This window comes from Oryzias latipes, chromosome 15, assembly GCF_002234675.1.
Source record: "Oryzias latipes chromosome 15, ASM223467v1".
NCBI classification, from domain to species: domain Eukaryota; kingdom Metazoa; phylum Chordata; class Actinopteri; order Beloniformes; family Adrianichthyidae; genus Oryzias; species Oryzias latipes.
In genome coordinates this window covers 66,487-180,340 of record NC_019873.2, presented here as the reverse complement: position 1 = coordinate 180,340, position 113,854 = coordinate 66,487, and the positions used below count along the sequence as shown (strand labels likewise).

Sequence of the window (113,854 nt, the reverse complement as noted above, 5' to 3'; positions counted from 1 at the left end):
ATCTTTGGCACCATTTTCCCCTGCCTTTGGTGATAACATCCACTCTTTCCTTTCGCCCTGTTTTGCAACTTCTCAAGTTGGTGAAGTTGGAGATTTCCTGCCTTGAGAGCTTCATGTTTTCTTCCTTCGGCCAGAGAACAACCTTGAAGCTTGCTGTAGAGCTCATTTCTGAAAGCTTCATGTGGCGTGCTGGCTATGATCAGCTCGATCAGGCGTTTATGGGGTTCTTCATCTGTGAATTGACAATAAGTGCAAGAGTTCTCGCTCTGGTTATAAAATCATCAATACTCTCTCCTGGTTCCTGTCTATATTGCATAAGATGCAGTCTGTGAATTCTGAAGTTGACATCCAGCTTTAATTGTCCTTATAAAAACTTCCACAGATTTGCCGGGGCTTTTCATCTGCCGTTAGCCCGCTAGCATTTAGCCTCTTTAGCCCCCTCATCTCCGATGCCTCTGCATAATTTCCTAGCTTGTATTTCTCCATCTGAGATTTCCTCATCCTCTAGGTACAGGCACATTTTTTGCTTGAATAGGGTCGGACCAGTTCATAGTAGGAAGATGCGACGCCATCTCGAACCAGCAGGCTTCACGTGCAGTTAGCTAGCAGCAGCACGTCACTTATCCACGGACAAGTTGTCGCTTCAGTTCGCGTCGGGGAAATTCTTCTCCTTTCTCGTCTTTTTTTTTTTTTTTTCCAATCTCTGTTTTCTGCTGCCACCATGAAGTGTTATTGTAACAATGAAGACTGACAATAACTTATAGAGGGACCTTGCAGCTTTATTCACTTCCAAATTATCAGCCATACATGTAGAACGAAGGCTCAGGTGAAAAGGCAATGTCTGTATCCCTCAGCGTAGGGAACTATATTCATTCTATGTGAGACATATCACAACACCTGCCAAAAAACATAACCAAAAACAACACTAGAGGGCATCCATAACAGCATACTTATGCATTCAGACTAACACATGTTAAAAATTTTATTAAGTCATGCAAATTATTTGTGCAAAGGTGAGATAGCACCTGTGCTCGTGTGAGTGTTTTTATTCTCCTGGGGTGCATGATAGAATGTAAAAAAAGAGGGAGACTGCCCAGTCATCCCCACACCAAGGCCCCCGCCGTAGCAGCTGTGGCAGCCAGGACCCCCACAACACCCGCACGGTATAGCAGATAGAGAAAAACTGCCCACGGGGTAATCACATCCGCCACCTAGGCCAGGGTCAGCAGGACCACCACAGAGGCCCCCAATGCCAGAGAGTAGGGAGGCATAGGGGGACAGAGAGTGCAAGCTCTAACCAAAAGAGTACCCTCCCTACCACGCCCGGAGGGCCCAACGCGGGGGACCCGCCCCAGGAGAGCACCCTCAGCCCCAGACAAGCAGCCCACCACCACCCAGGAGTGCTAAGGACCCCCCCACCCCAACCCTAGGCACAAGCCAGGGCCCTCCAAGGGAGACCTGTTCCACGCTCCAGGCACATAACATGGAATCTGGATGAAAACATTTGGATTGAAAATTATATTTTAAAATAGAACATTTTAGAGTTTTTAGCCAATTGCACCAATTGGCTAAATTGCACCGTCATTTTCCCGTTAAGACTTAGAGCTGTTTATGCTAAAACTGAGCAGCTGTGTCCTGCACGTCTGTTTCTCGTCCAGTAAAAAGCACATTTCTATGTCTTCTGCTGCAGCTACGCACATATCTGAGTTACCTTTTCACCACTACAGAGGTTCCTCATTTATTGGGATTTAAAAATAACCGTGATCGGTGAAATCCATGGAGAATGATTACAGACGTTATGGCAGTAAAACTCCTCACTGCCCACTTTCTACACTTTTCTCAGACAGACATGAACATTTCACCTTTTCTCTTGTTTAAATTCTCAACCCTTCATAGAAATTAGGTCCAGGATCTTAGAATAAAAACAAAGATCTGATCATCACAGATTTCTGTAGATCAGGGGGATATTCCAGAAAGCAGGTTTTGCTAGTTACCACAGTAAGTCTGAGGCTAAAGAAGTGTACAACCACCGCTTTCGGTTCGAAAAAACAGAGGTATGTTTCAGGGTATGTCAACTTGCCATAGCAACTCATGCTCTGAACATAACCTGGGGCCTCATTTATAAACGTTGCGTACGCACAAAAGAAGGCGCACGCCACTCTCTACGCAATAGTTGAGATTTATAAAAAGCAAACTTGACGTGAAAATGTGCGGTCCTTCACGCAAGCTTTGACCCAGGCGTACGCACAAAAACGGGTGAAATGAGAAATGGCGACACCGTCGGCAGATGGAAGAAACACGTGAAAGTGACAGTGTGTGCCAAATCGTGCTGGCATGTGCTGTGCTACACAATGTGGCACAGCTTAAAAACGTGCCTCTACCCCCTGGTGGTGCCGATTGCTGTGTTGGCCCCGACCCTGAACCCCATCCCCACGCATTTGAGCCAAATGCTGCTGCTGTGCGCCAGCGCTTGGAAGTGATGCGTCGCTTGTAAAGAACAACAAAATGTGTGGAAAATATTTAGTCAAGAATTCCCTCATCGTGTAGTTTATTTCAGTCAGTCTTGATTTCGCCCAACTCCTTGACCACCTCTCTGATCTACAGCATTTGGCGTCTGCCACCGTTTGCCACTCACGTGCCTTTTATTGCATTAGTAATGCCCACACTGTGCCCTCCAAACAACATTTTTCTCCTCTTTTCCACCTCGCCAACGATAACTTCTACTTCACATTGAGTAAAGATACGTTTTTTTTTATTTCCTCTCTGTGTTTGCCATGGTTTCGCAATCAATGAATATTAATTTGTGGGCGTTTCACGGACTATTTATGGGCAACTATGGGCGTGTCATGAAGCCGCAAAAGCTGCACTACATTTAGGATTGGTTGTGATTTATTAAGGGAAAGATGCGTAGGATGTGCGTGCGCACGGTTTTATAAATCCGAATATTTCTGTGCGTACGCACGTCCTTTGTTTCATCCGTACGCCACTTCTGACGCAAATCCTACGCAAAGTTTTATAAATGAGGCCCCTGGTCTGGAGCAGGTTTAGTTGAAGGTTAGTTTGTTTTCAGAGAGGTGAAGCAGCATGGCGTGTCCATTTGGAGATGATTTAGCGGATGAAGAAGCTCAGATAATACTTTTTCCACCATGAGAGGGTGATAAGACCACGTATGGATGTTGGAAAGATAAACCTTTTTACTTTGATCTAACTTAATTATTTGCTTTAGTTAAGATAAATCAATTCTTTTTAGTTAAGTCAGCTTAAAAATAACACGTAGTTTTCAGACATTTATTTTCCTTTCATTCAAATTAATTCAATTAAGTAGGTGTAACTTTGGTGCTGCTGTCAGATCGGCACCGCAGGGAATTGTGGGATACCATTTCCTTTGCCTGTCTGGACTGATTTGGGTTTAAGTGTGGATTTTTGACCAAATGTGTTTAGTTGTTTAGCTGTTTTACTGTGTTTTGTCTAGTTATTTTGTCCTGTTATATTTAATTCTTTCTGCACCATGAGTGAGAGGGAGGGAGACGATGATAAGTTTATATAGCACCCCTACTGTACAATGGTGTAATGATAAATTAATAGATATGGTATGGTTACACGGTTCATGTCTGTTTTGTTTCCTTCATTTTATTGTTATAAAAATGAGAGTATCTGCAGGCTCAAACTTACACATATATGAGAGTTCAATAAGTACAATAAATCAAGAAGAAAAACATTGAATTGAATTGGAGTAATTTGACGTTTATTTTCATATATATATGAAAATAAACATCATATTACTGTATATATATGTATATAATATATATATATATATGCGTCACAATGAAAATAGAAATGAGATAGAAACTCCTGCTTTTCCTTTGTCCGTTCTTTTTTTTCAAGCAGAAACTCTTTCTTTTGCTGATGATGCAGCCGTGTTACTTTTTTGATGGACGTCTAATCTTCATACGCCGTCATTAAAATCTCCGACTCCGTCTCACTGAAGTATAGCGCTCTCTTTTTTTCTCCACGTGTTTCCATGGTGACTCCGGAAATCTGCGATCCATTTAGAATGTCTTTATGTACCTGCTGTGGACATGCATTAACCCAGGGTTACCAAGTCGACTCCATTTTTTAAATGTATTATCCAGTTATCCGACTTTACTACATGTATTTCTCCCCCAGTCTTGCTTGTGGAGGGTAAGAACTTGATTTGTTTCTATGTATAATAATGTTCTGTTGAGCACCAATATATTATGCTTCTTAGCTGGGCTGCCAGATAGTATTCTAGGAGACTTGGTAAAGCTAATCCCCCTTTTGGTTTTGCTAACTGAAGTATTTTCAGGCTCATTCTTGGCTTTCTTTCCCATTCCAAATTAAACTGTTTAGTTGTTTTTTCAATTTAACAAATTGTTGATCTGGAATATGCAATGAGAGAAATAAATACAGCTGTCTTGGCAGTAATGGGGGACCTTTCTGTGTGGAGTTTGCATGTTCTCTCCGTGCATGTGTGGGTTCTCTCCTGGGTCTCCTACTTCCTCCCACCGTCCAAAAACATGCTTCATAGGTTAATTGGCAACTCTAAATTGTCCATAGGTGTGAATTTGAGAGTGAATGGGTGTGTGATTGTGGACATTTTACCCTGCGACGGACTGGCCACCTGTCCAGGTTGTCCCCCTGCCTTCCAATTTGGAGAGGGAGTCACTGGCTCCCCAACCCCCAGCTGAGGACAAAGGACTCTTAACGACCCGAAACCATGTAGACTAAGTTGACAATACCATCCAGTATCAGGTCTGACTCCTCCCCCATGAGCGCATATATACCTGCTTGTTTCCATGATTGAGGAGTTTTGGCCTTTTTGAGTGTCTAATTGAATTAATCCAATGCTTCTCAAACTTTTTCTCTTGTGTCCCCCCTTTGAAGGAGGAAAAAATTCAACCCCCCACTGCGAAAAAAACTGTGACAAAGTAAGCCTAATATGTTAAACTTTAAAAACATATCAAAATCTTAAACATTCCTGCAGCTAGAGACTAAAAACAATTAAATTAATAATCATTCACTCTGAAAGGACAATAACATTGAACCTATGGGCAAAAAGAAACAAAAACTTGTGTTAATGGCTGCAATGTGCCAGCTTTGTGCTACACATCTTTATTGTTATTTTTCACTTTTTCAGTCATCAATCAGCATCCAAAAATCCATCAAAGTCCTCATCTTCTGTACCTGAAATGAACAAATATCTATCAAAAACGCCCTTTCTTTCGTCGTTGTCAGAGTCCGTCTCGTTGCCATGCAGCTCTTCATGAATGATGGCGGCTTTTCAGCACAAGCAGACACATTAGCCCAAGTTTCTACAATCCATTCACAAATTGTGGCGTAACTCGCTCGGCGCTGCCTCACACAACAATAAAAGCCGTGCGACATTGTACGTATCGCTGCTGAGCTGCTCCTGTTCTTCTCGACAATGTGACTCACACAAAGTCAGCTGCGCCTCATCCATGGTGATGTGGCTGAGCTGGAGGTGTTTGTCGGCGATCTTTTTACTGCAGTATGAGCGGAAGATGGACAGCTTTTCATTGTAAACCGCTGGAAGTCGCTGCGGCACCATAATCCTCACCCGGATGGAAAGATGACGGCGTCTCGTAAAACGAAAGCTAAAGGTAAATCTTCCTCTGCAAGCGTTACTCCCCTCAGTTGAATGGTGACTGCAGAGAAGCTCTCCAAGCTCATCGCTGATCGTTAATCCATCACTCAAGTCGCCTTTTTTCCGCGGAAACTCAGCTGCGTCTTCTTGACTTGTCGGAGTTTGTTTTCCAGCTTCCTCCACTTGTGAACCATGGATTCATTCATCTTGAATTCTCTGCAGCTGCTCCCATGTTCCTCCGTGTAGCTGATAGCTGCAGTTTAAACTGTGCTTCAGCCATGTTGTAAATAAAGTTGTTCACGCCCATACTTCCCTCCCTTCTCATCCCGTCTTCTACGTCCCACAACTACAGATTAGACGCACTGCCTCACAGGCCGCCCCCAACATTTTGGAAAAAATGTAAGACTTTTAAGTGCGCCTCATGGTCGTTTATTGCCTTAGTCTTGTTCTTGCCATTGAGCTAGCTTCTCAGGACTTGCCTTACTCATTGGAGGTATTTAGCTATTGCAGCTTTCCTTGTTGCTTGCTCCAGGTTGCCATTTGCCTGCGAAATTCGAATAGCAGACATGTCCTCAATGTCTGCTATTGTTCTTTCTGGGAGTGAGACACCTCCTGTGTGAACTACCTTGCCTCTCTCTCTACCTTGCCTGTGTTTTCCACAGCTTCATTGAGTTTCCTATGAAGGCTCTTAGGGTCCTGTTGATTCAATTCAATTCAATTCAATTTTATTTGTATAGCCCAAAATCACAACAACAGTCGTCTCAATAAGCTTCGAAGTAAAACATGAAATCAAAAGGATCACGAATACAACGAGTTCAATAGAAAAATACTAAAATGAACTAACAAACTGACTAAGCTATACTGGCATCCCTGCCCTTAGACCCCCCTTCGCGGTAAGGAAAAACTCCCAAAAAAAACGGATTCCGGAAAAAACGAAGAAACCTCAGGCGTGCCCACATGAAGGAGGGATCCTCCCCCAGGACGGACAGGCGATTTACCAGAAATCTTAGAGAAGAATTAACTTATCTAAATCTACAACTACATATATAAAAGTCCAGCAGACGAGCTTCATCCAGCCGTGGTTGTGGGGACAGTCAAAGGCGCGAGTCGAGCCGGAGACAGGAACCACAGCCAGGTGTAGGAGCAGGAGCAGAGGCGAGGTACTCGGTCAGGTACAGAGCAGAGACGAGCCAGAGATGAGCCAGAGGCAGGATCCACAGCCAGGTGTAGGAGCAGGAGCAAAGGCGAGGTAAACGGTCAGGAACTGGAGCACGGATGAGCCAACTGGAGTCTGGAAGCACTCCCACTCCCCAGGAGGGGAGAGGAAAAGAGGGATAATACATGAATCGCACTGCACCAAACAGAGGCATGGAGAACTAAATGATGAATTATGATCAAGAATGGAGGAGAGGAAGGGTAGAAGTAAAAACAGGAAAGAGGACAGAACCCCAGTGCACCATAGTTACCCCAGCTTCAACTTCTAGCAGCTTTTTAAAAGAAATAGTTATTATTAAGTTTAATTTAAACAAATTAACATTAAGTTAAATAATCTCTGAATACTAACTAGTCTGACAATAAGCCTGTCCAAAGAGGAATGTTTTCAGTTTAGCTTTGAATGTAGAAACTGAGTCGGCCTCTCTTACATGAGCTGGGAGTTTATTCCATAAGACAGGGGCTTGGTGACTAAACGCTCTACCTCCAACCGTACTTTTACTAATTCTAGGAACCACAAGCAGTCCTGCATTTTGCGAGCGAAGTGTTCTCATTGGATGGTAAGGGACTATGAGGTCCTTAATATAGGACGGGGCCATTCCATGTAAGGCCTTATAGGTTAACAGGAGGATCTTGAACTTGATTCTGGAATCAACTGGGAGCCAATGGAGCGAAACTAACACAGGAGTGATGTGATCTCTTCTGCTGGTTCCAGCTAACAATCTAGCAGCTGCATTCTGAACAAGCTGGAGACTTCTTAAGGAACTCTTAGGACACGCTGCTAACAAGGATTTCAGCATCACTCTTAGAAAGTATATTTCTGATCTTAGCAATATTCCGCAGGTGAAAAAAGGCAGTTCTGCACGCCTGAGATATGTGAGCCTTAAATGATAAATCCTGGTCAAGTAAAACCCCAAGGTTTCTAACTGTGGAATTGGGGGCTATACTTATGCCATCCAGGGAGACTATCTGAGCAGACAGAGTATCTCTGAGGTTTTTAGGACCAAGTATAATGACCTCAGTTTTTTCTGGGTTCAAGAGGAGGTAATTAATTGTCATCCAGGTCTTGATGTCACTGATGCAGGCGTTCAGTTTCTCTATCTGGTCATTCTGGTCAGGCTTCATGGATAAATACAACTGCGTATCGTCGGCATAACAATGAAAATTAATGCTGTGTTTCCTGATTATGTTTCCTAGGGGTAGCATATAAAGCGTAAACAGGATCGGTCCCAAGACTGAGCCCTGTGGGACTCCATAGTTGACTCGAGTGCACTGAGAGGAATGGCCATTTACATTAACGAACTGATACCTATCGGACAGATAGGATTTAAACCACTGGAGAGCAGATCCTCTGATCCCTATGTCCTGCTCTAATCTATGGAGTAAAATACCGTGGTCGATAGTGTCAAAGGCTGCACTGAGGTCCAACAGGACCAGAATAGAAAGTAGTCCCTTTTCTGAGGCCAATAACAAGTCATTAGAGACTCTAACTAGTGCAGTTTCCGTGCTGTGGTGGGGTCTAAACCCCGACTGAAAGTCTTCAAAGTGGCTGTTGTCCTGTAGGTGGCAGTAAAGCTGCTTAACTACAACTCTTTCTAGGATTTTAGAAATAAAGGGCAGGTTTGATATCGGTCTATAGTTGGCCAAGATGCTAGGATCCAAACTGGGCTTTTTCAGAAGAGGTTTAACAACTGCATATTTAAAAGACTGTGGCACGTAACCCGTTTCCAGAGAGGCATTTATCATTGTTAATATGGGATCATTAATTAGGGGAAAAGTTTCTTTAAAAAGTCTAGTGGGAATTGGGTCTAACAGACACGTTGAGGATTTGGAGGACGTAATAATGTTGATGTTATACAGCTCCAAGCATTCAGTGATCCATGTGTGTGGCATTGAGTCACAGGCTTTCTTGTAATCAATCCAGGCTGTGCGCAGGTTGGTGTGTGGTGACCAGCAGTCTTGAGCGACTGTTCTGTCAACCAGGAGTTAGTGTTTGGCTCCTCTGGAGTCTCTACCAATGCCCTTCTGTGTGTTGCTCATGTATTGATCCATGTGCCTATTTATCTTGGTTGCAATGATGCCTGACATGAGCTTCCATTCTGTGGAGAGACAGGTCATTGGCCGGTAGTTGGATGGGACTGCACTCTTTTAGGGATCCTTCTGGATCAGGATCGTTCGCCCTTCCGTTAGCCATTCGGGGTGAGTCCCATCTCTTAGCAGCTGGTTCATTTGTGCTGCCAGGCGCTCGTGGAGTGCGGTGAGCTTCTTTAGCTAGTAGGCATGTATTATGTCAGGGCCCGGTGCTGTCCAGCTCTTCATACCTGAGACTCTTCCTTGGATGTCTGCCACTGTGATGGTTACTGGATTCTGTTCAGGGAGGTTGCTATTTTCTTTTCTCAGAGAGACCAGCCACTGGGCATTGCGGTTATGTGCTGTCTCTTTCTCCCATATACTTTTACAGTACTGTTCAGTTTCTAGCCTTGGTGGGTCTGCTCGGCTGTTTTGACCCTGCCACTGAGCGTACACTTTCACAGGTTGAGTTGCGAACAGCCTGTTTATCCATCTGGCTTCATTGTCTCTTGTTTACCTCTTTAGAGTTGCACTGCAGGTCAATGAGCTCCATTTGAAGCACAGGAGGGGCATCTTGAACATCAAAGGAGAAGGGGTCTGCAAAAATTTGAAATGTGGCTCTGTGCGTCTTGAAGTCTGCAAATCTGTCATCAAATTCCTTCTGTAGCTTCAAAATGACATCAACATACTTCTCACCACTGAATGGTGTGCCTGCATCCGCAAGTGCCTTGCATGCTGGGAAATGGCAAAGGTTTGTCTGAGAGAGCTGGGCTTTCCATAACACTAGCTTTGTGGAGAATGCTCTCACGTTGTCATAGGCAGCACTGACAAGTTGCCCCTGGCCTTGTAACTTCTTGTTGAGTACTTTAAGCTCATGTGTGATATCCACAAGAAAAGCTAAGTGCATGAGCCATTTGGGATCACTTATCACAGGAACAGCCACTCCATCCTTCTCCATGAAGGCGTTCACTTCTGCTCTCAACTCAAAAAATCTTTTCCACACATTTCCCCTGCTGAGCCAACGTACCTCGGTGAAGTAGAGCACATCCCCATATTCTGACTCCATTTCCTCTAAAAATGCACGGAACCTTCGGTGCTGTAAGCTCCTGGATTTTATTTGGTTGATGCATTTCACAACGACAGACATCACATTGTCAAACTTCAGGCATTTGCTGCAAAGGGCCTGCTGATGGATAATGCAGTGCACCGCAATAGCCTCCTCCAAAAAAAACTCTTCGGTAACACTTTATTTTAAGATTCCTTAACAAGCTTTGTTAACACATTAATAAGCATTATAAATTAATTTATAGGGTGTTAGTAAGACATTTATTAGTACAATAAGTCTAATAAGGTTTATCAAATTACTTAGTTAACACATTTACAAGCATTATTATTAGGATGTTTTCAAGATGCTAATGATGCATTTACTGATATTATAGGTGCCTAACAAATGTGTCAGTGTTAATAAGCTTAATAAGATTTATTAACAACCTTTGTTAACAAATTAAGAAGTATTATTATTGTTTAGGGTTCTAGTAAGATATTTATTAGCATTATAGATGTCTCACACAAGCCTAAGTGTTCCTGAATTTAATAAGTTTTGTTAACTAACTTAACAAATTAATAGGCTTTATTAATGTGTCAGATGCTAGGAAGATATTTATTAGCATTATAGATGTCTCGCAAATACCTGAAAGTGTTAATAAGATTTATTAACATCTAAAGTCAGACCATTGTCTTCTAAATCCATATTACTAAACTGCTTATAAGCTTTATAAATGTATTAATTAACTTTGTTAATAGTTTATTAATTGTTTTGCAGCACCCCATCTAAAGTGTGGACGTATTTTACCATAAACAACCACAAAGCATAAAGATTGTAAAAAGAACTTTATGACATTAAAACAGACTAAACATACACAAATCGTTCTGTAATTAAAAGATATATAAAAATTTAATTCAGACAAATAATATTTTATAAAAAACATATATACTGGTGTTGGATGACTAGCATCATAGCTAAAAAGGATAAAGTATTAGCATCTATCCTGAGTGAAACATTCATTGCAAATCCCATCACCAGGAGACAATTCTCTGCATTCAATGTCAACAGCATTCAACCACTGTTGCCTTGCTTGCCGCACCACATCCGGAGCGAAGTGCCAGCAGCAGACGGTGCTACCTGTGTTTACATTATAACTATGCCCTTCATCTCTTCGGATCGCCTATATCCATTTGGGTTTCAGGTTTGGATCCACAGGAAAATAATGAAATGAAAGGTAGGGCTGTTTTTGGTTGGAAGACGAACAGCCTGGAACACAACAGAGACTGCAACTCTTCGACTCTGCCATTCTTCATATCTGCTGCTATGCTAACAGGAAGTTGTTTTTTTTTTTTTTTTCCACAACTTTTTATTTAAAGAATTAGTCATGACAACACAGCAACTTCAATAATACCAGTTAAGTTTTCCTTATAAAAAGACAAAAAGCAAAAAGTAAATAAAATAATTTAAAAAAACAAAAAAAAAAAAAAAAAAAACTAAACTGTATTGTATGACATTTCACTCAAAACAAATATCTGCACTCAAACAAATAAAAATTATAATTACATAAAACAAAACTTAACAACGAACATTGCTTCTCTTACATGATACCATCACAGCTCTCCTTTTCAAAAGCTTTTAAACTGAGGTTGCAAAATTCCGTGCGGTTGAGATCAAAAATCTGTTGAATCATCTATTAGTTCTAATTTTTGAATATAATTAATAAAGGGTCCCCAAATTTCCTCAAATAGATGTTGTTTGCTTTTATGGATATACATTATTCTTTCCAAAGGAAGGCAATACAACATTTGTTTTAGCCACTGATTTATGCTAGGTCTGCTCATGTTTTTCCAAGCCTGTGCAATACACCTTTTAGCCGTTAAGAAACTGATATCAATAAATGTACTCTCTGTATTACTAAAATTATGTTTCACTGGATATATAGTCAAAAGAAATAGGTTAGGGCTCAATGTAAGTTGTTTTGAGATTATTTTTTCTATTGTAATTTTAACTTCTTCCAAAAAGATTTGTATTTGGTGACATTCCCACATGCAATGCTTCAATGTGCCTTTAAATCCACATTTTGCACAAACATCTGGTATGTTCTTATTATATTTATTTAGTTGCACTGGTGTCGTATATAAACGCATTAACCATTTAAATTGTAGTATTCTCAGTCGACTGTTAATAGACATAGAATGAATCTTACAACATGCCCTTGTCCAATCATTTTCATTAATATTGAGTGATAAGTCATCATTCCATGATTTTAATTTACCATTTGAGTTCTCTGATGTATTAGATGTCAATAAGTTATAGAGGTCGAAATTATGCCTTTTCTTAATTTGTTTTTCATCATCTGGGTTTCCAGCTGTGAAAAAGGAATTTTGGTAAGACTCTTTTGGTTTGCATTCACAAAGCTTCTTAACTGAAGATATTTAAAGTAGTGTTTTTTATCCAGGTCGTACATAGATTTTAGCTCCTCAAAGGACATAAAGGTATCAGACTGTGGGGGGTACAAATCTCTAATTGTTCTAAGTCCTTTGGATGCCCACGTTTTAAACGTGTATCCATTCTGCCTGGTACAAAACACTGGTTACCCCAGATTGGGCTGAATTGTGATAAAGAATTTACTTCTTTTAAATAGTTTTTGACCTCAAACCAGACCTTTATCATGTGTTTCAAGAAAGGATTTTTGATTTGTCTTTGTAACTTTCTTATTTTATCGGAGTATAAGAACGACGGTAAAGGTATTTTTAAATTGTGGGACTCCATTTCCACCCAATGTGGATTATTCTCATTAGAGAAGTAAAACATAATGGAGCGCAGATGTGTAGCCCAGAAGTAATGCTTAAAATTAGGGCATTTTAGCCCCCCTCCATCAAATGGTAAGTATAGTAAAGTAAGACGGAGTTTAGGTTTTCTGTTGTTCCATATAAAGGCTACTGTGATTTTCTTTAACCAAGCAAATAATTCTAGAGGGGGTGCCAGAGGGATATTTTGGAACAAGTATAGCAGTTTTGGCAATACGTTCATTTTTAGGATATTTATTCTTCCCATTATAGTTATGGGCAGCTTCATCCATCTGTCTATTGAATCTTTGATTTTTTCTTTTAAGTAATCATAGTTACGTTGGACAACTTCTTCCAGCTTTGGTACAATTGAATCCTAAGTATTCAAAATGTTCAACTTCTTTAAAGTGAGATGTTTTGGAAGTGGGGTTTTGCCTTTCCATAGAATTTAGCATTAAAATTGAGGATTTTGCATTATTCACTTTATATCCTGAAATACTTCCAAATATTTGAATCACTTCCAGCACTGCTGGGATTGATGAAGTAAGGTTACTCAAATATAAAATGACATCGTCTGCAAACAAAGAAATTTTGTGTTCAGTGGGTCCTATTGTGATTCCAGTTATCTGTGTATGTGCACGAATCGCTGCTGCAAATGGTTCTATTGCTAAAGTAAAAAGCAAAGGAGAGAGAGGACATCCTTGCCGACATCCTCTCTTAATTTTAATTGGCTTAGAGAAATTTCTATTTGTTAAAACTTCCGCTGTAGGGTCTTTATACAAAATCTTGATCCATTTTATAAAGTTGGATCCGCATCCAAATCTTTCCAAGATACTGAAAAGATAGGGCCACTCAACCCTATCAAATGCTTTTTCTGCATCTAATGACAGGAGAGCAGTATCTCTGTTTTCTTTTTTATGATGAATGATATTTAAAACTCTTCTCACATTATGAGATCCTAGTCTTCCAGCAACAAAACCATTCTGATCTCTATTTATTATATGTGGCAGAACGTTTTGGAGACGCCTTGCTAACAATTTGCAAATAATTTTAAGATCAGAATTCAGTAAACTAATAGGCCTCATATTCTCGCATTTGTTAGGTGGTTTACCTGGTTTTGGCAGTAATGTGATAAGGGCTTGATTCATGGAGAGTGGAAGACATTCTTTTTCAAATGCCTCAGTAAACATTTCCAGTAGGGGTGTTAGCAATTTATCCCTCCTATATATTTCAATCGGAATACCATCTGGACCTGGACTTTTTCCTGATTTCATGTTTTCAATAGTTTGTGCGACTTCTATGTTATTAAACTTTAAATTCAAATTGATCTTATTCTCATTTGAGATAACTGGAATATTCAGCCTATTTAGGAAACTATTAATGTCAGTAGGATTGCAGTTCCCTTGAGCGTCATACAGTTTCTGGTAATACTCTCTAAAGGCGTCGTTGATATCTTTTGGATTGACTAAGTTTTGTTCATTTTTTGTGATACATGTGATAGAGGTTTAGTTTCCAGTTGTTTTATTTGCCATGCCAATAATTTTCCAGCCTTGTCACCTTGTTCATAAAATGTTTGTTTTAACCTTAAAAGGCTTGATGCAGCCCTGTTACTGGACTGTTTGTCATATTCTGCTCTCAGGAGTAATAACTCTTTTTTTGCTTCCAGATCCCCATTTTCATAAATTTTTTGTTGTGTGTGTTTTATTTTGTTCTCTAGTTGTGCAAAATTTTGTTTGTCTTTCTTATTTTTATAGCTTGTGTAACTAATTATTTTTCCTCTAAGAAATGCCTTAAAGGCATCCCATCTAATGCAGGCTGAAGTTTGATCTGTGTTGAAGTAGAAAAAGTCATCTATTTGTTTTCCTATGTATTTAACAAACTCTCCGTCCTGCAGCCATTTGTGTTGGAATCGCCATCTAGGAGGGTCGCTGGATATTTTTTCATCCCTGTATACTAGGCAACATGGAGCATGGTCCGAAATTACAATATTGTCATATGTACATTTTTGGATTTTGGACATCAATTCAGAAGAAATTAGGAAATAATCGAAACGTGAGTAGGTTTGAAATGTTGCAGAATAGCATGAATAGGCCTTGGTTTGCCGATTTAATTCCCTCCAAATATCTAGCAGTTTTAGTTCTTTCATTGATCTTAGAATACTCAGTCTACAGTTGTTATGAGTTTGGTCGGTTCCTGTGGATCTATCCTGGCTTGGATTTAAGGTACAGTTAAAGTCCCCAGCTATTATAAATTGCCCGGGCAGCGCTGAAAGTGTAAGGAACAGGTCTTCATAAAACTTAAAATCATCAGAATTAGGACCGTAAATATTAACCAAATTTAATGTTTCCAACAATAATGATCCTTGTATTATTAAATATCTACCCCTCTTGTCTTTAATAACATTACTAACATGGAATGGTACAGATTCATGAATAAGGGTCATCACTCCTCTTGCTCTGGAAGAAAATGCTGAAGCAAATACGCTCCCTCGCCACCTTCTTCTAATTCTTTTTTCGTCTTCTTCAAGAAGACGGGTCTCCTGAAGAAAGACTATTTTGGACCCCATATCTTTTATTTTGTTTATTACTTTTTTGACCTTTTTGAAACGTTGCAATCCCCTGCAATTCCATGTTACAAAGTTTAGATCTACTCCTTGCATTGATTTGGACAGATCAAAGTATTTATTTGCATTTAGAGTAAATTGTCTCTTGAAAAAAAAAAAGAGATCTGTATTTCTTTTCAGCTGCTGTGAAACTTTCACATAATACAATGAACATTTTTTTTAAAGAGAAGCCTAACTAACCTGGATATAAGAGAACATATCCAAAACACCAAACTTGAACACCCGTTACCCCATTTACCCAACTGAATGGGTTTCCCTCCCCCCACATTGTGTCTCCCGCCATGGCACGTGCCTGATCCTCTCTCTGGGAGGAGCAGTCTGCCCATGTCACTCAAATCGAACATTAACGCCACTGCTGGTCGTGCCTTGACCAAAAATCATTTTTCTACGCTGCTAATTTTCACATAATGTATACAGTTGTAGAAATTGTTTCAAAAAATATTATTAATTAAGAAAAAGAAAAATAAGGGAAGAAGAAAAAAAAGTCACTCAGATGTTTCCATATTGGAATGCCAATTTTACCGTCCCGTTACCTGTTTCTCACAACTGTTGAGAGAATAGTATGTCAGATCAGAATCACTTTCACTCCGAGTTCTTCTGGATCTTCTTGAGAAACTCTCGAGCCTCTGTCGGTGTTTTAAAGGCGTGCGTCTTCCCCTCGTAGGTCATCAGTAACTTTGCTGGGTGAATCACTCCGTGCTTTATCCCCAATCTGCATAGATCCTCTCGAACCGAGTCGAACTGTTTCTGAAGCTGGTGCACTCCCGCCGCGAGGTCCGGGTAGAATCGGATCCGCTGCTCCTTGTAGCGAAGATCCTTTTTGGCCCGCGCCGCAGAGACAACAGCCAGCTTATCCTTATAGTTAAGGAATCTCATGATGAGAGTGCGAGGTGGAGCGTTGCCGTCTCTCCGCGGTCCGATTCGGTGCGCTCTTTCTATGGTCAGCGGAGTCTGAAGCATTTCGGTGCCGAGCGCCTCTGGAAGCCACTTTTCCAAGAACAGGCACGGGTCCCGTCCTTCAGCTCCTTCTGGCAAATTGACAAGTCTTAAATTGTTCCGCCTTGATCTTGATTCCAAATCTAAGACTTTGTCCTCCATAACTTTTCCTTTTGCTTCCAGTGCGCTCACCTTGGCCTGCAAAACGCTGATGTCGTACTCCGTGTTGGAAATGCGCACCTCCGTTTGTGTCACTCGTTCAGCGCAATCATTCAGTTCCCGTTTTATGTCTTCGACTGCCAATAAAAGTTTGTCAAATCTTGTAGAAAAGTCTGTCTTCATGGAGGACACAACAGACAGTATTTTATCCACCTTGCTGCTTTCCTCCTCGCGCGTCTCCGCCATTTGGACAGTGGCAGCGTTAGCCTTTCTTCGCTTCCCCTCGAAGACGAAACTCCGTTAACTTGGGTTGCTTAGAATTTTCAGTTGTTTCTTTTCCAGTTTTAGGTTTTTTAGGCATTATTCCTTCATTCCTCTTGTAATTTAGTTTTGGATAGCAGCAAGTAAAGTTCTTGGTATAGCACGAGCTGCAGAGCGGCAGAAAACACGACTTTTCACATGGCCGCCATAACCGGAAGTCCCCAGGAAGTTGTTTTACACGTCATTGACGTATTTCCGGTCGAAAAATGCGGAAGTGTGAAAAAGGTCTATCCGGGTTCCTATATGTGGGGGCTAATATAGAAAAGTGTGTTTTTAGTTTAAAGAAAATTAACATTTTGTACTATGTACTCAAAGTGTTGGAGACAATAAAGTTGTTTTGTACTTCTAATTTAACCTTATTGTAACATCTAAAGGGACAATACTTTAAAGTTAGAATTCCACAGTTGTTAGATTCCATATCAATCCATGTATTTGAGACAGTAGGATTCACCCATTCATGTATGTATCGCATTTGTGCAGCCCAGTAGTAGAAACGGATATTTGGGACAGCTAGACCCGCTTGTTCTTTACTTTTCTGTAATTTGCTCAGTTTCATTCTTACTTTCTTTCCCTGCCAAAGATAATGTGTATATATTTTATCCAAATCCAAGAACCAGCTATTTGAGTTTGGCAGCATCTGTAATGGATACATGAGTCTAGGGAGTGTCTTCATTTTCAGCACACTCATCCTTCCTAGTCAGGAAACGGGTAGACTTTTCCACCGTTCTCCCTAATACCTTTAATTGTTGGTTTTAGATTCAATTTGAGCAATTTATTAAGAGAGGGGCTTACTTTTATTCCGAGATATGTTATTTTTTTAGAGGACCAATGGAAGGGAAACCCCGTTGGGGAAGCAGATCCAGTCATTCTGCCAATAGGCATAGCTTCTGACTTCGATAAGTTTACTTTAAAACCTGAGATATGGCCAAACTGTTTCAAGAGGTTGAGTAAGTGTGGGATGGTGCTGTCTGTTTCGACTAGATACAGTAAGACATCATCGACATATAATGAGATTTTATGTTCTGTACCATCGATGAGGAATCTCTTTAAACTCAAAGAATCTGATGAGCTCTGCAAAGGGTTCGACAGCCAGCGCAAACAAAAGAGGGCTCAGGGGACATCCCTGCCGTGTTCCACGTTCTAAGGAGAAATTGTTAGAACAATGAGAATTGGTAATAACAGCTGCTGTAGGTGAAGAATACAACAGCTTCACCCAGTCTACAAAGTTGGTGCCCAATTTAAACATATCCATGGTCTGAAAGAGATATGACCACTCAACTCTGTCGAATGCTTTCAGAGAGTCCAAAGACACAAGTAAGCCCTTCATTTTTTTATCTTGAGCTTGCTGTATAACGTTCAGGAGTCTGCGAATATTATGAAATGAATTTCTTCCTTTTATAAACCCTGTTTGATCAAGTTTGATTAAGAGAGTTATGAAGGATTCAAGTCTTAAGCTTAATATTTTTGCTAAGATTTTGACATCTACATTGATACGGGAGATTGGTCTATAATAGGCTGGGTCTTCAGCATCTTTTCCCTTCTTTAAGATCAGACAGATATTTGCCTGTGTCATTGTTTCTGGCAAGGGATGGGCTGTGTTGAAGCTGTAATTATACGTTCTGAGCAGATAGGGAACAATCCTGTCCTTAAAGGGTAAAAAATAACCTGTCTCACGACGGTCTAATCCCAGCTCACGTTCCCTATTAGTGGGTGAACAATCCAACGCTTGGTGAATTGTGCTTCACAATGATAGGAAGAGCCAGGAGATTTTCCACTGTGCATCAGTGAGATGGCCTTAAGAATTTCTTTTTCTTCAATAGGTATTCCTAGGATCTCTTGTTGCTCTTCTGATAATGTTGGCAGTTCAATTTGTGAAAAGTATCTGTCCATGTCTTCCTTAGTGCTTACATTCTCTTATTTGTACAGGGACTTGTAAAAGGAGACAAATATAGAGCTAATACTGTGTCTGTCATAGTGTCTTGTTCCTTTGGAGTCTCTGATTGCCCCAATGGTGTTTTGAGTTTCTTTCTGATTAAGTATACGTGCTAAATATTTACTAGGTTTGTTGCTGTATTCATATAAACGCTGTTTTTGAGAAAACAATGATCTAGAAGCTTTCTCTTGAGGACAGAGTTCAGAGCTGCTCTAACTGCTTGTGCTTTAATCAAATTCGTTTTTGTAGGGCTAGATTTGTGTGCCATCTCTGCTTCCTTTAAGTTTTGTTCCAGCTGATTTTGTTTCATCAACAATTTTTTCTTTCTATTTTCTATATATGAAATGGTGGATCCACGGATATAAGCCTTTGCTGCCTCCCATAAAAATTCAGAATTTGTGTCAATATTATTGTTTTCATCAAAATATAATTTTAACTCTTCTTCCATCCTTTTATTATAATCTTTGTCAATGATAATATATGATGGAAAACGCCACCTCGTTGTTGCGGGTGTGGTTTCTTTTATATTCAAGTCTAAATAGACTGGGGCGTGGTCGCTCAAGTATATAGAACCTATTTCACATATATTTACTTGTCCCAAAGACTCAGGTGGTAAGAAGAAAAAATCGATACGAGAAAATGAATTGTGTGGATTGGAATAGAATTTGAAATCTTTGGAAGAAGGATTAATGGACCTCCAGGCATCCACTAGATTAAGCTCTTCCAACATTTTGCCCAGTGTGGCCCGCAAGTTGCATCGCCTATCAGTAAGTAAGTAAGTAAGTACATTTTATTTGTATAGCACCTTTCACAGACAAAAGTCACAAGGTGCTTCACAGGTTGAAATATGTATATACAGTGATCCCTTGCTATAACGCGGTTTACTTTTTTTTTTTTTTTTCTTCTTCTTTTTTTAACTTGTTCTGTCCAACAACTGAGCAAACAGATCAGAGCTGAAGGCTTTTTGTGTTGGACAGGTTTTTCTATCACAAAAAGAGGTTATATAGCTTCGAGAAACTAGAATGTAGATTTGTATAAACCTCTTTTTGTCGTATTATTTTTTATTTATTTGTTACATTTAGTGTGTGTGGGGAGGGAGAGGGGAAGAATGTGAGGGGAGGGTGGAAGAGAGTAAAAGGAAGAAAGGTGAAAAGGTGGGGGATACAAGCACTGATTTGAATAAGTTATTATTTTAAGCTGTAACAATTATACCAGATCTGCTGGAAAGACGAATGTTACATCAAAGGTGAAAATCTGACACTAAGATGAGCGAAAAATATCTGTCCATCAATACACTGTGGGTAAGGAGGAGGGATGAAGCAGACAGGGAGCAGTGTGGCAGTGTGCATAAAAACACAAAAGATAAAAAGCATAAACCATGTAAAACAATCATCTCAAGCCCAATAAAAGCAGTTTCAGTTAAAATGCTTTGCAAAAATAAAAAGGTTCTTCTAGTTCGGAACCGTGCGCGAGGGACCATCAACAGGTTCTGATCCGCAGACCTCAGTGCACAAGATGGTCTGTAAGGGGCGATCAGATCACAAACATATGGAGGAGCTTGAGAATGAAGGGCCCTAAAAGTCAAAACTAAAATTTTGTATTGATAACGGTAAGCAACCGGGAGCCAGTGAAGAGCTTTGAGGATTGGGGAGATGTGATCTCTTCTCTTGGTGCGGGTCAAGATCCTCGCAGCAGAGTTCTGGATCAGCTGCAGGCGAGACAGCTCCTTCTAATTCAGACAGGAAAACAGACTGTTACAGTAGTCTAGCCGTGTAGAAACAAAGGCATGAATAAGAAGTTCTAGATCTTCATGAGACACCCTCTTCCATAACTTAAAAATGTTCCTCAACTGGAAGAAACAGTTCCTGATCAGCTGTTTGGAGACCTGCTCCAGCGACATCTCTTTGTCAAAAATGACACCCAAATTTCTAAGGCTGGGTTTGACACCAAGAGAACCCAAGTGCTGCTTAATCCTTGGTATAGCATCATCAGGGGCAACAACTAAGGTTTCTGTTTTCTCTGAGTTTAGTTGCAGAGAGTTTTTACAGAGCCGTTGTTTTATCTGCATCAAGCAGTTCTTTAGAGAATCCAGCTTGTGTGTCTCGGAGGGCTTAAAAGAGCAATATAGCTGATATCATCAGCAAAGAGATGGTAGGAAACATCGCTGAAATCCTGAATGATCTTTCCAAGAGGTATCATGTATAGGAGAAACAGAACAGGGCCCAGAACAGAGCCCTGGGGAACCCCACACAGAAAGTCCGCTGACTGAGAAATTTTGTGGTTTGCCATGACACGGAAATTCCGACCAGATAAGTAAGCGGAAAACCAGTGGAGAACTGACCCTGACAAACCTATCAGGTCCTTCAATCTGTCCAATAAGATCTGGTGGTCAACCGTGTCAAAGGCTGATGAAAGATCTAGTAAGACGAGGACTGTGTGTTTGCCAGAATCAGCAGACATCAAAATATCACTGGACACCTTCAGCAGGGCTGTCTCTGTGGAGTGATGTTTACGAAAACCTGACTGAAAAGTGTCATAGATGCTCCTTTTATCCAAGAACTCTGACAATTATTCAGAGACCACCTTTTCCAGAATCTTTGAGATAAATGGAAGCTTTGAGATGGGTCTGTAATTCTGGAAGACTGATGGGTCCAGATTAGACTTTTTCAGCAGAGGCTCCACTATGGAATGTTTGAATGCGTTTGGAAAAACACCAGTGGAAAGTGAAAGGTTGATCATTTCAGTGACACTTTGGCCGATGGTATCAAACAACTTTAAGAAGAGTTTGGAGGGAATTACATCAGATGGACAAGTAGAAGGTTTCAACTTGGTCAACAGAGCAGATATGTCCTCCAGAGTGACGGGCCTAAAAGTAGACCATTTGTGTGAAACAGGCTCCACCACAACACCATCATCACAACAAGGAGGTGGGAGCTGCTCTTTGAGCTTCTTAGTCTTGTTTGCAAAGAACTTGAGAAATTCATTGCAGTCGGCTTTGCAGGACAAAGGGGGTACTGGGGCTGCAGGACTAACAGTAGAATTTATAGTGTCAAACAAAACTTTTGGGCTCTTCTTATTCGAGGATATTAGCTGGCGAAAGTAGTCAGATCTGGCGTCTTTCACCATCTCGTTGTATGAGGACACGAGATCCCTAAGATGCAGCCTGTGGACCATGAGATTGGTGGATTTCAAAAGACGCTCAGTTTGATGATACTGTCTCTTTAAATTTTGGATGGCTTCATTTATCCAGGGACACACTTTTTTCTTTGATAAATTGGATTTGACAGGAGCCACCTGATCCAGGATTGTGACACAGTGATCACTAAAACGATCAATCAGATTGTTAACATCAGAACATTCCTTAAATAAGTGGGGGTCAAACAGCGCTGAAAATCGTCCATCAGTGTTGGTGGTGATAATGCGCCTTTGAGACAGTATGCCTGAGGAAACGGGTTCAGGAGTGACGTTTAGCTCAAATAAGACACCACTATGATCACTCATATGTACATCCTCCACATAAAGATTAGGAATGCTCAGGCCAAGAGAAAAAACTAAGCCCAAAGTGTTGCCCTTTTGATGGGTGGGGTCAGAGACATGCTGCTCAAAATTAAAAGTTTCAGTCAAAAATAAAAATTCCATTGCTGGGCAGGATGAACAGTCCTTTACATGAAGGTTAAAATCCCCTAGTATCAAAACCCTTTCCAGTTTTATGATGGAAGTCACTAAAATCATGTAAAAAGGGAGCTGCAGGACCCGGGGGCGGTAGACTAAAACACTATGAAATGAATCTGAGGAATCAACCTTGAATGACAGATTCAAAAGATGATAACGTTTGGGCGTTCATGTCTTTGCATGTATAGTTGTCCTTATACACAACTGCCACACCCCCACCACGGCGAGAGGGGCGGGGCTTCCCGATGACTGAACAGCCCTCCAGGCAGAGTTCGTTTAAATGAATAAACTCCTCCTCTTTTTGCCAAGTCTCAGTCAGAAACATAAAATCAAGGTTTTGTCTTGAAAAAAGATTGTTCAATGAGAAGGATTTGTTGGCAATAGAGCGAGTGTTAAGCAAGCCAAGTTGTATTGGAGGTGGTGACGTCACTATCGGAGCGGCAGCGGGGTGCACCGGGATTGAAAGCAGACAGGTCCAGCGATCACTTGACTTTCAGTCGGATGTCCACTGCGCTGGGAGCTGAGTGTACACCGGTGAAAACACGGAAGTGCAGAACGGTAGAATGATCCGGTGGTGAGAATGCCAGCATTGTTGAGGCTCCAGGACAGTAGCCGACGTAATCCGAGCAGGCGATGTCAGCGGTGAGGTTATGCCGCTGCAAGCCCCCTGAAGAGGAATCGGATGCAGGCATCTTGCGCGTTTCCCATAATAACGCAGGTCCGGGCCGGTGAATTCCAAGTGGAAGGCTCGTCTGCACTTTACCTGGAGTCCAGCCCTAAGACCTCTTTTCCTATGCTTTCTCCTTTTCCCTGGAGGTCGAGGCAGATACAGTACATCTGACAGGCCAGGCGCACAAATAAATGGTGGAGGAAATGTGTGTTTGTAGCCGTCCCATGTTTCAAAGAGAAGCTTCATTTTCTCTTTGATGTGAAGAAGAAAGTCCCGGCTATAAATCCGCAAAGCAGCAACATATCCGTTTGTTAATCGGGTTGACATGATCACATACGTAGTAAAAACAATCACTATTAATCTACATAAAATGAGCACGAGCAGAGGCATTGCCGAACACAGACGCCATCTTCAGTGGTCAAAACTGAAGTGACTCAACCAATCAGTGGGTATTGGTGACCTGTCTAGATTATTGTCTAAAACGCAATTAAAATCTCCCCCAAACACTGTCAGACCACATTTATATTCTGCAAGTTCTGATGCAATTTTTGTCCAAAAAGAAGACATTGGTGGATTTGGTACATATATGTTCATCACAGTGACGTGCAGTCAGGAGAGGCAGGTGAGGCTGTGAAGAAAAGAGAAAAGAGAAAAAATAAATTCAATTATTATATTTAATCAGTAATTTGTGCTTTGCAGTCATTTTCCATTTAAATTTACCATTTTTGGGTGGTTTTTTTTTTTTCAAAATCGCTGAATTTCCGCATTTGCCGTTCAGATACTAAGTGACGTGCGATGAGGCACCAGCCCGCTGAGCCTCACCTTGGATTGCGCAATACTTATGCAGTCAGACGGTGCTGCCTACTCTCTGTATGTCGGTTCAATCACTTGTACTATATGAGCTGAGTTTACATAATTTAGCAGATGTATATGATGTACAGTGTTTGTTTTTATAAATAACTGTATGTGAGGGACGTGTTTCTTGTGCTGAGCGCTAAACGCCGGCAAAAAAGCCGCTGGGTGAGGCCAGACATTCTCGTGCCTCATGTTAGGGGGCGCCGGTGAGCCCTGAGATTATGACGCTAAAAAAACAATAGAATAAGTGATAGCAAGCGGCAAGTCATTTTCTTCAGAAGGAGCGGCGTATGGACTTTATTTACAAGTAAAGGTAAGATGATAATAACGTTTGTGCTTTTTTCTATGCTGCAGTTTGTATATGAAAAAAAACACGTTGAAATGATATTTTAAACAAAACACGTTAACTGTTGTCAATTAAATGGTGAACAAGTTACTCAGTATGGTTCATATGTTTGTAAATCTGACTGAGTACGTCAGTGCCTCACCAGCCATTAACCTCACCGCAGGTCACTGGTTCATCATGGTTAAATGTACATCCTGAATGGTTCCATGTAGCAATGTATATATATGACCTCTGGGTCTTTCTTACAGGTCTCCAGTAAAAAAGGGAACAGATTTATGTATCAGAACAGCGACTCCCCTGCTGTTGGAGGAGAAGGAGGGGTAATGTGCTTGGCCTACCCAATCCCTCTTCAGCTACATATGTTCCTTGTCCACTAAATGTGTTTCCTGCAGGAAAGCTATCTGTACTTTTTCTTTTTTTAGGGAGCTCAAGATCTTTTTGCGCTCAATAGGATGATGGAATGCCTTTTAAATTGAACGAGCAGAATTTAATAGAATTTACTCCTGACATTTTTTTGTGTGTGTTTATCTTAGGTATGGCCCTGTTCATTCAAGTTATAAAACGAAATATAGACATTAGGTTTGCTGGTGATGAGGTGAAAAAAAAAAGAAAAAAAAATCTCAAAAGATGATAGAGACAAACAAAAATCTTGCAACTGCTGCAACTCCAGCTCCTTTGTAGGGCTCATGTGATCCATAACTCTCTGCCACTTTCTCAATAACACCCACATGAACATTAGTAGGAAAAAGCGGAGCTCCCCAAACCTTACTCTGGCTGCGCTTCCAGACATAAAAGCAAAATCAATATGGATCAGCTTGACTGATCATAAAATGAACTTTAATATGGTCTATGAAAAAAAAATGTATATATATATATATATATATATATATATATATATATATATATATATATATATATATATATATATATATATATATATATAAAGGGGCTGTGTCCATTAACTTAAAATAATATAATAACATAAGTATTTTCCCCATTTATGAGAAAGAGAAGAATTTAGAAGAAAGAAAAGAACAGTCAGATGTAAAATACCCTGGCTGTTTTCTGCTGCAGTCCATTATGTGCTTTCTTTCTGCCCTGCCATGGTGAACTGCTGTGTCTCAGCTGGGGACTTGAAGACATGGACCTTCTCCCTATGGTTAACCCGCAGCACCGCTGGGAAAAGCATCCTGTAGGGAATCCCCAGTGAACGCAGGGTTTTCTTCACCTCTGTGAAATCACGCCCTTTCTTCTCCAGCGCTGGTGAAAAATCCTCAAAGAAGTGGATACTGCTCCCACAGAGCGAGATCTCCCCCCGATTCCGGGCGCTTTGCATGATGAGCTGTTTATCCTCATAGTGATGGAGGCGGACGTAAACCGCTCTCGGCCTGGTCGTGTCGGGTCGGAGTTGGCCCGGGCTTCGGTGACATCTGTCCACTTTAATCCGGTCTTTTTTCACCTTCATATTCAAAACTTTGGGTATATATGTTTCGAAAAACTCTTTAGGATTATCCCCTCGGTGCGCTCCAGCAGATCAATGATCTTTATGTTGTTGCGCCGGGACCTGTTTTCCTGATCCTCCAGCCGGGTGAAGGCTTCGTTCAGTCGGGTTTCTGCGCCCTTGAGTCTAGCCAACAACTGAGTGGCGGAGTCTTCTGTGTCGGAGATTCTTTGCTCCACATTTTCCATTCTTCTCTCCAAGGCCTTCACGTTCTCACACACAGCACTGACCGATTTAACAATCTGGTCTAGATTAGTATCCATGCTTGCGCTGAGTTTAGCATACAGCCCGTCACTTATCTTCATCACAAGGCTTTCAATGTCGCTCTCCGCCATTTTGTTCAGGCCCTGGTCCTCTGCCTCCGTCTGCGTTTTTTGAGGTTTCTGGCGTAAGACTTTTATTTTCTGGGATCTTGGCCCAAATTTCCTGAAGAGACATTACCATCCTGTAAAGACCTTTTCCGCCACAATTTGTTATCTCTAAGTCCAAAAAATCTTCTTTAGTTCAGGGAGTTCATGCACTCCTATTCACTTCGCATCACGTGACCCCTCCACTAAAGCAATTTTTTAAACACAATCCCTTCATTTCATGGGCTGGTAAGTAATTGGACAAATGAAATAAGTGAAAACCAAATGGTCATTAGTAATATTTGGTTGAAAAGCCTTTGTTGGCAATGACAGCCTGAAGTCTTGAACTCATGGACATCACCCGATGCTGGGTTTTCTCCTTCTGAATGCTCTGCCAGGGCTTATTATCATTGTTTAAATGTATTAATTTAAATGTATGTTTAAATGTTAACTCAGATTGACCTTTTTACCTTTTTAGAAAACAGTTGTGTGTTTGTTCATCTGTTTCTCACCCCCAGCTAGAATCAGGGGGTTTTACGACACATTGTCCTTAGCTGATAAGGAAAACTGTTTGAACTTAGAATCCACCCAAATGGGTCATTATACGACACCCTCTAATGAACTTTTCTCTTTGTCTGGAGACTGGAAATTGTCACCTCCTACTTCAATTCTTAATTTAAAAAAAAGCACGGGGAGAAGCAGACCTTTGAGAAGAGACCTTTTTGGTGGACCTTTTTCATCGCATTTGCTTTTCTCCCTCATGCATGAAAAACTTTATTCTTGTTGTGGTCTGTTGTTTCTAATTGTGTTTTTTTTAATGTCTAGATGCCTTTATCTGACACACGTCATCAACAAACAGTGCCACTAGCAGCCATGCACGCCCAGACCATCACACTGCCTCCACCGTATTTAACTGATGACGTAGTGTGCTTTGGATCAGGAGTTTCTCCACGCCTTCTCCATACTTTTTCTTTCTTGCCATCATTCTGGTAGAGGTTGATTTTGGTTTCATCTGTCCAAAGAATGTTTTTCCAGAACTTTTTAAGATGCTTTTTAGTAAAGTCCAATCTAGCCTTCCTATTCTTGAGGCTTATGAGTGGCTTTCTGGCTCATCTCTCTGTGCATGGCGTGGGTGGTGTGGGGCCTGGGGGGTCGGCGCTTCGGGGGATGGGACCCCTGGGCTGAGGAGACCTGAGCCCTATGCTCAGCCGTATGGAATACCCCCTCCCCTTGGTTTTAATTTCACCTTATAGGACACTTGATGGGGGGGTGCTTGGACATCACTGCCAGCATGCAGCAAATGTCCTTTCAGCACCCTGCCCGCCAATTTTAACTGCACTTTAGACATTTAGGGACCCTTGGTGGGGAGGGTATTGGACATCACTAGCCGCGGTTACATGGGCAGAATATCTTGATCGGATCAATGGTCGGGTTAAAATTCACCCGTGCACATGGGATCAGAAAACCTATTTCCGATTAGAAGAAACGTTCACATGGGTCACACTTTCGGTCGGAATGAATCATTTGGGCATGCGCAGTAGTGTCAAAAATACCGGAAGCAAAATGTGTCCCGTTGTAAACAAACCTTTGCTGTCACATATATTTATGCAGCAGCTCGGTAAAAGAGGTGATCTTCCAAACGGGCTTTTATTAATGTTATGAATATTATGAAGTGCCTGTTCGCTCATCATTTTCTATTTAATCCGTGCGGTCAGTGCTTTTTTTGTGGATGAACGGAGCTGAAAAAGAACCCAGTGTTAGGATAGGCTAACACGCGCTAACAACATTAGCCTTGATGGACACAAAATCCTGGACCATGCGGGAAACGCTGCAATCTGCAGCTTGGCTGCACGTAAATGTCTGGGAATAACATCAGCCTTTATTTTGTCGGGGCACAACTTTCAACGTAACAAAGCACCCTCCCCTCAAACACATTAATGAATCCGGCTGCTCTGCTCAGAGAAGTTCACTCGATCCACTGGCACTGGAGCCCGAACGCAGAGCTCGGGTGCCGGGTCCAGACGTCAGTGGACACGCATCCCCCCCGCATCTCCCTCGTGAGGGGTGAAAGAGAAGGGAGAGCCAGCGGGGCGAGAGCGGAGCGGCGCTTTTCACAGGGCGTCCGCAGAGCAGCTGATCAGTCCCGTATGCGCTCCAAAGCTTTCTCTCAGAGAAACACCATCTATGCATGACGTAAACCAGAGCAGAAGTGACACACGATCGGAATGGACGTTTACATGACCAACGATTGGATAAACGATCGGTATAACCCACCTATCTCGATCGGAAAGAAATTTTGATCCGAACGAGTCTGACCGAGGCAGAGTATTCCGAACGGCGCGTTTACATGACGCATTTTCTTTCCGATCAGGCGTTCATTCCGATTACTTTTGCCCATGTAAACGCGGCTACTGTGTGTCATCAGGAGATGTCCTATCAGTGCCCACCCGCCAATTTTAACTGCACCCCCTTAGTACACACACCCTTTACTCCTCAAAATAGACACTCCGACACAAACACACATACATGCACACACACACCCTCACAAACACACACACATGCATTTCACAAGGAAGGTGGGACCTCTGAACATCTGTCCCCTACTCCAACCATGGAGGAGGGTACCAGGCCCTCAGCGACGACGGCTGTGTCCCTTGGGTGCTGGCTTCTTGGACCCGGCAGCCCTCTCTCCACGCAGGCAAAGGGATCCCTAAGTTCTCTGGCAAAACCAAGAGCCAGTGATCATGTCACATCTGAGCCTGGGGGTGTCCGTGTCCCTGTGGTGTGGGCTCTGATCCTTACCCCTGAGCGCTGGGCCTCGCCAAAATTCCTACTCTGGACGAGCCTCTTCCCCTGGGTGTCCTCCTCCTGTGCAGGGATGGCTGGCCCCTGCCTTGCTCTCTCCTGGACCAACCGTGGTCCGGGTGGGTGGCTGCCTGGAGCGCGGGGTGGGTCTCCCTTGGGGCAGTTGGTTCGTACCTGGGGTTGGGGTGCGGGGATGCCCGGAACTCCTGGGTGGTGGTGAGGTTGTTGTCTCGGGCTGTGGGCGCTCTTCTGGGGCGGGGCCCGGCGTTGGGCTCTCCCGACACGGCGGGGGGTTCTGGCTGCCGCTGCTTCTGCGGCGGAGATTTTGGTGTGGGGATGGCTGGGAACTGTCCCTCCTTCTGTTTACATTCCATCATCCATTTTAGAAGAACATAAACACTCACTTGAGCACAGGTGTTAGCTCACCTTTGCACAAATAGTTTGCGTGACTGAATTTAATGTTTCACACTAGTTGGTTTGAATACATAGGTATGCATGAGTAAACATTATTTGTATTGTGTACATGTTGACATGTGAACATTTTTGGAGCCAACAGGTATGTTTATAACATCTGAGTGTGTGTGTGGACATGCCCCGCGCCTTCTAGATTTGTATTACATCTGAACCTGACTGTAATGATTATAACCATCCAGAAACTTGTTGCTTTTTTCAGATATACCTCTGGTTTGTCTGAAGATTCATAACCCTTGTTTTTAAAATAAAATATGTCCAACACAAGAGGCCTTCGGTTCTCATCTGTTTGCCCAGCTATTGGGCAGGACACGTAAAAAATAAATAAAAATAAAAAAATTCACAAGTTATGAGGTAGACCGTAGCGTCGAGAGCCTTGTCCAAGGACCTTCACTGGGATATGTTAATTCATTGTTATGGTTTTTGCACCATTGCCATTGCCATTGCTGATTCTGGGAATCAAACCCTGGTTTCCTCTGCCCTTGTCCTGCACCTTACCACCTGAGCTACCCAGCCACTAGGTATGACTCCCTGTCAGGGAATCGAACCCCAGTCTTCCGTGTGACAGGCGGAGATGCTGTGCTTTATAAAAAAAACACGCCCCTTTCACCCTTCCGTAGATGGTTTCTCACACAAGCTGGGGTCCTCTACCAGAATAAAAAAAATTTTGATTAACAAACATGTTTAACAAAGGAGATCAAAAATAGTTGTTCTGACATATAGAATGAATAAAGGAATTGTTCTTTATTTCTCAATAAAAGTCTATGGGATTTTGGCTTCATGGAACCAGTGGGTATTTCATGTTTGGAACACAAGGGGAGAGGGGTTTTTCAGCCCAATTCTTCTACACAGTCAATGGTTCATGTGAGAGCCAGCAGCATAAACATAATTTATTTAGGCTACGTTCACACTGCAGGCTGAAACGACCCAATTCCGATTTTTTTGCCCCTGTGCGACCTGTATCTGATCTTTTCATGACAGTCTGAACAACACAGATCTGATCTTTTCAAATGCGACCCAGGCCACTTGGGTATGTGGTCCTGAATCCGATACGTATCCGATCTTTTGAAATGCGACCTCCGTCTGAACGGCCAGGCCACATGAATCCGACCCGTACGTCATCAATACGCTACAAAGGTCATAATTCTGTGTTGAAGTAGGCGGGAACTAGAACATAAACATCAACCATGGCGGAAGATATTTGGGGTGACAACTCTATTCAAGCCAAACTCCAGGGCACTTGTAGCAACCGGGTGTTTATTTTTTTTTTTAATTTCCAGCCAAATGGCCAAGCGTGGTGTTGAACCTTTCCCGCGATTACTTTTTTTTTCTCTCCCTTTCCGACCATGGTCAGAAGAAGCGCGGGGGAGACCGGCTTCTCCAGGGCCGAAGGCGGATCCTCCTTCGGCGTTCACTTCCCCATTCGGACCCTCAGATTCTCCAGAGCAGGTTAATAAAGAGTCCATGGCATTTATTCTGGGGGAAGCCTTCTTTTATTATCGTTCTCCTTCCTCCCTAACACACAACATGAATGCGCGCCCCCACTGCCCCCCTCATTACCTACCTCGCTATACACGCTCTCTCCTCTCTCTAAAGGCACATATACACCGGGACGAATTTCGCCGGCGATATTCGCCGACGTTTCACGCCTCGTGACTAAACAAAGGGCACCAATGTGAGTGTGCACACCGACGCGAAAAAACGCCACGCGTCAAAGCGTCACTTTTTAAAAAACGCCTCGGGTTCGTTTTTTTGGTTTGACGCGACGCATGGAAAACTATACGACCAATGAGAATGGCACTTTTGCACACGTGTCTGGAGCTTCTGAAGTTACAGTAAAACACAACTTGGGGGCGCTCAAACACAAAACTGCCTTTCTGAGCACATATACCAGCGAAGAAGATAGACGCCAAGTAGCGTCTACACTGCCACGAAGAAATAATGACGGACATTCTAAAATATCCCCGAACCAAGCACCAGTTGGAGCAACTGGTGCTTGAAATATATATTTTTTGTATGATTCTGACAAGCATGTAAATACTTGCTCTCTTCTTCTGAGTGAAAAGCGACTTTAAGAAGCGTAAAGTTGCGCAGCGCCACCTTGTGTACAGGAGTATTTCTGTTTTACATTAAGCGCCATCTAATGTCAGGGAATGAAATTGCATGTTCGCTCGGCTCATCGTCAACGAAAATCGCCTGGGTGTGAACACAAAAAACGTGGCGAAAAACGCTGGCGAATAATGCCTGGCGAATATTCGTCCCGGTGTGTACGGGCCTTAACACACACGCGCACAGCCCCAACACATACACATCCCCACTCCACAACAGTGGGTACTGATGATCCTGGCTCCAATGGCTTCTTAAAATGAGAAGATTTTTATTGTGCTGGCTCCTTTGTGACAATAAATGTAATAATGCAAAAAGAGCTCTGCTGTTGACAACACAGTTGTTGACATCCATTGTTAACGTTGGCTACTTCCACATACAACAAGTGACGTCGTTCACCGTTGAGTACTCTTCTTCACTTATGGCTCATTTCACTGTCACACAGGAGATCACAAAAATTCACATTTAATTTTAAATGTGAACGGGCTTGCAAAAAAATCGGATTTTTTCAAAAAATCAGAATTGAGCATTAAGAGGATTGTCAAGACCATATTAAAAACAGGTAGCAGAGCAGGAAAAGTTATTCTGACAAATAGAATGAGTGAGAAATAGCTGTTTTTTTTCTGAAAAGAAGTTTTTGAGATATTGGCTAGTGGAACCAGAGGAGCATTCTCTGCTTAAAACGCGAGGGGGAGTGTTACTCAGTCCAGTTCTCTCATACAGTCAACGTTAGGGTCTTCTGCAGCCGGAAGCTCTCATCAGCTGATCCAGGAGAAGTAGAGCGACAGGGGAGCCATCTTTTCCCGGCAGAGACACATTCACCATTACGGTCACTGTTGATTTCGGGCTACATTCGCAGACGCGCTGCCCGTTCGAGATAAGTGTTTGAAGCGGAACCAGCCATTTACGTAGCGAACAGTTATGGCCGGGACACAGGCTCACATCTAGCGCACAACCAAAGCTAAAACCCTGGAAGCAGTGTCTCCGACACGAAAGGGGCGAATGTCGCGGACATACATACGGTGGTGAAGGCGACCGACGCCTGTGCAAGGCTTGGGAAGATAGGTGGCAGTTCAGCATGTAAACAAGTATCGGCTTTAGTTAGCTATGCTATCGACGAAGCTCGGCTAAACAGTAGCCGAACCCGAGAGAACCAAAGAAAACATAACCGACTCTTCCGAGCCGGGCCTAGGTTCGGTGGTGATTCTGTGGTAACCCTTGTGTTCTTCGTGAATCTGCTGCGGCCTAACGGCACCTGCTGAGTCCGTTAGCTTCCCTGCTAACGCCAGCACACAGCCCCAGTTCTTCAGGTCGTCGCCCGGGCCGTACACATCTCTAAGCCGTCCTAGACTACAGACCGTACGTTGGCTGCTTTTTACTGGTCCGTTAAAACAAACCGAACCGACCCGATGATACGTGTGAACGGCACCGTTTGGCCTGATGCTAGCTTTCTGAGCACTGGACTGTTTCTTCGCTGTGTTCCGTTCTCGTGAGCCGGACTTTAATTTAAAGATAGTGTCCGGGGAGGGGGGCGGCTAGGGAGGTTTGAGTGGAGAAAAACGTTTTCTGCTCCGCCAGCAGCGGCGTTTGTTGACACTCGCTGCTCTGTAAAATGTAACTCGAGGCCCGCCGAAGCCTCTCAGCCGTGTTTCGGTCGCCCCTCCCCCGCTCCGTAGCTTCCCGTGCCCCGGGATTCGGCTCTCTCCTCCGGCTCAGGAGCGTTGGTAGGCCGCGGTGCTTCCGGAGAAGTGAAGGTAATGGAACTGATGTTTGCCGAATGGGAGGACGGAGAAAGGTTTTCCTTTGAAGACTCGGACCGATTCGAGGAGGACTCTCTGTGTTCCTTCATCTCCGAGGCGGAGAGCCTCTGCCAGAACTGGAGGGGATGGAGGAAGCAGTCCGCCGGACCGAACTCCCCAACAGTCAAAATCAAAGGTGAGCCCCTCCAACTGTGTTGTTTCTACTTCTCTCCTTGAATCGCTGTGTAAAGAAGAACCCAAGTCAAACTGACACATATGGCTTTTCCTCTCCTTCAGAGGGTCACGTCATCCCCCTGGTGGAGCTGTCAGCCAAGCAGGTGGCGTTCCACATTCCGTTCGAGGTAGTGGAGAAGGTGTATCCCCCTGTTCCAGAGCAGCTGCAGCTCCGAATCGCCTTCTGGAGCTTCCCAGAGAATGAAGAGGACATCAGGTGAGGTCTTACTTTTTTTCATTCTGGGTTTGCTCTTTGTACCAAAGGAAAGGACTTAAACTACACACTAGGGGTGCATCGGCAAAAGTCTGGCGATATGATACGTATCCCGATATGCATCCCAAGATACGATACATATCACGATATTCTACCGGAACATATTTCCTTTTTCTTTTTAAAGAGAATGACTTAGAAAAAACTACCTGAATATTAATACGCCTTTCAGTGAAATAGAATTGTTAAATTCATTTTAGTTAATGATCACAATGTTGAGCACTGCAACTCTATCTCATATCCAAGTTGCTTTTACCCAAACAAAATCATAGTGCTTTTATTTAGGTTACTTAAAATATATTTGTTCTTACAAGGGAACAGTCAACATTGTCTGATTTCCACAACAAAATATTTTTCAGTATCAGAATAAAAATGGAATGAATGTGCTTTAACCAATAAGGTTCTTAAAACACATCACTCTGATCCATCAGGTTGCTGAACTAGAATCTATTGCTGTGAGGTTCTGCAGAACTTTGGCCTGCTTTGCTGACGGCATTTAAGCTGATGCTCGGTGCATTAACTGCTGCTCAGCTGTACTGTTTGACTCATTCTCAACTGAGTCCGCTACAAAGCACCGCAATCCACGTTTTCATATGATACTGGCAGCAGGTAGGCATGGAGGTTTGGTTCCGTACCCATCCCAAGTAAAAACTAAGTACCGTATTTTCCGGACTATAAGTCGCCCTTTTTTTCATAGTTTGGCAAGGGGTGCGACTTATACTCCGCAGCGACTTGTATTAGAAATAAATTGAAATAAATACATTGTTAACCCTCCTGTTATGTTCATTTGTGAGGAACAGAGATGATGCTCCTGGGTCAATTTGATGTATGAGGTCTGTTAAGTGTTAAGAGTATGTTAAGTGACTCAGAGAATCAGCAAACTTTTTTTACAGTAAGATCTTGAAGGCTAACAACATAATATTCTATTTTCCAATGATTTCATAGATTCAGAAATGCAATAAAAATGACAACTGTTTCTACGAATACAGGATGAAAACAGAGTATTAGTTGGCCAATGATGCTTCATGAAAAGAATAAATAAATGCGTATGAGAAAGAATTACTGTGAAATTATGAGATAAACAGTCTGCTATGATTGTGTCATATGAGGTTGTGGAACTTATTAGTTCTTGGTCTCAGATTTTGTCAAATAAATTACCCGTCAAAATGCGACTTATCTGTGTTTTTTTCTACTTTATAATGAATTTTTGGGCTGGTGCGACTTATACTCCGGAGCGACTTATAGTCCCGAAAATACATATTACATGTCTCATAACAGCAAATCCAGCTGCTTCTCGCTGAGATCTTGTAGTTGTTTTGTGCGTAGATCTTGTAGTTGTTTTGTGCGTGTAGAGCTGCTCAAAGAGGCTCAGTGTGCTGTGCTGCCAACTAGCGGTCTGGATTCTGTTAAAAATCCGCTGCTTCATCAGCCAAATGCTACACAGGTGAAAATAGCAGGAGTGACCGGGGTGGTGGTATCGCGTTATTGTATACAGTGCTTGTGTACCTTGGAACATTTACTCGCCAAATGACACATAGCCCTCTAACTTATACTCGCCACACAGAAAATAGTGCAAGTGTTAATTCCCAGCCCTCCATACATGGATTATTTGCTGCGAGGTACTAAATAAAACTATTATTTGTCTTTAGAAAGTCGGCGACGACTACTTTTCTCACAGGCGATGAATTTTCGCCGGGTGCCGGCTACTTTTGAGGCCTGGTTGAACACAGCTTCTTCTTTGATTTACTGCATTGACATTCAGTTTTTACAAAATTTTTGGTGCAGCCGCAAATCCTGTGTCACTTTAGTTCTGGAGAGCAGCTGCTTCGTTTTTTATTTTCTAACAAGCTGACTGTTGGATCAAGTTTCATAGTCTTTGCTTAATTTTGAACACATGATGTATTTCTCCTTGGCTGGATACAAAACTACCCAAAAGTATTACCCAGCAGATCTTCATTACACTATCAGAGTGATAATCATATAAGTATTTTGTTTGGATTTAAATGGACATTTTTAAAATAATAATTGATCTTGAAAAATAGTGGTTGTTTACCAGATATAGCATCAGAGGAGTCGGAGCTTAGCCCTTCAGCAGGATTTGTTTTGTAATTGAAACAATATAAAAAGTGGTTAAAAACAAGCTGGAACTGCTTTTTAGTAGTTCCAACCTTTAGTATAAAATGTGACCAATTAAAATAATGCTGATTTTCCAGCTTTGACACATGCATTCACACACACATGTGGGCTTAAAATAAGTAGAAACAAACATGAACTCCTTCAGATCTAGAACAGCTCTGTCATGATATTCAAACTGTTTCTGTGTCTCTTGATGTGGAGGTCTTTTGGCTTGAAGTGCATTGGCTTAACCGCCAAAGAACTAAATTTGCCCTTTGCTCTGCTGCAGGTTGTATTCCTGCCTGGCCAACGGGAGTCCAGATGAATTCCAGCGAGGCGAGCAGCTCTACAGGATCCGAGCTGTCAAAGACCCTCTGCAGATAGGTGAGAGGATGGTGGATGTCTTTATCACTGATTATATCAGCAACCAGACCATCTGACTGATCTTCATGTCCTCCTCCAGGCTTCCACCTCAGCGCGACGGTGGTGTCCAGTCAGTCTGGGCAGTCCAAAGGAGCTTACAATGTGGCAGTCATGTTTGACCGTTGCCGCATCACTTCCTGTAGCTGCACCTGTGGTGCTGGGGCTAAATGGTGTGCTCATGTGGTGGCTCTCTGTCTCTTCAGGATTCACAATGTGAGCTTTACTTTACTTTTATCTTTATCTTTTGGACTGGTAGCCAAACTACCGTAAATCCCGGAATACAAAGCGCACCCGATTACTAGCCGCACCCACCCATTTTCACGTGTTTAACTACTTTTATACATACACAAGCCGCGTCAGAGTACAAGCCGCATGTACTAGGCATCATTGTCATCCTGACGATTCACCTCCGGGTTCCCAGAGTAAGTGTACTTCGTTAGCACACTGTGGGTGGAGTCAGCTTTGCCTCAAGATCATGTATTTGAATACACCTACATCTGCCAAACAGCATGGAACTCTATTCTGTTCACAAGTTCCTCAGTTATGGTTTTTTTTAATTTTTTATTTTATTTTATTTTTTTACTTATTGACAATCTAGGTATCATACATAAAATTACAAACAGTAACCATATAATCAACATTACATCCCTCAGTTATGATGAGGAAATTTACATCCGCGATCTCCCATTTCCCATGAGTCTTAGGGGCTAAAGGCGGGGCCAACGTTCGCCTCGCCACACTGTTGTACGTGTTTAAGAATGAGCAAGTATCAGCAGTGCATGGAGGGGTGAACGGGAACAGCTCTCCTTCCGCTTGTGTCGCGGCAGCGTTGTGGGGGTAGTAACACCAGTAAAATAAAGCAGCGGCGACTGAAAAGCGCGCGCCTCAGCGCGGCGCGTGCGTAAGAAGTTTCCTTCCACAACAAACACTCTTGCTCCGCGGATGCCTCTGCGCTCCGCGCTCGCCCCGCGCGCTCCTTGTCTCCCAGGGAAGAATGCTTCGTCCCCATTCTGCGCTGGACGGAGCAAATCGTGTCTGTGCAGAGCAATCAGACTTAATACTGTAAGTTTTGTGTATGACAAACCGCGGTGCGTCCGAAGGAGGACCGCAGAAGGCAGAAATGCTGCTATCATAGTCCTGAGAAGCTGTGTACAATCATCATAAGTTCACAACCATCACAAAGCTACACTCCTCCTAGCATGCCTGTGTCTGTTAGCAGCCGGACACACGGAGATAGCACTGATGTCATCGCCCCGCCTCCCCTCTGGAAATGCTAAGTGGAATTGAATTATGAGACACTTTTTGCAGGGTAGATGTGAAAATGTAAATGCAATCCCCTCTTTGCATTTTCATTTGAATTATGACACAGAATAAACGGTTTTTAGGTAGAAAAGGAAAAGCATTTTGAAGTATTGATTTTTCATTTTAATTTTCAGTCATTTGATTTCTGTTAATCCATTTATTTGTCAAATTAGACATTTCTAAATGAATTTTGCTACACATTTACCAGAGATCTTTTTGAAAATGAAATGTCAAATACCATTTTCTTTATCATTTTAATTAAGTGACAGAATAAGCAGCGTTGAAGAAGAAAATGAAAAAGTATTTTGCTGGATTGCTTTTTCATTTTAATTTTGAGTCAAAAAATGCAGCTTGATTTTGAAAATGAAAAAGCATTTCTGGTTTTGACTTTTATTTTTAATTATGCTTCCATAAGTGGGTGCCGTCTCAAATGTAACAAAAATGTGGCTTGAAAGGGCGGTAACACCAGTAACTTTCAAACACAGTGCTAATATACGCCAGATTCTTGCAGAGAGGTGTGCATTGTTGACCGTCCAAGTGAAATGTCTAGCACAGCTATCGTTTCAGAGGGTATCGTTTCTAGCGGTACACACGTGGAGCACGTAACTAAAGTGATGTTTGTCAAAGATAAGAGGATGAAACTTGAATAAATAGGAGGGAAAATGAATACAGCTTACCAGCACTGTATAAAAACAATAATCATGTAAGGTTTAATGGCAGGTTTAAGTGTGCATTATCAGAAATTAACGCACGCCGTGGAAGCCTGAGCTGTCTGACGCGGAGGAGGGGTGCTTTCGTGAATTGCATTAATTCTGATAATGGACGCTTCGAAGGCCATTAACCTGCTAACACTATGGTCACTTACAAAAGAAATAATATGAACAGGCTAAAAATTCCAAATGTGTTCCAATAATAATAAACTACCTGACATGCAATGTACAATTAATTAAAATACAACATTGTGTATTTTTATTTCCACTGTTAATGTTCTTAGAAGTGATGAGGCTACTTGGTGCACTCTGAATTTAGGTTATTTTAAAGAGTATGGTATAATTACAAAGACACACAGGTTTTCAATGATAATTTTATTTTACTGTTGCAAAAGACGTCAAATTAATATATTTTGAATGATAAAAAAAAAGGTTTACGTGTACAAAATTGGTCTTCTCCCTCCTTGTTTTCACACAAAGCATTGATAAGAATACCGGATCGATAATCACTATTGATAAAATCTACACGTTACCCATCCCTACTGCCAATTCTTACAGCACATGTGCAAAGTTGGACAGAAGAATAAGCCATTCGCAGTGGTCGGGTTTCCTGGTGGAGTCAGCACTGAAAGCCGTAAAATAAAATACAAAAAAATCTGTTCAACCTCAACTAGTGAGGCTAAATCAAAATAACTAATTTAGATAATTAGTAAAAAATAAATGGTAACAATGATAATTACTTAACTAATAATTATTAACGATAGTGTTTGCTTTACTGCTAATTTTATAGCTGTGGGAATATCAAACCTCTGGATTATCATTTTGATGTGTTACGTTATTTAGGGTTTATGTATATTTCCTAAATTAGAATTGTTCATGTTATTGAAACATACGGTCTTAAATTTGGTTTTGAATGGTCTTAAATGGGTCTTAAAGAGTCTGAAAACTAACTTTTATTTATCTGTACACACGCTGTGGGATGTGGAAATGGTTAAGGACCCTCTCAGGAACGCTCAGATCTTGTTTTTTGTTTTCACTGGCATTGTTCTGTGATGCAGGCCTCTGCCGTCTGTCTGAGGGCCCCTGTCTCTGAGTCTCTGTCCCGGCTTCAGAGGGACCAGCTCCAAAAGTTTGCCCAGTACCTTATAAGTGAATTGCCTCAGCAGGTAGTGTTCATAGTTAATAACAGAGTTCTGTCGTATGATTTGTCTGTGTGACATGAGTGACTGTTTTTGTAGATCCTGCCCACGGCCCAGCGGCTGCTGGATGAGCTGCTGTCGTCTCAGTCCACTGCCATCAACACAGTGTGTGGAGCTCCAGGTACAATGAACCTATCTATATCTGCGCATAGACTGTGCTCTTCCTGTTCCCTTTGAAACTTATTTCAAAGAAACAATCAGATGTTCTTATCCTGACAGCAATGAAACATAATCCACAAACTTGATTATTACTCTAAATTAAACCCAGGTTATCTATGCTGTTTCCAAACGGACAGCTGGCTGCCAAAAAGTTGGTCTCAGTTGTAACAAGCCGTTATATTGCTTTGGATTAAGCATCTGCTGAACGCTTTGTGAACAAATGGAAATTTTACCTTTTCAATATCACTAATTCATGGAAGTGCACCAAAGTCAACATAAATTGGTAACCACTTGGTGTGGCATGAATAGAGTGTGCGGGGGGTTCCAGCGGCGCTGGATGGGCTGCCCGTCTGCACCTGGGGCTGGGACTGGGCGAGGCAAACCTCTTGGGGCCCGGGGTCGCTCTGGGTGACATCCACCAGAGCTGCGGGGTGTGTGTATGTGTGTGTGTAGGGGGGGGCTTGTTGGCCCTGTCCTGTGTGGGGGTGGCCTGGGGGAGGGGGAGGGTCCACTATTGGTACGTGACCTTGAAGGTTTGACGGGTCGGGGTCTCCGCTGAGGCAATCAGCGGTCGCCCCAGCTCGTTGGCTGCCTCAGTCCCGTCGAGGCCTGACCAGAGCCCTCCCAGGGGCGGATGCCTAGACTTGCTTGGGGGGGGGGTTATATAATCTCTTATTAGGGGGGGCTGTGACGACACTTACAAATGGGATGTCGGGATCCTATCTCGTGATCGGAATTTGGGCCCGGTCACATAGTTTCAGACTCGATTGAAATCTGATATTGTACCTCGTTTAGGATTGGACATTTATTTTTTTCAAATGATCAGCACTTCTCAGCTCCAGATAAATGCACTACGATAAATTTGCAAACAATTTATAGCAGTAAATCTTAGCAGACTACAGCACTTGTTTAAGCAAGAGGCGCACAAAAACAGTTAGGTGAAGTTGGCAAGATATTCACAGATATGGATGTCCGGGCTCAAAAACTCTTTTATTGAATGTTTTAAACTGATTGCAAGTGTCTCTATTGGTTTCCATTTGCTCAAAGAACACAACCTTCAAAGCCATTTTAACAGATTAAAAGTTGGGTTTTAAGATTTACGCTCTCCTTCCTGCAGACAGAGTGAGACAGCTGCAAAGCAGGCTCTGGGAATAGGTGCTTTAAACCCTCAAGTCCCGAGCTCTTGTTTAGTATGCCTTTTTTAATTTTTATTTGACAGGGCGCCTGTTAAGAAGAGTTAACTACTGTTGTAATTAAGCCCAAAATGTGATGTCCACGTAAGTGGATGCCAGGTTAAAATAAAGAATCCCACAATCTCTCAAAAATAACCAAACAAAGCTAATGCATGTTTATGTTGATATAAGCTAGTTATGAATACTCTTCATATTCATGATACAACTACAATTTTAAAAAAAAAATAACCAATATTTTTAAGAATTATTAAAGGAGATATAAGTGAGATCTGATCAAAAATCTTAAATAGTTTTGAAGATCCTAAAGCTAGAGTTGGCAAACTTTTTCAAATAACTTAGAAGCGGCTAGAAATTATCCTGACACTCTGAGGAAGATAATCGTGGAGAATAATTATGATCTGATTGAATGAATGATAGATGAAACTGAAACGCTTAAATTGCTCTGCAGGACCTCTCGCACCTAACTGACTTTAATAAATGTTTTACAAAGCAATAGAAAAGGTTTTTAGAAGGGTTATTGATGAGTAAGCATTGGTGACGGACATTCTTTGTTGGAAAAGAAGGGAGGGAAAAGAAAAGAAGGGAAGAAGAGAGAGAGATGTGGGGGGGGGGTTAAATCATAGAGCAGGGGTCGGGAACCTTTTTGGCCAAGAGAGCCATAAACGCCACATATTTTTAAATGTAATTTTGAAAGAGCCATACATACAATAATGTAGTGTCCTTTTCCCACACTGAGGCACGGAGACTTAACCTCTTTTAAGGTTCTTTATTCTGGTTACTGTAGACCGCAACAAACGCCGTACAAATACTTCAGCAACTCCTTATTCTCGCCCGCCGAGACGAGAGAGAGCGCTTCTCCCAACTTTATATTCCCCTGCTCCCGCTCCAGTTCTCGCATTTCCCTTATTCGGCCCATAGCTGAACCCCATTGGTCCAAACTACCTAACAACAGGCTGAGCGACAGAACTAAGAGCCAATCAGATCACTGCTTGATCGATGCGTTCCATGAACTCCAGAACTTTTAACGCGGCCCAACAGCCAAGTTAAACTGAGTCCGCGACAATATTTTTAAAACTAAAAATACAAATGAATGTGTGCATTTGATGTAATTTCAACATTTTTAAAGTACAATAGGTCTGTGGATTCTTTTTAATAACATCGTTATGCTGTTGCTGATAAATGATGAGTATTTCTCGTGGTAGTTCTGCTGATGGTCTAGTCTGGTTGATACGTGGTGAGTTTCTGCTTCTTGCAGGCGTTGAGACTTTAAACGTGATCGTAGGTCTGAATGTTCTGTAGATGTGAGAAAGACTGCTCACATGCAGACGGGGAGCCAAACACACACTCACACGCTGCAGTGAGTGACAGGCAGCGGGTTTACGTTTTTACCATCCCTGCGCGATTCACCTGCTGCCCCCCCCCCCCCCCCCCCCCCCCCCCCCCCCGGCTTTCTTCCTCACACATCCCGTCCCCGCAACTGCGCGCTCTTTCTCAAAGACGGGAGCGTGCAGTTTTAGGCACGGCAATTCACAGGTTTCCGGGTGGAACAAACTCTGTGAAATAATAGATGATAGTAAACTGATAGTTTTCTCTCCAAGCACCGCTACTACTGCACGCCTCTGGCATCGCGACCGAGAAGGACTGGTCTAATGAAAAAAAAAGTATAATTAAAGATTTGTCTGCGAGCCACATGTGACCATCAAAAGAGCCATATATGGCTCGCGAGCCATAGGTTCCCGACCCCTGTCATAGAGCCTTCTAAAGCAACAAGGATCGACCTTTTTTTAATCTGACAGGCCAATACTAAACTGCTTATTTTGAATCAGGGTCAGCTGCACCGCTCAGTCTCCAGCATTATTATCTTGTGTGATTAGACTGATTGCACAAACCACGCGTTCAGTCCTCTGCATGTCTTGCAACTAGGACTGTCGCTTTTAACGCATTAACACAAATGTCTTTTAATGCTGCTAATTAAGAGCCAAAAAAATGAAGTTATGTCTTCCCCTTACTGAGAAAAAAAGAACACCTCAAACGTCAATATTTTCACTTTTACTGCAAATGAATATCAGTTTCGAATATCTGTCATCAGCATTCCTGACTTCTAATAATTGCTACTGGTCCTGAAAATGTCATCTTGGTCTATCTCAAATCTTGTATTTCTTCCAATTTATAATATTTGCTACAACAGTTGATCTCTTCTTTCCAAGCTGTTGCCTATTGTAGATTGGTTCATCCTAGTTTTGTTCAGGTTAACCATCTGGTCCCTGGTGGGCCGAGGCTTCTCTTTGATATTGATCATGGTAGAAAGGTTGCAGTCTGCCTGTTTAATGGTGTCTTTTATACATGTAACCAGTAGAGATAAAACAGTTAGTGTTAGAGAGAAGAGATTCTAAAAAAGGTTGTTTCAAATCTATTAGGGAAACGATTCTTATATATTTTACAGGAGCTTGATACTTATTTTATGCTCCATCATACAAATAATTTAAAAATCAAATTGATTTCTTGTTGGTTTTTTTTTGTCTCTCAAAGTTAGTATATCTATTCATACCTCTGTCTTTAACTTGCAAAACTTGCTAAAATCAGTGACTGCCAAATATATTCCTGCCCCATTGTATATAGTAGCTCCAATTTGAGTTCTTTCTACATATTCTATGCCAAGTTCGTTCAGTATTATCACTTTAAAGTGTCAGAACAATTCTTTCAGGTACCGTAATCAGTATTTTCATGAACAGATTTTAAGCTGACAGCAGTCGATGTAAATTCAGAGATGCTATGGTCAGTCATGACTTTGCAGTAATGTGTCTTCTATGCAGACCCAACCGCAGGCCCTTCAGCCCTAGACCAGAGCACCTGGTATTTGGATGAGTCTACTCTGAGTGACAACATTAAAAAAACTCTGCACAAGTTCTGTGGACCTTCACCCGTTGTTTTCAGGTGTGTGCTCTTTCCCATGGGCTGCATCAGCTCAGGGCCTGTTCACCGCACAATGTCTTTCAGAGTCCGCTTAAGCAAGAGGCACAGTTTCTAGTGTTTACAACATGGTTTGGTACAGATGATGTGCTGTTTGTTGGCCCTAATATTACAGTTAATGCTCCAACAGCTCCTCTTTATAATATTTAGATGTCTTTGAGCTATAAACCGACTAGACCAAACCTTGTCTCATGATTTAAAAAAAAAAAGAGCATATTTTTTATGTCTGTACTATTGAGTGTATATGAAAACTGGACTGAGTGACCCGTCCCCATTTGCGTTACAGCTAATTTTAAATCTTTTTCGTGATATTTTTTCTATATTGCAGATTATTCAAGTTATAAACTGACCAATCCGGTGCTTTAATAAAAGTGTCATGCCTGCTGGCCCCATGTCAAATGATCCTAACATTGGATTGACAAGATTTGATCTCGCTCCCAATTAGCAAGAGTGGTTGCCATAGAAACATTGATTGACTCTGATAATTTCGTCCTTACTGGCGACGTCTGGCTCAAACATGGCGGCATTCATACTGTGAAAACATTTTGTTACTTAATTGACTTCATTTTATTGGAGTTGGAAGTAAATCTTTTTCTATGGGTGATGTCACAAGTACTCTGTCCAGTTCTCACATACAGGCAATGGTCTGAACTCTCCGTGGTAGCTGTGTGACTGTATTTTTTTGAGCAGTGACGTGAACTCCATGTACCTGTCATCCACGGAGCCTCCAGCCGCAGCCGAGTGGGCTTGTTTGCTGCGGCCCCTCAGAGGTAGAGAGCCTGAGGGGATCTGGAATCTTCTGTCTATCGTCAGGGAGATGTTCAAGAGACGAGACAGCAACGCTGCTCCACTGCTTGAGATCCTTACTGAACAGTGCCTCAACTATGAGCAGGTATGATTTTTGGTAGGTACAGGTAAACCACTGATCGGCCAATTTATCCTCAAATCTGCTTTGCCTAAATCTCTGACCATGATGAATGTTGGCAATTTTGAAAAGGGTAAAAGCTCCAGAAGCAGTCACTTCTTTCCACATTACTCAAAGAGGACTGTATTTTTTTAGATGGAAGAAAATAAAATGATACAACCATCACCATAACTAGTATTTTTCTAAATTTAGGAATAACTGTGAATCCACCATGTTGTTAACTTTATTAGCTTTGTAACGGTAGAGAATTGGTTGACACATTATGAAAATCACATGGCTGTAACTCAATGCATGTAGACATGTGGGGGGGGGGAAGCAATTGAAGTGACTTTGAATGTGGCATGACTGTTGGTGCCATAAGGACTGGTCTGAGGATTTCAGAAACTGCTAATCTACTGGGATTTTTACCCACAACCATCTCTAGGGTTTACAGAGAATGGTCCAAAAAAGAGAAAATATTCAGTGAGTGGCAGTTCTGAGGGCAGAAATGCCTTGTTGTTAGATATCAGAGTTTAATTTCCAGATGGTTTCAGCTGATAGAGCTCAAAGAACCGCTGGTTTCAACCAAGGTCTGCAGAAGAGCATCTCTGAACACATAACACATCCAACCTTGAAGCAGATGGGCTACAGCAGCAGAAGACCACCCCTAGTGGCACTCCTGTTAGCTAAGAACAGGAAACTGAGGCTACATTTCACACAGACTCCAAAATTGGACATTAGAAGATTAAAAAAAAAGTCCAGGTCCGATGAGTCTCCATTTCTGCTGCCAAATTCGGATGGTAGTATCAGAATTTTGCATTAACAATATGAAAGCATTGATCCATCCTGCTTTGTAATAACAGTTCAGGCTGGTGGTGGTGTTATGTTTTGCGGGATATTTTTCTTTGTACACTTTGGTCCCCTTAGAAGATGGTACACTGTAACCATGCTCAATTGATACTGATAGCTACTTCCAGCAGGATAAGGTCCTATGTCATAAAGCTGGAATTATCTCAGACTGGTTTCTTGAACATGACAATGAGTTCAGTGGACTGTGCTGGATTGTTTCAGGCACCTCTTTGCACAGCCTACACCTTGGGTCTTGTCTGGTGTGGTGGATCTACACCTTGGGTCTTGTCTGGTGTGATCAGAGGATCTGCTCTCCAGTGGTTTAAATCCTATCTGTCCGATAGGTATCAGTTCGTTAATGTAAATGGCCATTCCTCTCAGTGCACTCGAGTCAACTTTGGAGTCCCACAGGGCTCAGTCTTGGGACCGATCCTGTTTACGCTTTATATGTTACCCCTAGGAAACATAATCAGGAAACACAGCATTAATTTTCATTGTTATGCCGACGATACGCAGTTGTATTTATCCATGAAGCCTGACCAGAATGACCAGATAGAGAAACTGAACGCCTGCATCAGTGACATCAAGACCTGGATGACAATTACCGTAAATTCCGGACTACAAAGCGCACCCGATTATTAGCCGCACCCACCCATTTTCACGTGTTTAACTAATTTTATACATACACAAGCCGCGTCGGGGTACAAGCCGCATGAATTAGGCAACATTGTCATCCTGACGGATCACTTCCTGACTCAGAGTGTAAGTGTGATTTATTAGCACACAGTGGGTGGAGTCATTTTTGCCTTAGGCTCATGTCTTTGAGTCTATCTGCATCTGCCAAACAGTATGCACCTCTATTCTGTTCACAAGTTCCTCAGTTATGGTTTTTATTTTTTTTATTTTTTTTAACTTATTGACAATCTAGGTATCACACATAAAATTACAAACAGTAACCATATAATCAACATTACATCCCTCAGTTATGATGAGGAAATTTACATCCCCGATCCCCCATTTCCCATGAGTCTTAGGGGCTAAAGGCGGGGCCAACGCCCGGCTCGCCATTCTGTTGTACGTGTTTAAGAATGAGCAGCAGTGCATGGAGGGGTGAACGGGTAAAGCTCTCCTTCCGCTTGTGTCGCGGCAGCGTTATGGGAGTAACAGGGCTGTTTAAAAAACACGCTAGTAAAATAAAGCAGCGACGACTGAAAAGCGCGCGCCTCAGCGCGATACGCGCGCCTCCTCGCGGCGCGTGGGTCAGAAGTTTCCTTCCACAACAAACACTGTTGCTCCGCGGACGCCTCGAGTAAGCCCTGGCTGCAGCCTGCAGAATGGCTCGACGCCTCCGCGCTCCCGCGCGCTCCTTGTCTCCCCTTCCTATCTACTCCGACAGCTCTGGCCAGCGCGGCTACAGGGAGGAGCGCTTCGTCCCCATTGCGCCGGTGGACGGAGCAAATCGTGTCTGTGCAGAGCAATCGGACTTAATACTGTAAGTTTTGTGTATGAGGGGCGGATGCGTTGTTAAGTGTGGGAGCCTTCAGACTGCCATCGGCCCCGCAGCTCACACGACACCCAGTCTCCAGCTCACACGGAGGCTGTGAGCGTTTCAATGCAAATCTCTGCTCAGTCCTTAGAAACCGTTAACACGACCACGTCAATTTGTGTTTCCAGTCGTGTCCCGACAAAATAAAGGCTGATATTATTGCCACATATTTACGTGCAGCCAGCCGAGTCACTATGACTCAGAGGTAAATGCACTCCTGAGCATGCGCTGTTCTCTCCGTCACGCAGCTGACCGGCTTTTCCAAACCCGTTGGTGATTTTTTCACGCTGCTTTTAACGATTGCTTTTAACTTGAAAGCTTCATCATATTGTAGCGGCGATCACGTGCACGTTGGGTCTAATGGCACCAAAGGATTCTGGGATGCGACTGGACATGCGTGTTTCGTTTTGTTGAACCATGACTGAAGTGTCTAAGACCTGAAGTCAGGTCCATGCTGTTTGGCTGCTTAGAGGTGTGTTGAAAAACAAATGACTTGTGTTTGATGTTAGAGAATTCAAACCATTCACTGTGTCCAAAAATACGTACATGGCGGCCGCCAATAAAATCCAATAATTAGCCGCGTCACTGAATAAGCCGCAGGACTGTAAGCGCAGGAAAAAAGTAGCGGCTTGTAGTCCGGAAATTACGGTAATTACCTCCTCTTGAACCCAGAAAAAACTGAGGTCATTATACTTGGTCCTAAAAACCTCAGAGATGCTCTGTCTGCTCAGATAGTCTCCCTGGATGGTATAAGTATAGCCCCCAATTCCACAGTTAGAAACCTTGGGGTTTTATTTGACCAGGATTTATCATTTAAGGCTCACATATCTCAGGCGTGTAGAACTGCCTTTTTTCACCTGCGGAATATTGCTAAGATCAGAAATATACTTTCTAAGAGTGATGCTGAAAAACTCATCTATGCATTTGTTACGTCGAGGCTGGATTACTGTAACTCCTTGTTAGCAGCGTGTCCTAAGAGTTCCTTAAGAAGTCTCCAGCTTGTTCAGAATGCAGCTGCTAGATTGTTAGCAGGAACTAGCAGAAGAGATCACATCACTCCTGTGTTAGTTTCGCTCCATTGGCTCCCAGTTGATTCTAGAATTAAGTTCAAGATCCTCCTGTTAACCTATAAGGCCTTACATGGAATGGCCCCGTCCTATATTAAGGACCTCATAGTCCCTTACCAACCAATCAGAACACTTCGCTCGCAAAATGCAGGACTGTTTGTGGTTCCTAGAATTAGCAAAAGTACGGTTGGAGGTAGAGCGTTTAGCCACCAAGCCCCTGTCTTATGGAATAAGCTCCCAGCTCATGTAAGAGAGGCCGACTCAGTTTCTACATTCAAAGCTAGACTGAAAACATTCCTATTTGGACAGGCTTATTGTCAGACTAGTTAGTATTCAGAGATTATTTAACTTAATGTTAGTTTGTTTAAATTAAACTTAATAATAACTATTTCTTTTAAAAGGCTGCTAGAAGTTGAAGCTGGGGTAACTATGGTGCACTGGGGTTCTGTCCTCTTTCCTTTTTTACTTCTACCCTTCCTCTCCTCTATTCTTGATCATAATTTATCATTTAGTTCTCCATGCCTCTGTTTGGTGCAGTGCGATTCATGTATTGTCCCTCTTTTCCTCTCCCCTCCTGGGGAGTGGGAGTGCTTCCAGACTCCAGTTGTTTCATCCGTGCTCCTGTTCCTGACCGTGTACCTCGTCTCTGGCTCGTCTCTACTACTGCTCCTACACCTGGCTGTGGATCCTGCCTCTGGCTCATCTCTGGCTCGTCTCTGCTCTGTGCCTGACCGAGTACCTCGTCTCTGCTCCTGCTCCTACACCTGGCTGTGGTTCCTGTCTCCGGCTCGACTCGCGCCTTTGACTGTCCCCACAACCACGGCTGGATGAAGCTCGTCTGCTGGACTTTTATATATGTAGTTGTAGATTTAGATAAGTTAATTCTTCTCTAAGAGTTCTGGTAAATCGCCTGTCCGTCCTGGGGGAGGATCCCTCCTTCATGTGGGCACGCCTGAGGTTTCTTCGTTTTTTCCGGAATCCGGTTTTTTTGGGAGTTTTTCCTTACAGTGAAGGGGGGTCTAAGGGCAGGGATGCCAGTATAGCTTAGTCAGTTTGTTAGATCATTTTAGTATTTTTCTATTGAACTCTTTGTATTCGTGATCCTTTTGACTTCATGTTTTACTTCGAAGCCCATCGAGACGACTGTTGTTGTGATTTTGGGCTATACAAATAAAATTGAATTGAATTGAATTGAATTGGTGTGGTAGATCTACACCTTGGGTCTTGTCTGGTGTGGTGGATCTACACCTTGGGTCTTGTCTGTTGTGGTAGATCTACACCTTGGGTCTTGTCTGGTGTGGTAGATCTACACCTTGGGTCTTGTCTGGTGTGGCAGATCTGAGAGTCTATGGCTCTGGTGCTCAGGGCTTGTTCCTGAGCTGCCAGGATGAGCGCTTCAGTGCTGTCCTGTAGGCCAGCCCTTTCTAGCCATTGGTAGGACTTCTTGATATCAGCCACTTCAGTCATCGACGGTGGTACTTCCCATGCAGGGATTGGAGGACAGATCCTCATGGGAGGACAACTCCCATGAGGATCTGTCCTCCAGCACTGCATCCTCTGCTCCCCATTGCCTGAGACATTCACTGAGCACACTGTCAGTTGGGGCCTTGAGCTTGATGTACTCATGCATTTTGGATGTTTCATCCTGGATAGTGGCTTCTCCTCGGCCTCCTTCCTTGTGGCTAGCATACAGTCTCAGGGTGCTGGATTTGGGATGGAACCTTCCATGCATAGTGAGGAGCTTTCGTGTTTTAACATCCGTGGTCTCTATCTCTTCCTTTAGCAATCTTATTATTTCTGCAGGGTATCTGAGCACTGGCAGTGCGTAGCTGCCAGTGGGTTTTATTCTTGCCATTGAGCTGGCTTCTCAGGACTTGCCTTACTTGTTGGAGGTAGTTGGATGTTGCAGCTTTCCTTGTTGCCTGTTCCAGGTCCCAGTGTCAGTACTGTAGGTCCCAGTGGTGTGGATCAGGGAGTCAATGTCATGCTCGCTCTTGGGGTATAGCTTAATGTCATCCATATAGAGGAGATGACTGATGGTGGCAACAAAAGCCTCTGTTGAAGTCAGAGACTTTGTTAAAGAACTGAATGTCCATCAAATTGCAAAAATAAGTTAATACTTTTAGATAATTTTGGCCATTATTTTTTAAATACAATGTCACCTATTTTTCCCATGCTTCCTTAATCACCATCTTTCTGATTTCCCAAAAAAGACAAACAACTAAATGCATTTTGGAAGCCTGACCTCGGCACACAAATTGTACCACAGATGTGGTTTTTGTTGCAGTCTAGCTAAGAACTAAAGTTAGGGCTTTCCTCTCTGTCTTCAGATCATCAGCTGGTGGTACAGTGTCCGGACTTCAGCCTCACACAGCAGTGCCAGTGGCCACACAGGACGCAGCAATGGGCAGTCAGAAGTGGCAGCTCACGCCTGTGCCAGTATGTGTGATGAGATGGTGGTTCTCTGGAGGTTGGCTGTCCTGGACCCATCCATGAGCCCCTGCAGGTCAGAAGTTTTACAGAATGTCAAAGTATTGGTCATTTTAAGATCAACTTCAGAATCAATTGAGGTTTTTCCTGGTGTCAAAAAAAAAGTTTAATACCAGTGCTTTTATTGATAGTCAATACTAGATTTCAGGAAAGTCCAATCTTGGTTTAACACGCTTTACTGGTCTGCATGATCAAATTGTTAAAATCTAGGTTTCTGGTTGCTTTTTAAATCTTTACTATCAGTAAAAAATGTTATATATTGGCATCTGTTTGCATTTAAACAATTTAGATTCTGTGTGTAATTTCATTTCGCACAGCCAAACGTAACTTAACATTACTTTTGGAACGTTAAACATGCACATTAACCAGTCTTCTCTGCCCCTAACAATTTTTCAAAAAATGCAATTTTTTTTCTTGAAACAAGATAAAGTTTGAAGCTCTGTTTGATCTACCTACATGCAATAAAAAAACAAGATTAAAAAAATGAGCAATTAGAGCTCTAATAAAATGAAAATAACTGATTAAAAAAAACTCCACAATTCTTATGTATTACTACAAAAGCATTATGCAGTGGAGGAAATAAGTATTTGATTGCTGCTTTTGTAGGTTTGCCCACTTAAAACGAAATGAACAGTTTTTCATCTTAATGGTAGCTCTGTTCGAACATTGAGAGAGAAAATCAAGTAATCAACTTAAAATAATTAATTAATTAAATTTTTAAATTACATCGAGTGGGGGAAAAAAGTATCCAATCCCATTTGCCAGATAGACTTAGTTTTTTTGTGGGAAAGGCCTTATTAGCAGCACAGAGGTCAAAGGTTTCTTGTAGTTGATAAGTAGGTTTCTGCACATTAGGAGGAATTTCTGTTTACTTTTCTTTGAAAATAAATCATTAAAATTTGGTGGCTGTTGCGTAGCAATTTTAAACTTCAGCGATGACCGGGCATCAGTCTGGTTAACAGGAAAATACGTCACAGTAAGGGTGGGGTCATCTTGACCCCATAAGATAGCACAAGGGTTAAGCTGGGGGTCTTTGCACTGCAAGATGTGAAGGTATTGGGGCTTAAAGTAGCGTAATTTCCTGGTTATAAGGCGCTTCTTTTGTCACACGCTTTCAGCCGCTTATTCAAGGATGCGGCTAGTTAATGCATTTTTTCTAACGGCCGCTAGGGGCGCTCGGGCAAACAGGGTCAGAGTGAGACAAAGGGAATGCAAGTTTGATTGTAAATTCCTGCTTTGAGAATGAAGAGCAGGAACAGATACTCACAGGAAAGCAGACACAAGCAGACAAACAGCATGGATGTCACTTCTGCTCTTAGACCCCTCAGTGATGGTGCAAAAAAAGAAACATCCATGCTCAGCCCTGTTTTGGCTGCATCCCCCAATCCTTTGCTGCTAGTAGACCCAACGTGCATGTGACCGCCATTGACGAAGCTTTCAAGTTAAAATCAATCAAGGAGGAGTGTGGAAAAAATCCCCCATCATCAATGGGTATGGATAAGCTGGTCTGCTGTGTGATGGAGAGGACAGCGCAAGTTCAGGAGAGAATTTACCTCAGAGTGACACTGACAACTACAACGAATGAGACACAGAGAGAGTGTGGTGAAGGATCTGACGCTATACCAATCCCACACTGAGGAGGAAGACTTCCATGGTTTCAGTGCACAGGAGGAAGTTGAAAAAAGCTCTTAGTGACTTTTAGGTTCACGTATTTTTAAACCAGCCCTGTTAACGCTGTGTTACGGTGTTTCACTGTTGTGGAAGAAAACTCCCGGCGCACGCGCTGCGCAGCACTTGCTTCTGCATAGAAGCGCGCGCCTATATGTTACTGCTGCTCTCTCTTAACCAGCTCTGTTACTACTGTTACTACCATATTGCTGCCGTGTTACTGCAGTGTCACAGGCACTGTTTGGAAGGAAAAGCTCAGGTATAATATTAAAACTTTGAAAACTCTTTTTGTGTGCCGTCTTTCTTTGTAAATATATCATGTGTTGAACCTTTCCTGCGATTACTTTTTTTCTTTCTTTCCTCTCTTCTTTCGGTTGTTCATTTCCCCGCTGGGACCCTCAGAGCCTCCAGAATGGGTTAACAAAGAATAATTCACCGTTATTCTGGGGGAAACCTTCTTTTCTTGCAGTTCTTTCACTCTGTAGAACAAACAAACACACACCCCCAACACACTTTCACTGGTCTTGCTCTCACTCGCTGCGTGTGCACTCTCCCCTCCTTCCGCTGCACGCACTCCCTCCTCCTTCTTACACATGCGCACGGTTTTGGCACATTCGCATCCTCAATCTACAAAACAGTGTGGCGACCCAGGGGTTAGCCCCGCCTTCAGCCCCTAAGACTCATGGGAAGTGGGGAATCGTGGGTGTAAAGTCCTTCACTATGACTGAGGTGGCTGTGAGCAGAAGTGACATCCATGCTGTTTGTGAGTGTGTTCAAATAAATAGACTATAATACTGGGAAGGAGAATATGCAATTAGCATGGACTTCTACCTCTCTGAGATTGTTGATGTGCAGAACGTATGCTACAACATGTTCAAACAATGTTTTTAAACGTGGGCGCATGCGCCCAATATACAGGTACAGGTACTTGTGCGTGTATAAAATAGTTAATCCTTTACAGCAGATGATGTCATCACTCCCTTAGCAAGCATGTGTCTGACACTCTATTGTCTGATAACCTCAGGTTACACAACAAAGTCTTTATTACAGTCTTTTCAATTTTTTCTTTATCACAGAACGACTGGGTACACCGGTACAGCCATCGATTTTTTTTTTTTTTTTTAGATGCACCATTGGAAAGATCCAGTCACACTTGTTACTAGAATGGTCACACTGTAGACCCCTTTATCTGAATTCTTTACAGTAAATTTCTTGATTCTCAATCTCTCACTGTTCAAATTACCATTGGGATTACACAATGTGATTTTTTTTTTTTTTAAGTGGGCAAGCCTACTAAATCAGCAAGGGATCATATACTTGTTTCCTCCACTGCACATTAAGAATGTCTTGACTTCAGACTGTACTTCACGTTTTCTTGCAGACGCTTGGAAATGGCCAATCAGCTGAAGCAATGGCACCTGAAGGTGATCGAAATCGTCAAACGAGGGCAACATCGCAAGTCTCTAGATAAACTGTTCCAGGGTTTCAAGCCCGCTGTAGAGTCTTGCTATTTTAACTGGGAGGTGGCATATCCACTTGAGAGTATTACCTACAGCAGCACAGAGAAAAAGAGTGCCAACTTCTGTTGGCCCAGGGCAGCACAGCTGCACAGAGGGGTCAAGACTACTGCATCAGCTGGGGGTGAGCTCTTTGAGTCTGTAGGGGGCAGCAGAGTTGAGGGTGCTGATGGAGGGGACTACAAAGAAAGAGGGGGTCACCTATCACAACAGGAGATGGCAGTGCGACCAAAGGAGACCATTCTCACCAAGAGGAAAGGTCTATCGCTAAGTGGAGGGGGAGGAATGCTTGTTCGACTCGGGGGAAATGTCTCACTGCCCCTGGAGGACAGTGGAGGAAAGTGCATGTATAAAGGTCCGTCGTCCTCTGGAGGGAAGCTGAAACTGGCACAGGGAGGTGGGAAGGGGACATCCACGGCAGCTGTTGGAGGAACTGGAGCACTGGGAGGAAGCAAGCACACCTGTTCTAAAAGGAGAACTAGCAGCGAGGACAGCTCTTTGGAGCCAGACCTTGCTGAGCTGAGCTTGGATGATGGCTGCAGTCTGGCTCTGGGGGCTGAGGCCAGCAACACCTTTGAGTTTTTGCCCCCTCCTTCAGAGATACTGCCCCCTCCAACCCCTTTGCTGGAAGACTCTCCTAAATGCAATGACAGCAATGCAGTCAGCAAAGGTTTTGAGGCCAGCCAAGTGGGCAGCTCTTCTTCAGAGCCTCCGTCACGCTTTATCCCCAAAGAGTCTGCAGCAACTGCTGTGGATGAGCTCAGCTCTCCTGCAAAAGAAGCAGAAAGGGAGCTGGAACTCATTCATCACAGAGAAGAGAATGTGGGCTTGGTTGGTAGCCACCAACCATCCACCTTCATAGCAAAAGCAAGTCCTGGTACTACTCAGACTTTGTCTGCACCACCAAGGGGCCAAAAGGAGGCAGCACCTGCTGAAAGGACTGCCAACCAAGGAGTTGACGATGGAGCTGTAGAGCAAGAAGCTGTAGCAGAAGATGACTATCAGGCTTACTTTCTAAGTACTGCATCGGAGGAAGGTGCTGAGAGACAGTTGGTTGATAGTCACCAGGAGGAGGAGCCAGATATCTTTGCAGGGATCAAACCGCTGGAGCAAGAGGGACAAATGGAGGTAAGAAAGGGAATGAGGCATCTGTGAGTACCGTATTTTCACGACCATGGGGCTCACTGGGTTAAAGGGTGCGGTCTCGGTTATGGGTAATTTTTCGGTATTTGACGCATATAAAAGGTGCACCAGGTGTTAAGGCGCGGGCACGTTAACACAACATACCGGTAAAACATGCATGCTAGTGTTGAACCTTTGCTGTTATGACGTTTCTGATCGTGGGGGAGGTCCTCTCTAGGGCCGACAGCGGATCTTCCTTCAGGGTTCACTTCCCCGTTTGGACCCTCAGAGCCTCCAGAGTGGGTTAATAATAGAACCAGTCTTTTTTTTTTTTATTACTGTTCTCCCTAACTGAGTAACACAAACTGAATGCACGCTCACGCACTCACTTGGCTGAGTGTCTGCCCCCTCCTTTTGCAAATGGGGAAATGTGTTGGAAATTACTACGGAGTTTTAGGGCCAGTTTACAAAAAAAACAAATTACGACTTTTAAGTCATAAATTTACGGAAAAAAAGACATACATTAACAACAAAAAACACCAAAGTTTTCCGTTTATCTGAGCCTAGCTTCAGCTTGAAGATGAAATATGTGGAGCCTTTTGGAAGCTTTATTTCCGGATAGGTTTGGGTGTAGAGGACCGCTGCAGCCTTTATTTTCCTTTTCATTCCCACACCCTGAAGTTCATTTGTCACCTTACTTCCTGAACCTGTCATCCGAACACCAATGCGGAAGTAAGTGTTACATACGCCCCCTTCTCCAGATGAAACAATCCGTTTCAACATAAAACAATAAAGATGAATGAAAATTGTCTGTTATGTTAGCATTAGAACATTGAAAAAGACGGAAGCATTACACAAACCTAAAGATCTGGTATTTGGTGGAGGAAGAAAGGATTGAAGTGGACAGCTGCAGGGATACCGACGACTTCATGAACAGCTGCAGAGATCCTGCAAGCCACCCATCAATAAATAAATCATTAATGAATCGTAAATCAAACAAATGAGCTTCCAAACATTTGAAACGTTATCAATAAACATTCGGCTCACCTGTTCCATTGAGTTTAGTCGGTCTGCTCTGCTGCTGCGCAGCGTTCAATTGCTGTTCTGTGAACTCACATCCACTTTAATCTCGTAAATTTACGAGTTTTTTTCTTGTAAATCTATGATTTAAAATCTCAGAATTTTACTTTTTTTTTCTTCTTTTTTTTGTTGGTGGCCCTAAAACTCAGTCGTAGGAAGAGACAAGTTAAATTACAAATACAAGAAGATACTATTCATTCTAACTCAGACAGCTCAAGGAAATCTTTAACACCTATTGTAGAGATCATCTCAAGTGAGTACACAAAGGTTTGGACTTTAAGTTAATTTCTGGATTACACCAGCAGTTATTTTAGTCCAACAGATGAGAACTGTCCTGTTGTAAGGTTACAAACTTACATTTCACACATGATCTTTGATTTAGTGCATAACCATTACTTCAGAGAAAAGTGGGGTTGGGGTAAACCTCAGTTTGTCCCTGGATGTGACTCTGATTTATTAATCTCCAAATTATTTTCTTTTTCTTGTAAAAATCACTGTCCTTTGAGTAAGTAGAGGAGAGTGGGGAGAGTGAGAGCGGGGATTGGGACAGTAGCGAATGAGTTTGAGTCAGTGGGATTCCCTGTTAAATTGTGACTTAAACTTGGTGGTGTGCAGGTGCTGTTTGCATGTGCTGAAGCCCTACATGCACATGGCTACAGTAACGAGGCTTGCCGGCTTGCTGTTGAGCTCGCCACAGACCTTCTAGCCAATCCCCCTGATCTAAAGGTGGAGCAGCCGCAGACCAAGGTAGCCTGAACACATCAACAGGATCTCCTTTCGAAACATTCCATCCGTGATTGCCTTTTTACAACTAGAGGTAATTTGCCTGATTGGTGGTTGCAGGGGAAGAAGAGCAAGGTGTCGACCAGCCGTCAGACGCAGGTAGCCACAAACACGCTTTCCAAAGCTGCCTTCCTGCTCACCGTCCTCAGTGAGAGAACGGAGCTCCACAACCTGGCCTTCAGCACTGGGATGTTCTCTCTGGAGCTGCAAAGACCACCAGCATCCACCAAGGCTCTGGAGGTCCATTCTGTTCTATCGTTATGCTTATTTCCACAAACCTAAATCGCAGCTGCTTAAAAATAGGATCGTATTTTTTTTTTCTTCAGGTCAAGCTGGCATACCAGGAGTCTGAGGTGGTGGCGTTGCTGAAAAAGATCCCTCTGGGTGTGGTGGAGATGTCTGCCATCCGGGGCCGGGCTGAGCAGCTGCGGGATGGGAACCTCTGCGATTACAGACCTGTGCTGCCTCTCATGCTGGCCAGTTTCATTTTTGATGTGCTCTGCACCCCAGGTGAGCTCTGCCTTGTGGTTTTTGCACTACTGCAGGGGAACCTTTCCTGCGATAACTTTTTTTCTCCCTTTCCAACCGTGGTCAGAAGCGTGGGGGACCAAAGGCGAATCCTCCTCCCGGGCTCCCTTCCCCGCTCGAACCCTTAGATTCTCCAGGATTCTCCAGAGCGGGTTAATAAAGAGTCAATAGCATTCATTCTGGGGGAAGCCTTCTTTTATTATTGTTCTCCTTCCTCCCTAACACACAACATGAATGCGCCCCCCCAATTCTCTATCTCGCTGCACACGCTCTCCTCTTCCTTACACACACACGCACACGCACACGCACACACACCCGCACACACACGCACGGCACCAGCACATTCACATTCCCATTCCACAATAGTGGGTACAGACGATCCTGGCTCCATTGCCTTCTTATAATGAGAAGATTGTAATTGTGCTGGCTCCTTTGTGAAAATAAATTTAATAATGCAAAAAGAGCTCCGCTGTTGACAACACTGTTGTTGACATCTGTTGTTAACGTTAGCTTCTTCTGCAAACAACGAGTGACGTCGTTCCCCGTTGAGTACTCTTCTGCGCATGCGGGTCACTTCTGGGTCATTTCACGGTCACACAGGATATCACAAAAATTCGCATTTAATTGGAAATGTGAACGGCCTTGCAAAAAAATCCGAGTTTTTCAAAAAAATCGGAATTGAGCATTAACCCCTGCAGTGTGAATGTAGCCTTAGATTATAGATCATTCATTCATTCATTCATTCATTCATTCATTCATTCATTCATTCATTCATTCATTCATTCATTCATTCATTCATTCATTCATTCATTCATTCATTCATTCAACTTCTAAACCTGTTTTGTGCCAGCCACTCGTGGGCGACAGCAGGGGACATCCTGGACAGGTCGCCAGTCTGTTGCAGGGCCACAAATCAAACATCCAACCACACTCACACTTGGGGACGATTAAGAGTAACCATCCATCTATCCATCTCCATCCACCTTCCTTTGCTTATCCGGGACGCGGGAGCAGCAGTCTAAGCAAAAATGCCCATACTTCCCTCGCCCCGGCCACTTCCACCAGCTCTTCTGGGGTCAGCCCCGAGGCGTTCCCAGGCCAGCCGAGAGACGTAGACTCTCCAGTGTGTCCTGGCTCTTTCTCCGCCCAGTGGGACATGCCTGAAACACCTCCAGGAGTTATGCCCGAGCCACCTCAACTGGCTCCTTTCGGTGTGGAGGAGAAGAGACTCTACTCCTCAGGTGACCGAGCTTCTCACCCTGTCTCTAAGGGAGCGCCCAGCTACCCTATGGAGGAAGCTCATTTCAGCCGCTTGTATTCTGGACCTCGTTCTTTCAGTCAAGAAAGACCCAGAGTTCATGACCATAGGTGAATATTGGAACGAAGATTGACCGGTAAATTGAGAGCTTTGCTTCTTGGCTCAACTCTCTCTCCACCACAACGGACAGATACAGCGACCGCATAACTACGGACGCCGCTCCAATCCGTCTGTCAATCTCACGCACAGTCTTCCATCACTCATGAACAAGACGCCAAGATATTTAAACTCCTCCACCTGGAGCAAGGACACTCCACCCACCGAAAGATGGCAAACTACCTTTCTCCGGTCGAGAACAATGGCTTCAGATTTAGTGGTGCTGACCCACATCCCAGCCGCTTCACATTCGACCGCAAACTGCCCAAATGCACGCTGGAGGTCCTGACTCAATGAAGCCAACAGGACAACGTCATCTGCATAGAATAGAGAGGAAATCCTGTGGTCCCCAAACCAGACCCCCTCTGGCCCCTAGCTGCGCCCAGAAATTCTGTCTGTAAAAATGATGAACAGAACCGGTGGTAAAAAGTATCCCTGCCGGAGTCCAACATGCACCGGGAACAAGTCTGACTTACTGCCGGCTATGCGAACCAAGCTCTAGCTCTGGTCATGCAGAGACCGGACAGCCCTCAGTAAGGCTCCTCGGACCCCATACTTCCAGAGCACCCTCCACAGGAAACAACGGAGGACGCGGTCGAATGCCTTCTCCACAGAACTCCTACAAACCCTCCAGCCCCCTAAAGAGGGTGTAGAGCTGGTCCACTGTTCCACGCCAAGGACGGAAACCGCACTGTTATTCCTGGATCTGATGTTTGACTATCGAACGGACTTTCCTCCTTAACAGTACCCTTTCAGACTTTCCCAGGGAGGCTGAGGTGTGTGATTCCCCGGTAGTTGGAACACACCCTCCGGCCCCCCTTCTTAATAAAAACTACCACGCAATGCTGCAGACACGTGTCAGCCAAGACACCCCCACAGCATTCAGTGACTTAAGTTACTAAGGGTGGACTTCATCCACTCCCAGAGCCTTTCTAACTATGAGATCATTGACTCAGTGGCTTCAGCTTGGGTGATAGACAGCCTCACCCCAAAGTCCTTATTCTATACTTTAAAGAAGGCGTGTCAGTGGGATTGAGGAGATCCTCCAAGTATTCCTTCCACCGCCTGACAATGTCCCCAGTTGAAGTCAACAGCTCCCCACCTGCGCTGAAAACGGTGCCTGTAGAGAACTACTTTCCCCTCTGAGGTGCCCGATGGTTTACTAGAAAAAGAGTACCGGTAACCAGAGTATTTTAAATATTTCTTTTATATATAAAAAAAAACAGATTACTGCAGTGATCACCTTTAGTCTAATAATTACTTCAAACTGAATGCTTTATCAAAGGTTTATTTTAAGGTGTTAGGTTGTTTGCTTTTGAGCAGCAGTGTCTGTAAAATCAGTGTGTGATTTAATAGTTGATTTGATCAATTTTTTTAAAAAGAGAAGTGAGCTTTATCTTTTCTTTTATTAGTAAAATAAAATCGAATTTTCTGTCTTATTTAAAAAACCAACCCTCTGCATTGCTACTGTTACATTTATTTATTCAGAAGAAATTTGTCTACTGTCATTCAGAAGTCTGTTGTAAAACCGTGAGAGGAGAAAATCACTTTTTTTCCGGTTCCGGGTTACAGCACGGACGCGTGTGGCTTACGGCAGCTACACAACTTTTGTCATGTGCTTTATTGATACTTCAGGATTCTTAATTCTTTCTGATAAAAGCTAGGAACCGGATAATAAGTCATGTAATAAAATGGTTTCAGTATAACGGGGTGGAATTATATAAATTTGCTTCCTTCCACTCCCTTTCAAGCAATATTTATTACTATGTCCAAATATCCTAAGTTTGATTCGCCATTGTATGAATGTATAACTGATGATTGTATTGTTGTTTTGCATTATTCTTATTTGATTGCTTGAAATAAACCATTTCAAATCAAATCAAATCAAACGTGGGATAGATTGAGAGTTCTACTGAGTCTGGACCTCCTTGTCTGTCAGCTCATTTTGAAACTGCTTTCAATAGATGGTAGGTCAAATTAAGCTGATTTTCAGAGACTTGGTTGGCCATGTTCTGGGATGCTGTAAGACCAGAGGGTGTCCAAAGTCAGGTCTCGAGGGCTGGCCCTCTTGCTGGTTTTCCAGAAATCCTGCCTTAGCTGTTGTTGTTTACCTGGATCAGGTGTGTTTAGCCAACATGTAGTTCAACAGCAGATTGGTTGGAAAACATCTGGGACACTGCTTCTCGAGGCTTGTGATTGGACATCTGTGCTGTAGACCCTCACAGTTTTGACCCTTTCTGTGGTGAGGTGACTGAGTTGATCAGTATGAAATAGTGACAGTCTCAAAGATTAAATTCTTTGTTCTTGTTTGTATTCTTTGAACAGTTGTGTCACCGACGGGCTCCCGTCCACCAAGCCGCAATCGAAACAACGAAATGCCCGGAGATGAGGAGCTGGGCTTTGATGCTGCTGTTGCTGCTCTTGGTATGCTTTTGCTTTAAAAACAATTTATTACTACAAGACTGGGACGTAATTTACAAAGAAAGCAACGTTGACAATACATATATTAAATTTCTCAGATTATTTTAAATACTTTATAATAAAAATTGTCTAATTAAGCAGTACTATAAAAGAAACTTCAAGCAGTGGTTGTTGGTTTTTTTATATACCGTATTTTCACGACTATAAGGCGCACTTGAAAGTCTAAAATTTTCTCCAAACTGAAGGGGGCACCCTATGAGGCGGTACGCCTAATGTGTAGTTGTGCGGCGTAGAAGGCGGCGTGAGAAAGGGGGAGAGATGTATGGGTTGGCTGGACCGTCATTCTTAACGCAGTGGTGAGAGTGAAGCTGTCATTGAACTGCCTGTAATAGTAAGCTGTTTATGTCTCGCATATTTTACAACCCCTAAAAGATTCAGTAACTGGGGGTGAGCAGAGGAGTAATTTCTTCACCCTTGTTCAGACAGAGGTACTACCCATTTCTTTTGAACACACACAAAAACCGTGACAACATGAGTCTCACTTCTCTTCACAGCTCCCTAACTCATAGTATGGGAATCGACACTTCCCATGAGTCTAAGTGGTCATGGGTGGGTTCTCAGTTCCCCACAACATTGTTTACAAAATGGCTGAAGCCCTGTTTAAACTGCATTTATCAGCTACGTGGATTGATGGATTTTTAGATGCTGTTTTATGACTGTAAAAAAAATATAAAATAAATCAAAACTCAACTCAGATTTGCTCCTGCTGCATTTTTTAAACACACACTGAGTGTTTGTATGTGTGCTTAAGCAGTCTCTTCGCTAGCGCGTGTTTAGGAAGGAGGAAAGGAGACGTGTCAAAGACTGAAAAATCCCCCGTAACTGAGACCGAGCCCTATAACCTGGTGCGCCCTATGGTTGTGAAAATACGGTAACTTTTATTTTTCAATTTTTGTCTATCACTACACAACGAAACAGTACATAAAAAGAGACGTAAGCAAAAGCAAACGAGCAGAAAGGAAAACCAACCCCTTTAGCCCAATAATACCAAAAACATGAAAAGAAAAGAAAACAGCAGAAGAAAAGAGAAACCAGTTCCAGATAAGATGTGTCAGGTACATCAAAGGGTTTCCATCAGGATCCATTAGCAATGCAAAGAGAGTTTTAAGATAAAAGTGCAATAAAGTGTCTAAACAAAATATAGTTGAAGAAAGAAAAAAGAATACCCTTCTACACAATTGCTCTCATTATGATGGCAGAAATATTCACTTTAACATAGTCAAGGAATGGCCTCCAAGTGTTTTCAAAAATATCTGTTTTGTTTGTGAGACAAATCAGTTGTTCCAGACAAATGTATTCCATTAACGTCCTTTGCCATCCAGAAATTGAGGGGGTTTTGTGCCTAATCCAGTTCTGAAGAATGTTAATGTGTTATAGCCTTTTATGATACACATTGGTAATCTTGCAGTGGAGAAGGCCAAGAACCAGAGAAACTTGGTCAAACTCAAAGGTTTTTTCTGCATCTAGGGATATTACCAAACCATTGGAAGCTTGTTGATCAGAGTGGAATGATATTTTGTAGTCTTCTAAGTTTATTTAGAGACACTTTGGAGAGAACTTTGGAGTCAACATTTAACAGCGAAATTGGTCTATATGAGCCGCATTCCTCAGAAGGTCTACCTTTTTTTAGGATTAGGGAAATGTTGGCTTCTCTTAAAGAGGGGTGCAGAGTTCCACACTCAAAAGAGTGGTTGAACATATTTAACATTGGCTCTATGAGAAGGTTTTGAAATTCTTAATAAAACTCACTTCCAAGGCCATCATTGTCTGGAGCATTGCCTGTTTGGAGTTTATTAATAGTATGATGTAATTCAGGAAACGAGATTGGGGCATTTCATTTCAGTCTCGAATCCTGAGATATAGTTGGGAGATTGATTTCAGAAAAGAAAGCCTCCATTGGGATTTTGGTACAGGCAGTGGTTGTTAAAAGGCCTGCTAAATGCTTGTCAGAAAAATTAGCCTGTATAAGGAATTTAAAAAAAAATAAAACCAAGTAGGCAGAAGAAAAAGATAAGAAATACAAAAATAAGTTCATACTAATACTGAGAGATTGTAAGAAATACTATTAACATGATTCACTGAAAAATCTAAAGTATTTACATTGTCAAGAAGTGCAAAAACAAGACTTCTCCTGATTGTGATGGAATTGATATTCAAAAATATATAAAAACCGTAACTATGTTAATAATGGGGATGGGTATCGTTAAGGTTTTAACGGTACTACTACTTTAATTGATGCTGCTTATCGATCCGGTATTTTAACGATACTCTTATCGATACTTTTTGAGGACGAAAAATAAATAACAAAAAAGAATAAAGTGTTTTATTTCCTCATTATGTAACAACATTGTTTTTTTGACAAAACATTTTACTTTATACACGATAATGTTTCAATACAAACCTGGTATGTACATGGATGTGCTAAACCAGGGGTCTGAACCTGAACCTCTCAAAGAGCCATTTGGATCAGTTTTCCACTGAGATGAAAGCACAGGGAGCCGCAACACTAGATGTGTTAGAAAAAATGTTTTTGCAGAAATATCGCGATAGTTCATTTGTATTCATACTTGTATTGATTCATAATGCTTTCAGGATATTTATTTATTTTTATTATTCTTTATAAGCGTGATGTTTCCTTTGATCTTTTCCTTTGACCTGGGGTACCACAAGGTACAGTTCTGGGCAACAAAACAGTAGTCATATAATTGCCGTCAGGGCATTGAGCTGGTAAAAAACCTTTTTTAAATAAATTGTGCCTGTTCTTTAAAGGCGTTATAATAAGAGTCCTTAATAAAATCTTTATAAAACATTAACAAGCACGAGTAATGTGGTATTGAGCTGCTTATAAAGACATTTATTAGCATTTGTTAATCCTATTCACAAGCTATTTATAAATTGCTTGTTTGGGATTAATAAATGTATTAACAGTTTTCTTATTAACAGTTTATTGAGTGTTTTGCAGCCCCCCAATCTAAAGCGTGACCAAATATGGGGTGATCTTTACAAGCCATTATAAATTGCTTGTGGACAGTTGCTGCCCCTCGGAAAGTGCAGATTCTGAGTGCAAACATTTTGAAGGTTATTGAAATTTGTTTGGGTGGAAATGTTATAAGGCACTAAGGCACAATCTGTAAAAGACGGTACGTGTGTCTCTTCTTTCACATTGTTTTTGTGATGTGTTGAAGAGTTGTTATATGTTTGTGGCTTTGGTTAGTGTTATAAATGTCATTGTTCATATTCTGTACTGTGTGGTTCTTTGTGGCAAAACATAGCCCACACTTTAGGAGGCTGCAAAACACTCAAACTGTCAATGAAGGTTCTCGTTCATCCAGGTGGTGTAGTCTGGAGGTTGAGCTGGACTTAAAAAAAATACAAGTCCAGCTTGACATCCGAACTGTTGATATATATGTATTAATCCCATACAAGCAATTTATAATTTTTTTTAATAAACTTTATCGCACATTATGCCATTTTACTAGGATTCACTTTCAGGAATGCAATAAGAACAAAATTGCAAATATCAAATACACATATGTATAAAAAAACAAGAATAGAAATAAGCCAGGGTGTTAAACTCTGAGAAAATGTTGAATCTATCACATACAGACAAGGTTTTGATTGCTTTTTGCTTTTCAGGATTATGAATACTATTAATATATTGATTTACCTCAGAAAGAATACAATGAAACAGGGTTTTGGCCAAAATGAGTAAGAGATTTAAAAGTAAACCAGGTTCCTTTTTTATATTTTTTGATAAACGACATCTTTGATACAAGACATGTTTCCAGAATAAAACAACTAGAATCAATTTTATTATTAATGAAGTAACACATCTTCTACCAAAACACTTTAACTTTAGGACAAAACCAGAAGAGATGGAGGACTGTTTCAGGGGAATTGTAGCAAAAACTACACTGTGTATCAATGTTTAATATAAATCTATTTGTCACGCTTTAGATTGGGGGGGCTGCAAAACGCTCAATAAGAAAATAATAAGATAATAAGAAAACTGTTAATATGTTTATTAATCCCATCAGGCAATTTATAAATGGCTTGTTAATAGGATTAACCAATGCTAATGTCTTTATAAGCAGCTTAATACCACATTACTCATGCTTTTTAATGTCCTATAAGTAGTTTATTAGGGAATATGTTAATGTATTTATAAACAGCTTATTTACACATGTAAGTCAGTTGTAAGACATTTACAAATGCTATTTAATGTACTCATAAACGGCTCACTAAAACATTACTAGTGCTTGTTAATATTTAAAAAATTGTTTATTAAGGACTCTTATTATAAAGCGTTACCCTTTTTAAAAATTAAATGTCAAATACCATTTTCTTTATCATTTAAAGTGACGGAATGAGCTGTGTTGAAGAAGAAAAAGAAATTGGCGGATGGATTTTTCATTTTATTTTTTCGTCAACAAACGAAAAAGCATTTTGAGTATTGACTTTCATTTTGAAATATGGTACAGAAATGTTTCCATGAATTTTTCCACTATAATCTTCAAATAAATTCTTTACAAATCAGACAATGTGATTTTCTGGCTTTTGTTTTTCTCATTTTGTCTCTCATAGTTGAGGTGTACCTATGAAAAAAATCACAGACCTCTGTCATCTTTTTAAGTGGAAGAACTTTTAAAACTGCTGGCTAACTAAATACTTATTTGCACCACTTTACAGTAAATTACTCAATAGACAATAGTCATGTGGTCACATTTTGTTGATGTCTGAGCCCCATGATGGTTATAATGAATTCTTGAGTATTCATTTATTTATTATGATGTAATAATGACATGCCGCTTGATAAATCTTTAGACTTAATAGACAGTAGACATTGTGTGGATTTTTGTTTTTGTTTTGTGTTCTTGTTGTCATAGTTGAATCAGTATAAGGGACAGACTCTGACAGACAGACTGTTCTGTTAGACTCTTTTGAATAATTGACTGTAGTTATCAGTGAGTGTATACATTTATCTGTTATGGTTTTTCTATGTTTAAAATAACTAAGCTTTTCTTGAGCCCAATGGGTTTCTCCATCTGTGTGGCTTTGAATATAGCCTTGTTGTTTGTAGGCATGAAGACCACAGTCAGTGAGGCGGAACACCCCCTCCTCTGTGAGGGAACCCGGCGTGTAAAGGGTGACCTGGCACTTGCTCTCATGATCACGTACAAGGACGACCAGAGCAAGCTAAAGAAGGTGAGGCTCCTCCATGCTCAAAGGGCCTATAACATGCAAAATCAATTTTTGACCCTTTAATTGTATTATAATGTTCATTCCTCACAAAAAGAAACCCCAAAGTGGCATTTGAATCCGTTCTCACATTTTTAAGTATTCCTCTAAAAACTGTTGCTCTAAGCAGCAGCCCCTCCCAATCAAGGAAAACGAGTGGGTTCTCAGGAGCTGACGTAGACTCTTTTCAGAAGAGGCTGTTCTGCCAAGGCTAACACAAATACCCATGTTCTCCGCGGAGCGAGTGCTGTTAGTCCAAAATGCTTTCCTTTTATATGTACAATATGCACATCCATCTTTTAAAAAGTTTGGATATTGTTAGTTTGCGTGGGCGAGATGCAGACACGCTGCCGATGCCGACTCCAGGCTGATGTCATGAAATGGGCGGCACCCACACGCAGGGAAAGGCAGAGCCTCAGGGATCAAGTTCTCTTACTTCCAGGTTGGAAAAGAACTTTAATTTAAATGATCCCTCTTTTGTGTGCCAAAGGTAAAGTATTATCATAGACATGGATATTGTTTACAATAAAAGGCTTAAGTATAGGCATTGTATAAGCCCTTTAACACCTCGTTCCTCAGGTTCTGATTCTGAGCCAGTGTTGGGGATTGGGTTTAGAAAAACAAGCCGGTTTATTAAAATAGCAGCTTTTGTACACATAGATAATGTAAAATCTTTTGCACTTAAGACATTGTTTAATGAACCTGTAAGAATGCAGTTTTGTAAATAAAGCTTTTGTAGCTGACATGAAAAAGGTATTGCTATTAAATCCCCCGTTATAGTGGGTTTCACCTTTTGCAGCTTCAGTTTCATAGTTATTTTTTCAATTCATTTATTTTAAAAACAAAACAAATGGGAAATGGCGTATACTTAAATAGCACTTTACTGCCTTCTTAGAAGGCCCCAAAGCGCTTTACAGTCACAGTTCCATTCACCCCTGCACATTTGGGATGCAATGGATCACAAAACTCAGTTTAGATCTTGTTGTGGTTTTAGAGTTGTGATTCAGATAATTTTAAATTAATTATAAAAGTGTACTATTTATTTGTTGAGAAGCTTCAAAATGTATATATTTAGTAAAACATTTATAAACAACACACACACACATCACTTCAAAAATTTGCTCATTGAGGTCTATTCATAAAAGTGTGTTTTATAAACACTAATGACATGTCTGACTTCAAGTTATTCCTATATAAACATAAAAGAATGTATGATGCCAATATAAACAAAGGTGCATTCTAGTGCATTGCATGTTTAAAAATATCAAAAGTATGCCATAAAATGAAAAAGTAAGACAAGAAAGCCATTCTGGAATATAAAACTTATAATTCTTTGTCACTTTGTCCCCTGCTGCAATAAAAACCCCTCTAACTGTACAGACTAGGGCTGCACGATATAAAGAAAACTAGCGATATGCGATATTAGTAATTAATATTGCGATAACGATGTAATTTGCGGTATATAAACAATTAGCAAAACAACCCAATATATTTTTCCCATTCCATTACAACAGCTTAAAAATTATACTACAAATGACCCTTGTTGACATACAACATAATAGGGCGCCATCCGATTAGTTAACGTGAAGGGGTCCATCTGATTGGTCAAATGCAGAAAGGGATTCTTTCAATCCATTAAACACTTCAAGCTGCCATAAAATTGTTTGGCCACATCTAAGGTAACCATTTATTGCAAATTTGCTGTCTTTCGCGATATGCATATTGCACAGCTTGATATTGCGATAACGATAAATTTGCGGTATATTGTGCAGGCCTAGTACAGACCATTGAATGTATGAGAACTGGACTGAGCGAGTGTGACATCACCAATAGAAAATGCTTTGCTTTGGTCTAAATCAGGGGTGTCAAACTCATTTTGGTTTGGGGGCCGCATTCAAGGCGTCTGATCCCAAGTGGGCCTGACCAGTAACATAAAAGCAAAAAACAGTTTTTTATTTTTTGTTTTTTGTTTTTTACTCGATAGCCTAATCACTTAATTATTACATATTCATTCACAGAGGCCAATGGATGTACAATGAAATGCATTTCACTTAAAAAAAATTGGTTTATTTAATTTTATTTAGACTGAATATTTTACATCTGACACTGAATCAATCCTTATAATAAACTCAAGAGGGTCCACGGAAAAAAATGTAACATCTGCCTAAAATGTAAACGTGCAAATCAGTGAATAATTAAACTAAATTAAACTTGCAAACATTTGTGAACATAAGAATTTGGAGTTAACCTCCTTTCTCTCCTCAAACTTCAGCCAGCCATCAATATCAGGATTCAGATCCTGTGCAGAAACATATTTACTGTCATTCAAGTGTGCAAAACACAATGAAATGTCCAAGAATCTTTTCCTGGTTTCCAGCTGAATTTTGTGGCAACACCTGCCTACTTCCTGACCTTTGATGGGCGCCATCGGTGACCAGACTGACATCACGTGACCAGTTCACTCCAACATAGTCCGGCACTGTAACAAGAGAGCTGACTATGTCATCAGTTGTTGTGTCCATCAACTCAAGAAACTCCGCTGTCACGTCTCTTCAACACCTCTCAGGGCTCCAGACTAACTTTTTTCACTAGGAGCACAGTGGCCCCCAACTGAAAATTTTAGGGCACAACCAGAAAATTTAGGGGCGCATACCGTAAATCAACATGCTAACCAAATCTACTAATTTCCTCTGTATTACTAATAAATACTTTAATAATAGATGCAGAAATTACAATGTGCTGTTTCTAATTCAGTGTCACATTTTATTCTGCACTTTTAAAGATGCAACAACAAGGTAAACTGACAGCACCATCACTGTCATGACAGTACAAATAGTAAAGAAAACGGATGGAAATTTATCTTGGTGACACCAAATAGGTGCAGCCAAGACGCACAATAAGCGTGTTTGAGATCACCCAGGTGAACTCAATGCTGAGCAGATCACCTGGTGTGTGACATATATTTTTGTTTTTGCTCCAACATCACCTGTCAATCGTCACAAAAATATTGCGAGAAAGGGGTGGGAGCAAGGGGCAAACCTACCCGGACACAGCTGGAAACTGAACTGACTGAAATCTGCCCTACAGACTACAAAACAATGCATTATGGGACATGTGTCCTGATGGTTTTTGTAGTTGAGTGATTAATTAAAATAATTTAAAATACCAATTGATTAAAAAAATCTACAAACATTACAAAACATTAAAATAATCATAAAATATATAATAACACAGATCACACTAAGGGGGAGAAGAATATTAAAACTATATTGAATGTTAAGGACAACTCCAACTTCCTGTTGTCCATCAGTCTTGCTGCAGATTCGCCTTCATCTCACAGCCCCCCCCCCCCCCCCCCCCCCCCCCCGCGGCCTGCTCGAGCGTGTTTAAAGTTCAAGCCCCGTTAGCTATCACGCATGTAGGTGTGGGACATTTATTCTTGTCAGCAGACCATCTCCCGCAGGAGCGGTGAGCTGCGTAACAGCCGTGCACGAGAGCCGTTTGATGCGCCGCCGTAACCGTAACCAAAACGTAACCTTCCTCCGGGTCTGTGCGACCCAGAAAAAAGTTTAGCACGGACTGCATGTATGTAGAAAATTACGAGCGAATAAATACTTTCTAAAGGAAAGTAAGGAACTCCTTAATGTGGTCCGGGGAGGGGGCTGTCAGGTTTCCTGCTTTCAAGCCCTGTCATTGTCCCGCCCCCAAGAGTCATTTACCCCACTGTGATTGGTTGGTCATCTCCGTGCACGACAATGAAAAAGTGTCATTCAGACAAACTGGCGGGCTGCAGTAACATTAAACCTTCATATTAAAGCGGGGGCCGCAAAATATCATCTTGGAGGCCGCAAATAGCCCTGGGGGCTGGGTTTGAGACCCCTGCTGTACACTCTGGCACTGGTACACTAGCCGCAGGTCGGAAGAACGAATCAATAGTTCGCTTGCTCATAGCTCAGACGCACGCACATATCAGGTTGTGATGATATTTGTCTCCGTTTCCTTCCCACAGATGTTTACGCGCGCTCGATTATCTCTAGGCCCCTCCCCCTACACGCATTTTAGCCACTCACAGTGGCTGTCCCTATTCTTCTCAAACGCATTGGCCGCCTCACAGATGGGCATCACGCGAGTGTGTGCTCACGTTTCATGAGTATGTGTGCGAGTGTGCGTGTGTTTGCGTGCGTGTGCGCTCGCGTCTCATTGATTATTTCATCGATCATTGACATGCCCCTCAATGTATAAAAAATACGAAGGGTGGGGGAGGCAAATTTACTGGTCGCACATGTGCGACTGGATGTAAAATTCAGTCGCACACTCTCAAATTTTGGTCGCATTTTGCGACCAATTGGTCGCAGTCTGGAGCCCTGCCTCTAATAAATATGCACAGTTGTACAATATCTGTATCTGTGCTTTCATTAATAGTGACCGAAAATACAATAAATGACTGGATTCCTTCATTTGGCACCTAAGTATCCTCAGAGATGTTGTATCTGTAATCACATTCCTTGACAGACTAATGTTGGCAAAGGTCGACTGCTTTTTGGGAACAAGACTTCTGTAGCCTTCAGCATTTTTCAATAAGTTCACCATCTGAAAATGGTTTGGATGTTTTCTCCAACTTGTCTGCAATCAGGTGTCTCTCACTGCTCCATCGCTGACGTCACGGCTGCACTAAATGCAGACGGTTGTTTTTTCAGTTCAGCTTTTAGTTGGTAAATCCTCTCTTTTCTTAACTGCAAATGGTGAAACTTTTCTCATTGTCTCATAGTGGTGCTGAATGTTATATTCTTTGAGCACTGCCACCTGTTGATGACATAACAAGCACGCAGGTTTTGCATTCAACTCCGTAAACAAATAAAACTTTGTCCATTTTTCCTGGAAAGTTCAGCACTTCACTTCAACCCTTTTTTTTCTTTATGACAACATTTTGGTCATTAGGGTGTCACTACTGATCATTCTTATAACAATGTAACAGCAGCGGGGCTTGCGGGGAAGCAAACTCCATCTTATTCAGTCACAGAGTCATTAGGTTTCACTTTTGGCAGGTGCAAAGATATGCTATTTCACCTGTTTCGCTTATCCTTTGCTCCTTCTAGTGGTGGAATTGCGCATTTTGGTTACTTACTTCCACTTTCGGCTTCTCCCATCAGGGGTCGCCACAGCGAACAAGTCGCATGGTAAATTTGGCAATGTTTTACGCCGGATGCCCTTCCTGACGCAACCTTCTCAAACCGGGCTTGGGACCGGCAGAGGTAGAGAAGGGAACAGGGAGCAGCCCAGAGTCGAACCCGGGTTTCACGGACGGAAGGCGCCGCAAACCAGCACGAGCTAAACTGGCGGAATTGCGCATTTTGGTTATTTCTTTAAAAAAAATCATAACTCGCCACAGGAATGGACTAGAAACGTGCTTGTTTTTTTTTTAAACATTCTTATCATTTTAACTCTTCATTACTGGGCCGGTTTGAACCATCTGGCGGGCCGTATCCGGCACGCGGGCCGGATACGGCCCGCGGGCCGTATGCTGACACCCCTGGTCTAAATGAACCCAACTGCAATATCGTGCTGCGTGGTACCTGGACTACCGTGTCAATTTCACCCGAACAAATTTCTCCAGAATTAATAAATAAGTTGCACACCAAACAATTACTCTCTGACTTCACTTTCAGCCACACAGCAGCTGGGAGTGATCCCTGCATTTATTTAGACACACACAAATTCATGAACCTATCACACCTGGACAATAAACAAAACAGGAAATCATACAAACCAGTTTCAAATTCAAATACACAATAGAAAACAAATGCAAAATAAATAATAATAATAAACTTTATATATCACTTTTCGAAATCAAGATTACAAAGTGGTGTACAATTACCATAAGAAAAAGTCTAGGATTAAAAATGGCTTACAGTACGACAAAATAAAACAGCACACACAGAAAACAGTGATGGGGGTTAAAATCAAGCAAATCACTAAAATCAATAATATAAGTTTACATTTAAGAACCAATAAAATTTTTGAAAGCACGCCTATAAAGGTAAGTTTTTAAAAGAGATTTAACCCTTGTGCTATCCTAGGCACTTTAACATTGGGAGTTGGGTCATGGAGACCCACTAGACAGTGCTCTGAACTTTTTTTGTTACATCGTTTCGTATAGCTTGAGCCAGGGAATAGCATATTTAATATTTTTGACATTCGATAAAAAATGTTCGAGCTAAAATTGTTAGAACGAAGAAGAAGATAGGCAAAATCCGTAAAGTAGAAACCTCTATTTTCTTTACAATTATTATACAATTAAATACTCTATTATACATTGAAAAGAAAGAACAAACCATTTTACAGGCTCAAGCATTTGTTTCACAAATAAAAGTACTTTAGAAACGTTTTTTCAACAAATAACTTCTGTACTGTACTGTCAAATAATAATTTTAATCATCAATGTGAACAGAAGGCTTCAAATCGCGGAGATTAGCCCCGCCCACCGCGACCCGAGAGTAATTTAATTAAACGGGAGAAAATTTAAAATTATTATAAAAAAAAATACAAAGTACAGTGGGACAAATAGTGACTCAGGTGTATTTCACTGCTCTTCAGACTGAGCCGCTGCATCCTGACTCCACTCTGCAGTGTTTTCTTCTTTTGAAGCCTGCGGTGCAGCTGTGTTTGTTCAGGAGAAGAACATAGTGATAGGCAGTTGTTGTCGCTCTTTTTTCTATGGGTTTTAGAGAAACTCAAAATTGCTAGAGAATTTGCACGTATGTAATTTAAATTTGGCAAGCTGTTTTACGTACGTGTACATATTAAACTGCAACGTTAGGTAGAGAAGAAGCGGAGTGACTTTTTAGCCAATCAGAATGCAGAACACAATGCAAATCCGTGGAATAGCGAAACCGTGAAAAGTAAACCGTGTTATAGCAAGGGATCACTGTATAGCAGAGATTTGTGCAGCATTAATTTTCTCCCTCTCTCTCTCTCACTCTCTCTCTCTCACACTCTCTCTCACACTCTCTCTCACTCTCTCACACTCACTCTCACTCTCTCGCACCCCCCTTGAAGATTCTGGACAAGCTGCTTGACAGGGAGAGTCAGACCCACAAGCCACAGACCCTAAGCTCCTTCTACTCCAGCAAGCCAGCAGTCGGTAGCCAACGCAGTCCATCCAAACACGCAGCTACAAGCCATGGGGGGATGGGTTCTGCCACAGGTGGGGTGTCCAGGCATAGCCAGCCATCTTCTTCTGTCAGCAGTTTGGCTGCATCTTCTAGCTCATGTACTGCTGCAGTGCTGGCTGGCGAGGAGATCCCTTCTCAAACTGAGCTAAGACTGGTCCAAACCAGCAAAGCTGGCGAGGACACTGCTGAAGCACGGGACCAAGGTAAGGACTCCCCATCCCCTCTGATGTGTTAATGTTTTGCTCACTGATCTATAAAATGTTCAGATTTCCCCACACTTTCCCTTTTTAGTTTCCTACATATTAACATGAAGTTTCAGCCTGCAAACCGAGAAGGCATTTATTTATGTTTGGGTTTGAAGAAGGTTTGTAGTGTTTCGTGTTCTTAAAGTTTCAGATGGGCTTCAGACTTCAGCTGAGCTGCAAACTGACCCTCCCTCATTTAAACTGGAAGCAACAGTCCCAAGTCGGCTGGCTTTGGGGGGGCGTTGTGGGTACAGCCAGCGGTGCTGGGGCTCACCTGTGCGACAGAAAAAGAAGCACACTGGTAAGCAGAACCAGTTGAATGTTACAAACTGAAGAGACTGAGCAATAACCCTCTGTACCTGCAGGCATGGCCAGTATAGACAGCAGCGCTCCAGAGACCACCTCTGACAGTTCTCCCACCCTTAGCCGAAGGCCCTTGAGGGGTGGCTGGCCAGCAGCATCCTGGGGGCGGGGCCAGGACAGTGACAGCATCAGCAGCTCATCATCTGATTCATTGGGTTCCTCCTCCTCTAGCGGTTCTCGCAGGGCAGGTGGGGGTGCCAGGGCTAAGAGCGCTGACACCAGCAGGTAGCCACCCGCTCCCCTCTTAAAAAATAAAAACAATGAAATGATTGCCTGTAAAGCCCTACAGCAGGGATGTCCAAAGTTGTTTTGGTGAGGGCCAAATACAGAAAAATGAGCAAAGGTCCGGGCCGCACACAAGAGGTGACATATTGACACATGATTACTGTGTATTTCTAACTCACCTATAATGTGAAGAACATTGCTCTCAGTGGGAGCAGTGATGCTGATCTGTGCCACATAAAACAAGCGCACATCAAAATGAAACATTCACTCAGACAATGAAACCTCATTCCAACCAGGCAGTTCAGAATGGGTTTATTGAATAATAATGGATTAGATTTTTCTGCGCTTTTCCAGACGATAAGTTACTTGTGGACACAATGTACCTGTGTGCCTTTGAGATTGGACTGTATGCTCTTGGCCTCCACAACTTTGTGTCACCATTATTCATTCACTCCTCATTCATACTTGGTGATGGTAACTTGTAGCCACAGCTGCCCTGGGGCAGACTGACAGAGGCGTGGCTGCCATTTCGTGCCTACGGCCCCTCTGACCAACACCGGGAGCATTCATACACTTGCACACGCCAGTGGAGCCACACTGGAGGCTTGCACAAGTACACAACGATTTGGCTGGTGGTAGCGGGGAATCGAACCGCCAACCCTTTAATCATTGGACGACCCGCTCAACCACCTGAGCCACTGTCGCCCCTAGCTTGAGCAGCTGAAGCCAGCAGATCTTTACATACGTAGCCGTTAGTGTGGTTGACTGGCAGAGTGCACGATTTTGTAGTTTATAAAGAGTCGACTGTTTTCTCAGAAAAGTAGACCCAAAAAAAGGGGGCTCATCGGTGACCAACAAGGAGAGTTTTAACATTAAACGCACACAATTTAAAAAGCTTCATTTTACAATTATACTCTGTGACAAAATATGCAGCTATTAACAAAAAAAAAATCCAAAAACAAAACAAGTTCTTTTTTACATAAAGGAAATACTTTTTCACAGTTCAGAATGCTATTTATTAAAATGCTCCGTCCTCCGAAAACAGGATATATCGACCCTCCACACCTCCGCTCCGTGCTCACACACCCATCTCCAACTGCACTCGCTCCTCCCCCCCCCTCTCTCGTGGCACGCAGGGCGCTCAGCACACACCCACTCCGCAACACACCTTTCTCTGACCGACTCCATCTAGTGTTGAAACTGAGAAGTGCAACAGATTTGATCTCAAGCGCCATGTCCGGGCCATTTTCAATTACCGTAATTTCCGGACTACAAGCCGCTACTTTTTTCCTGCGCTTACAGCCCTGCGGCTTATTCAGTGACTCGGCTAATTTATAGATTTAATTAGCGGCCGCCATGTACGTACTTTCGAACTCAAATGAATAGTTTGAATTCTTTATCTAACACCAAGCACAAGGCATTTATATTCAACACACCTCTAAGCAGCCAAACAGCATGGACTTGACTTCAGGTCTTAGACACTTCAGTCATGGTTCAACAAAATGAAACACGCATGCCCGGCCGCATCCCAGAATCCTTTGGTGCCATTAGACCCAACGTGCACCAGATCGCCGCTACAATATGATGAAGCTCTCAAGTTAAAAGAAATCGTTAAAAGCAGCGTAAAAAAGTCCACCGTCACCAACGGGTTTGGAAAAGCCGGTTTGCTGCGTGACGGAGAGAACAGCGCATGGAGTGAATTTACACTCCATTTACGGTTTCTAAGGAAACCGTAAAAGCGGAATTTTGCTTTGAAAAGCTCACAGCCTCCGTGTGAGCTGGAGACATCTTCTCCTGCTGATTGAGCGCGGGGCCGATGGCAGTCTGATGGCTCCCACACGTAACAACGCATCCGCCCCTCATACACAAAATGTACAGTATTAAGTCCGATTGCTCTGCACAGACACGATTTGCTCCTTCCACCGGCGCAACGGGGACGAAGTGCTCCTCCTTGAAGCCGCCCTGGCCAGAGGTGTCGGAGTAGATAGGAAGGGGAGACAAGGAGCGCGCGGGGCGGGAGCGGAGCGCAGAGGCTTCTGAATTCTGACGCACGCGCCGCACTGAGGCGCGCGTATCACGCTGAGGCGCGCGCTTTTCAGTCGCCGCTGCTGTATTTTACCGGTGTGTTTTTTAAACAGCCCTGTTACTCCCATAACGCTGCCGCGACACAAGCGGAAGGAGAGCTTTACCCGTTCACCCCTCCATGCACTGCTGATACTTGCTCATTCTTAAACACGTACAACAGAATGGCGAGCCGGGCATTGGCCCCGCCTTTAGCCCCTAAGACTCATGGGAAATGTGGAATCGCGGATGTAAATTTCCTCATCATAACTGAGGGATGTAATGTTGATTATATGGTTACTGTTTGTAATTTTATGTATGATACCTAGATTGTCAATAAGTAAAAAAAAAAATGAAATAAAAACACCATAACTGAGGAACTTGTGAACAGAATAGAGCTCCATGCTGTTTGACAGATGTCGATACACCCAAATACATGAGCCAGAGGCAAAGCTGGCACCACCCACAATGTGCTATTGAATTGCACCCACTCTGGGATGCTGGCCGTGATCTGTCAGGATGACAATATTGCGTAACACGTGCGCGGCTTGTACTCTGACGCGGCTTGTGTATGTATAAAACTAATTAAACACGTGAAAATGGGTGGGTGCGCTTTGTAGTCCGGAATTTACGGTACATTTTCAAAATTTGCTGCGGGCCACTAAAAACAGACCCACGGGCCGCAGTTTGCCCGCGGGCCGTAGTTTGGACACCCCTGCCCTACAGGGTACGTTGTGTATTTTGCACAGCCTTTCTGCATGTTCTGTGATTTAATTTTTTGTTTGTTTAGGTGAAAGAGGAGGTTTTTACTTTTAAAGATTCTAAAAAAAAAATCCTTTTTTTTTTTTTTTTTTTACAAATCTCTAATTTTTTAAAGCTAGATTTTATGAAGTATTAGGTGTCTCCAAGTGAATTAGAAAAGTTAATAAGTTTTGTTTTTTCATACCAAATTCAGTTATTCGAGCTAAATCTGATCAACCTTTCTTAATCTAAAAACTGAGTGAACACCTTATGCCAAACAGATCTTATGCAGGCTTGTGTTAATATTTGTTTATTTACTAGAAAACCTGGCTTCCTGTTTTAGGTACAAAGGTCGGCGTCCAGAATGCCATGCCCCCCACGTGCCTAATCAGCCATCAGAGGCGGCGGCTCATTTTTTCTTTGAGTTAGCAAAGACTGTGCTTATTAAAGCTGGAGGAAACTCTTCCACTTCCATCTTCACTCAGCCTTCAGCCAGTGGGGGGCACCAGGGGCCTCACAGAAACCTGCACCTGTGTGCCTTTGAGATTGGACTGTACGCTCTTGGCCTCCACAACTTTGTGTCACCAAACTGGCTGTCCAGGACCTACTCATCCCATGTATCTTGGATCACTGGTGAGATTATGAATGCATCTTTAAGACCTTTTAACTCCCATCCTAACATACTATCCTCTTTCGCTCACAGGCCAAGCCATGGAGATTGGCAGTGCTGCTCTTAACATCCTAGTCGAATGCTGGGATGGACACCTCACGCCCCCAGAGGTGGCGTCTCTTGCAGATCGAGCGTCTCGAGCCAGAGACCTTAACATGGTGCGGGCTGCGGCAGAGCTGGCTCTCAGCTGTCTCCCTCATGCCCATGCTTTGAACCCAAACGAAATCCAGAGGGCCCTGGTACAGTGTAAGGAGCAGGTATGTTAAGGGGGGAATCTCAGCTGTGAGGGGCCCCCATGAGAAATTTAATGAAAGGCTGGTAAAGCTGTTTCACATGCATGGTTAGGGTTCCAGCCAGCTGCTTCCAAGCATTGGCAACTCCAAAATGGAAGTGACTTCAACCCCTCTCAATTACTATCAAAGCCTAATCTTTATGTGAGCTTGACTGTATCTAGACAATACTGTGCAACATTCTGCACATGCTTTGGTTCCTTAGCTGTCAGCAAGGTACAAAATAAATGCTGAAGTTATTCCAGTTTAAATTAATCCACGGCTAAATTTTGTCGGCACCTATTAGCCTAATCCTAACCCTTCTTCTGGGTCCGTTCCGCCAATAACAAAGCACTGGCCGCACGGATTAAAACAATATAAGCGAACATGCACTTAGTAATAATCATAAGAATAATGAAATCACGTTAGAAGATCATCTCGCTCAATGTCGGAGCTTTGTTTACAAGGAACTCGCAATTTCTTCTTCTACGATCGTACCGTGATTTGTCCAGACCAATCACTATCTGACTTGTCATCGGACCAACGTACAGCCAATCAAATAGTGTGATGTCATCATTAGTCGCAGGCCCCTGAACATTTATTGCAGGCTTAACAGTTTTGGTACTTACACAGTCATAGCAAGCAAACGAGCCTGCTGCCTGGCATAGCGTGCTCCACTGCCAGAGAAGACCATGCTGCTCCGGTAGAGACCTCTGTCCGTTGTCCAGCCAACCGCCCTCGCTACAGTCAATTTATAATGGCTTGAAACCAGTTATCTGATTTACAATAAAGATGTAACCGGAAGTGTTTCAGTTTATATCCAGTTCAAAATACGTGTGAAAGGTCACAATTATTTTGTGGGAACAAATCAGTTTTTTTTGTTTTTTTTTACCAATGTCAGTTTATGAGCTCTATACCAAAGAGCAAATCTTGGCCAAACCAGACCAGTGTTTTTCAACACTCGTGTGCTGTGAGAGATGGTCAGGTGTACCGTGGGAAATTAATTTTCACTGATCTAAAACCGTTTCCCATCTCCAGGATATCAGCTCTGTGTACATCCAAACAGGCCCTGATAAAACACTGAGTAGTTAGGAATATGAAAGATTATAAAATACTTTTTTCTTTGTGTTTATTTGATTCTGTTAAAAACACTTTGATAAGAATAGCCGCAGTTTTAGCAGCTATATTTTTGGAAAAGTCCCGCCCCTTCAACTGTCTCCACCAATCATCTGGAGGCTTAATCATATGTCACCAGTCAGACCAATCAGAAGTGATTAAAGTCTTTACTTCCTTGTTCCGATTCTGCTCATAAAGTTGTTCAGTTCCAACAAAAATACCAGCTAAAGCTAAAGCAGTGTAGCTTTCCACAGAATCTGGCCGTGGAAAAAGTGAACAAAACAATGAAGCTCAGAGAAGCAAGTCTGTCTGGCATCCGTTTCAGTTTTTGCACTACATCTCCCATGATGCATTGGGTTAAAGTGACAACGTCTTTGCAATTACGCTACTCTATGAATTGTCATAAAGCACAACAAATGCACACATTAGTCGGTTTTAACAGTTTTCAAATCTTCTTGATGAAATCAGAGTTTAACAGTTTGGTTTTCCTTCATGATTTGTGTTTATCATTAACATCCAGACATCCTAGTGTTTGGTCCAAGTCATGTTTCTAACTAAAACAGTTTTCTAATATGTGTAATCAAGTAGAAATTCAGCTTCACATTTGAAAAATCTGAAGAGTTGGGCTTAAATATGAGCCATTCCACCCGCTCCCTTAGGTCATCCTCCTCACTCCAGCTCGTTACACCCTCCGCTCAGCTCGTCACTATGGGGGGCAGAGTTTTCAGCCGCTCTGCCCCCCAGCTCTGGAACTCACTTCCTTCAGGTCTGCGGAACATGAACTTACTCCTGCAGTTTGCAAAAAATCTGAAAACCCCCCTCTTAAGATAAGCACACACCCTATTGTTTTGTTTTTAACTAATATGTCTTTCTTTTAATTGTATTTTATTGTTTTCTATCTATAAGGAGACCTTGGGTGTCTAGAAAGGCGCCATATAGATAAGATTCCTTAGTATTAAATTAATTATTAAATATAAGCAATAAAAAAATAAAAGAAATAGGATTAAGGCTAAGGGGCCAACAGACATATTTAAACTGAATTGAAACAATTTATTAACCCAAAAAGAAATACAACATTTTTGTTAAGTTACATTTGTGATTAAGACAAAAGAAAAACTAATAAAACTTGTTCACTTTTTGTGTAGTTACAATTGAACCCAAACATCCGTACAATGTTGGTCTTTTTTTGTGTAAAAACTACCTGGACAAATTTTCAAATAATAAAATTGAAAATTATTATTGAAAACTATCACAACATTTATCACAACATATAGGAAAAACAGCTGCAACATCCTGCTTTTTTCTGCCTCGATTATTAAAAATAATGCACCTGACTATGGAGTCTCCCTATTTTACATGTTTAGATGCTGGTGTGCCGCAGGATGTTTGTCAAAGGAAAATGCGTACCTTGGCTCAGAAAAGGTTGAAAAGCACTGTACTAGATGATGTACTCATGTTTGGCGCTCACTGCACAGCTGTGTCCTGAGATTGCCACTGTGCCACATTTGCCAGCCCATGTGTTCCACTAGACATGAACATGGATTGAAAGCAATCGAAGCAACCAAACAACCTCCAGACATGATTTTAACAGACAGGAAGTCTTCTTACGAGAAAAAAAATAGATTTTTTAGGACAAACTTAAACTGTAGTACATTTTGTGCGGTGCTTCGTCAATAGATTTAAATACTGAAAGCGCTAACGTCTGCTAAACGTGACCATTCATCTCTTACAGTGATTCATTACCATCTACAGTTGCACCCTTGTTTAACTTCTCTCCTCCTTTGTGTTTCCTCAGGACAATTTGATGCTAGAGAAGGCTTGTATGGCAGTAGAGGAGGCAGCAAAAGGTGGGGGGGTATATCCGGAGGTTCTCTTTGAAGTGGCTCATCAGTGGTACTGGCTCTATGAGCAGTCAGTGGGCGGCTCCTCAGTTCAGCAGCGGGAGACCTCTGGGCGCTGCGGAGCAAATGGTGGGACAGGAAGGAGGCCTCCTGACTCCAGCTGCAGTGTTCTGGACAATGGAAGCAATCCAGAGTCTGGAGGAGTTGCGGTCACAGCCTCGGTCACTGCCACAGCTGTGGTGCCAGTCATTTCTGTGGGCTCCACAATTTATCAGCCCCATGCTCTGCCTGGCCAGGCCTTGACCCACACCCATACCCAAGGACTGCATCCCTACACCACCATCCAGGCCCACCTTCCCACTGTCTGCACCCCACAGTACCTAGGACATCCCCTACAGCATGTTCAACGACCTGCTGTCTTCCCCGTCTCTGGGGCTTCATATGGACAGGTGAGGAATTAGACACAAGTTGAATAAACAGGGTTGAAAAGCATCTACATGCTGCTGTTTTGGCCTACCTTTTTAAAGAAAATGAACTGGGGAAGGCTGCACGGTGGCGCAGTGGTTAGCGCTCTTGCCTCACAGCAAGAAGGCAGTCCCTTCTTGTCCCTCCTTCAAGTCCCGGCTGGGGGACCTGAAAAACATCAATGGGGGACCTTTCTGTGTGGAGCTTACATGTTCTCCCCGTGCATGTGTGGGTTCTCTCCGGGGTCTCCGGCTTCCTCCCACCGTCCAAAAACATGCTTCATAGGTTAATTGGCAACTCTAAATTGTCCCTAGGTGTGAGTGCGAGAGTGAATGGGTGTGTGTTTGTGGACATTCTACCCTGCGACAGACTGGCGACCTGTCCAGGGTGTCCCCCCTGCCTTCGCCCACAAGTGGCTGGGATAGGCTCCGGCAGCCCCGTGACCCCGAAAGGGAAAAACGGTTAAAAAGATGAATGAAAGGATGAACTGGGGAAGGGAGTCTTTATGAACCTGCACCTTCCAGTATTTCTTAAAGTTCAAGAACAACAAATATGCAGAAAGTCAGCTGCTATAGCCTTTATAAAACAATAATATAGTTCCCAATTAATGCAGTAACAATGTATTGACAATACATTCCATAAATGAAAGTGTTTTATTTTTCTCTATCTTAAAATTTTCTGTTATTGCTGTTTTCTTATATGGTAATTTATTATGCAATGCATTGCGATTTATAAGTACATTTCTTACAACATGTTAATTTATATACTATGTAATATATTATTTTCCAAAATTTAGTATGTCCTACTGAAAAATGCCTCTACCTTAAGGACACTTGGTTAGATAGCTCAGTTGGTTAAGTGCTGCACTTGCTTACAGGAAATCAGTGTTTGATTTCTTGTATGCTGTTGAGCACGCCCAGAGGACGCAATGAGCTTCATCCAATGTGGATCCTTGGACAAGACGACTTCCCAAGGTCCACTGCTACTGCCTAACTTGTTTGCTACGAGGGGGCCCACGTCAGGGTCCTCTTGTTGTGGTACCCAGCCTGGATAAAGTACAGGGTTGTGTCAGAAACCTCTGGTAAACCACAGTGAAAGTTGATTTGCTGTTGATTTGGTAATAAATGGCGTATACTTATGTAGCGCTTTCTACCTTCTTACGAAGGCCCAAAGCGCTTTACAGTCACAGTCCCATTCACCCATGCACACACACATTCACACACTGATGGCGGCTCCGCTGCCAAACACTGGCGCCAACCTCCCACCAGAGGCAAAGTGGGGTTCAGTGTCTTGCCCAAGGACACTTCGACACATGGGTGTGCAAGGCGGGAATTGAACCTGCAATCTTACGATCATGAGTCGACCGCCCTACCGCTGCACCACGGCCGCCCCACCTCAACATAAAACATATTATACCCTGACTTATATGATGTTATATATGGCATAAATACATAGCTTTAGCTATGACTTAAATAATCATTTATCACAATCAATGACATTTAAGTTGTAAAAATTAAGTAGCCATACGTGGTCCATCCATCTCTATAATAAGAAATTTAGGTTGAAAAATCTAATTTGGAGTTCCTTCCTAACTATTTCAACAAAGATACAGCAGTTATCAAATAAAGTTGGTTTGCAAACAATCAGATTTTAAATATATATGAATCAATATATATATATATAGTATATATTTTAAAATATATTTCTCAATATGTATTATATATTTACCCAGTTTGCAACATATCCCCCCAGCTGGTAACTGCTTTAGTGTCTCTGATATAAAGAATAATAGTGTTTTGTAGTTTTTGTAGGTTGCACTTTTCGGTATTTTGGTATTTGGTATAGTCTTAATTTCTGTGGTTTTTTTTCTTGTTCGGGAGGTCAAACTCCAAGGGCTACCTGCCACATTGCGAGTAAATTTTGCCCAAAATATTCCGTTTTCTTGGTCTTCTGACACCCCCACTTCACTTCCCTTTGTTTGTTGTGGTGATATGTATATATTATAGACAGAAGCCAGCCAGCCGGCCTTCAGAAAGAGGCACTGGAGAATAAACCAGCAGGACTTAATGCGGCAAACAGAAAACTGAGGAAAAAGCGTTGCTTTAGAGCTTCTGTGAGCAGCATTCTCCAAATTCAAACTGGTTTAAAGTCAGACAATATTTTCATAAATAGGACTTCAAGAATTTGTGGATAAAGGCAACAAAACAAAATGAAGGGATCATCAAAAATAACACTATTTCCTAATTACAATGATAGTCATGCATATACACTATACAACTGTAGTACCAGTGTTTTCATAAAATTAAAGACCCAGTGCTGAACAATTTAGTTAATACATTTTTGTTTTCTCAGTTTTTTTTCTTATTATTCTGTGTAAGTGTATGCTTTTTGTCCTTCTGAGATAGTTTATTTTGAATAGTTGTGTGTTTTTGTCCTTTAGATGTTTGCTCATTTTTTTCTTTTTGAAGTTTTTTGTATTTCTTGTGGAACTGTGTGTTTTTTGTTGGTATGTCTTTGTACCCCTACATCATTACTGCACTTTCCTCTCTTAACCTATAGCTGCACATGTGTGTTCCCAGGGAATGCACCCAGCCTTCATTGGAACCCAGTACCCGTTTTCGGTGGCTACCAGTCCCCAACAGCCTTTGGCAGCTACAGCTGTCACCTTTCCTGGTGTTCCTGTTCCATCTATGACTCAGATTGCTGTCCACCCCTACCACACAGAAACGGGCCTCCCCCTGACCACTACCGTTGCAGGTCAGAACACCTCCAACATTAGCTGTATGTTACGGATTGTTCAGTCACAGACTTTGACTCTGTTGTCTTGCAGTGGGTAGTGTTCACTCTGGCCCCTCCATCCAAGCCATCCAGGCTGCTTCTCTGCCTGCTGTAGCCCCCCAGCCTTCATTTGTTAGTACGTCCTTCCCTGCAGAAGACGAGCAGCACAGCCAGCCAATCAGCCAGCAGGGCTTTCACTACCTACACTCTGCATACAGAGTTGGTGAGGTGTCCCACCTTGCTGTCATGACGTATTTGTAGTCAAGTCAATGCACTGACCTGATTTTGTGTAGGCATGCTGGCACTGGAGATGCTGGGCAGAAGGGCCCACAACGACCATCCCAATAACTTCTCAAGGAGCCCCCCCTACACAGAGGATGTGAAGTGGCTGCTTGGACTTGCAGCCAGGCTGGGTGAGCGTGAGTCGAGATTAATACATACATAGACAAATGTATGTATTATGCCCTCCTTAATCTTCCTGCTCCTCCTTCTTTTAGGAGTAAACTTTGTGTACCAGTTTTGTGTGGGAGCTGCAAAAGGGGTCTTGAGTCCATTTGTCCTGCAAGAGATCATCATGGAGGCTCTGCAAAGACTTAACCCCGCCCACATCCATGCACACCTTCGCACCCCTGCCTTTCACCAGCTTGTCCAGCGCTGCCAGCAGGCCTACCTGCAGGTACAAGCTCAAAATCCTGTTGGGGGGCAAGATCATAAACTGCTGAGAGATGTGCACAGCTCAACAGCCTGTTAGGCACTAACTGATGCAGCCATGTAATTGTGGACAAGGCAAACTCTGTGCTGTGCCAAGATCTAAAACTAGACTGAAACTTCTCAAAAATAGAAGTCTGTTTGTCTGTCAGAACACTAACATCTTAAAAACAGCTGTTCTAATAACTGATAAAAAGACAAGTAGGAACGTGTCTAAAATGAGATTAAACTCTGGAATCAAGTGGAGTTTAAGAGGCTTAACTACATCATCTTTAAAGCAAATGGAACAACTACAGAAATTTAAGAAGAGTCAATGAAAGGCCAACACTCAAATCCTACCGTAGAATTTTAGCAGGAATCACATCTAGACAGCAATTTATGGGTTTTAGTGATTTGAAAGTCTGAGCTGAGAGCCAAATCAACTTTAAATGATCAAAGACATCAGAAACAGGAGATAGTAGTATTGAAACATATCTATTAATGTTGAAGTTATGATCTATATAAAAAAGTCCCTTTTAACAATGAAGAAATACAGGAAATGTTTAATGATTAGGCTGTTTTGAACAGCCCAATCTGCTTTTGTGCCGCTCTGGTAAAAGCTAGCACAGAAAGTGGCAGCAGTACACAAACATTCAAATCATTAATGTGTGGTTTCTCGAGCCACTTCTCAAGAAGCAGGGTCACAAGTCATTTGATTGACCACCAAGTTATCACCAATGAAGTAAATCCTATAATCACTGCTGGTCTGCAGAAAGTTAAACTTGTTTTTACCTTCAAATAGTCATTGTCAAAAACCTTAATTACCTTACATTCTCGAGTTTAAATGATGTTTTGCTCACAAGAAGCAGAAAGATCACAAAGGTTTCTGCAAATCATCTTAAAATCTGGAATCTTCTTTTTTTTAATCAGCGACACCACAACCAATGACTCCATGTTTCAATTCATTTGTCGTTTTAACCCCAAGACCCAAACTTTGGAAGGGTCGTGGCTGCATGTTCCTGTGTCAGTTCTGACTCCAACTCTTTCTCTGCAGTACATCCACCACCGCCTCATCCACCTGACCCCCGCCGACTATGACGACTTTGTCAACATTATTCGTAGCGCTCGGGGGGCCTTCTGCCTGACTCCTGTGGGTGTGATGCAGTTCAACGATGTGTTGCAGAACCTGAAGAGAGGGAAGCAGACCAAGGAACTGTGGCAGCGCATCTCCCTGGAGATGACCACATTCTCGCCCTGAGCAGTACGCCAGTGCAGTCATGTGACCACTCTTGTCCAGTCAGGGGGGAGAGGCCGGCCCTGGTTCCTGGACTGCCAAGATTTTATTGTGAGCACCTCCTGTCATTGTTGTCAACCTGTCCACTCTTTTCATAGCCCTCACATCAGTCTAGTATGCAGTACATGCTGCAACATTCCAGTCCAGAGTGATGGTGATGGTGGGGGTGGGGGTTATTTTAGGCCTGAACAACTGCAATATGGGACTGTTTATGTGGGGGGATATTTCAGTATTGATGTTTTTCTATAGAATTATAAGTGCAAAAAGGGTTGGAAACGTTCCTTCTCCGAAGCACCATCTTCCTGCAGGCTTGTCCTCCTTGGTAGCGCCAAGAACAAAGCAGGTCTATGTGCCTCAGAGCCGAGAATCTCCACATTTTTTTAGTTTTTAAATTTTTATGGAAAGTTATCTCATCAGTCTGGGCTCCTGTTATTGTGCTTTGACCCAAGAAGTAGCCACTCCACCATAGCCAGATTACATTTGATAATCTGCAAGTTTAAGATCTGTCTTCAGATACTAAGGTGTTTCTGTACAGATTTGATATTGTGAGTTCTGGATTTACTGGTAAATGTTCCCTGGAACAGAGTTCTGCACCCCTGAACCAATCTGTTATTGCACCAAACCAAAGAAGAGCCATGCAACATCTCAAGCATTACTTCAGCTTTTCTCCAAGCATTCTCCAACCTGCTATGGATGTTCCCCAAGAATTACTTCAAAGTTCCCCTTGCTCTGTCAAATGATTCTCAGCACTGAGGCGGAGCCATGGCAGACACAGCTGTGCTCTTCAAATGGGGTACTTTGACTTTTCAAAATCTTGACAAGCTCACTCTGTCCAGGCAGCTGCTGTCGTTCTCAACCGGTCTATTTGTTTGTGGAACTTACAGGTAAAGGTGACTTTGTAAAGAAAAAAGAAAACCATACTGTCCTATTTTTGTAATCTTTCAGAGAGTAGCTGGACTGAAGCAGCCTGTGTGTATTTGATGTAGAAGAGGCTTAGGCTGGGAAGAAGGGTGAAGCAATACTAAAGTTTAGAGTTTACTTAATAAAGAGCTGTGAAAACACTAAAACGGCTTGCTGGTCTCATTATTTCTGATCATTGCTGATCATGATGGTAAGTGCTTGCAATCTAATCTATTGATTTTGGTGCTTCCACTGCTGCATTCAATTTTTTCTCTCACCTGGACAATCTCTGTTATGAGAAGGGCTGACACAATTAGTAAGACTATTGTCCAAGACTAGTTTAATAGTAAATGGTAAATGGCGTATACTTATATAGCGCTTTCTACCTTCTTACGAAGGCCCAAAGCGCTTTACAGTCACAGTCCCATGCACACACACATTCACACACACATTCACACACTGATGGCGGCTCCGCTGCCGAACACTGGCGCCAACCTCCCACCACAGGCAAGGTGGTGTTCAGTGTCTTGCCCAAGGACACTTCGACACATGGGCGTGTCGAACCTGCAATCTTACGATCATGGGTCGACCGCCCTTCCGCTGCACCACGGCCGCCCCCGCATCTAGTAGATGCATCATTTTATTTTCTTTTAAGACCTTTTTTTATGTCAAAATTACGCTGGGTGCTTGGACAGAGTGAGTGTGACGTCACCCATAGAATTTATTTTTATTGAGAACAATTGAACTTTAAAATATTTGTGGCAATTGTATAAAAGGCCTTCCTTGTGCTCTAGCCACAGTGATTGGACCGAGTCGTTTTGAGTCCACACCCCTTCCTCTGAGAGCGGACTAAGGGGAATTTGTCAAACGTTTAAGGTGGGGGCCAGCGGACACCACGTGCTTTAACTGAATTATCTGGTCAGTTTATTACCTGAAAACTTGCAATAACGAAAAAAATATGAAAAAGAGGATTAGCAAGAATATTGTTTAAAAACTGGTACCGGAGCAAGAGTGGTTATTCTGACAAGTAGGTACTTCTTGTTCGGAATGCCAGAGGGGAGGGATTGCTCAGTCCAGTTCTCTATATTCAGTCAAAGGTCGCTACCCGATCAGTCCACCCATGCGCAAATATTAAGTTACTGACCATTTATTGTCGGGACAGACAATGAAAATCTTGATGATCTGTAATGGAATGACAGCCACAGGACTTGTAGTCATCCTCTTTTTTTTTTATTTTGTTGGCAATGGGGAAAAAATAAGTTGTCACTGCACTCCAAAACTGGTGATTCTTGCTGGAGTAAAAATTAGGGCCAATTCCTCATGCTATCCTAAATCTTTTCTGTGCATCCCTGCAAATTCTACCCCATTGGAGCCGATTTTCTCTGCTGCAGGGAACATCTGATCGCATAAGAGAGCAAGTCTTTCTCGAAGACATGTAAAAATGCTAACCTTCCTGGCTACAAGTCAAAGTGTAGTAAAGTTAAATACAGTTGTGAGCACTCAGCACAGAATGAGTCAGTGAGACCAATACTCTCTGTGCAAAATAGTTCAATTTTTTCAGATGCCTGCCTCCACCTTTCTCCCCCCCATTACTACACCACACCTACTGGGCCCACAGTCTCTCACCCCTCCCCCCAGTCCAACAATCACCCCCCTCCCTCCCTGTTTGACTGTAACAGCCTGCCAGATGAAGAAACAGCTGGAGAAATTCAATTCAATTTTATTTGTATAGCCCAAAATCACAACAACAGTCGTCTCGATGGGCTTCGAAGTAAACATGAACTCAAAAGGATCACGAATACAAAGAGTTGAATAGGAAAATACTAAAATGAACTAACAAACTGACTAAGCTATACTGGCATCCCTGCCCTTAGACCCCCCTTCACTGTAAGGAAAAACTCCTAAAAAAACGGATTGCGGAAAAAACGAAGAAACCTCAGGGGTGCCCACATGAAGGAGGGATCCTCCCCCAGGACGGACAGGCGATTACCAGATCTCTTAGAGAAGAATTAACTTATCTAAATCTACAACTACATATATAAAGTCCAGCAGACGAGCTTCATCCAGCCGTGGTTGTGGGGACAGTCAAAGGCGCGAGTCGAGCTGGAGACAGGAACCACAGCCAGGTGTAGGAGCAGGAGCAAAGGCGAGGTACTCGGTCAGGCACAGAGCAGAGACGAGCCAGAGATGAGCCAGAGGCAGGATCCACAGCCAGGTGTAGGAGCAGGAGCAAAGGCGAGGTAGACGGTCAGGAACAGGAGCACGGATGAGCCAACTGGAGTCTGGAAGCACTCCCACTCCCCAGGAGGGGAGAGGAAAAGAGGGACAATACATGAATCGCACTGTACCAGACAGAGGCATGGAGAACTAAATGATGAATAATGATCAAGAATAGAGAAGAGAGGAAGGGTAGAAGTAGAAAAGAAAAGAGGACAGAACCCCAGAGCACCATAGTTACCCCAGCTTCAACTTCTAGCAGCCTTTTAAAACACAAAGTTACTATTAAGTTTAATTTAAACACATTAACATTAAGTTAAATAATCTCTGAATACTAACTAGTCTGACAATAAGCCTGTCCAAAGAGGAATGTTTTCAGTCTAACTTTGAATGTAGAAACTGAGTCGGCCTCTCTTACATGAGCTGGGAGTTTATTCCATAAGACAGGGGCTTGGTGGCTAAACGCTCTACCTCCAACCGTACTTTTACTAATTCTAGGAACCACAAGCAGTCCTGCATTTTGGGAGTGAAGTGTTCTTATTGGATGGTAAGGGACTATGAGGTCCTTAATATAGGACGGGGCCATTCCATGTAAGGCCTTATAGGTTAACAGGAGGATCTTGAACTTAATTCTAGAATCAACTGGGAGCCAATGGAGTGAAACTAACACAGGAGTGATGTGATCTCTTCTGCTGGTTCCTGCTAACAATCTAGCTGCTGCGTTCTGAACAAGCTGGAGACTTCTTAAGGAACTATTAGGACACGCTGCTAACAAAGAGTTACAGTAATCCAGCCTCGACGTAACAAATGCATGGATGAGTTTTTCAGCATCACTCTTAGAAAGTATATTTCTGATCTTAGCAATTTTCCGCAGGTGAAAAAAGGCAGTTCTACACGCCTGAGATATGTGAGCCTTAAATGATAAATCCTGGTCAAATAAAACCCCAAGGTTTCTAACTGTGGAATTGGAGGCTATACTTATGCCATCCAGGGAGACTCTGATCAGACAGAGCATCTCTGAGGTTTTTAGGACCAAGTATAATGACATCAGTTTTTTCTGGGTTCAGGAAGAGGTAATTAATTGTCATCCAGGTCTTGATGTCTCTGATGCAGGCGTTCAGTTTCTCTATCTGGTCATTCTTGTCAGGCTTCATGGATAAATACAACTGCGTATCATCGGCACAACAATGAAAATTAATGCTGTGTTTCCTGATTATGTTTCCTAGGGGTAGCATATAAAGCGTAAACAGGATGGGTCCTAAGACTGAGCCCTGTGGGACTCCATAGTTAACTGGAGTGCACTGAGAGGACTGTCCATTTACATTAACGAACTGATACCTATTGGATAAATAGGATTTAAACCACTAGAGAGCAGATCCTCTGATCCCTATGTCCTGCTCTAATCTATGGAGTAAAATACTGTGGTCGATAGTGTCAAAGGCTGCACTGAGGTCTAACAGGACCAGAATAGAAAGTAGACCCTTTTCTGAGGCCAAGATGCTAGGATCTAGACTGGGCTTTTTCAGAAGAGGTTTAACAACTGCATATTTAAAAGACTGTGGCACGTAACCCGTTTCCAGAGAGGTATTTATTATTGTTAATATGGAATCATTAATTAGGGGAAAAGTTTCTTTAAAAAGTCTAGTGGGAATTGGGTCTAACAGACACGTTGAGGATTTGGAGGACGTAATAATTGATGCTATTTCCACTTGATCCACAATAGTTAAGCAGTTTAATGTTACAGAGGTTTCTATGGATGCCTCCATTTCTACCGCTTCAGCCTGTTCTGGGCTGATAGTAGGAATAACTTGATTCAACTTATGTTTAATATTTGAGATTTTACTATTGAAAAATGTAAGAAAATCATCAGAGCTGAGAGAAACAGGAACATGTGGTTCTACTGGGCTCTGACTGCGAGTTAATTTAGCAATAGTGCTAAAAAGAAATCTTGGATTGTTTCCATTCTCTGATATTAAGGTTGAATAGTACTGGCTTCTAGCTCTACGCAGGGCTTTTTTATAATTTAATAGGCTATGTTTCCAGATATTCAGAGACTGCTCTGAACCGGAGCGGCGCCATTCTCTTTTCAACTTACGGGTTTCTTGTTTAAGAGAACGAGTTTCAGCGTTAAACCACGGGGCTACTCGGTTTTGTCTAACAAGCTAAGGTTTCAGGGGGGCAACAACATCAAGTGTACTCCAGAGGGCTTGTGAGGCATTATTAACAAAGTGGTCATTTATACTAGGACTGATGCAATGGGAGCTGGACTCAGAGTATTTGCTCAGAATATTACTAAGTACTGGCTGAACTGTGTGTTTAAACTCAGACACAGAACGGTCAGTTAAGGTTCTTCTAAGCTGTTTCTTATTCACTGGGGCAGAAGGATGTTCCAGTGTAAGCTGGAAGGTAATCAGAAAGTGATCAGAAATGATGGGGTTAAGAGGAAGGACACTCAGCTGGCTGATCTCTATCCCATGGGTTAGAACAAGATCCAGGGTGTGCTTATGACAGTGAGTGGGTTCATTCACACTTTGGGTGAAACCAACATCATCTAATAAAGCTGCAAAAGCCTTTCCTAGGCAGTCACTGGGGTCATCAACATGAATATTAAAATCCCCTAATATTATAGTTTGATCAGAATCTAAGACAATAGTCGATAGGAAGTCGGAAAACTCAGTTAAAAATTCTGAATATGGGCCGGGGGGGGCGATAAATAATTATGAGTAAAACATGTTTTCGAGTCTTCCTGTTTAGGTGATTTATTATTATTTATTACGGTGGCAATGAAGTGCAAAGCATTCAACAAAACACTATATACAAAAACATTTTTAAGATCACAAGAACAATTAAAAAAAAAAAAGTTAAAAAGCAGCATTACATTTTAGAAAACAAAACAAAATTTCAGAAACCGAAACTTAAAAAACAAAAATGAAAAAAAAAAAAAAACATTTCAGAAAACAAAATAAATTTCCAGAAAAAAAAATGAAATATTAAAAAATGAAAACATTTCAGAAAAAAATGAAATATTAAAAAATGAAAAACATTTCAGAACACAGAATTAATTTCCAGAAAACAAAACGAAATCTTCAAAAATGATAAACATTTCCAAACCGGAAGAGGCAGGTACTATGGGACAACGCTGATTGGATGATGATGTTTGTCAATCATTTGAACTGAAAAGTATTTTAAATAAAGCGATGCCGGATTTTAGCGTCCAAACAACAATGTACTATAATAATCCACGTATTTCCCATTTATATATCAAATAAAAAATGCAGCAAACTGTTAATGAACTTTTAGATTCTTTTTTTAACATTTCGCCTGACACACGATCATCCGGAAGTAGTTTGTGAGCACTTTTACTTTGAACGCTGTGCGCTAATGTCTACGGCTGCGAGGTTCACGCTGTCAATCATCTTCAGGTAAGAATCAATTCTGTGATCTTTTCTTTTGTCAGTCACATGTCTCTAAGGATGTTAATTTTAGGATGTTAATTAAAGTGCTGCTTTGAAAAGATTTTCTTTTTATCTTGCACATGCGCAAAAGGAACCCGATGGAGACGAACCGTCTTCACATGATAGCCATTCCCGTTTTCGGTGACAACATGAGAGAAAAAGCTCCGAGCCAGCCTGATTCTGGGATTTATACAGTAATTACAGTAATTATATGGCATCAGTGTTGCTAAAAATCGACTTTAAGATTGAAATCAGTAAACAAGTTATTATGGGAAATAATATTAAATAGATAGATAGATGACTTTATTAATCCCACAATGGGGAAATTTCATTTCTGTGGCAGCAACACGACATTCAGAAATAATCTATATAATATAACATCAATAAAGGACATCACAAATGACATTTATATTAGATAATTAAAAATATTACTAAAATTATTATGAAAAATTATTGTCAAAAATTAGATTCTTATTAAATAAAGAAATAAATATTAAATATTAAATAAATACAGCTGCAAAATTGTAAAAAACATGTGGTCTGCAAAACATGTAAACTGTAAAAAAACATTACTAATTTTTTCAAAATACAGAAATAACTAATGAAGTTCACACCAAAAACAAAAACAAACAACTGTTCAGGAACAAAAAACAATTTAAAATTGAAAAACAACAACTACAACAAAAGTAAATGAATCAATGACTAAACAGAAAAAACACCCCTGGGACCGTGGAGTGTCACTTTGACACGGTGTTGTACAGTCTGATGGCTGTGGGGAGGAATGACCTGCAGCAGCTCCTTCTTACACTGAGGGTGCAACAGTCTTGTGCTGAAGGAGCTGGTCAGCGCCTCTACAGTTTTGTGCAGGGGGTGGGAGGGGTTATCCATGATGGATGTCAGCTTAGCTAACATCCTCCTGTCCGCCACCTCCTCCATGGACTCAAGTGTGCAGCCCAGGACAGAGCCGGCCTTCCTAACCAGTTTGTTAAGCCTCTTCAAGTCTCTGCCTGCACTGTCCCCCCCCCCCCCCAGCACACAACTCCATAAAGGACCACTGAGGCCACCACAGTGTCGTAAAAGGTCCTCAGCAGCTGTCTGCACACGCCAAAGGACCTCAGTCTCCTCAGCAGTTGAAGGCGACTCTGGCCCCTCCTGTACAAAGCATCCGTGTTGTTGGACCAGTCCAGTCTGTTGTTCAGGTGAACACCCAGATATTTAAATGTGTCCACGACCTCAATGTCTGAACCCTGGATGTTCACCGGTGACTGTGATGGTGAGGACCTCTTGAAGTCCAGTATCAGCTCCTTTGTCTTGCTGGTGTTAAGCAGCAGGTGGTTAACTTCACACCAGCTAACAAAGTCGGAGATGACCCCCCTGTACTCCTGCTCATCCCCCCCTGATACACAGCCCACAATGGCACTGCAGACCACCACATCAGACACACAGTCACGCAGCCTCACAAACTGTGGCCTGTCTGTGAGGTAGCTGATGGTCCAAGCAACCAGATGTTGGTCCACACCTGCAACCTCCAGCTTCCTCCTCAGCAGTGATGGCTGAATTGTGTTGAAAGCACTGGAGAAATCAAAAAACATGACACTCACAGTGCTCCCAGGGGCCTCCAGGTGACACAGGGCCCGATGCTGCAGGTAGATGATGGCGTCATCCACCCCGATGCCTGGTCGATATGCAAACTGCAGCGGGTCCAGTGCTGAGCTCACCTGAGTGCGGAGATGGCTGAGGATGATCCTCTGTGCATTGTATATTATCCAAAGTGTATATCCAAAGTGCATTGTATATTTTTGAACCATGCATATACATATACTGACACTTAAAAATGAACTTTAAAAGTTTATAAAATACTTAATTGAATTAACATGTGATATTTCTGCAGGTGAAGTTTCTCAAAGCGAAGTTCCAGAAAGGTTTGCGCTGCAGAAGAACAGATGGCAGCTCTACATCATGGGAATACAAAAAGACTAAAGTCATTCATATCATTGTGCAGTGTACAGGCAAGTCACCATGATTTATGTGCAATGTAATCAATAAATATTATTTAACCGTAATATCTATTTTTTTTTTTTAAATTGCAGGTCCTTTAAAAAAAAGTCTTTAACCTGCTGCATAAGCCTGATTAGTTGTAAATGATGCAGTGGGGAGTGAAAAACGAAGCACAATTCCTGGCTTTAGCGTCGGGCTGATGATCTGGAAATCACATCTGAGGAATCGCATCAAACACTTGTACAACTCCAAACAACTTAATGTTCCTTTAAGCAAAACTCCAGTTTAAAATGTTCATATTAGGCTTGCTTCATTTAGGAGTTTTTCCATGTTTACCATTTTAGGTTTCAGAGCTTTATTAACAAAGATGATGTTTGATTTTGAAAGCTGTTGTTTAGAAAAGTTTCTTTGTCAATGAAAAAACTGAACGCTGACGTGAGGATTGTAATAATGGATATGAAAATAAACAAATTTGTTTCATAGCAAATGCAGTATATTTATTGAAAACTTAACATGAATACGTTATTCAATAACAGAAACAAAGAAATAGTTGTGGATTTTCCTTAATGGGCTTCTTCATGCAGTTAATCAAATGTTACGTTTACATTCAGCATTTACTCAGCGTACCTGTCAGTCACATTTATTAGAGGAAAAAATGCATCTGGGAAAAGTCTGTTTGTGCTTAACAACTATATCAAAAAGAGTCATGTCAGGGAAGGTTTGTCCACATTGCTGCTCAGCATCACATCCAGAGGAAGATGAGAGCCTGAGACACAAACTGCTGCAGTTTACCTGACAGCTTTGCTGATTTATGCGGCTGGTAAACCTGTCTGAGAATCCTGCCCACGTGACCCCCCCATCCGACTGATGAGGTAACCTGTCATTAACGTATGACTGAAGGATCTTGGATCTGTCTGTAAACACCCACCTAGAAATCATGTTTAACGCTACATTTATTAGATCAAACAAATGTGCCTCCATACCTTATCTGTGGACGGGACTGCATTTCCTGATGTGCGCCGTCTAACACCAGTTTCTTCGCAGCTGCTGCTTCAGACAGAATCCTCCCAGACATTTCGAAACATTTGGTGTTGATATTTCTGCGTGCGTTCTGTCATCACATCCGCTAAGTATTCAAAGATTAACGATTAAGTTAACGTTTTATCGTCCCTCCGGTCAGATGAGGAGCTCCACCAGTAGCTGCTAGTGAAAAAAGATGTTAGAAAGTTAGATGTTGCATGACAAACTATCACCATTGTTCTCCCGTGTTAGCATGCTAGCTAGCTCAATGCTAGCAGGGTTTCCAGCTCTTTTCATGACTTTTATGGATTAAACGAAGTCGATTTTTTTTTACCACAGTGTCAGGATTGGTCATGTAAACCTGGGAATAATTGCCCGTGAAATGTCACTGGGATTAATCAAATATGAATATAAATAACCTATAAGGTTGTCAATATTTTTCAGGGTTTACAGACAGAGGGAATTATTGAACAGAGCAACAATATTGCTGTGCCATATTTTCAAAATGCATGCGTCTGCACTATGCAGACTGGCAGAATTCTGGTATGAGTGAATCAGAGCAGAGTAAATTGTAGCAGACCAGCAAAAACATGCTTTATTCCCCTTAAAATTATTCCAGTATTAGACATCAATAGAATTATTAGTTTCTTTTTAATTAGGTGGTTTTAAAATGAACTATTGCTGTATGTCTGTTTTCCATAAGGGCCGTTGTTATGCATGCATAACAAAAAAGGCAGGAATACTGAGGCAGCTATGACGTGGATGTCTACAACTTCTTTAAGGTAATGAAAACAATTTTAATATTGTAACAATCCAGCCGGACCATCACTTTCGTGGGGTAGCTAAAACCAACTGCTAATTTAGATGGCTCAGTTGGAGAGCTGTCCGTGCCCCATACACCGCACGACCCCAGACAGTCTCAAGCAGAATAAACAGGAGGAGAGACAATGTTCCCTTTTGAGCATTTAGCCCGTTTATTCCAAGTACACATACAGCCCAAACAAATCTAGCCACAGGGGTTGCAAGCCAGTTGCCTCTGTGCCGGTCCCAAGCCCGGATAAATAGAGAGGGTTGCGTCAGGAAGGGCATCCGGCGTAAAAATTGCCAAAATAACCATGCGAATCATCCACAACACTTTAGACATACCGGATCGGTCGAGGCCCGGGTTAACAACGACCGCCACCGATGCTGTTAACCTACAGGGTGTCGGTGGAAATTTGACTACTGTTGGTCGAAGAAAGAGGGGAGGCAGAAGGGCACGTGGCCAGAGAGAGAAGGGAAAAGGCAGGAACATAGGTTTGAGAATAGGGACTCTTAACGTTGGCACAATGACAGGGAAAGGCAGAGAGCTGGCAGACATGATGGAGAGAAGGAAGGTAGATGTACTGTGTGTGCAGGAGACAAGGTGGAAGGGCAGCAAGGCACGTAGTATTGGAGGAGGATACAAACTGTTCTATCATGGTGTTGATAGGAAGAGAAATGGGGTAGGTGTGATTCTGAAGGGGGAGTTTGTAAACAGTGTTCTAGAGGTGAAAAGAGTCTCAGACAGGATGATGAGCTTAAAGTTAGAAATTGAAGGGGTGATGGTGAATGTAGTCAGTGGGTATGCGCCACAGGTTGGCTGTGAGTTAGAAGTGAAGGAGAGATTCTGGAGTGAGTTGGATGAGGTCATAGAGAGTTTCCCCAGAGGAGAGAGAGTTGTTATTGGAGCAGACTTTAATGGGCATGTTGGTGAGGGCAATAGAGGTGATGAGGAGGTGATGGGCAGGTTTGGTGTGAAGGAAAGGAATCTGGAGGGACAGATGGTGGTGGACTTTGCGAAGAGGATGGAAATGGCTGTAGTCAACACTTACTTCCAGAAGAGAGAGGAACATAGAGTGACATACAGAAGTGGAGGTAGGAGTACCCAGGTGGACTACATCCTATGTAGACGAGGTCATTTGAGAGAGGTTATTGACTGCAAAGTGGTGGTAGGAGAGAGTGTAGCCAGACAGCACCGCATGGTGGTGTGTAAGATGACTCTGGAGGTCAGGAAGAAGAAGAGAGGGAAAACAGAAAAGAAGACCAAGTGGTGGAAGCTACAGAATGAAGAAACTTGTGAGGAATTTAGGCAGAAGTTGAGACAGGTCCTGGGTGGTCAGGATGAGCTTCCAGATGACTGGGAAACTACAGCAGAGATTATCAGGGAAACAGGTAGGAAGGTGCTAGGTGTGTCATCTGGAAAGAGGAAAGACGGTAAAGAGACTTGGTGGTGGAATGAGGAAGTACAGGAATGCGTCCAGAGGAAGAGGTTGGCTAAAAGGAAGTGGGATGTAGAAAGGACTGAGGAAGGTAGACAGGAGTACAAGGAAGCGCAGCGTAGAGTGAAGAGAGAGGTGGCAAAGGCCAAACAGAAGGCTTACGATGAGCTATATGACAGGTTAGACACAAAGGAAGGAGAGAAGGACTTGTACAGGCTAGCCAGACAGAGAGACAGAGATGGGAAGGACGTGCAACAGATAAGGGTGATTAAGGACAGAGATGGAAAGGTGCTAACAACCCAGGAGAGTGTACAGAAAAGATGGAAGGAGTATTTTGAGGAGCTGATGAACGTGGAAAATGACAGGGAAAGAAGGGAGGAAGATGTGGTTGTTGTGGAGCAGGAAGTAGCAGAGATTGGAAAGGAGGAGGTTAGGAAGGCTCTGAAAAGGATGAAGAGCGGAAAGGCCGTTGGTCCTGATGACGTACCTGTGGAGGTATGGAAGTGCCTAGGAGAGACAGCAGTGGAATTTCTAACAAGGTTGTTCAATAGGATTTTAGAGAGTGAGAAGATGCCTGAGGAATGGAGGAGAAGCGTTCTGGTTCCGATCTTTAAGAACAAGGGTGACACGCAGAACTGCAGCAACTATAGAGGAATAAAGTTGATGAGCCACACAATGAAGCTGTGGGAAAGAGTAGTGGAAGCCAGGCTTAGGAAGAAGGTGGAGATCTGTGAGCAGCAGTATGGTTTCATGCCCCGTAAGAGCACCACTGATGCCATTTTTGCTTTGAGAATGTTGATGGAAAAGTACAGAGAAGGTCAGAAGGAGCTGCATTGTGTGTTCGTAGATTTAGAGAAGGCGTATGACAGGGTGCCGAGGGAGGAGCTGTGGTACTGTATGAGGTCGTCTGGAGTGGCAGAGAAGTATGTCAGAGTAGTTCAGGACATGTATGAGAGAAGTATGACGGTGGTGAGATGTGCTGTAGGTCAGACAGAGGAGTTCAAGGTGGAGGTGGGACTACACCAAGGATCAGTTTTGAGTCCTTTTTTGTTTGCTATGCTGATGGACAGGCTGACAGACGAGGTAAGACAGGAATCTCCCTGGACAATGATGTTTGCGGATGACATTGTAATTTGCAGTGAGAGTAGAGAGCAGGTGGAGGAACAGCTAGAGAGGTGGAGGTTTGCTCTGGAAAGAAGAGGCATGAAGGTCAGTCGTAGTAAGACAGAATACATGTGTCTGAACGAGAGGGATCAAGGTAGAAGCGTTAGGTTACAGGGGGCTGAGGTGAAGAAGGTGCAGGAGTTTAAGTACTTGGGGTCAACAGTTCAGTGTGATGGGGAGTGTGGAAAAGAGGTGAAGAGGCGAGTGCAGGCAGGTTGGAGCGGGTGGAGGAAAGTGTCAGGAGTGTTGTGTGACAGAAGAGTGTCAGCAAGACTCAAAGGAAAGGTGTACAAGACAGTGGTGAGACCAGCTCTGCTCTATGGGTTAGAGACGGTAGCAGTGAGACAGAGACAAGAGGCTGAGATGGAGGTAGCGGAGATGAAGATGCTGAGGTTCTCCTTAGGAGTGACCAGGTTAGACAGGATAAGGAACGAGTACATCAGAGGGACGGCTCATGTTGCCTGTGTTAGCGACAAAGTTAGAGAAGCCAGACTGAGATGGTTTGGACATGTTCAGAGGAGGGATAGTGGATATATTGGTAGAAGGATGTTGGAGATGGAGCTGCCTGGCAGGAGGGCAAGAGGACGGCCAAAGAGGAGATACATGGATGTCTTAACAGAGGACATGAAGTTGGCTAATGTTAGGGTAGAAGATGTCCATGATAGAGTGAGGTGGAAAAGGATGATTCGCTGTGGCGACCCCTGATGGGAAAAGCCGAAAGAGAAAGAAGGACATTCAGCCCAAACAGCATGGAGGGTCACTTCAGCTTCCAGCCCTCTGACTCAATGTTTCACCCTAAGTCCCCCACTTCTCATGAGCCTTAGGGGCTGAAGGCGGGGCTAACCCCCAGGTCACTACACTATTAATTTTTTCTCTTCTTTTTTTGGTTCATCAACTTTGCTGTTTTTGTTTCTTTCCAGATGCAGGCCCCAAAGACGTCCCAGTGTGATGCAAAGGCTGTCTGGCAGGCTCACAGACATCTCCTGTTAACTGAAAGAGAAGCATTTAAAATAGTTGTCCATTTTGACCATGATTGCATTAACAACATGCCCAGGCACACTGTCTGCTTCCCATTTCTCAGTGCCTGCACGAAAACAGTGACTTTTCCACCTCAAGTCTTTTGAGGAGTTTCAAAAAAAGTTATTTTAATTTCTCTGAATTGTGGTTCAGAATTTCACAGAATCTAAAACACTTGACTCTGTGTTTCAAAGATATTTGCAAAACCATCAGTCTTCTGTACAAAACACATTTAATGGTCAAACATTAAAAAATGAAGCTTTACAAAATACCAGTGGTGATTATTAGCCATTTATTTTCTTAAGGGGGGCAGTATCTTGTAAGGCAGATGAGATCTGTTCACATTGTCAGTTTTTGTTACATCTTGCTGAGATGACATGCATAGATCAGGACATAAATGTTAATGTCTTGGCCATGGTTTTCCGATGTCCCACAAGGATTGAACAGGTCTGAGAGGAGAGAGGACAAGCCACAGAGGGAACAACAACTCCAACAGTTTCCTGCTCTGCCTGGTTTAAGTTAGTCCGTCGTCCAATATCCACAGCATCCTGCACAAAAAGAAAAATGTATTTAAGAAAGTTAAAATGAGAGAATATATACACCTTAAATGATACTCAGTAGCTGCATATTGTAAGAGTTGACTTCCTGTGTGAACTGCAATCTTTAAGGTTGAGAATAAAATGGTTTGGGAATACAGTTCAGAATCAGAAAAACTTTATTGATCCCACACGTGGGAAATTTGTTCTGGTACCTCAAATAAATAATGTGTTTCCGAATCATAATTTTACTTTTTTTTTTTTTTTAAATAGGGATGAACTTGATCCTAAACTAGGAAAGGTGTCACTTTCTTACAGCAATATGTTGCTTTGTTCAATCAATCTGTAATCCCTAAATATATATATTGAGAAACCTTATTGTTAAGGTGAGCGGTAGGACCCCAATGCAGAATCTGACTCCGAGGGCAGTTAAACAGTTTTTATTCCTCACAGGACAAGGAACAGAATTGGACAGGCAGCAGAATCAGGGAGCTAAACTGGAAAACCACAGATATGTAGAGCAATGGAAAAGTGATAATCCGGCATGGAGAAGCAACAGGCTCAGGCATTTAAAGACCTTGATGAGATGAGGATCAGGTGTGCCATGTAGGGAGGCACCAGGGAAAAAGTCAGCCACGCCCACCTGGTCACACTGATCACAACAGTGCCCCCCCCTCAAGGGACGCCACCCGGCGGCCGACCAGGCCTGTCGGGATGACGGGCATAGAAGTCATCAAAGAGAGCAGGGGACAGGATAAAGGAGCGGGAACCCAGGAACGCTCCTCCGGGCCATAACCCTCCCAGTCCACGAGATACTGCAGACCGCGACCCCGTCGCCGGACATCCAGAAGGCAGCGAACAGGAAACGCCGGATGATCATCCACGACCAGGGCGGGAGGAGGGGGCTCGGCCGGAGGGCTGAGAACACTGCAGGAGACAGGCTTCAGGAGAGACACATGGAAGGAAGGGTGGATGTGCATTGAGGCAGGCAACTTAAGACGGACCACCGAGGGGTTAATGACCCGGTCGATCTCAAAAGGGCCAATGAACCTCGGAGACAACTTCCTGGACTCGCACTGCAGGGGAATGTCTCGTGTGGAAAGCCAAACCTTCTGACCCGGTTTGTAGTCCGGGGCTGGGACCCTGCGGCGGTCCGCCAGAGCACGGTTCCGAGAGGCAGTGCGGGAGAGGGCTGCCCGGGTCTCGTGCCAAACACGACGGGCCCTGCGGAGATGGTCCTGGACAGAAGGGACGGCCACGGCTCTTTCCTGAGAGGGGAAGAGGGGAGGCTGATAGCCATTGGACGCCATGAATGGAGAGAGACCTGTTGCGGAGGAGACCAAGGAATTGTGTGAATACTCAATCCAGGGAAGATGAGTTGACCACGAAGCAGGATGAGTAGCTGCCACACAGCGCAAAGCCGCCTCCAGGTCCTGGTTAGCCCGCTAAGTCTGGCCATTGGTTTGGGGGTGGTATCCAGAGGACAGGCTAGCTGTGGCCCCAATGGCCCGACAGAAAGCGTTCCACACCCTGGAGGTGAACTGGGGGCCTCGGTCTGACACAATGTCCTGGGGCAGACCATGCAAACGGAATACATGCTGGACCAGGAGGTTGGCTGTCTCGAGGGCAGAAGGGAGCTTGGGAAGTGGCACAAAATGGACGGACTTTGAAAAACGGTCGATGATTGTCAAGACTGCTGTGTTACCTTCAGAAGGTGGAAGGCCAGTGATGAAATCCACAGCTATGTGGGACCAGGGTCGATGAGGAACTGGGAGTGGTCGCAGAAGACCTGCTGGTGCTCGATGAGAAGCCTTACCACGAGCACAGACGGAGCAAGCCTGGACAAACTCCCGTGTGTCCGCAGATATGGAGGGCCACCAGAACCGCTGTTTAAGCAACGTCAAAGTCCGGTGTATTCCAGGATGGCAAGCCACCTTGGAGTTGTGGCCCCACTGCAGCACAGAGGAACGAGCAGATGGGGGAACAAACAGAAGACCTGTGGGACATTCAGGTGGAGAGGGAAGGTCCTTCAGAGCTCTCTCAACCTCACGCTCCACCTCCCAGATGGCAGCACCGACAACACAGGAGCGAGGTAGGATTGTGTCCTGAGTAGTATCACAGGAGGCTGGCAGCTCGAATTGCCTGGACAGGGCATCAGGCTTTAGGTTGCGGGACCCTGGGCGGTAAGTGAGGGTGAAATTGAAGCGTCCCAGAAAAAGGGACCACCGAGCTTGACGGGGATTCAGTCTGCGGGCAGAACGGAGGTACGACAAGTTCTTATGATCTGTCCATACCAGGAAAGGTTGAGATGTTCCTTCCAGCCAGTGGCGCCATTCCTTCAAGGCCAGCACAACTGCCAACAGCTCACGATTCCCCACGTCATAATTCCTCTCCGCAGGAGACAGCTGTCGGGAGAAGAAAGCGCAGGGGTGCATCTTCCGATCTGAGGATGAACGCTGAGAGAGCACCGCCCCAACTCCAGATTCTGAGGCGTCCACTTCCACCATGAACTGAGCTGTAGGATCAGGATGAGACAGTACAGGAGCAGAACAAAAAAGATTTTTCAACTTAATAAAGGCTGCCTCAGCTCCTGAGGACCAGGAGAAGGGTTCTCGTACAGAGGTCAGCTTGGTCAAGGGAGAAGCCACAGAGCTGTAGTTTCTGATGAACCTCCGATAAAAGTTGGCAAACCCCAAAAACCTTTGGAGTTGCTTTCTGGTTGTGGGTGTAGGCCACCCTTCTACAGCTTTGATCTTGGCAGGATCTGGCTTGAGTTGGCCCTTCTCAATCACAAACCCAAGAAAACTGACACTGGAGGCATGAAAGTCACATTTCTCACCTTTAGCATAGAGCCTGTTTGCTAACAGCCTCTGTAACACAAGCCTGACATGTTGAACGTGCTCATCAAGAGTCCGTGAAAAAATCAGAATATCATCAAGATAAACAAACACAAATCTATTCAACATGTCACGCAGAACGTCATTGATGAGACATTGAAAAACAGCTGGAGCATTAGTCAGTCCAAACGGCATCACTAAATACTCAAAATGTCCCAGAGGAGTATTGAAGGCCGTCTTCCACTCATCACCCTCCTTTATTCTCACTAAATGGTAAGCGTTTCGGAGGTCGAGCTTGGTGAAGATGGTTGCAGTCTGGAGGGAGCTGAAAGCAGAGTCCATGAGTGGGAGAGGATACTTGTTTTTGACTGTTATATTGTTTAGACCTGTGTAATCAATACATGGGCGAAGGGACCCATCCTTCTTATCAACAAAGAAAAATCCCGCTCCAACAGGGGAAGAGGATGGACGGATGAGTCCAGCAGCCAAACTCTCAGTTATATATGTCTCCATCGCATCCCTCTCAGGCTTGGAGAGGTTGTACAGTTTACTGGAGGGTAGAGAAGCACCAGGTAACAACTCAATCTCACAGTCATAGGGTCGATGAGGGGGCAGAGAGGAAGCACGGTCCTTAGAAAAAACTTCCCTGAGGTCATGATAATCCGATGGTACACAAGAAAGGTCAATAAGTTTAGGAGGCTCAGGAGAGGTGGAAACAGGTGGTACAGCAGCATGTAAACAGTGAGAGTGGCAAAAAAGACTCCAATTAACTATGGATTGAGAAGACCAGTCTATGTGTGGATTATGGAGTGAAAGCCAGGGCAGACCCAACACCAGCAGAGAGGATGGAGATGAAATGATGTTAAAACTAATCAGTTCTCTGTGGTTGCCAGAAACCAGCAGGGACACAGGACGTGTTCGGTGAGTGACACAGGATAACAGTCTACCATCCAGAGCAAACACTTTTTTAGGGTTTGGTAGAAGTTCAGTGGGGATGTTGGATTGGGACACAAACTGAGAGTCAATAAAATTGTCATCTGCACCGGAATCCATTAAAGCCTGGATCTGTAATGTTGTGGTGTCATATGAGATCGTACCTTGAAGATGGATGCGTCTGGAGGAGGGATCCACAGGGGTTCGGCTCACCAGTGCCCCTCCTGAGCCTGATGAGCCCGGTCTTTTGGCCGTACGGGGCAGTTGGGCCGGAAATGGCCAGACTGGCCGCAGTAGAGGCAGAGCCGCTGGTAAATGCGGCGCTGACGTTCCTCAGGTGTGAGAGTCATCCTGCCGAGCTGCATAGGCTCCTCGCTGCAGCGCGGCGTGCTCTGTTCCTGGGGAGGCGTGGTCGCGGAGTCCCGCTGAGTTGCAGGTGGAGGGAACACCGGCAGATGAAGGGGCGTGACCGGCAAGGAGCTGGCGGGACGAGAGGGTCGAGCTGCTCTTTCCCTGCGTCTCTCCCGAAGGCGGTTATCCAGCCTTATGGAGAGGGAAATTAACTCCTCTAGGTTGGAAGTTTCGTCACGAGCAGCTAGTTCGTCTTTGATCTCCTCTCTAAGACCCCGGTAAAATATTCCGGTGAGGGCCTTTTCATCCCAGCCACACTCCGCAGCGGAGATGCGGAAGTCAATGGAGTGCTCCGAAACTGAAGCGGGACCTTAGCGTAAGGAGAGCAGGCGATTTCCAGTCTCTTTTTCCTGGAGAGGATGATCAAAAACTTTGAGCATTTCAGCCGTGAATAAAGCAAAAGAGTCGCAGTGGGGAGAATTACTGCCGGCTAATGCAACAGCCCAGGCAGAGCAGAGGCTTTGCCTGACAGTAAACTCATGATGAACGCCACTTTGGATCTTTCAGAGGAATAAGTGAGAGGTTGCTGATCGAACACGAGTCTACAGTGATGGATAAATGATTTGCATAGACCTATCTCTCCGGAGTACCTGCTGGGAGTGGGGATGAAGGGCTCACGGGGAGATGATGCAAGAACGTGAGGAGCAAGTGACGGGGCTGGATCCGATACTGCGGCTTGAACTGGATCCGGGGATCTTCCTGAGGTGAGTTGAGACGAGACCTCCTCCAGGCGACCGCCGAGACGATTTATTCCGGTGGAAAGATGTTGAAGGGTGTTCATGATTTCCTGGAGAGCTTGATCATGCCGTCCAACAAGGGCCCCTTGGGACGAAAGGGCATGTTTAACCTCTTCAAACGCTGCGGGGTCCATATTTTGGCCGGATTATTCTGTTAAGGTGAGCGGTAGGACCCCAATGCAGAATCTGACTCCGAGGGCAGTTAAACAGTTTTTATTCCTCACAGGACAAGGAACAGAATTGGACAGGCAGCAGAATCAGGGAGCTAAACTGGAAAACCACAGATATGTAGAGCAATGGAAAAGTGATAATCCGGCATGGAGAAGCAACAGGCTCAGGCATTTAAAGACCTTGATGAGATGAGGATCAGGTGTGCCATGTAGGGAGGCACCAGGGAAAAAGTCAGCCACGCCCACCTGGTCACACTGATCACAACACCTTATAAATTATACATGAATGTACTTCTTGAAAAAAATCTTTGATTAATCCTAGTGACAATTCACGGGCAATGATTCCCAGGTTTACATGACCGATTCAGCAGCCAATGAGCTTCTGGATATCAGGGATGTCCCGCCTCCCCTCCCCTTGACTGACATGTCGCTGTTTTTACGCGTCGACAGGTTTTAGAATCAAAACCGCAAAAAATAAAAGCGCAACTCAAAAAATAAAAGCCCAACTCAAAAAGACGATTTCAAAATAAAACTGCAACTCAAAAACAGGATTTCAGAAAGACAAGAAAACAAATCGCCAGCTGAGAAGTAGGATTGTGCTTTGGGTTATAGCTTTTGGTTGCAAATTGTTGGTTTTGGTTCTCAATTTATGCATTTTAATTCACAGATTTGGGGTTTTGAGGCGCGGTTTTACTGTTTTGATGCGCAATACTTTAGGCACTAATTTGACACCATACTTTTGTCCTATCTTTGATTTTGCTGCCCACTTTGAGCGCGACTTAGCATGATATGACTGCCACTGGCATCACCAAAACGAAATTTGCATGCGTTGTGTGTCGTCTCACTTTTTTCCTATCTTTGCTGAGTTAAGTTTCGGTTTGACGGAGTAAGCCCTGGCTGCAGCCTGCAGAATTGCTCAACGTAGTGGAATGCTGGAACGCTGAGGAATGTGAACCCCGCCCACGTTGAGCCTGTGCATTGGATTCACCTTCGTCAGTGCAGTTGTGATTGCAGGAAAGGGGAAGAATCAGTGGAGCACATTTTGTGTTATTGGTAATTGTATGAGGAAGAAAAAGAACAGAGGGGAGGAAAATTTGAATGGTGCAATGTTTTTTTTAATGTACACTCAAAAAAGCGATTCAAGCCCCTCTTTCATGTAACACAATAAAATTCTGTTTGTTTTATTTCAAAAAAATTATTTTAAAAGAATGTATCTACATTTAATTGACCTAACACAAAATGTATTAATAGTTTCCCCTATAACTCCAGTAATCCAAAAGAATTGAGTTCAATAAGGGACATGCTGTTGAATGCTGTTTTCCTGTTTCTCTTTATTTATTCTTTTTGCTGTCTTACGGCTACAATTTTTCACCTATTTTAACCATTCAACTATTAAAATGTTCAACTCCTTCGTCTAATGCCTGGTATGACTTTTGGTCCTTCAAATCCTTCGACTTTTCAAAAGTGAAAACTTTTGTTCGTTTTTTCTACGTAAAAAACGAACTATGGCATGAAATCGTTTCAACTCGGCTTCTCCCAATAAGACGATACACGACGAGCCTCATTTATGTAAATAATGAATCTGTTTGTTTATACCGGCAGCTACATCTTGACACAAAAGTGTTAGCTCAGTGGATTAGTTAGTGGGTTTCACATGCAGAGGTTCTGAGTTTGAGCCTGACTTTAGACTGTCGTTGCATGTTTTTTTTCCCTTGCCTTTTTTGATAAAATTGAGTTCGACTAACTCAACTATATTTCGTTACATGGAAGAATTTTCTTTTAAAGGTGGGGTTACTCATATTTATTGGATGGAAATCCTGCCCAAAATTAAATTGAGTTCATCCAGTGAGTTATTACTCCCTAATACATGCACATGGAAACTTGTAAAAGGCATAAGAAGACAGCAATCACTGTATAAATTCTCTAATTCAATTAAATATTTTTTTTAATTTAGCACAAATTCGAAAAAACAGACGTCTCAATGGGCTTCATACCGGTAATTGTAAGGTAAACATACAATCAAAAAGGGTTCATGAATAATACAAAGAATGCATTAGGATAATACTAAACTTTGACAAAACACACTAAACTAAACTGATATTCCTGCCCTTAGACCCCCCTTCACGGTAAGGAAAAACTCCCTAAAAACCGGTAGGTGGCAATATTGCACATGGAAACTTGTAAAATGCAAAGAAGAAGACAAGCTCAACGTGGGCGGGGTTAACATTCCACAGAGTGTTCACATTCCACAGCGTTTCAGCATTCCACTATGTTGTGCAATTCTGCAAGCTGCAGCCAGGGGTAGTTGGTTTGACGTGACCAAGCTGCCATCAAACAGCTGCTGATTGGTCCAGATTCTAACCAATCAAGTGTCTCTGTCTCATTTTGACAGTACTCTGAGGCAGGCATGAACTTTGGGTCGGTTCTGTTTGTACAGGGTTCTGCCGTTTTCAACCGTTCTGACCCGTTTCTCTCAGAGTAAAACCGAGTTTTGTATTTATTTATGTCAGTGTAGCGACCAACGTGTTTAAAACGTCTGCAGCAGAACACAACGTCCGAGCTGGAAGAAGTTAAACTTTTTAAGATTTGTATCTGAAATAGTGTTTTTTTTTAATCAATAATTGTTGAAATATTAAGAGAAAATAGCATTTTTTATGACTAATACTTTTTAAACTTTGGACAAACGCTCACAAGTTCTAAAACATGAGAAAATGAACATAAAGTTAAAAATGCTTCTTCTGCTAAATACATTGAGTCTACTGTGGTGAGCCATCATGGTTTTGCTTATTATTGCTGTTCATCTGATCCCAAAAACTTGTGCAGCATAAGATAATATGTGCTTTAAATCTTTTGTTTTGTTTTAACAAACAGATCTTAAAGAAAAACCTTTTCACTAATAATTTGCTCTTAAGGATTCACAGATCACACACACAGGCCTGTTGATTTAATGTCAGCAGATAAACTTTACAGTTTCAGGAGATCCTCAGTCATAAATTCACAAATCTGACTTCATAAAAATGAACCAATGCTAAAAAAGAAAAAAAGAATGAATTATTATGAAAAAATGAAAACGTCTTCATCCAAAGAGACAAAAATGAGGGTAAATAGAGCTGGTTCAGCCTCTGAGCCTCGGGAGCAGACACCACGTTAGATTCATATGGCAATTTTATTGGTTAGAATCTGGACCAATCAGCAGCTGTTTGATGGCAGCTTTGTCACGTCAAACCGAAACTTAACTCAGCAAAGATAAGAAAAAAGTGAGATGACACACAACGCATGCGAATTTCTATTTGGCGATGCCAGTCAACTATCCCTGGCTGCAGCTTGCAGAATTGCTCAACATAGTGGAATGCTGAAACGCTGTGGAATGTGAACACTCTGTGGAATGTTAACCCCGCCCACGTTGAGCCCGTTAACCCCGCCCACGTTGAGCTTGTCTTTTTCTTTGCATTTTACATGTTTCCATGTGCAATATTGCCACCTACCGGTTTTTAAGGAGTTTTTCTTTACCGTGAAGGGGGGGGGGGGGGTCTAAGGGCAGGAATATCAGTTTAGTTTAGTCTGTTTTTGTTAAAGTTTAGTATTATCCTAATGCATTCTTTGTATTATTCATGAACCCTTTTTGATTGTATGTTTACCTTAAAATTACCGGTATGAAGCCCATTGAGACGTCTGTAGTTCGAATTTTCGCTAAATAAAAAAATATATTGAATTAAATTAAAGAATATATACCGTGATTGCTGTCTTCTTATGCCTTTTACAAGTTTCCATGTGCATGTATTAGGGAGTTAATACATTTTGTCTGGCCTCACGGACCCGGAGAAAGTATATGTGGCCGACTTTTATCCTTAAAATACATGGGGGCAATTATGGAGCAACGTGGATCATTTCTGCATGCATTACGAGCGGCCAACGTGAATTTCCACCGTTTGTGTGTTTGAACGTACGTAATTAAATGCATTAATTAATTACCCACCTTTATAATATGTACAATCTTGTTTTAAGATTTTTTTTTAGGAAAATGCTCCCTTTCATGTTTGGCTACAGGAGAAAAGGCCAGAATGAGCAAAGCTGCTGACTGTAACATTAGTTATATTCTACAGTCTCTTGGAAATAAAGTTTAACTGTACCTGTAATTTATTGATTAATGGTTTATTGTTATATGTTTTACTGAATATTTTACTGAAAACTCTGTGGATTGGCCTTCTACTAACATTTTGATGGTGAGCATTCATTTTCATTGATTCACCAAGGTCTGAAGAAGAAAGAATGCAGCCAGAAATAGGAGGAGCAGAAACTCGAGGTGAGAAGAACTCATTTAATTAATGAGGTACATGTTGAAGCTCTTCTTTGAGGCTGTTGTTAATCCCTCTGCCACTTTCAGGATGAAGATAATGCTTCACTAAAAAAGATGCACTCTGAATCCATCTCATCAGGTACTATTGAAGCTAGAGCTGTTGGACACACAGACATAGTTTTTCTCTGCATGCTTTCAGTCTCTGATAGATTATTTAGGTGACCTGAGATGCCCCTTCAAATGTAGTATAATATTGTATTTATTATAAAAGTTTAGGAGATGGGATTTCCAGGATCTTTTTTCTAGTGTAATTTTTTCATTTTCATTCTATTCTCTTTGTAGGGGAGGGTGACATGAAGACCAGCAGAGGGAAAGGAAGGAATGTATGGATCCTTCTGAACTCACCATTTGTTGCCATCTCTAGCATCGACTCTAAGAATTACCTTTTTTTTCTGTGCAGGAAGAAGATGCTTTACTACACGGCATCGTTGAGACAGCCAAAGGGTGCAAGTTGCAGTTCTTTAAAGGAAGATGTTCCCTGCCTGATGTTCTGAAGGTGGATGAAGGAGAACAGAAGGAGATTCTTAAAGAGCTCCAAAACTGCTCACTCATGAGCGAAAATGAGAGATTGATGGAACTGAGGGAGCTTTTCGTCTTTTCATTTCAGTTTTCCAGTGACTGTAAAGCATTTTGCACAGAAATGATGGATAATCAGAAATTAAAGGTGTATATATGTTTTGAGGAACAGTAAATCAGTGTCTGCTGTTTTTGTTTTTTCTACTTTTTTGGTCTATATTTGTATATGTGTAACCTTTGTGCTATCCTAGGCACTTTAACATTGGGAGTTGGGTCATCTAGACCCACTAGACAGTGCTTTGAACCTTTTTTCTTCAATAATTTGTGATCTTCACTGGTGTGCATGGATTACATGAAATCTTTCCACCTTTATCCACCTTTGTCGTGGTACGGAGAACATGTCAATGTAAAGGGTGGGGTCATCTAAGATAGCACAAGGGTTAATGCTATATGACTGTGGCATTACATTCATTCATCTTGTATTGCATTTTTATTCCTTTTGGGGTCACGGGGCTGCTGGAGCCTATACCTGCCACTTGCTGGTGAAAGCGGGGGACATCCTGGACAGCTCGCCAGCCTGTCGCAGGACCACAATCACACACTCACACAGTCTCACATCACACCTATGGACACTTTAGACTGACCAGTTTACCTATTAAGCATGTTTTTGGACGCTGGGAGGAAGACCCGGAGAAAACCCACACATGCACGTCTAGCATGAGGTCAGGGGTTTTACTTTGTGATAAATTCTATATTTTATATTGTAATATAATTTTACATATAACAATAAACCATTAATCAATAAATTACAGGTACAGTTAAACTTTATTTCCAAGAGACTGTAGAATATAACTAATGTTACAGTCAGCAGCTTTGCTCAGTCCGCCCTTTTCTCCTGTAGCGAAATATGAAAAGGAGGATTTTCCTAAAAAAATTCTTAAAACAAGATGGTACATATTATAAAGGCGGGTAATTAATTAATGCATTTATTTACGTACATTCAAACACACAAACGGTGGAAATTCACGTTGGCCGCTCGTAATGCATGCAGAAATGATCCACGTTGCACCATAATTGCCCCCATGTATTTCAAGGATAAAAGTCGGCCACATATACTTTCTCCGGGTCCGTGAGGCCAGACAAAATGTATTAACTCCCTAATACATGCACATGGAAACTTGTAAAAGGCATAAGAAGACAGCAATCACGGTATATATTCTCTAATTTAATTCAATATATTTTTTTATTTAGCGCAAATTCGAAGAGATGACGTCTCCAGGTTATGTTCAGAGCCATGGCAACTTGATATACCCTGAACTATACCTCCATTTTTGGATCTGAAAGCTGAGGTTATCATGCTCTGAACATAACCTGGTCGGGAGCAGGTTTAGTTGAAGGTTAGTTTGTTTACAGAGAGGTGAAGCAGCATGCCGTGTCCATTTGAAGATGATTTAGTGGATGAAGAAGCTCAGATAATACTTTTTCCACCATGAGAGGGTGATAAGATCACATATGGATGTTGGAAAATTAAACTTTTTTACTTTGATCTAACTTAGTTATTTGCTTCAGTTAAGATAAATCATTTTTTTGTTAAGTCAGTTTAAAAATAACACGTAGTTTTCAGACAGTTATTTACTTTCATTCAAATTAATTCAATTAAGTAGGTGTAACTTTGGTGCTGCTGTTAGATCGGCACCGCAAGGGATTGTGGGATACCATTTCCTTTGCCTGTCAGGACGGATTTTGGTTTAAGAGTGGCTTTTTGACCAAATGTGTTTAGTTGTTTAGCTGTTTTACTGTGTTTTGCCAATAGAAGTAATTCATTTAAGTTGGAAAAATTGGATAAGTTATATAAATATCTGCGTCACAAGGAAAATGGAAAGAAGATCAGAAACACGTGCGTTTACTTTGACTGTTCTTCTACTATAAGCAGAAACTCTTTCTTTTGACGATGCAGCCGTATTACTTTTTTGTTGGACGTATAATCTTCATACGCCGTCATTAAAACCTCAGACTCCGTCTCAACGAAGTATAGCGTTTTCTTTTTTTCACCACGCGTTTCCATGGTGACTCCAGAAATCGGCGATCCATTGAGAATGTCTTTATGTACCTGCTGTGCACGTGCATTAACCCAGGGTTACCAAGTCGAGCGTAATAACGCTAACTCATATCCGGTCTTTTGGAACCGACATACCCAGAGTAAGCAAGTTCAGGCGGATTTCAGCCAGAGTTCAGGCTTAAAGTCAGGCTAGTTTAAACATGCTTCCTGGAATACCCCCCTGATACAAATCTGAACCGTAATAGTGTAACTTCCGGCTGGACGGAGGATGTTTTTTTCTGCTGCAGACATTTAAAAAATGTTGGTCACCACATTGACATGAATAAATACAAAATCCTGTTTTATTTTAGCTGCTTTGCTGCTCTTTCTGGGTTTTACTATGAGAGAATGGTTGAAAATGGCAGAATCTCGTTCGAACAGAACCGATACAATGTCGAGAGTACATGTCTGCCTCCAAGCACTGTCAATATGAGACAGACACTGATTGGTTAGAATCTGGACCAATCAGCTGGCTGTTCGATGGCAGCAAAATCAAAGATGGGGAAAAGGCAAGATGAGACACAACGCATGCAAAAAAAATTTGTTTTGCAAACGAAAAATATTTTTTGAAGCCAAAAAAAAAAGTTGAAAGCAGAAGCCTGAGATGTGGAAAAAGGTTCAAGGGCAAATACTTTCACAAGGCACTGTATGTCATCTACTTACATTTTAACTAACTTGCCCCTCTTATTACTCTGACAATTTTAAACATGTTGTACCGACCCATCTGGTGATGCCACTGCAGTGGGGAAGCACAAACCAAGCTTTTATTCAATTGGTTCTGTTGGCGAGCGGTCCATGCCCTGTACACAGTAAGACTCCAATCAGTATCACA

At 42.6% G+C, this 113,854-nt stretch overlaps 1 protein-coding gene across 3 annotated transcripts; it reads left to right on the top strand.

Annotated features, from left to right (window-relative positions):
- The first annotated feature begins 32,023 nt into the window (after nucleotides 1-32,023).
- zswim8 (zinc finger SWIM-type containing 8) lies at nucleotides 32,024-87,483 on the top strand. Of its 3 annotated transcripts, XM_020699745.2 has the most exons (27): nucleotides 32,024-33,422; nucleotides 33,524-33,677; nucleotides 36,136-36,230; nucleotides 36,310-36,482; nucleotides 39,340-39,447; nucleotides 39,520-39,601; nucleotides 43,646-43,766; nucleotides 44,493-44,694; nucleotides 50,499-50,674; nucleotides 53,708-54,971; nucleotides 56,661-56,792; nucleotides 56,889-57,068; nucleotides 57,155-57,338; nucleotides 61,096-61,194; nucleotides 66,332-66,456; nucleotides 73,546-73,693; nucleotides 73,772-73,864; nucleotides 74,052-74,207; nucleotides 74,272-74,494; nucleotides 77,640-77,929; nucleotides 78,000-78,223; nucleotides 81,147-81,641; nucleotides 84,237-84,414; nucleotides 84,488-84,658; nucleotides 84,729-84,854; nucleotides 84,933-85,111; nucleotides 86,177-87,483. In XM_020699745.2, the coding sequence occupies exons 1-27, from the start codon at nucleotides 33,245-33,247 to the stop codon at nucleotides 86,378-86,380; spliced, it is 5,760 nt and encodes a 1,919-aa protein (XP_020555404.1). In that variant the 5' UTR covers nucleotides 32,024-33,244; the 3' UTR covers nucleotides 86,381-87,483. The 3 variants fall into 3 exon arrangements, with proteins under 3 accessions (XP_020555404.1, XP_011490870.1, XP_011490871.1); XM_011492568.3 differs by having other exon boundaries at nucleotides 73,546-73,864; XM_011492569.3 differs by having other exon boundaries at nucleotides 32,026-33,422; nucleotides 73,546-73,864; nucleotides 84,729-84,848.
- The last annotated feature ends 26,371 nt before the right edge of the window (nucleotides 87,484-113,854 follow it).

Coding starts and splice junctions, on each gene's coding strand:
- zswim8 (XM_011492568.3), top strand. CDS start 33,245: ATGGAACTGATGTTTGCCGAATGGGAGGACGGAGAAAGGTTTTCCTTT. Junction 39,448..39,519: donor TAAGTGAATTGCCTCAGCAG/GTAGTGTTCATA, acceptor CTGTTTTTGTAG/ATCCTGCCCACGGCCCAGCG. Junction 43,767..44,492: donor CCTTCACCCGTTGTTTTCAG/GTGTGTGCTCTT, acceptor TTTTTTGAGCAG/TGACGTGAACTCCATGTACC.